At 40.9% G+C, this 113,601-nt stretch overlaps 2 protein-coding genes across 2 annotated transcripts; one reads left to right on the top strand and one right to left on the bottom strand.

The window, feature by feature from the left end:
* Positions 1-27,579: 27,579 nt before the first annotated feature.
* BHMT2 (betaine--homocysteine S-methyltransferase 2) lies at positions 27,580-43,989 on the bottom strand. The gene is made up of 8 exons (XM_047069982.1): positions 43,957-43,989; positions 38,581-38,713; positions 36,702-36,793; positions 35,334-35,525; positions 33,137-33,284; positions 32,727-32,909; positions 32,253-32,481; positions 27,580-27,661 (listed from the first exon to the last, which is right to left on the bottom strand). Exons 1-8 carry the CDS (start codon positions 43,987-43,989, stop codon positions 27,580-27,582), a joined length of 1,092 nt encoding a protein of 363 aa, XP_046925938.1.
* A 171-nt stretch (positions 43,990-44,160) lies between these two features.
* On the top strand, positions 44,161-113,349 carry DMGDH (dimethylglycine dehydrogenase). The gene is made up of 16 exons (XM_047069968.1): positions 44,161-44,255; positions 45,367-45,541; positions 54,748-54,846; positions 56,316-56,480; positions 59,137-59,341; positions 66,502-66,750; positions 68,797-68,992; positions 76,144-76,340; positions 77,399-77,552; positions 79,490-79,655; positions 80,834-80,964; positions 82,194-82,411; positions 83,850-84,007; positions 86,977-87,036; positions 107,351-107,485; positions 113,134-113,349. Exons 1-16 carry the CDS (start codon positions 44,161-44,163, stop codon positions 113,347-113,349), a joined length of 2,619 nt encoding a protein of 872 aa, XP_046925924.1.
* Positions 113,350-113,601: the final 252 nt, after the last annotated feature.

Here is a 113,601-nt window from a genome sequence, read left to right as displayed (position 1 = left end):
TCTGCCATTATATCCAAACATGCCGTGCAGTTCCTAATAACACAGTAGTTTTCTAGTAAGAATATCTTTGCAATATATAACCAGGACAGACTTTTAACATCTATATATGACAGTGGAAATATACCTTGGACATTTCAAAATTCAGTTCGAAAATTGTGTGTAAAGACATACAGGTATTAGAAGAACCGGGAGGGGGGCGCCTGGGTGGCGCAGTCGGTTAAGCGTCCGACTTCAGCCAGGTCACGATCTCGCGGTCCGTGAGTTCGAGCCCCGCGTCGGGCTCTGGGCTGATGGCTCAGAGCCTGGAGCATGTTTCCGATTCTGTGTCTCCCTCTCTCTCTGCCCCTCCCCCGTTCATGGTCTGTCTCTCTCTGTCCCAAAAAATAAATAAACGTTGAAAAAAAAAATTTAATAAGAAGAACCGGGAGGAAATAGAAATGTTAATAGTAGTTATCTGATGATGGTGGAATTAGGGCCTGCTTTTATTTTATTATGCTTTGTTGTATTTCCCAAAATATCTCTACACTGAGAACACATAGATTTTAAAATAATAAAAGCATTAGTTTAACAAATGTCCACCACCACAGTAAATATCCTAGAGCACAGAGTTAAAAATCCTGAAACAGAGTTCAGAACCTTTTACCCAAATAAAAGCACATAAGGAAATTTTGTATGTGGAACAGTAACTTCCATTTCAACACATGCAAAGAAGGAAATTATTGTAGCAAATGATGAGTTAATAGAAATTTAATTTTTAAAATGATGTGCACTTGAGATACAATTGAGAAAGTAGAAAAGTCCTTTTTCTTGTGTTAATTGTCGAGTTTAAAATGGGAAAAAATGTAAGGATGATGGATGCGTATATTGTAATTTAAATAATTGAATGTTTCAGTTGCCCAGCAAGAATGAGGAATGAGGTAAAGTCATCCTTCCCAGTGTTTAGATTTTCGACCATTAAAGCATTGGAGTGTCTGAGAAGCTAATAGTTTAGTTAATGAATTAACTACTTATGGTTGGACCCTGATGAGTATTGGAGAAATACAGGTTCAGGGTGAGCCCGGCCGTGGCTGCAGGGAGTAGCTCTAGTGGCGGGTACCAGGTGCTAGGGGGCGGTATCAGGGCTCTGACAGTAAAAGCTGAAAGCCGCCTTCCGCAATTTCACACGGTTTCAAACTTAGCAAAATTTAGGAGAGATCTTAAACCATTAGCACTTAATTTAAAAATGAATTGCGTATTTTTAGTAGATAATGGAGATACAATGCAAAATTTTAGTCTTTCCCCAGCTACTATTCCCAGTACAAGCCCTTCCTGGAGGTAACCACTTTCCCTATTGTTCCAGAGGAACTCTATGGATATATTTAAGTATATACACATATACCTAAGGATTTGCATTTAAATGTAGGACATTTTAGTTATTTATACATTTGTCCACCTCTACCTTTTCCAAAATGATTTATGGGCAGTTGTTGAAATTTTTTTTTTTTTCCCCACAGCTTCACAATTTGCTATCCTACTTCTCCACCCCCATCCCATTTAGGGCTGTTAATAAGAATGCATTCGCAAAAAAAAAAAAAAAAAAAAAAAAAAAAAGAATGCCTTTGCCTACTATTTCCACAATAGATAAATAATGGCCACAGTTCACTGGGTGTTTACTATGTACCAGGTGCTACATTACATCTTTTACATACGCAATATTATTTACTCCTTACAACTCTGTGAGGTGGGCACCCCCACTTTGCATTCAAGAACCATGAAGTTAGGAAGTACAGCAGTTATCTGCATGACATCTAAAGTTCCTTTGCCCCATTCCCAAAGGACTAAGTCCGCTTGGATACCACCTGGGGAGTGAGTTCTGTAATAACTGTTCTTGGGAGACTGCCCATGTCCTCTGTTGCCTGCTAGAGCCATGAGATGACGAAGGTCATAATACTGAAGTCTTTGGCCTTTTACAAGCTCATTTGGGGTTAAAAATAAATCCTGAAGGGAAGAAGGAGGGTTAGAGCTGAAGATCCACCCTCCTGAGTTTTATGACTTCCAAAGAGAGGCTGTCTGTCTTTTGCTGGTGCTTTGCTTTACTTGTAACCCCATTTGTTCATTTAATAAACCTTTAAATGTTTCATTCATACAATGTTTCAAACACTGTGCTTGCCGCTGGAGGTACAGGATATCTCCTTTTTTTTCCAAGTGGGAGATAGAAACCATCTCATGTAAGAGTTAAACTGTCCCCTTTATCGATATGTAGATGGGAAAATGTGAGGACTTTTCATTTTCCGTTCACTTGGTATCGTCTTCAAAACGAAACTGTCTTTTCTCAGGTCGCTTTAGAGTAAAAATGTTGCATTTAGCCTTTAAGCCTTTGAAGATGTGTCATGTTTTAACACCATGTAGAGAACAGTGTTTACAAACTGGTGACATGGAAATGTAGCCAACCTCTGTGTTTCCTTTGGCAAGGCCAGTGTTTTTAGAAAATGGAAGTTCCTTTATGTAGAGCCTTCCTGTCTGCCAGTCCGCCCCACATTCCTATTCTCTTCTTGTTCAACATAGTTACCTTATCTTGAAGGCATTTGAATTTTCAACTCCTGCTGTCAATAGAAGGTATAGTTGGGGTTATTAAAGATTTATGAGATGTCCTTCAGTTTGAACTCTCCCAAATGGCCCCCAAATTGAAGATTTTACTTTCATTCCTATTTTTCCATGGCTAGTAACCCCCAGCTATTTTCTGTTGCCACTGCCCAGGATCAAAATAAAGGGATGGTGGTGGTGGGTTTTTCATCTACAACCCTCTCCCCCCGGTGCACAGACTTGCCTCACTTCACGTTTTCTGGTACTACTTCATTCCCTCTGGCCTGGGAAATGGCCACACACAACACACCAGGCATACCAAATCACCTCACACAATTATCCCATTTTTAAGAGCCTTGGTTTATTCATATGCAAAATTCAAGTTGAAACTAGGTGACTTTTCACTTTGTTTTTGTTTTCGTTTTGCAGTTGGCTTGGCATAAACTTAGCTTTGCATATACTAGAGCACAAAACAGCCTCTTCCCACGGTGCTCCCTCTGCCTTCCCCCTGTGGTCATCAAGCATTCCCTTAGGTTGGCTCAGAAAGTTCATCTGGCTCCTGTGTGTGCCCTCCAACTTTAGCCCCTTCCTACTTTCTGGAGATACAGCAGAGTATCTCTATTTTGTTTTTTTCCTAGACTATTCAGGGCTTCCTTCCACCACAAGTAAAAATGTTTGTCTCAGCGCTGGTGGACGGGCCAGCTTGTACAGAGTCTTCTGGTTTCCACAGAAGAGTCCTCCAGCCAATGTTCCTGTGAACTCTGGACACACCCAGTTTCCCACACTATCCTTCCAGCATGGTAATCCCACCCCAAGTTTTCTTTCTAGCTCTGAAATTTTCTCTCTTCTCTCTTTCTGTCTTTTTAATATTTACTTATTTTTGAGAGAGAGAGAGAGAGTAGGGATGCAGTGGGGATCGGTTGGGGGAGGGCCAGAGAGAGAGGGGACAGAGGATCTGAAGTAGGGATGCCTGATGTGGGGCTCCAACTCACAGACCCTGAGATCAAGATCTGAGCTGAAGTCAATTGCTTAACCTACTAAGCCACCAGGCACCCCTCTCTCTTCTCTTAAGCTTTTCCTTTAACACTCTCTTCTGCAGTCATGTGCCTTTAAAAAACAAACAAACAAACCAGCACCTAGATAACTGTAACTTTTTGGGCACCTATTATATGGAGTTAGCTGTGCTAAGTGCTTCAGAGGCATTATGTAACTAACCTTCATAATAACCCTAGGGGATGGGGACTTTGCCATCCCCATTTTACTGATGACAATATTAAGACGCGTAGACTAAATGGTGACTTTCCCAAGATCACGTCAATAGTAAGCATGGAGCTGGGAGGAGGGTTTTAGCTGGTGCAGGATGAAGCCAAAGGTCACACTCTCCAGAGCTACTCTATATTTCATTTTCAGTAAACTGATTTTCTAAACATCTTCCCAACTCTTTATAACCTCATCCAGTTCATGCCTGCCCTCTCCCCACCCCCTACCAGCACACACTCACTTGACCCAACACAGAGGTCCCTTCTCTTGTCAGGAGAAGTTCAGATTCACTGGATGTATAATTTGTCATCAACAGCAAATGGTCTGCCCTGCGCAGATCATCTCCCACAAATACACCATGACTTTAGGATTGTGTCCAGCCCTTGGGTTGTCCAGTCACTCGGAAACTTTATTATTTTCAACGGGTTTCAGAGAAGAGAAGCCATGATTTCCTGAGATGATCCATCAAACCTTGGTTTCTGTCATCTTTGTGACCTACTGAAAGATGAACTACCTCTTTGAATGGGAAAAGGTGGAGTAAAGGCTACAGATCCCCTTTTTCTCATGGGGCCGCCACAGGATGTCTTTGTAGTACGTCAACTCGAGTATGTAGCTCCCGATTTCAATCCCATGTCCTGGTTTAGAACCTGTGGGGGATATCACACCACATTGCTGGTTGTGGTGGTATGAGATAAGGGGTCCAGCCCAGGGAAGGGTTAGACAATCACAACATATTTCTTTTTTCTTTCAAGATTTTAAAATTTATATATTTTAAATCTACTTTTATTTTTTTATTATTACCATTTTTTAAAATGCTTATTTTTGAGAGAGAGAGAGAGAGGGAGAAAGAGAGAGAGAGAGTGAGCAGGGGAGGGTCAGAGAGAGAGGGAGGCACAGAATCTGAAATAGGCTTCAGGCTCTGAGCTGCCAGCACAGAGCCCGACACGGGGCTCAAGCTCACAAACCGTGAAATCATGACCTGAACCGGTCAGAGGCTCAACCGACTGAGCCACCCAGGTGCCCCCAAAGTTTATTTATTTCATTTGGAATAGAGAGAGAGAGAAAGGCAAAGAGACAGAGAGGGAGAGAGAATCCCAAGCAGGCTCCACACTGTCAGCACAGGGCCTGATGCAAACCCATGACCGTGAGATCATGCATGACCTGAGCCAAAATCAAGAGCTGGATGCTCAATTGACTAAGCCACCCAGGTGCTCCAATAACATATTTCTAGGTAGCAAAATTGGCATCACCCACTAGCTTCTGAACCTCAAGAATATAGTGATATGCTGTATTTTTCAACTTAACATACACGTACAATAAGAACGCCAAAGAGTAAAAAAGGGCATATATAAAAAACAAGTTTCTAGGGGCGCCTGGGTGGTGCAGTCGGTTAAGCGTCCGACTTCAGCCAGGTCACGATCTCGCAGTCCCTGAGTTCGAGCCCCGCGTCGGGCTCTGGGCTGATGGCTCAGAGCCTGGAGCCTGTTTCCGATTCTGTGTCTCCCTCTCTCTCTGCCCCTCCCCCGTTCATGCTCTGTCTCTCTCTGTCCCAAAAATAAATAAACGTTGAAAAAAAAAAATTAAAAAAAAAAAAATTAAAAAAAAAAAAACAAGTTTCTAACTTCCACTTCTCTAGTTTCAACTTTTTTGGTACTTATAACTTAGCTTAAAGAATTAAAAAATATATATATGGTACACTTTCCAATGATACCAGTACACATGTACCAGAAAAGCTGAAATAAAAAATATGAGCTGCTAGGGCAGATGAAGAGCCCCTGGGTACTCTCACCACTGTTGGTAGGAGTATAACTTGGTACAACTGTTTAGAAAAAATTGTTTGGTAGTATCTTTTAGAGCTGCACATATCTACATCAAGCACTTCCACTCCTGGTTGGTATGTAAGTTTTCCTCAAAAAGTGCTTACACGATTGCTCATAGCAACCCATTCATAAATGGCCCAAACTGAAAACTACCCAAACACTTATCAGTGATGGAATCGATCAGTGAATTGTGATGTAGTTACACAGTGGAATGCTATGTGCCATGTGAACAAATTCACTTATAACTACATGCGGAGATATGCATGAATCTTACCAACGGTGTCGAGTAAGAGAAACCAGACATGAAAAGGCAATACTATAAGATTAAATTTATATTTTGTACAAAAACAGGAGAAACTAAGCTATCCTCTTAGAAGTCACAGTATTGATTACTCTCTGGGGAGGGAAGAGTGACAAGAAGGGAATGAGGTTGGGATGCTTTTGGGATGCTGGTAATGGTCTTTTTTTTTTTTTTTTTTTTTATCTTAGTGTTGTGTACCTAAGTGTGTTCAGCTTATGACTATTCACTAAGTTGTACCTTTATGAATACACACTGTTATTTGTATGTATCTTACACTCTAATAAAAATTAAAAACAGAGAAAATTGACATAAAACAGCTTCTTGGACTTTTGTATATCCTACAAAAAGCCCAATAAACTAAATAAACTAAAAAGTCTAAAATAAGCCAGTCTTAGAGGTGTCTGGGTGGTTCAGTTGGTTAAACATCTGACTTGATTTCAGCTTAGGTCATGATCTCATGGATTGTGAGATTGAGCCCTGAGTCCCTAGCCCAAGCCGGTCTCTGTGCTGACAGTGTGGAGCCTGCTTGGGATTCTCTCTCTCTCTCTCTCTCTCTCTCTCTCTCTCTCTCTCTCTCACTCTCTCTCTCTCTCTCTCTCTCTCAATAAACAAACAGACAAAGAAACAAACTTTAAAATAAGCCAGTCTGAATTTTGAATACAGTCATTTTACTGGTTGTAGGGAATGATTCAGGCAGACAAAATTAACTCTGATTGTTTTCTTATTATAAGTAATCCATTTTGAAAAATAAATTCAGTACTTAATATATACATACAGTACCCAAAATTCAAAAGGTCATTAATTGTTAATGAGATTAAGTCTACCAGCATGATCTAAAATAAACAAAAAGAAAAAATTAAAACTCTATTTCAGGGTGTCGGTTTCATTTTATTTTTAAATGACTGTTACATCAGTATTGCATAATGTGTAAAAATCCATTTTTCAAAAGTTAATTTCGTTTTAATTAATGAGTTAATTAAAATAGATAAGACATTCACTTGGTCCAAAATTCAAAAATTAAAAAAGGGCATCCTGTCCTTCAGGTACCCGATTCCTCCAGTCAACCAATGTTCCAGTTTTTGGGGTCTATTCAGAAATATTTTATGCACATACAACAAATATGTATAACCATTTTTTGCCCCCCCCCCATTTAACCAACCAGTAGAGCACTGTTGCTACCTTGCTTTTTTTTTTTATTAACCTAAAAACCTATCTTCTCAATCATTTCACGTTAATAGACAAGGAGCTTCCTCTTTTCTTAATGGCCCAATATTTTATTGTACAATATGGCAGGATTTATTTCACCTATCCCTATTGATCGGTAATAACATTATTTCCATGCTTTGCCACTTCAAACTGAAATGAACAGCTTCCACCTATGTTATTTCATATATTTGAATAAATATCTACCTAGTAAATCTAGAAGACAAGTTAACTCTGCATCATCAGTATTCATTTGCTTTCTCCACTTAATCATTTTACTTTTGAACTTAATCAAAAGTGAGTTCTAGAGTTATAATGTTTTTCAGGTAGAGATTGATTGACCCATGCACTCCTTAATTTCTTCAGCAAATAATTATTGAGTCCTACTTTATTCTCCCTGATGAACAAAAGATGCCACATTTCCTGCTGTCCTGGTGTTTACATTCTGGTGTGTGTGTGTGTGGAGGGGTGTGAGTAGAGATAGGAGACAGATGACACCTGAAATGAATATGTTATATACAGGTCAGGAAAGATTAAATAATGCTCTGTAGAAAAATAAACCAGTGATGGGGAGTAGGTCATGTCAAGAAGGATGTCGAAAGAAAGAAAAGAAAAGGAAAGAAAGAAAAAGAAAGAAAGGAAGGAAGAAAGAAAAGGAACAAAAGGGGCGCCTGGTGGCTCAGTCGGTTAAGCACTTGACTCTTGATTTGGGCTCAGGTCATGACCTCACCATCCTGGCATTGAGCTGTGCATCAGGCTCTGTGCTGGGCATGGAACCTGCTTGAGATTCTCTCTTTCGCTCTGCCCCCTTCCCCGCTTGTACTCTCTGTCTCTCTCTCTCTGTCTCTCTCTCAAAAAAGGAAGAAGGGTGTTGCAACTTTAAATAGGGCCAAGGGGGCCCCTGTAGGGACTTGGCATTTGCCCTGCATAAGCTGGAGGCCGTTGCAAGATTTTCCCCACCGTTATGTTTTTTTCTTTTGTTTTAAAAAATATGGTTTTTATTTTGAAATAGTTTTAGGTTTATAGAAAAGTTGCAGGAGCAGCTGGGTGGCTCGGTTGGTTGAGTGTCTGACTCTTGACTTCACCTCAGGTCATGATCCCAAGGTCATGAGATTGAGCCCCATGATAGCTCCACACTGAGCATGGAGACTGCTTAAAATTCTCTCCCTCCCTCGGGGTGCCTGGGCAGCTCAGTTGGCTGGGCGTCTGACTTTGGCTCAGGTCATGATCTCACAATTTGTGAGTTCAAGCCCCACGTCATGCTCTATGCTGACAGCTCAGAGACTGGAGTCTGCCTTGGATTTTGTGTCTCCCTCTCTCTCTGCCCCTCCCCTGGTTTCTCTCTCTCTCTCTCTCTCTCAAATATAAGGAAACATTAAAATAAAAAAAAAATTTTAAAGATTCTCTCCCTCCCTCCCCGCCCCACTGTCTGTCTCTCTCTCCCTCTGCCCCTCTCCCTCACTTGTGCTCTCTCTCTCAAAAATAAGAGACAGAGCACAAGCCAGGGAGGGAGAGAGAGAGAGGAAGACAGAAACTGAAGCAGGCTCCAGGCTCTGAATTGTCAGCACAGAGCCCAACACAGGGCTCAAACTCACAAACCGTGAGATGATGACCTGAGCCAAAGTCAGAACTTAACCGATTGAGCCACCAAGGTGCCCCTCTAAAATAAAATTTTTAAAAATTAGTTTTAAAAAGTTGTAAAGATAGTAAAGGTAATTCATCTTTTCATCCTAATCATCTAGGTCCTAATAAGAGCACAGAGCTCTTTATAACTTAGCTATGAGGATTTCTAAAAGCAGGCTGACTTACCCAGTTTCAGTTTCTCCTGATATTATTATCTTACATTACTGTGGTGCTTTTCTTGAAACTGAGAAACCAACATTGGTATACTCCTATTAACTAAACTCCAGACTTCAAAAAGTTTTCACCAGTTTTTCCATTAATGTCCTTTTCCTGTTCCAGCATCCAATCCAGGATACCTCATGGCATTTAGTTCTTAATGCCTACTTCCTGTCCTCTTATCTGTGACAATTTCTCAATATATCCTCATTTTTAGTGACCTTGACAATTTTGGGGAGTACTGATCAGGTATTTTGTAGACCGTCTCTCAGTCTAGATTTGTCTGATGTTTCCCTTATGATTAGAGGGAAAGAATACTAAAGAAGTGAAGTGCTCTTTTCCTTACAACCTATCAGGGCCACCCGATATCCAGCTGGGGAAGTGATGCTAGCCTGGTCACTTGGTTCATGTGGATTCGGGTGGGTTTCTCCACTATTACTTAATATTTTCCCCTTTCTATTCCTTATTCTTTGGAAGCTAGTCACTAAGTCCAGCCCACACTCAACTGATGTACATTTGAGAAGCCTTACTCTGGTTGCTTGTTGAGACTAGATTGTAGAAAGACAAGGGCAAAAGCAATATACCAGGTTGAGCTGGTGCACTGGAACCATTGCAGCCACATGAGAAATGCCTGGCTTTCATTTCTTAATTTCTGAGCTGGGAAATTCTGAGCCAGTTATGTAAGGACGTGAGGATACATAGGAATGTAACAACAGACTACCTGAAATCATTTCATTCTTGCCCCACAGGGCTGGGCTTGGGGCTTTATTTCGTTCCCTTTGCATGTTACTTGAAGAAGGTTTTAACTGTAGATGAGAGTTACTCTCCAAATTTCATAATTTATATAAAGTTCAGGGATACAGAAGTTCTTTTTTTTTAAATATAATTTATTGTTACTGAGAACAAACTGAGGGTTGATGGGGGGTGGGAGGGAGGGGAAAGTGGGTGATGGGCATTGAGGAGGGCACCTGTTGGGATGAACACTGGGTGTTGTATGGAAACCAATTTGACAATAAATTATACATATAAAAATAATATAATTTATTGTCAAATTGGCTAACATACAGTGTGTAAAGTGTGCTCTTGGTTTTTGGGGTAGATTCCTGTGGTTCATCGCTTACATACGACACCCAGTGCTCATCCCAACAGGTGCCCTCATCAATGCCCATCACCCATTTTCCCCTCTCCCCCACCCCCTCATCCACCCTCAGTTTGTTCTCTGTATTTAAGAGTCTCTTGTGGTTTGCCTTCTTCCCTCTCTGTGTTTTTTTTTCCCCCTTCCCTTCCCCCATGGTCTTCTGTTAAGTTTCTCAAGATCCACATATGAGTGAAAACATATGATATCTGTCCTTCTCTGGCTGACTTATTTCATTCAGCATAATACTGTCCAGTTCCATCTACATTGCTGCAAATGGCATGATTTCATTCTTTCTTATTGCCAAGTAGTATTCCATCGTATATATAAACCACATCTTCTTTATCCAGTCATCAGTTGATGGACATTTAGGATTTTTCCATAATTTGGCTATTGTTGAAAGCACTGCTATAAACATTGGGGTACATGTGCCCCTGTGAATCAGCACTCTAGGGATACAGAAGTTCTAAATAAATGATACTTTTGTACTTGCTATTATTTTTCACTTGCTCAACAATTGTTAATGGAAAGTCTATTGTCTATTTCAGGTGAAAGTAAGTAATAATTATTGGATGAAAACATAGCACAGTGCCTGGCTCTCAGTAAATACTTGTTAAATCAGCCAGAAGAAATTAGGCAGCAACTGACTGACAAAAGAATGGCCGCTCTTGGGGCGCCTGGGTGGCTTGGTCGTTTGGGTGTCCGACTTTGGCTCAGGTCATGATCTCACGGCCCGTGAGTTCGAGCCCCGCATCGGGCTCTGTGCTGACCGCTCAGAGCCTGCAGCCTGTTTCAGATTCTGTGTCTCCCTCTCTCTCTGCCCCTCCCCTGTTCATGCTCTGACTCTCTCTGTCTCAAAAATAAACAAACGTTGAAAAAAAAAATTTTTTTTTAAATAAAAAAAAAAGAATGGCCACTCTTGCCCAATGACCTTGGCAGGAGCTCCAGAACTCCTCTACTCCTCTCAAGGTCATCACTTGGAATTTCTACTCTTCCTCTCCTTTTCCTTCTAATAGCTGCTTTTTAAGGCAATCCCTTCACTTTCATCCCATGTTGGGTCAGATGGCTCTGGAGTTGGTTTGTTATGCTATAGAAAGCAAAAAGCTCTAAAGAAGTTAAATCTTGAAACAGCATCACTCATCCAGTCTTATTTTCTTCTGAAATAAAGTGAATCTTAGTTTGCTTCTTCACTTTGAGTCTCTAATAATCTTCCTCTGGGGGTGACAGAAGAGTTATTCTTTTTTATCCTAGAGAATGAGAATGAGCTGGGAAGGGGCAGAGAGAGGGAGACAGAGGGTCTGAAGCGGGCTCTGGTCTGACAGCACAGAGCCCGATGTAGGACTCGAACCCACAAACCGTGAGATCATGACCGGAGCCGAAGTCAGACACTTAACTGACAAAACCACCCAGGCGCCCCCACCCCCATGGTTAAGTTTTAAAGAGATGGGTGCTTGTATTAGCCCCTGTATAGTTGGGATGAAAGCTGAAACTGTTCTCTGTTCTGTTGTTCTCCTACCTACAGTGGGCTTCTTGTCCTTATATTGCTGGGAACCCAATCACATTCTGAAGTAGGAGAATGTATTTCAAGTCTCAAAGTATTCATAAGTTTGTAAACATACTTTAGAACACAACTACCAACTGCTTATATTTTAAAAAATGGTAAGCTATAAAATATTAAAGAAATTAATATAAAGCACAGATCATAATGATTTTTGTTTAAGGTTTATTTTTATTTTTATTTTAAGAGAGAGAGAGAGAGCAAGCAGGGGAGGGGCAGAGAGAGAGGGAGAGAGACTACCCTAAGCAGGCTCCTCACTGTCAGCTCAGAGCCTGGTGCAGGGCTTGAACTCATGAACTGTGAGATCATGACCTGAGCTGAAATCAAGAGTTGGATGTTTAACTGACTGAGATATGGTTTTGGTTTCAGGCAGTTTATCTGGGACGTGACTTAAGGCAGCTGAGTAAAGAAGTAGGAAGAATAAGACAGGGAAGGGGTAGGGTTCCTGTGCGGTGTCCTAGTAAGGTTGCTAGCTTTAGGCAGTGGGGTTGCATTGCCTCTTCTGTAGCACCTCCTGATAATCATTCAGAATATCTATTGGACTTCTCTGCTTGGAAGGACAGGATTCTGGAGCATGAATCCACTGGACCTGTTTGGCACCGATTGACGGTTGCTTTGCAGATGTTAACTTCCTTACACTTTTGGTCGTTTGCCTGTGGGAAGAGAGGAGGCATCGGTACAGGTGGGGGGTCCTGGGCCATAAGCAGGATGATTGGGGCAGCACTAGAGGAGGGTGCTATTGGTGGCAGGTGAGTCTGAGGCGCAGGTGAATTTCAGTCAGAGGTGTGGAGGGAATGGGACACAGGGTGCTGGAGCTGCCTGCAATAGTTCTATGAGGAATTGAGTACACAGAATGGTAGGCACTGCTGTGACTTGAAATTCCGGTCTGGGGCTCCTTACCGTATCAAATGGGGGAACTAGTTCTGGGTCCTCATTACTATTAACTTCTTGTACAAGGCCTCAGGTCTGATTGCTTAACAACTCTGTGAGATATTCCAGGCAGATATTGTTCTCCTGACTCTTTTTTAAAAAAAATTGTGGTTAGATATCCATAGCACAAAATTTGCCATTTTAACCATTTCCATGTGTGCAATTCAGTGGCATTAAGTACATTCACATTACTGGGTAGCCATTACCACCCTTCATTTCTAGATCTTTTTTAATTTTCCCAAACTGAAACTCCACACCCATTAAACAGTAACTCCCTGTTCTGCCCTTCCCCTATTTCCTGGCTGCCACCATTCTGTTTTCTTTCTCTATGAATTTGACAACTCTGAGCCCCCCATACAAGTGGAATTGTAAGTATTTGTCCTTTTATGACTGGCTTATTTCATGTAGCATAATGTCTTCAAGGTTCATTGATGTTATATAGCATGCATCAGAATTTCCTTCCTTTTTAAGGCTGAATAATATTCCACTGCATGTATGTACCAGATTTTGTTTATCTATCCATCTGTTGATTTCTACTTGGATTAGTTTTACTTTTTGGATATTGTGAATAATGCCGCTATGAACATGAGCATACAAATATCTGTTCGAGTCCCTGCTTTCACTTTTCTTGGGTATACACCCAGAAGTGGAATCATATGATAATTCTATTTTTAATTTTGTAAGGAATCACTATACTGTTTTCCACAGAGCTCTACCATTTGCATTCCCACCAAGAGTTCCAAGTGTTCCAATTTTACCACATCCTTGTTAACACTTGTTATTTCTAGTGGGTGTGGTTTTGATATGCATTTCCCTAATGATTAGTGATGTTGAGCATCTTTTCATATGCTTGTTGGCCATTTGTATATCTTCTTTGGAGAAATGTCTAATGAAGTCCTTTGACAATTTTAAAATCTGGTTTGTTGTTATTTGAGTTCTTTAAACTCTGTAGGAGTGTGTGTGTGTGTGTGTGTGTGTGTGTATTCTGGATATTAACCCTTAATCAGATATATAATTTGCAAATATTTTCCCCCATTCCAGTTTGCCTTTTCCCCTGACTTTTTGTTAAAAAAATTATTTTTAATGTTTATTCATTTTTGAGAGACAGAGAGGGACAGAGCGTGAGTGGGGGAGGGGTAGAGAGAGAGGGAGACACAGAATCTGAAGCAGACTCCAGGCTCTGGGCTGTCAGCACAGAGCCTGACATGGGGCTTGATCTCATGAACCATGAGATCATGACCTGACCAGAAGTCAGACACTCAATCGACTGAGCCACCCAGGCACCCCTGTTTATTTGTTTTTTAAGTGTTTATTTATTTATTTTGAGAGAGAGAGAAAGTATGTGAGCGGGGGAGGGACAGAGAGAGAGAGGAGAGAGGAGAGAGGAGAGAAAGAATCCCAAGGAGGCTCTGTGTCCTCAGTGCAGAGCCCTACTCAGGGCTCAATCTCATGAACCATGAGATCGTGACCTGAGCCAAAATCAAGAGTCAGATGCTTAACCCACTGAGCCACCCAGGCCCTGTTTGTTTTTAAGATATTGGGGCTTAGAGTGATTTAGTGACTTGTAAAGTTCGCAAATATCTTATTGGAGCCACTGGGACTTGAACCCCAGTGTCCTACCCTTTACCTAGTCTCCTTTTTTTACTGTCTCACACCACTCCCTAACATTTGGTCACATCAACATAGGGAGTAGTTTGTCTTGTATAGGCAAAGTACCAAGTAATGCAATTCAGTTGGTCCTTTGTATGACCCAGGCTCTTGCTGCTCTCCCCAAGTAGTCCTCCTCTCCCACCATCCTGGTGCTGATGCTTACAGAGATACAGAACACACCTGGGTGCCTTTAGTTATGTTAATTAGCCAATTAATTAAATTTATTTTCGTCATTGCTTCCACCTTAAAATGCTCTATTCTGTTCCTTAAAATGTTTTTAGGAATCAGAACATGTTTTCCAGAGGCCATTTTATTTACTTGAACAACTGCTTGCTATTTTACAATGAAGGCAGCTGATGGGTTTTTCTACCACATTTAAAGAAGAGACTTTTATTAGATGGAGCAAGTTTCCATCCATTCCAAATTAATCCTAAAGCATTGATGCTAATAAATGCAGGCCACTGCTGAGTAGAGTGCCTGACACAAAGTAGGTCTCCAATAAACATTTGTCAGATGAATGCCGCGATGCTACAAGGGGGGAGGATTTATAGGGGAAGCAGGCTCAATTGTTTGATTTGGCAGGGGAAAAGAAGCAGTATTTTCTACATTATGGCTTCTGTGGAAATTGGTTTTATTTGTCTCATTCTTCATGTCTGAGGCTGCGGGACACAGCATCCTCAGGAGGGGGCAGGAATAAATCTCTGCAGAAGAACACAGCAAGCTGAAGTAGCCTTTCTGGATGGATGTTTCAGGGATCCTAATCGTGGGCCCTTTAGATCAAAGCGTCCTGCTTCCCCACTGTATTGTGGGAAGCTCTGAAAAAGGATTCTTGAAAAAACAAGGCAACTGTTTGGACTTTCAACATGATTTCTTTTCAACAAAGACCCTTTGAGTAAATCGCTAAACTTTCCTGGGTCTCAGTTTCCTTTCAGCAGCAATAATGGAGTTGGACCAGAGGAGCTACTTTCCTGGGGCTCTAAGATGCCATGTTTCTAGTTTAGTATTCACTGTGCAGGAAAGTCTAGAAAAACATCTTGAGCAGGTCTGAGAGTTAAATGTACATATTTTAATTTTTTTAATGTTTGTTTATTTTTGACAAAGAGACAGAGTGTGAGTGGGGGAGGGGCAGAGAGCCGGAGACATAGAATCTGAAGGAGGCTCTAGGCTCTGAGCTGTCAGCACAGAGCCCGATGCGGGGCTCGGACCCAAGAACTGTGAGATCATGTGCTGAGCTGAAAATGGACGCTTAACCAACTGAGCCACCCGGGCACCCCTAAATGTACATATTTTAAATCAGATCCAAACTGTCATGGAAGTTTCTGGAAAACTTAAACAGATCATTCTGCCTGCTTTTTAGTTTTTATTTCAACAATTATCTCCAACTATAATCTCAGCTTATAACTTCAGTTATGCGTTAAATATGATTAATATCTTATGCATATGATTATATTTGAGTGTGATAGCATCGTAGTTAGTCCATGTGAATACTTGATTTCTGTTTGTTAATGTGGTAATGTTGTCTGGCTGCCTACCTGTCTTCAAGTATCCTTCCTATGTTTTGGGGTAACTTCCCATTTTAAGAGGCTTGTCCCTCCAAGGCAGAAGCCCCAACACTTGCTTCCCCAGCTTTCCAAATGGCAGCTAGGATGTGGCAGCTTTGTGACTTAGCTGCTCGGACACAGGAACTTGAGAGTCTGAGAAGCAAGCAATGTGATGGGATATGCCTCAACATTTTTTGTCAGTAAAAGAATATGACTGATGCTTTAGTAACAGTTATTTATTCATTCAACAAATCTTATACTCAGAGCTGAAAAGGATATGGTGATTAGTTAAGATACAAGCCCTGTCTCTGAAAGCTCACCTGTTTTAGTATGTATGTATGTATGTATGTATGTTTTTATAATGTTAATTTATTTTTGAGAGTAAGAGAGAGAGAGAGAGAGAGAGAGCAGGTGAGGGGCAGAGAGACAGGGAAAGAGAGAATCCCAAGCAGGCTCTGCACTGTCAGCACACAGCCCCAGATGGGGCTCAAATTCACAAACTGTGAGATCATGACTTGAGCCAAAATCAAGAGTTAGAGGCTTAACCGACTGAGCCACCCAGGCACCTGTTACCTCTGTTTTAGAGCTAAGCATCTATCTTTGGGTGACAATAATTATAAAAATACTTAACCTTAACGAATATTTGCCCTGCCCCAGGCACATGCGTTAACTCATTGAATTGTCCCAACAACTCCGAGAGTAGGTACCCTTACTGTTCCCAAGTTAAGTGACTTGTTCGAGGCCACATAGCTACTGAGCAGCATAGCTGAGACTCAGAGTCAGGAGTCGGAGCCCAGACATCACTCTATGGCAGTATGTTCATGTCATGCAAGAATTTTTATTTAGATGACACCATTTATATTCTTCATGTTTGAAACTACTCTTTCATTATAAAATTGAGAAGGAACAGTCATAATTGAACCAGGAAAGAGTAGAGATTCCTCCCCTTTTTAAAAACATAAAACTGAGCCCCCAAAAGAATTGTAATCTTTCTGTCTATTTCCTTGGGCAAAACTGAGAGGGACTAGAACTTTAAAAAGACAACTTTAAGGGGCTCCTGGCTGGCTCAATTGGAAGAGCATGCGACTCTTGATCTTGAGGCTGTGAGTTCAAACCCCAAGATGGGTGTAGAGATTACTAAAGAAATCATCATCATCATCATCATCATCATCATCATCATCATCATCATGAGACTATTTAAATGCTACACCTCCCTGTCCCATTGTTTCCTCTTTGTGGCTTATTCTTAACACAGCAACCAAAATGATCCTGTCCCTTCCTAGGTCAAAAACCTCCTGTGCCTTCTCATATCACTGAGGGAAAGTTGGAAATCCTTGCTAAAACTGACATGTCCTCACATAATCCGACTCCTTGTTTCTCAGGTCTCATCTCCTGTGATTCTCTTCTCTCTCACTGTGTTCTCAGCAACTCTGGCTTCTTGACTGTTCCTTGTGCACATCTGATAGGATAGCTGCCTGCCTCAGGCTTTGACCTTTCTGGATTGCTCTTCTTCAAGAAATGTATGTGGCTATTGTTGTTATCTAATCCAGGTCTTTTCTTGAAAATAACCTTTCTAGCAAAGGCTTCCGAGGTCCCTCTCTGTCTAAAATCTCAACTCTGTAGGCTCTGGCATGGCCAACATTGGCCCAGGAGAGAGGGCTCTCCCAGCACACAGGACTTTCAGTGCTAAAACTGGGTTTGTCCTGGGTAAACCAGTCCAGTTGGTCACCCTGTAGCATCTCAGCACTTACAACAGTGCCTGGCTTATAACAGCCTTAATAAATATTTGTTGAATAGAAGGAGTAAATGAATAAATGAATGAGCAAGTAGGTAAAAGAAAGACATATTTTTAGTGGGAGTATGTGGGGGGTATGTATTGCCCCTAAAATCAGAGTGTGTATATATATATATATATATTCATCATAGCAACTTGTAAGGCTTCAGCATGGAAAGAAGCCCAGCTTTCATGAATGGGGGATCAGTATTTCTTTCTTTCTTTCTTTCTTTCTTTCTTTCTTTCTTTCTTTCTTTCTTTCTTTCCTTTCTTTTTTTGGAGCGGGGGTGGGGGGAGAGACTAGTGTTTCTTAATCTCCTAATGAGAAACATAATTTACCAATTTTGCTGCTACTGAAAGTGGTTTGGAATACAGTGTTCCACACTCATCTTTTAGAAAAAGTTAAAATGGCTGTATTGGCTTTATTGTTTTTATGTTAAAATGGTTTCCATATTTTAAATGGCAGTGATGCATTTTTAAATGTGCACTTTTTCCATTGCTAATGATCCCGGGTCCTAACTCCCTCCTCTATCTTAATGCTTCCTTCAGCTCTTGCAACCTGGACCTTCCTGGGGTTGCTCCCTGAGCTATTCTGTTCACACAGCCTGCCATTCCATTTACTGATGCCCCCTATTTCCTCCCACCAGTCTCCCTAACTTCAGCTCCTTTGAATCAGCACAATCTAATAGTGGTCTGTCATACATCATGTTCTTGTTCTTCAAAATGTTTTTGGCAAGAGGGTGCCTGGGTGGCTCAGTCATTAAGCATCTGAAGTTAGCTCAGGTCATGATCTCACAGTTTGTGAGTTCTAGTCCCACATTGGATGAGCTCGAGCCCTGCTTCGGGTAAACACAAGCCCTGGGTGAGTCCCGCTTCTCCCTCTGTCTCTCTCTCTCTTCCTGTCTCTCTCTGCCCGTCACTCACTTGTACCCTCTCTCTCTCAAAAAAAAATTTTTTTTTTGTGGCAAGAGAATTCAACAAGGCAGCATAAGACAGTGATGTATTCCTCTTTGCATCCCTTGACCCTACTATGGTTTATACATTCATTTATTCATTCAACACATCTTTTTTGAGTCCTACAATGTGCTAGGTACTGGGAGTACAACAGTCAACAAAATATTTTCTCTGGCCCCTCAAGTAGGATACAAGCAAGGAATGATCAAGAGAATATTGACATTACATTGTGCTTATTTATGATAAATATTGGGTACTATCAAGCATATAGGAAGGGTGCAGTGACTATCATAGGTCAAACACTAAGTAAATGTTATTTGAATCATGAATGGGTGAGTGAGTGTCTGAGTGAATCAATGAATGACTGAGTGGATATAATTGTTATGAGAGCACAGAACCCTTAATGTAAGTCAACTGCAAAGATGCTTCTCCAATTTTTCTGTTTGGAAGAGGCCAGTTCATCTGTATCTGTATCATGGAAATTACAACTTTTCTTTCCCCTTCTCTCCTCTTCTCTCCTGTCTGCTCTGACCAAATAACAGTGTGAAATGAAAGGCGCCAACAGAGCACCAACAATGCCAGTCAGCACACCCCATCTACTTTGCTCAGGACTCGTTAATAAAAGAACTCTGATGTCAGGCAAAATTGTACCCTTCTGAAATTCTTTTCAGCATTTTCATTATTGACTAAACAAAGTATGTGCTGGTCTTCAAGGCAGCTGATTGTACAGCCAAAATGGGTTGCTTAACTTTGCTTACAATTTTGCATAGGGGGATCAAATCCTGTCTGTGCTCATCGTGAGGTGGGAATTGTTTTTCCAGTGAACTTCGCCCCTTAGTTTCCGCACATCTCTTCCGTCCCTTACAGCTATTTGCTGGTTCGAATTGTTGATTCTACATGCAGCACAGCAGGGTTTATCAGAGGGCCATCTACTCTTCTCAGTAACTCCCTAGTACAGTAAACATCTGCTGTGGAACTGGAAAGAGCTGGTTCAAGCCAGTTTTTCTTCGTTTCACAGAGCAGTCTTAACTTTTGACAATTACCTCTTTCTTAATATCCCCCTACCACATCAGAACCTGTAGAAACTTTGCTTTTTAAGGAAACTCTCATTTTCATATATTAAAATATTTAAATTATAAATAGGAATTATAACATTTTAGAATGCATTCAAAAAATTAATAAGTATCTCTAATAAGTGAGGACATTTTCCTACATAGCCATAATTAATTCTGATTCCTTAATACCCAGTCTATATGCAGATTTTCCCAGTTTGTACACAAAAGGTCTTTTATGGTAGGTTTGTCAACACTAGGATTCAATTGAGGACTATGTATTGCATTGGTTTGTTATATATAGATGAGTTGTCCCAAGGTACTTGATGTGGGAAACAAAGGCAGAAGGAAATGGCAGATAAAATTAAATTTCCTTATAACCTGCAGCCCATTGACAAATACTTGAGGCTGGTAGAATAAAACTTTTCTCCAGGAACTCCCTATTGTCTTAATGCTTTGCAGGAGGGAAAAACAACTTTAGTTTGACATTAGCCAGGCCTCCAGTATCCAGCAGTCTTCTTTAGCACATGAAAGTCACTTTGGAATCTTCCCCTACACTTTACCTCCTCCAAACTCCCAAGTGTATAATCAGTCTCTCTTCATGGTCTGGGGCAGCTCTTCCTGCCCACAGGTCCTGTCCCTAGGCTTTAATAAAATCACCTTTTTTGCACCAAAGATGTCTAAAGAATTCTTGGGCATTGGCTGTGGACCCCACCATCACTCCAGAACCCCCTCAGTACTGACCGGTGGAATAGACCAGACCAGCTCTCCTGTAGCATATATGATTCACCTGATTGCTTCCTTCTGGTGTTATTTACCTTATTCCTATATCACTTGTGTTCCCTCTGAACTGAAAGTGAAATCTAAAGACTTGTTTAGATTCTACTCAGGGACTTTTGGCTGCTATACCATCACTGATGATGTAGTGTTTCTAATTCTGTGTCACAAGAGGAAACTCCTGATGTCTGATGATCTTGTTGCAGGACTCTTTACCTCAATACCCGGAGTTTGTTGTCCCACCACTTTGAAGAATGAAGAGGTAAACACAGAATAAAATGAGCAGCAGGCAAAAGTTTATTGGAGTATAAGATTAGAAAGTAGGAGTAGCATGACAGCTCTCTTTACTGATAGGGGGTGTTTGAAAATTAATGCCCAGGACAAAAGGCAAGGGATTTTCTTTTTTAAGGTTTTGGTTGGCACCTCCCTTCCCTTCCCCCTTATTCCTTCTCCCCTGTTTCTTCTCAGGTTCTATCCTTATTGTCTAGGTAACTCTAAATGCCTAGTCATTTCTTTTTGATTGGCTCATTTCCGTTGTATGAGGCATGGTTTATGGCCAAATCGGTCCTTGTGGGTCATATGTTTTATGGTCTAACTAAAGATAGGTCTTTTGTCAAATTCCTGAGGGAAACCTGAGGGGGAGTCGGTGGTGTCTGTTAAATTCTTAAGAGGAAACTTACGCCCTAGGGGTTTTGCTGTGGTCAGATGCTCCCAGCATTGTTCTAAAATATGTTTTTCCCCACCCAGGAACCTCAGGTCCTAACTTTTCCCTCTCTGCCTACTTTATCCTGTATTTTTCTTATCATAATTTATCCTCTTACAATTAGAAATCTTGATATAAATTTTGTTAGTTTTTCTCTTTTTAAGTTTATTTTTTTATTTATTTTTGAGAGAAAGGGAGAGCATGGCAGAGAGAGGGAGAGATAGAGAATCCCAAGCTGGCTGTGCACTGGCAGCATGGAGCCCTACACGGGGTTCAAACTCACAAACCTTGAGATCATGACCTGAGCTGAAACTGAGTTGGACAGTTGGACTGACTGAGGCACCCAGGCATCTCAATACAAAGTTTAAAGTTAATTAATTTTTTTGAAAATAACTACCTTTATTAACACATTAAGATACTAAAAAAAGTATCAGAGAAAGGGAAGTCTTCCTACTACACCATAGTTTTGTTAGGGTAGGCAGTAGGTTAGGTTCTAAAAGGTTACCCAGGGGCTACCAAAGAGGAAGTCATGGGCAGCTATTGGGAAAGTCAGAGCTCTGTCCTGGCAGCACTCCACAAGAAGCCAGATCAAGCCAGACAGGCCCAAGATGGTGGGTGCCACGACAGGAAAGAAAGGAAAGTAAGGAAAGAAAGGACACCTCTGCTTCCAAGAAATCCCTGCCCCAGGTAATGAATATTTCATCCCTTAGTTAAAGACTGTCAGTGAAAGATAGAAACCCAAACCCCAAGGCAGGAGTTCTCTCTTTCTTGAGTTCTCCACTCACATCTTAAGAGTGTACTTTTGCTTTCACAGACTTTGTGTTGCGTGTCTGTCCTTGAATTCTTTCTTGTGATGACACCTGGCATCTCCCCAGTTCACCTGGCAACAGTCTCAGTCCCTAGTCCTTTTCATAGGAGGGAAGCATTCCTCCCGGAAATATGCTCCACAAACACAATAGGAGCACACTTTCATTTAATAGTATATATAGGAGATCTTTCCATTTCAGTACATGTTGACTTAGCGCATTCTTTTAATGGCTCCATGGTTTATTGTCCTGTAGATGTTCCTTAATTCACTCAACTAATGTTTCATTATGGACATTTTGGTAATCTCCAGATATGCACTTTTGCACAAATAAGAAAATAAATATAGGTTACATTCCTAGAAATGACATTGCTTGTTTAAGAGTGCATGAATTCTTTGCCTTTTTTTTTTTAATGTTTATTTTACTTTTGAGAGAGACAGCATGAGCTGGGGAGGGGCAGAGAGAGAGAGAGAGAGAGAGAGAGAGAGAATCCCAAGCAGGTTCTATGGTAGAGCCCTGCCTTAGGGAATGTGGTGAAAACCTCAAGACAGGGGAGGTCAATCTGGCTATATGTGCATATGTGACATTCCTCATAACTCTGTAACATAAGTTGCCCAATCAGACTGTATGTCTATGTTACCATGTACAGGGGACAAAGAGGTAGAAATTGTATAAAAGGTTACATATACCCCCCCCCCCGCTCCAAGCTTGGGGCTCAGTTTTTTGGGTACAAACCCACTGAGCCTGTGCTGGTACCAATAAAGTTGCTTTCTGGAAAGAAAAGCCTCGGTGTCATGACTCTCTGTATGAACCTCAGTCCCATTACAGTTCCACACTGACAGCAGCAAGCCTGATGTGAGGCTTAAACTCACGAACCATGAGATCATGACCTGAGCCCAAGTCAGACACTCAATCAACTGAGACACCCAGGTGCCCCAAGAGTATGTGAATTCTAAATTTTAATAGATGTGGTCAATCTTTTCAAACAGTTTGTTTCAGTTTACACTTCTACAAAAAGCATATGTGTGGTAGTGTCTTTTTCACTATGCCCTCATAACCAGAAGGTATTATCAATTTTTTGTTTTTTGCCAATGGTAAGTAGACAAAGATATTTCATTGTTTTAATATGCATTTATCTAATTTTGAATGTGTTGTATATCTTCGTCAACATTTCATAGGTGAAGGAAATGTATTTCCTAATCTACAGGATAAGGAAATTCTCGCCTAGTTTATCTAATGTATGCAATATTTGTGGCAGGATGTTAGCATTCAGATTGCTTTAATCTGTAAATTTATTACCCCCTTCCCTTTTCCTGCTCTGCAAAGATATAAGGCAAATATTTTCCTACCTTCAATAAAGATGTCTTTTAGGAAAATGAACCTAATTTTTCTCTTGATTTTGGCCTACAGTCCTATTATAACCCATAGAGCAAGAGGAAAAAAGGGTTTCTCTGAAAACCTTATAATGTGTGGGCATTGAGGGAAATGGGGAGGAGGCCATATGATGAGCAAGTGAGCAGGGCAGGAGCTGAGAATTGATCCCCAGAAGTTGCCCAGCAAGGGAGAGGGTCTGCTGCCTGGGGAAGGAAGAGTCAAGTTGGTCCTGCCAGGTACCACGTTATGAGGTAATGTGTCAACGTTCAGAGCTGTCTGAACTCTCGGCCAGTGCCTGCAGACCCACTGCCTGGAACCTCACCTCTACCAGGTGCACTGTGCTTCCTGGGGCAGCTGATTCACATATCCTATCCTACACTGGAATAGTGATTGTCAAGCAATGGTGATGATGCTAGTGCTGACCCCAAGGCTTTGCTTGGCCCCCAGCTGCATACATCTCCCTCTCATAATTCTTGCAAGTGCAAGAAAATGCGGTGAAATGGAGTTCTGGATGCCAGTCTCATAGGTGAGCCCCACCTTCATGTTATCTGCATGCATGGGGAGAGAGGGTTGAACTAAGACAGTTCAAGACCCAGTCCTGGAATAGCAGTTATTAATCCTTGTTACACATTATTCCTATTTGACTTCATCTTTGTTTATAAAGTATTTTGGGTTTTGTGCATACATTTAAATTTTTTGTTTGGTAAAATTTATGTTTTTCTTCTTTTATGGATTTATGTTTAAAATGTAGATCAAGCATGAACTTGTTTTAAGAGTCCCAACTTTTTCTTTCCATATGATTGACCAAATATCCATCATTACTAAACAATCCAGCTTTTCCTCACTGACCTGAAATGCCCTCTTTATCATACATTAACTTCCATTGATCTTTTTTTTTTTTAAAAAAATTATTTATTTTTGAGAGAGAGAGTGAGCGTGAGCAGAGGGGAGCAGAGAGAGGGAGAGACAGAATCCCATGCTGTCAGCACAGAGCCTGATGCAGAGCTTGAACTCACAAACCATGAGATCATGACCTGAGCTGAAATCAAGAGTCAGGTGCTTAACCAAATGAGCCACTCAGGCACCCCAGATCTTTATTTTTTTTAATGCACATATCCAGCTATGTTACATATAGCGATTATTTGGCGAGGCTACACCTTCCTCACTACCTATCTTTTTCTAATTTTCCCATAACCCCTATTTTTTCCCCCTAATATGAACTTGAGAGTTTGCATGTCTATTTTCCCTCAATCCTGATGATATTTTTCACTGGGATTATACGGCATTTATTAATCAATTTAGAACAACTATGCCTTTTACAATATTGTGTCTTTCTCTTTATAAGCACGTGTAGATTTATTCGTATTTATGTATATTTGGTCTACAGACCACAGTTATTAATCTGTAAAGTAGATGAATGACTTTCCTCTTCCTAAAAGCCTAAATGGACTGCTCTTAGCATATATGGTCCTTAAGTGATTTTTAGTTGTTACAGACTGAGGGACCCAGGTTTAATGTCACCTCTTTACCACCTACCATATATAATTCATGTTTATTTGTTACATTGCTTCTAAACCATATGGCCTGAAACAAAACGAAGGTTTTAATTGTATGGGTGTAGACCCAAGGAAGGGGCTTACAGTGAAAGATAGCTCCCCTTCCAGATGTAGCCTCTCAGTTCTTGCTTTTTGCCCGATGCCATCCACTTTCCTTTTCACATAATCTTCATCTGTCAAACAAGCTGTTGTCCAAGCATCCACTCCTGGAGTGTGGTGTTCAGGACCAGGCACTAAATTTGTGCAGAGGTTTTGAAGCTGGAGTGTGGCCAGAAGAGAGTCACAATGAGGATGAAGGGATTGGAAACAAAGTCACGTAATTATATCACACTACACAATGTACACTGAGTGCTTACTATATTCCAGACACTGTTCCTAACTATCTCAATCCTAACTGTTCACTCAATCCTCATAGTACTCCAATGAGGATGGTTCTATTGTTATCCTCATTTAACAGAGGAGGAAATTAAGACAGAAAAGTTAACTGTCCACTATCACAGTGCTAGTATGGCAAGGCACATCTTACAAGTCTATGCCTTTGGTTGGAGGAAATGAGGAGGAGTACGTATAGGGAAGCATGACACTTACCTTTAAATTTTTGAAGAGCTATCACATGGAAGAAACCACCAATTTGTTTATGGGTGCCCAGAGACTAACGTGTGGACAAACAGACAAAAGTTGTTGATAAGTAGGTTTCTGGTTAATGAATACAATAATTTCCAAAGAATGAAATATATCTTAAGAAAGAATATGTGATCTTGCATGGTAGTGAGTTACTACTGGAAAAGTCCAAACAGAGACTGACTGGCTGGTCCTAGTTGGGGATGCCAGCAAAATATTCAGGCACATATTTAGTGATTTTTATTAGTCATCCTCAAGGAACCCCAAGGCCTTGAGATGATGGTAAGTGGTTCACCTTTTAATTTTCAGCATGCTGGGGTTATGTATTATGGGTAGAGTGGCAACATTTTATTTATTTATTTATAGAAGGAGAGAGTGGGAGCAGGGGAGGCACAGAGAGAGAGGGGGGACAGAAGGTCCCAAGCAGGCTCCAGACTGACAGCAGAGAGCCTGATGTGGGGCTCGAACTCACCAACTATGAGATCATGATCTGAGCTGAAGTTGGATGCTAACTCACTGAGCCATCCAGGTGCCCTAGAATGGCAACATTTTAATGAGTTCCAGGTTATCTACTTTACAGAAATAGGATTGAAAGGCTGATTCATATTAAGCAAAGCTGATAAAAATACATGAAACTTCACAACAGAAAAATTTGGATAGAAATCTGATAAAAGCAGCCACTGTGCACGTGATAGAGGTTGTGAAGTATAGCAGTTGTGAACATGGATTCCAGAGCCACACATGTAGGTTCAAATCCTAGTTCTGTCGTTTACTAACTGTGTGACCTCACGCAAGTTAACTTAGCTCTAGTTTCCTCCTACATAAATTACTGTGTTAAAACCACGATCTCATTATTTAATCCCTGTAAAGGACAAATGAATGTGGATGAATGGATAGACAGATAGATAGATAGATAGATAGATAAAGTGTGAGAACAAGAGTGAAGCAATAGCCTGGAACATAATAAGGAATAAATGTTTGCTATTATTTTCCAAAGAATGTCCATGATGTTTTAAATATTCAAACACTATCACAGGTACATTATTTTTAATTTTACTAATTGTCACAAATTGATACATTGTTTTGGAAAAAGCAGAGAGATATTGGCACATGGCAACTAACACAAACATAAGTCAAGAAAATATTAGACCAAGATAGATTAGAACAGACTTTCTCAAAAGTCTTCTAAAACCGTTGATTTATTTTTACTCATTTTAACAATCAAAAATAAGAATTTCATTGAGCATCTATTATTATGCCTAGCACAGTGCTAAATACTTTAAGGAAAAATATATGAAGCACAGCAAATTGTCCTTGTCTTTAAGTAATTTATAATTTAGCTGTTTGTGATCATAAAGACACATTTAAGAACATTCTAGATCCTAACACCTTTTTTGTTTTTAAGGACCTAACACCTTTAAGTAAAATCATTTTTGAAAGTAATCACTTACTTCAATAACCCTGCCATTGCTCAAAACATTTTTTGCTTCTCTTCCTCGGGATTGCCCTTGGAGTCATCATACAAATCATGTAAGAGAAGCAGACTCATTGTTCCATCTTCCTCAAGCACCTAGCTTGGTTGCCTGAATGAATCACTAGGTTTGGTGTTCAGTGACTTCTGGTTATTTTAAAATCTCAAATTCACCCTAAAAACAAGTTTCGCTATTATTCTTTTTTTAACGTTTATTTTTGAAATAGAAAGAACCCAAGTGGAGTAGGGACAGACACTTGAGAGGGGCAGAAGATCTGAAGCGGGCTCTGCACTGACAGCAGAGAGCCCGATGTGGCGCTCGAACTCAAGAACCATGAGAGCCAAAACCAGATGCTTAACTGACTGAACGACTCAGGTGCACCACGTGTTGCTATTCTTGATGACCTTCCAAAGAATGTAGCACAGCATTACTGGACAGTAAGGAGCTGGAGGACCTCTATGCAGAGGCCCTTTCCCATCACCTCTGCATCTGCTGCAGCATCCAGCTGGGTGTTTGTCCACAGTGGGAGCATGAGATGTGTATGCTGGACGGAACCGAAGGGCCAGCAGCACATTAGCTGTTCAGCAACTGGAGGCAGCAAGGTGGGCTGGGGGTAAAGGCGGGGAAGAGTTCCAGACGGGGGTGGAGGGGGACTTCCTTCCGTTCTGTTATTCTGAAACAGCACTACTCCTTAGACGTCCGGCTGTGACAGTGAAGGACAGAAAGGTCTGCCCGAAGCTGGCAGCAGATTTTCCCAATACTCCCTTCTGGCCCTGTGTTTAAAAAAAATAATTAAAAAATGCATACCTGTTTCATAAGTCTAATATATATATATATATGAATATAAAATAAATTAGTACGTATGCATGTATGTATTTGCCAAATACACATAGGTTTGGTAGATGATCAGGCAGAACTTCAGTTTCTTTTTTTTTTTTTTTTTCAACGTTTATTTATTTTTGGGACAGAGAGAGACAGAGCATGAACGGGGGAGGGGCAGAGAGAGAGGGAGACACAGAATCGGAAACAGGCTCCAGGCTCTGAGCCATCAGCCCAGAGCCTGACGCGGGGCTCGAACTCACGCACCGCGAGATCGTGACCTGGCTGAAGTCGGACGCTTAACCGACTGCGCCACCCAGGCGCCCCAAGAACTTCAGTTTCAACACACAGACTGAAAAACTATGTCCATCAATGCTTTTCTCACATTTCTATCAAAAACAATCACTGGGTTTCACACCACCTCTCAGAAAAAGAATATGTGTTTAAATTTTACATGTTTTGGTGAACTACATGTATTCTGAAATTTCTAGCAGGGTCCTTCTAGCTCTACTCAATATTTTTATATAATGACAAATATATGAAGATGGGGTTTTAAAAAAATGGTTATTTTGTGTGTGTCTGTGTGTGAGAGAGAGAGAGAGAGAGCACAAGCAGGAGAGGGGCAGGGAGAGAGAGGGAGAGAGTCGTAAGCAGGCTTCACATGGTCAGTGCAGAGCCTGACGCAGGGCTCCAACCCATGAAGTGTGAGCTGAGCTGAAATTAAGAGCTCCAACCCATGACCTGAGCTGAAGTTAAGAGTCGGCCGCTTAATTGGCTGAGCCACCCAGGCGCCCCGAAGCTGGTTTTTAATGTAAAAACACAGTGTAAGTCTTCAAAAGTAACCAGAAACCGAATACAAATTATTTTGTTAATATTTGTTCTTGTTTTTAGACAAAGAAAGAAGCGTACAAAGGTTCCTGGTCACAGACCTTTGTAGTAAATATATTTATACAGTTTTTTCCACTTTATTTACGAAGCAATGAATATATTGACATTTTTTGGATGATGAAAATGTCAGAAATCTGGGATGTCTATGGGTTTTGGTGTAATCACAAATTGTTGTGAACATCAGTATGTTTGGGAGTTCAAGGTACAAGGAATGTCTGGCTTTGTTCTACAGAAAAATGTTTTCTCTTTACCTGGTAATGAATTTTAAGGATCCCTAGATAATAATTAAAGTAAGCCATATCTCACTTATTTGAACTATTTTAATCATCACCAAAGTTTGCTCTCCTCATCTTTTAATTATATTTGTATTACTTTGCTCTAAGTATGATACCTATAAAATCAATTTTCTCTGATAAGCATCCATATCTCTCAGAAGAAATGTTTGGCTAAATGATTTCTTGCCTGCTTTTACAATCTAAATAAATTTACGTTAGGGATGTTGTTTCAGGTAAAAAATGAAGAGTGTTCTAAATCCCACTGAAGGGGCGCCTGGGTGGCTCAGTCAGTTAAGTGGCCAACTCTGGATTTCGGCTCAGGTCATGATCTCATGGTTTGTGAGATCGAGCCCTGCATTGGGCTCTGCACTGACAGTGTGGAGCCTTCTTGGGATTCTCTCTCTCCCTTGCTCTCTGCCCCTCCCCTGCTCGCGCGTGCACACACACTCTCTTTCTCTCAAATAAATAAATAAATAAACATTAAAAAAAAAATCCCGCTGAAATGCATAAAGAAATAAAAAATGGGTTAAATACATAACAGCACTGAAGAAAGACGAGGAGACAGCAGAGAGTTTGGTTTCTAAAAGAGGGGAACGGGATGGCATTGTATAGAGATAGACGAGAGAGAGTCAGAGATGCAGTGATTCATAACACAACAGTCATTCAAGAGGTCCTCAGAAAAATGTCTTCAATAACAAAGTGCATTGACAAAAAGCATGATTTGTAACAATTTATAACAAATAGTATAATTTAGAAGTTGTTAGACCTTAGAGAAAGTAAAGGCCTGTTATTCATCTTTCAACGATGACAAAGGAAGTTAATTAGAAGTTCCCAGAAAACCAAATGTTGTACAAAGAAAGTCACAGTCTAAGTATGAAACAAATTAAGATACGGCATACATGTGGACTACAGATGAAATGAAATATGACAGAAGGGAATTGATTTGAGCTTGATGCTTGGAACATTCTCCCACAAGAGGCTCAAGTGTCTTTAAAAAAAAATTTATTTTTACGTTTATTTATTTTTGAGACAGAAAGAGACAGAGCATGAACGGGGGAGGGGCAGAGAGAGGGAGACACAGAGTCTGAAACAGGCTCCAGGCTCTGAGCTGTCAGCACAGAGCCCGACACAGGGCTCGAACTCACGGACCAGGAGATCATGACCTGAGCTGAAGTCGGCCGCCCAACTGACTGAGCCACCCAGGTGCCCCTCAAGTGTCTTAAAACAGAATTATTTCTCTTTCTCCATAGTTCCATGCTTATGTCTTAGTTCTAAGTGAACATTTAGAAAATCATTAATGTATCAGGATATTAGACTGGAAATCTTATTGGCAGCACCAAGATATGGCAGACATGAGGTATCAAGGTCATAAGACAGACACTCTGCAGAAGTTTCAAAGGAGATGGCCAAGAGCCAGTCCCATGGCTCACCTGACTCTACCCTGGACAATCTAGCTCATAGACCAAAGGGCCAGCTTCTCTGATTGAGAGCAAAGAGGGTGCCATTAAGTTTGGATCAGAGCACACTCTCATAGTTTGTTTACATGAGGGAAGAGTGAAAGGTCCTCTAGTCAGTTTTGGCCCCCAAGTGAAAGAGAGCTAGCCTGGAGGTGTTCAAAATCCGGAGGTATTTAGAATCACCAGGAAGGACGATGAGACCTCTGAAACAGGGTGTTATTTGGAGTGACCTGCTGAAAAAGCCAGGATCTGAAGGGGGAAGTGGCAGTGAGAGAAAGCGATGCCTGTGGCATCCCAGGGGAAGGCTGTGAGGAACCATGGCAGTGCTCAGGAAGACCTGCCAGGCCCAGCAAATGCAGTCTTCCTGTTAGGCTGCTGGGCAAGGAGGAACAGTTAAGTCCCCTTTCCATCCTCTCTCTTCTCCCTTTCAATCTGAAGAGGTCAGGAATCATGGTTAGCAAGACGGGAAGGGAGGATTGAAAGCCTAAGAGAGAAAGAGAAGGACCAGCCTGACTGTCCCTAGTTTCCTGCCTATTGAAGGCAACCGATGGAAAACAGGAGGAGATGTAAGCTTCATGTGTTCCAAGTTTTGATTTTACATGGAACTGTACACTTTAATTACTGAATTAAGACTGTGTTTGCTAAATAAAGTGGTTGCAGGGCTTTCTATTGCCTAAGACTACCCAACAAAGTCCTGGGGCATGTCCGTATTTTTAAATAGGGACAGAGGAAAGAATTCACCCAATGAGCAGGTTTAAAGAGACAGAGGGAGACAAAAATAAAGTTGCACTCTGATTATTACATTTCATGAATCCTGTTTGTTTAGTATGACAATTACAATAGTGTAAATGTTATTTACTAGATTTACATTTTTTTAAAGTTTATTTATTTTGAGATATAGAGAGAGTGCAAGTGGGGAAGGGGCAGAGAGAGAGAGCAAGAGAGACAGAATCCCAAGCAGGCTCCGCATCGCCAGTGCAGAGCTTGACACAGGCCTCAAACTCATGAACCATGAGATCATGACCTGAGCGACATCGGACACTTAACCGACAGAGCCACCCAGGCACCCAGCTTTACAGCATCGAGCAGAACTCAATGATGTAACTGTCATGGAACACCTTAAAGAAGCCAAGCGGTAGATGAGGGAGAGAGAGTAGAGGGGAGCAGAAAGAGTTAATTGTTTAAAAAAAATTCTTTTTTAATGTTTATTTATTTTTGAGAGAGGGAGAGATGGAGCATGAGCTGGGGAGGGGCAAAGAGCAAGAGAGACACAGAATCTGAAGCAGGCTCCAGGCTCTGAGCTGTCAGCACAGAGCCCAATGCGGGGCTCAAAGTCACAAACCATGAGATCATGACCTGAGCCTAAGTTGGATGCTCAACCAACTGAGCCACCCAGGTGCACCGAGTTAATTCTTGTTTTACAAAGTGGAATTAAGAGATACTGCTTTATAGCAATGGATTAAGAAATAGATGGCTAAATAGAAAATTCAAATTTATAAAGGTAACCAAAAGAAGAAATAAAAATGTAATACATCAAAATTGGGAAAAGTAGATCAGGGAGAAAAGGGGAATATTTTGTGATTTAAATGCCTCAGTTTTTTAAAGGGTTAGCAGTAATTACAGCTTAAAATTGCTAAACCAGAAATAAGGTATAAGATTTCAAAACACAAGGGAGGGAGACAGAGGATCTGAAGCAGACTCCATGCTGACAGCAGAGAGCCCAACATGGGGCACAAAGTCACAAACCTGTGAGATCATGACCTGAGCCGAAGTCAGATGTTCAACTGACTGAGCCACCCAGGAGCCTCTAGTTTTAATTTTATATACTTGTATATTTTTTCATTTTTTACTGCATGCATAGTGTTTCTAACAATAAATAAAATGAGATTCGAGCAAAATAGTAATGTCAATTAGAAAATTCCTACCTGGCTCTAATCCATGGCTTGGTGTGCATATTGAGACTGCTTCCCCAACTCCCATGTTTGTCAGAAGCAGGAGGCCAAAAGCCCCTTTCTGGGGCCAGCTCCTCTGCAATCGCCCTGATGTGGTAGGGTTCAAATCCACAGCACCCGCCAATGTACCTGACCCCAAGTTTGTAGGCCTCTCTGGCATATTTCTGAATATCCCATCTGGTTGCAGCTCTGGGCTCCAGTCCTGCAACACAACCATCACAGCATTGCTGTTACTGTCCTTGTATTCAAATCACAGGTGCTCTGATGGGCATTTTTTACAGTTAGAAAATCACGAACTTTAGATTCTGCTCATTTTTCATTAACATTAAACGTTTTTGTCTTATGCGGTCTCTATTTGTAAGACCGTACCATAGCTATTTATTATGGCCATTTCCATGTTGTCAGCACAAGAAAACACAAGGACCTCTAATATGTGGCTGGGCTTACCAAAGGGATATTCTGGGAGATCCACAAACCCTCCTTTGCCACAGTCCGGTGTATGGAAGCCTAGGGACTGCACCATCAGATGCGCCTTCGACCCTGCAGCCTGTAGGCCCGCCTTCATGAGTTTCATTGTCTTCAAGCTGGTGCTGGGTCCAAATCGGCAGTTCACGCCCACAATTGCAGCCCCTAGGCAAAGAAATTTAGGACTTATATATTTTATTTATTTTATTTTTCAGTTGTTGTAAATTGCCTTAGAAATTAGCTATCCTTCTCCACCGCCCAAGTTTTACAAATAAGGAAACCAATTCCAGTTAATTCTGTTAGCAATGAACTGCTCTCACAATATTAAGCAACCTTTGTTAAATTTTATAAACAATAGCTGAACTGCTAATCACACGATGCATCCAGATTACCTGCCTTCACCAGCTTAACGGCACATTCTCCAGGTGATACACCATGCATGTCTCCGTCTGGGCCTATGCACATGGTAGCTGCCACAGGTTTACCCAACGCTTTTAAGACTTCCACAGCCCACATGGCTTCTTCGGCATGCTCAAAATACTAAGAGAAATTTCACCATTTCTATTGGTCCAAATGTAAAGCAGATTTTGAAAGGTGGAATGCAAATGTTGCCAAATAGTTATAAAAATAAATAAATATATGTGGTAAAACTTGCTAGGAACAGGTATTTAGCAGACTAAAGAATACGTTTTTTTTTTAAGTTTATTTATTTATTTTGAGGGAGAGAGAGAGAGAGAGCTCGTGCAAGCAGGGGAGAAACAGAGAGAGAGAGAGAGAGAGGAAAGAGGGAGGGAGAGAGAATCCTAAGCAGGCTCTGCGCTCAACACAGAGTCCAACACGTCACTCGATCCCATGACCCTGGGATCGTGACCTGAGCCAAAATCAAGAGTTGGACACTCAACCAACTGAGCCACCCAGGCACCCCTAAAGAATGCTTTTCTAAAGTACACATTTTAATTCCTTTAACAATAATATATAGATTTTCATTCGGGGATCATTGATTCAGCAAGATGATGACTGTTAGGAAAAAAACAGAAGCAAAAACCACAAAGGTTTTTAAAGTAATTGAGTATTTAAATTCATAATTTTGAAGGAATTTTATTAATAAACTCTTTTATGGAACTGGGGTAATCTCCAAAAAAAATTATGAGTAGTGTATTATGCTTAATACTTCAAAGTGATTTTATATTCACTTCTAGTTAGACGTTCATAAGTGCTCCATGAAGTAGGGAGAAATATGATGATTTCTGCCCGGCGAGAATGCTGAGGCACAGGGCAGGGAGGAATAGCTACCGAGTTTCTTTGCCGAGGGTGGACAAGACACCTTGTCTGGTAAACCCAGGCCATTTGCAGGGGTGCTTCCCAGGAATGTCTTTAAGGGCCATCACTGAAAAGCTGACCTTAAGTAAGTGAAGAAAAGTCAGCAAAAATCTCCCTGTCTTCTTCCTTCTTGACTTAGATTCTGCAGAATCAGTGTGTGGGGAATGGCAGAGGGAGTCCACAGAGAGGTTCTTGCAAAACAAACTGGTGTCCTCATCCATCTGGAGAACCTATCAGGTGGGGTTTGTGACCGTCTCTGCAGATGATTCTTGCCAGGTGTGTCTGTCAGGCTTGGCTGGCCCTGAGCCTTAGGAAGGTTGACCAAGCAAGGTCTTCAATAGGTTCAGAGAGTGGTTAGGGAAATAGCAGTTGGGAGGCTATTGTCCTTGTTGAGGGTAGAGATTTGGGTTGAGAGCTTGACCTTACATGGTAACAAAGGTGGGAAATGGGGAATGAGGGCTTTTTTTTTTTTTTAACGTTTATTTATTTTTGAGAGAGAGAGAATGCAAGCCTGGCAGGGGTAGAGAGAGGGGATCCAAAGTGGGCTCTGTGCGGACAGCAGTGAGCCCAATGTGGGGCTCGAACTCATGAACTTTGAGATCATGACCTGAGCCGAAGTCAGACGCTCAACCAGCTGAGCCATCCAGGTGCCCCGGGAATGAGGGCTTTTTAATTTTTGGAAGTGGAAGGAAGAGAATGTTCTGGGCCTTCATGTCCAATCAATGATCAATTCTTATTGATTTTTTTCTTCAAAATATCACTCACATATCATAGCTTGAGGAAAGCCGAGGGATTGGGGTAAGCACAGCATGAACAGAGGAGGGCAACAAAACTACTTGGTACTGAGTATTGTTAGTGGGGCCTGCATGAGCCCGAGCAACCATCTACCTCCTAAGCTTTGCTCTCACAGCCTCTAGCTCACGCACACAGCCCCTTCCTGCCCTGCCCCTCCCGCAGGAGACACTGCTTCCTGAATCACCGTCCCCTTCTCACCCAACATTGCACGGTCCCCTGTGAGTCAGCTGCTACAACCACCCAAAAGAACACAAAGGCTACAGGTAGGCCTGTCCTGGGTCTGCCCTTTGGCTTCACACAGAACCTAGCACACAACTGAGAGGATGTTTGCCTTGATTACAGTGAATTTAAACAAACCTTTGACCCTGTACCCCGAGGAAATGAGGGCACAAAGCAATCCAATACCCTCCTGAAAGCTGAAGACTATGCAGTTGTATTTGTCAAAATAGTGTTTCCCTAAAACACGAGCCTTACCTCGGCAATCAAGAAGTCCACATTTTTCCTGGCAAAAACATCTAGCTGGCGTTGAAAGAGTTGTTTAACTCTAGCTTCATCCTTGTGGTGTGTGTACGCCGATGTCTGGCAGATCCCCCCTGCCACCAAAGCATCACCTTTTCCAGCCACTTCCCTGGCAAGGTCACAGGCAGCGGCGTTCACATCTTCCCACTGAAGTTGGAGAGCAAGAGTTCAGATGGTGAGCCTGGCGTTTTAGAGGTAAAATATTACAAATAACCAAAGGGGCAATGAGCAAGTAAGACGAGTTCAAGGTATGGGGTAAACTGCAAGTTGGGAAGACCAGCAGAGTTGGGTACCTTCTCCTCTACTACCAGTGAGCTTATAGTTCCATGACTGGACTTGCCACACTGGATGTTAGTAAATGTTTGTTTGCCTTCCTCACTTGACTGTGAGCCACTTAGGAATCGGGTCTGTGGCTTTCTTTCATCTTTGTTTCAAGCATAGAGATTGGACTATAGCAAGTACTCAAGAAATGCTGGTTGGTTGAATACATGGGCATGAACATTTGCAAGTATTAACACTTTTCACGTATGGAATATCTCACAATACTTCCACATTCTTCTCCTTATCTACTTTTCTCAACAACCCCATGCATTTAAGCATAAATTATCTCTATTTGCAGAGAGAAAACCAATGCTCCCTGCAGTCAAGTGTCTTGCACAAAGTCACACACCCAATAGATGGCAAAGTTGAGTATCAAACCCAATTCTTCTCATTCCTAGGCCAGTGCCATATTCCCAAGGACCACCCTGTCTCCAGATGGACAAGTCAGAAGAGAAGACAGTGAAATAAGGGAAAAAGGCATCTATAAAATAATAGCACAGAAGGATGACCATGTCCTTCCAATGGCCAATTCCTTCCCAGTCCTATCCTCCCCACATACCCCAGCTAAAGAGGCAGAAAAAAAGCTCATTTATTTAGCATATATTCATTTACATAATAATTAATTCTTTAATAGACATTTTGTGTGGAGTTTGTAGCAAAGTATAGTAACACATCAGGTCAATTCCATAGCTTCCCGTCAAGAGGTTACTTTTTTTTTTTAACGTTTATTTATTTTTGAGACAGAGAGAGAGAGAGCATGAACAGGGGAGGGTCAGAGAAAGAGGGAGACACAGAATCTGAAACAGGCTCCAGGCTCCGAACCATCAGCACAGAGCCCGATGCGGGGCACGAACCCACGGACCGCGAGATCATGACCTGAGCTGAAGTCGGACACCCAACTGACTGAGCCACCCAGGCTCCCCAAGAGGTTACTTTTATTACAGATGATCCCTGACACTTTCCTCCTCCCTCCCTTCACACCTGCCCCCACACCAAAATTACCTTGCTCTCCATATTGTCCTCATTGGCAGAAAAGGTGAAAGTCTGCATGACATTTGATCCTGCTCTCAAGAATTCCATGTGAAGTTGACGAACTACAAGGTAGATTTTGAATTAAAATTAAGAAGATAAAAACCATAGGAGCTTTCATTTATAGCAAAAGTAGCTTACCCACTCACATCTCTTTTAATCAGACACATTTCAAACCTTGTACTTATAAAAAATTGCAGATTACGGTCAGTAGAATTCAAGGACAGAACAAGGCAGAGTCAATACCAAACTGGGGCTATTTGGAGTAGCCTCATGTTGCCCTGTCGATGGGCCTCAACAGCCTGGTGCAGTCGCAGGCAGAGATTAAGGCCTGGTTGGCCAACTGCCCCCTCAATCTTTTGGTCTAGAGAGGGTTTATTCATTCGCCTGTGTTGTGAGGGATGTGGCTGGTCTACTTATAGTCAGCACTGGGAGCCCTCAAAAAAGGATGAGGAAATTCTCAAATTGGACAGAGTGTATGTGGGTTGTGCCCCCATCAAACTGATTCAACAGCAAGCGACTGCTAAGGTGCCATCAGAGAGTTTTTGTTGGCCTATCAGAACACCCTTTCCTTCTCTCTCTTCATCCTTGTTATTTCAACACTTTCTGGTTTAGCCGAAGAATCTTCTAAAATGAAGAACAGGGGCACCTGGGTGGCTCATTTGGTTGTGTTTGACTCTTGATTTTGACTCAGGTCATAACCCCAGGTTCGTGATATCAAGCCCTTTGTCAGGCTCTGCGCTGACAGCATGAAGCCCACTTGGGACTCTGTTTCTCCCTCTCTCTTTGTCCCTCCCCTGCTTGCATGTGCTTGCACCACGTGCTCTTTCTTTCTCAAAATAAATAAACTTAAAAAAATAAATAAAATGAAGAACAAGTTTTCCTTGGGCCAGATGAAAACTTCATGCTAAGCACCAGAGAAATAAAACCTGGTCCCACCACATAACTCTGGGTGTTGGATGAAACAATGCAAATGCCATCAGGGACTTAGGACACGTGGGACCCTTCACACCGGTTAACTCACAAGTCCTGACAACTAGCCCATCTCACACCCTCATGTGGCATGGATCAAGAAACTGACCCTTGGGAAAGTCAAATGACTTGTCCAAGGTCACACGGCTGGTCGGCAGAAGAACCAGGACAGGATCCCAGGCTTCTCAGATACACCGTGCATATATGAATAAAATCAGAGCAAACTGAAAGTTCCATTCCCAGCTTGTATCCATTTCATTCTTTCACTTTATCTTCCCCTTTAATTTAGGACCTTGCTCTCGATAAAGAGTTAAAGCAGAATTAAAGCTCCAGTGGATGTTACTCACCAATCCCATCCCAGTTTCTACCTCCAACTCTTATTGTTTTTCGGGTTTTTTTTCTAGCTAAGGGGATGAGGTGAAACTGTTTATTTCTTCACACCCCTCTCCCCCAGCAAACCCCAAATGTCTACTCTCTATGCTCTGTTAATCTGGTAGTTACCATTAATCATCTTTACCAAACACAGTTCTAGTATAATAAGCAAATTAGCCAGAAGGATTAACGTGAAGCCATAACACATTAGGTTCAGGAAACTCTTGACTATCCACAAGGTGAATATTCATGGAACAAATATTAAGGTGTATAATTTAACACCTCCTATATATGAAGATGCAAGCGTGTGGTGGTGGGCGGGGGGGGGGAGGGAGAGGACATTTTATTCTATGTGCTTCAGCCATGTACTGTCACCATCTACATCTTGGTGATTCTGGCAAGGGAAACAGTCCTTAGAAAACACTGAGAATTATTCCTTTATATTCTCTCAGTCAGATTTAAGCAAACTGTCACCCAGATAAACGCTGTCGGGGCTGCTGGCACTGACCTGCATTGGGATATTCCACCACGGCTTCTGGAGTCCAGAGCCCTGCCTTCACGTAGCCCCTCTTCTCCAGAGTTAGGAGAAAGCTGCCGTCTCCAACCACAACCTCCCCATTCTCCAGACGTTCCAAAATACCCTGGAGAAAAGAAAGAAAAATCACCCAAGATGCCTCTTTTTTTTTTTTTTTCCCTTAAAGCAGTTTCCAATTTTAGGAAAGGTGGTCCTATGTTCTTATAGATCCAGTTCTGTCAAAATCCTCAATGTCTGACAATATTCTAGAAAGACTGAGTATACTATATTTCCTGGACATTCCAGGTACTTGTGTTGTGCAAAGTGCTGTGACTGTTTTTTCTCAAATAATGTTTACACTGAGTCAAATTATAGTGAAAGTGCTGATTCTGCGATATACTGTTTTCTCAACATGTTTGTGGCAGACACTGATAGTTGCCTCATTAGTATGTATTTCCTCTTCTCTTCTTTGTTAATGTATTTCATTTGGGGAGACAATGTCCTCAACTTAAAAAAAATTCACTGGCAGAGGGGCAGTGCACGCCTGAGTGGCTCAGTCGGTTAAGTGTTTGACTTCAGCTCAGGTCATGATCTCGCAGTTTGTGGGTTTGAGTCCTACATTGAGCTCTGTGCTGACAGCTTAGAGCCTGGAGCCTGCTGCGGATTCTGTGTCTCCCTTTCTCTCTGCCCCCTCCTACTCTCTCTCTTTCTCTCTCTCTCAAACATAAACAAACATTAAAAGAAAATTTATTAAAAAAATTCTCAGGATGCCTGGGTGGCTCAGTTGGTTAGGCGTCTGACTCTCGGTTCCTGCTCAGATCATGATCTCAGAGTTTGTGGGATTGATCCCTGCACTGGGCTCTGCAATGACAGCATGGAACCTGTTTGGGATTCTCTCTCTCCATCTCTCTCTGCCCCTCCCTGGCTCACACTCTATCTTGCTCTCTCTTAAAATAAATAAATGCACTTAAAAAAAAATTCCCGGGCTCCCTTCCGCTGGGGGGAGGTGGGTATATTACATAGAGCTGGCCAATGAGACATGGGCAGAAGCCAGTTAAAGATTTCTGGCAAAGTTTTGCTTTCCTGATATAGATGGGCACTCTCTTCCATTGTGGCACTTTTTCTCCTTCCTGACTAGAATGTCAATATAAGCCCTAGAGGTATACCAGTCATCCTGCAGCCATGCCATTGAAAGTCACACACTAAGGCAGGTGGAGCCGACTAATAGTTGCTGTCACTCACAGCCACAGGGTTTTAATGGCATCTTTGCGTAGCTGCAGCAGCCATGGATTGTTAGGCCTCACGTTAGGGGAGAAAACTAGCCTCTTTTTTTTGCATAAACCACTAAACATAATTCTAGGGGACAGAAAGTTTCATAACTATGCCCCTACATTTTCCAATATGTTCATATATGTTTTCATTTGGTACTCCCGACAACTCTGTGAGCTAGGCAGGGCAGATGGTTTTTATTCCCATTTTATAAATGAGGAAACTGAGGTTCAACGAGACTAAGTGACTTGTCCAAGATCACAGAGCTAAGAAAGATTACAAAGCTAAAGTGGACTTCAGATCTTCTAAATTCCTAATCTACTCTCTTTCTAATCCCACTTTTCTGTTTGGCCCACCCATACTTGAATAAAAGGCTGTATCCAGAGCAGTTCTCCAAGGGCTTACAGTTTCCATTGTCTAAAACGTGCCTCCCCAAATACCTGCCTCCCCCAAATACCTGCATGGCTCACCATCACATTCCTTCAGGGCTTTGGTCAAGGGTCATCTTTTCAGGGAGGCATTCCCTGACCATCCTATAGGAAAACTGCAAACACTCCCATAGTGACCCCTACTCCTCTTGTAAAGATTGCATTAGCTGAAGATACAATCTTTTATTGAAAATACAAGGCCAGTTCACTTCAGCCCTGTCTACAGCTAGACACACAGCAATGCATGAGTGGGAGAGAAATGCCTTCAGTTGCCCCTTCTAACCAGCCATATCTGCAGCCCAGGAAGGTACATTAGAAAGAGTTGCAGTGGGGGCGCCTGGGTGGCGCAGTCGGTTAAGCGTCCGACTTCAGTCAGGTCACGATCTCGCGGTCCGCGAGTTCGAGCCCCGCGTCAGGCTCTGGGCTGATGGCTCAGAGCCTGGAGCCTGTTTCCGATTCTGTGTCTCCCTCTCTCTCTGCCCTTCCCCCGTTCATGCTCCGTCTCTCTCTGTCCCAAAAAAATAAATAAACGTTGAAAAAAAAAAAAAAAAAGAAAGAGTTGCAGTGGAGGCCGCCATATCTAGAGCATCTCCATTTTTGTGTGAAGGGAAGTGAAATGGAATACAAACTGTGTTAGCTATATTAACCATAAACACTACTTTGACTCTGGTTATTTTTTCCATATTTTATATCTAAAGATGAATTTAAGTTGAATGTGGAAGAACTTAATATTTATTATGATTCTTACCTAGTTCTCTATTCCTTCCAAAATATGCAATTTGCTCTTTTAATGTTGTACTTTTGAAACATAAAAAAAGACTTCAGCTTTAAATTTTCATGTGAACTTTCCACATGCCAGGTACAGTTCCAGGCAAGAGGGATAAACATTGGACTAAGACAAGGCCCCTGCCCTCAAGAAACTCAAAGTCTGCCCACCCAGAGGAAGGCTGATGGGTCAAAAAATCATCACAATATATGTAATAAAGAAATGCTGCAGAGGAATACAGAACAGAAAATCAGAGGTATAGTCATCTGTATAAAATCTCATCTTGGAAATCTAACACTTCAATTATAAGCTAAGATTCAAATTTAATAGTACACACCAAACAATTCTAGAGGGGAAAAACACTGGCATACAGTTTAGGTGTTATAGGTTAGTATCTCACCTACCACATTCAACCTGTCTCGGGGTTATGCCAAGTGTATCTATTTAACACTTCTTAGATACGTACCCACATCCTTACTGTCCCTGGATTATTGAAATGGCCTCCAATTCACTCCCACAGCCCACTCTGTTGTATCTTCCACTGCTGCAGACCAAAGCCTTGCCTGTCTGACTCTTACTTGTGATTACTTCCTCCTTTGTGTTCTGCTTCAGGTCAAACACCCTCCATTCCTGCATCTGTCACCTGTAGCTATAGTATCTGGTTACTTACCTGTCCCCTCTGTTTGGCTTTAAAATGCTTGAGGCTTAGGTGACAAATCTCATTTGTCTGTATCCCTACCACCTCATACAGCACCTAACAAAGAGTAGGCTCTTAACAAACCATGCCAAGAGTCAGCAGACAGATAAGATTTTTGAAACTGTCACTTGTGTCTTATGTGCTACAAGTTTAGTCCCGAGGAGAGAGAGAGAGAAAAAAAAAATGACACTCTTTAACAGAAAATTAGCTAGCTAGGGTTTTAAGAAAATTATAGTGCCTATTTTGATTGTGATCTTCACGATAACAAGTTAAGCCATTTTGATCTGTTATCTAGATGTTTGTCCAAAATTTTAAATTTTGCCAGTTTTCTTAAAAAGCCATTAGCAAAATAGCTATATTATCAAGACTTGAATTCAGAGCACCTTTAAGCCTCTCCTTCACTGCTCTATCTACCACCCTAGTTAATTACTACACCAGCTGATCTAAAGACAGCTCCAGAATGACAGGGGACTCTGTAAAATAAAGAGCAATGTAAATTAATTTGCAGTACATTTATATTTTCATTCCATCCTCCCTTTCAGTTTGGCAGTGAATCTGCCTTGGATCTGGTAGTGAGCTCTGAGAGGCATTTATGGTTCCTTGTTGCAGATGTCAGTATCTAGACTTCTGGATTTAAGGTATGGCTTCAGGGCACCTCTGATCAGACAGATGAGTAGACCAACTTCATTTACCCTCGGCCAGACGCTGCCAGAGATCCAATATGCCTGAAGTTGCCACTAGGACTGCTCTTGGGGATTAATGAAGCGATTGGAAGTGTCCCCTGTGGCAACTAAATGAATTCTTAAAATGTACCTGTTGGCTGACAGGAGAGGTGAGATTAGCTCTTCCCACTAACATTTTAACTCCCAGGTACACATTAACATGGTTATCATACGATAATCTTGGCGTTGCAAGAGCAGAGGCTGGGAAGAAATTGAACAGGGACAGCATATTTTAAAAACCTTTTACAAAGTGAGCCAAAGGTGAACACAGTAATACAGAAAATTTAGAGAAAGAAATCAGCACAATGTCTTTATTTTTTATTAAGCTCATTTACTTCAATGCCCATATTTTACTTTTATAAAACATATCCAAAGATTTTTTTTAATTGTTAAAGTCATATTCCACATCTTATGCAACTATTACCATTATTATTTCTTTCCTTTCACTGCATATATAAATATTTACATAGTTGGGGTCGGTCTGTATAGTATAACTCCTTTTGTAACTTAACTATTGTCAAAGCAGTTTGCTTGTTCTCATACTTAGCTTCTTAATTGGCTGCCTAATAACTTATTAAGTGGATGCACCTTTATTTAGGGAGCGCACCATCATTGGGCATCTTGATTGTTGCTAACTTTTTAGGAGAAAAAGATCAGTGGTGCATACTTACATGCCTATATAGCTTCTCCCTTCCCCCCTCTGAGTTTCAGGGCACAGCTGGGTTGCTTTGAGGGATCCTGGAGATGTTCTGCGTCCAAGTTCATGCCTTTCCTAATTTTGTTTTGTCACCCCTTCTCCTCACCAAGAAACGTTGGGGGGTGGGAGGGTGGGGGTGGGGGGACAAAGCTGACACTTGGTGAACAGAGAGGGAAAGAGGCCTAGAGAAGGAACCAGAAAGCCGGTCCTACTGAAAAAGCTAGGCAGAGCGCCGCTACCCCACTAACCTGCGCACTTCCCTACCCGCCCCCACTCAGCGGTGGGGGTCTGGGAGCATCTTGCATCCCTGGTTTCAGGCCGGCCCATCAGTTGCAGGGCCAGGCTGCTACCCTTCCCAAAACGCCAGAGAACCAAGCTCTGGGGCTAGTTGAGCCCAAGACCTGAGGTAGGCTGAGGGCAGAAAATGTGAGCGCGGCGCCTGAGTCCGGAGCTAGACTTCAAATCCCCGCTCCACCCTGGACTAGATGGGTGACCTTGAGCTAGTGGCCTTTCTGGGCCTCAGTTTCCTCACCTGAAAAATGGGAATAATTGTGCGCAGTCCGCGAAGTGTGGGGCACCGAGTCCGGGCTCAGTAAATTATCTAATCCTCACGCCAAGGCGGTATTGTCGCCCCGGGCAAGTGGCGATCGCGTATACTGAGACACAGAGCCCTCCAGGTGCCCGGCCAAGGCCGCAGAGCTCATTCAAGGGTTGAAGTGGGGTCTCAACTCAGGCGCCGGGAGCCCCGCGGCCGGGAGCGCTGAGTACCTCGCCGCCTCCCGGAAACTCACCTTTTTGGCCCCGGGGCCTCCGGCCGGTGCCATCTCGCCGCAGCTGTGCGGCCGCCGGGTCCGCGAGAGCACGCCAAGCTCTGGAACCCGCCCCTCGCCTGGGGGAGGGTCCCCCAGCAGAGCCGCCGGCCCCGCTGCCCCAGGGTGTCCGGTGGCCTCGGAGCAGGCTCCCGCGCCCGCGCCCTCGGCCTCCTCGGCCTCGCCATGCTCCGCCCGGGCGCGCAGCGGGGCCTCCTGCTGTCGAGTCTCCGGCTGCAGGGCTCCCCCGGCCGCCCGCGCTCAGCCTGCGGCCGCCAAGGGTGAGTGGGGGCCCGGCCGGCGCCGAGGCCCGCGGATGGGCTGCTGCCTGGGTGGGAGCCAGGGCCTGAGGCAGTCTGCCGGGTCGGGGGAGCCTGGGCCTCTGAGAAATGGGCGTTCGGATTTCTTCTAGATGTACGTGTTTTCTTTTACACGCGCTGGTGGACAAAGTGAAACAGTATCAAAGGGTTCCCAGTGCGAAGTTACTCCTACCCCCATCTCCCAGTCAACTTGTTAACAGTGTCTTCTGTATTTTTCCAGAGATTGTCTATGTGTAAGCAAACATAGGAAGATATACACCATATATATATGTATATATATATATATATATGTGTATATATATATATATACACATATACATATATATAGGTACACCTATACATATATACACCTATATATATACGGTGTGTGTGTGTGTGTGTGTATATATATATATATATATTGTGTGTATATATATATATATATATATGGTGTATATCTTCCTATGGTATATAGAGATATATATTCCTCTTTGCCTTACTTACACCTTGCTTTTTACAACGTGTCCTGGAGAGGCCCTAGATCCTGCTAGGTAGAAAGTCACGCAAATAAATATATGAGACCACTGAGCAGTAACTATAAAATTAGAGGAGGCTGTATGTGGTGAGGAAGTTAAACGAAGAAGAACATTTTACTCCGTCTGGCTCTCTGCAGCCTGGAAAGCATTGGATGGAAGAGATGATCCAAGACTTATAGGAGCTAAAGTTCATAATAATGGTTTTTCATGGAATAGAATGATTATGTGTGTTCTCCAAGTAGACTGAAAAAAAAAAAAACTACTCTTTAACTCTTTTGGGAAAAAAAATAGAAGTCATGTTCAATTCTTTAGCTATATTTGTTATCTACAATGGACCAGAATTATATGGAACGGGTTTCAAAGTCCTCCTCTTTCCTCCTTTAACCAGGTTGCTTCAATCAGGGTTTAGATGCCCCAATGACTAAATCAGCTCTATGCAACCCTCACGGGCACTGTTGAGATACTAGAGAAACAAGGAGAAGAAACAGGAAACAAGTCAGAAAAACTACAGCTGCCATAGCCTAACAAAACTACCATTTACAAAAATTGTCTTCCAGAGAGGAAAACCCACCTTTGTCTGTGGAAGCAAGATGGAAAGACAGAGCAGAAACTGTGATAATTGGAGGCGGCTGCATTGGTGTGAGTCTGGCTTATCACCTGGCCAAAGCAGGGATGAAGGATGTGGTCCTCCTGGAAAAATCAGAGCTCACTGCTGGATCTACCTGGCATGCAGTAAGAAAAGCCCCTCCACACCTTTTGGGATGAGCACTGGGTGTTGTATGGAAACCAATTTGACAATAAATTTCAAAAAGAAAGAAAGAAAAGCCCCTCCAAACCGTCACCTACCCTGAAGTGTGTGAACCAGTGCAATCAACTTTCTTCCCATCACAACTCCCCACTTTGAGCTCTTTAGAGTGAGCGTCCCTTCAATAGTGTTGGAAAGTGCAATTGCAGTCTAGTGATCAAAATAGATAATATTTTTATCTTGAGCATATAGCTTCTGGATTCACTCCTGGCTCTGCCATTTTCTACCCATATAACTTTTGGTCAGTTTCCATTTCCTGATGTGCAGAAAGGAAATATTAACAGTACCTCGCTGACAGGGTTGTGATGAAGATTGAGTTAATATATGTAAAGGTATTAAACACATGGTAAATGTTTAGCAAATGTTGGCTTTTGCCTGGAAGGATGTAGCTGGGTGATGGCACATATAGCCAGAGACCTGCACTAAATTCCCCTCACCTGGGTTTTGTGGTCTTTTTAGTTTCATTTATGATTTTAATGCAGCACTGTGAGACAACAGCTTGGTATCATGAGGCTGAGAACTGTGAGGGCCGAGAACATGTGATGTTGCTTTTGTGTTGTAGTAAATTAACACGCAGCCTCTTCCGTTGGGCAGACTTAATAATACAAATAATTGTTCCAGCACTACACAATAATTGGGCTTAAATGGAAAGTTACTCAGGTGAATGAAGTGACTGACACTGCTCTCATAGCATTATGCCATATCAATGATTTCTGAAGTCAGTTAAGGAAGAGAGAGGAAGTTTTTGTGACTGTCGGTACAGATTTCTTTTGGAGAAAGAATTGGGCAGTGTTAGCCACTGCTCACCGTCCCTTTCTGTTGTGAGTTTTCCTCTGCTAAGTCAGGAGGAAACCCTGCTTTTCAGGGACTTTAGAATCTAGAGCCTGCTCAAGGTTTGGGGGGTGTTAAGCACTGAAAGGGCTGCCTGTGTCCTGTGGAGATCAGGGGACACCGCAGCCCAGACTTAAGCCCCCCCGGGCCACTGGGTCCTGGTGGTCTCAGAGTCAGACTACACTTATGGTTGGATGGAAGCTCCTAGAAAAGTCACACCAAGCCCAGTTCCTCTTCCCTGTCTCCTTTCCCTCCAGTCCCCTCATTTCTGGGTCTGAGAGGGAGGTCCAGGCACCTGGTCCTCCCTGAATGTAATTTCAGAGCCTTTACAGCCATACTGTCTCTTGTTTCACCCTGTCCCTCAACTCACTTCCTCCTACCTGGAGAGAGGGGTCTGGGAAGCCACCAAAACTCCGGGCCCTTCTACCCTTCCCGAACTAGACTTTCTATTCAGGCTTCACATTATCACGCAAAAGGAAGCCTGAATTTCTCCTGTAGTTCTCCTGGCACTTCTCCTTCGTGGACAGTCACTCAGCCTTTCAACAAATATTCACTGAGAGCCTATATTGTGTCAGGTCAGCCCTGGTCTGAGAGGTGGGGACACAGCAGTGAATAAAGCTAAGTCCTGCCCTCATGGAGCCACATTCTGGTGTGCTAAACAGAAAACAATGCCTGAGAGTAATCGGTGCCTCGAAGAAGAGTAAACTGGGGTAGAGGGGTGAAGAATGATGGGGTGCAGGAGTCAGGAGGCTACCTTGAGGAGGTGACATCTCAGCAGAGACCAGCAAGAAAGGAATGAGGTGCTGGTAAGGCTGTCCAGCAAAGAGCATGTAGGCAGAGGGAAATTTAGGCAAGTGGAGATATCCTGAGAGGGAGGCTTATACCCTTTTAATACTTCTGGGTTGTTAAACAGGGCATACACCTTAATATTTTAATTACTTATTTGCTCATTTAGATTTCATTGATTTGATGTGACCTACATTTTAGAATAGATTACTGGATTCCCTGCATTATTACTTCTTAGACATTTCATGAACGAAAAAAAAAAAAGCAACATACTCTTAAGTTTTTTGGAGAAAAGCGGGCAAAGTTTTTAAGATGATAGCTTCTGGTTAAATGTTAACTGTGCCAAATATGTCTTCTTCAACCAGAGAGATATCAGAGTGAGTGGAAAAGGCATTCTCCTACTTTGTGCACAAGGTTTACGCTATGGTTTACAAAATGAGATTCATGCAGTGCGAGCTCAAGATGGACTTGGGCATCGGAAGCCAGGTTATTTGGCCCACTCGGAATAAAGGAAAAGGAAAGAGGGTTGCCTTGGGAAGTCGGTCCCAGGACCTTTGGCAAGTCAGGGAGGCCTACCTCTGAGGAACAACATGAAGAAATTCTACATGTTGGGAATTTTTAACATAGAAATATTTGGAGCAGATATGAGAATGTAGAAGTTTGGGGAGCCAGCTAAAGGAGCAGACTACAAAAATCAAGGCAGCCTCACTGAAGTATAACATGTACTTAAGGTTTATATCTGCAAAGTGCAGGAATCAAGTGCTTAGTGAGGAAGGCACAGCTTGCAAAGTGAATATTAAAAATGGAGTCACACTGGGGCGCCTGGGTGGGTCAGTGGGTTATGCGTCTGACTCTTGATTTAGTGTCGGGTCATGATCTCACAGTTCGTGGGATCGAGCCCCTAAGTTGGGCTCTGTGCTGACAGTGCAGAGCCTGCTTGGTATTCTTTCTCCCTCTCTCTCTGTCCCTCCCTCTCTTGTGCTCATGCTCTCTCTCTTTCCCTCTCTCTCTCAAGATAAATAAACACTTTAAAATAAAATAGGGGCACCTGGGTGGCTCAGTTGGTTAAGCGTCCCACTTCTGTTCAAGTCAGGATCTCACAGCTCATGAGTTCGAACCCTGCATAGGGCTCTGTGCTGACAGCTCAGAGCCTGGAACCTGCTTCGGATTCTGTGTCTCCCTCTCTCTCTGCCCCTCCCCTGCTCATGCTCTCTCTCTCTCTCTTAAAAATAAATAAACATTAAAAATAAAATAAAATAAAAATGGGGTCACAAATCTAAAAACCCTGAGGTTTTGCCATATTTTAACAACACTGCTTTGTCAGCAGGTAACACTACTACCAATGTAGAGCATTTCATGTAGGATGGACAGAAAGGGGAGAAGATGGAGTGAGAGGCAGCTTTGGAGCATGGGGTCCCCAGGAGAGGCAGCCCTTGGGGATGGTGCCAACATGAATGTTTTGGAGAACTGAGGACTGAAGATCTAAAGATGCAGGATGATCTTTTTGGGGTGTGGGAAGACAATATTAGAACTTTCTGTTTATTTTTATCTACAAATGTAAGAAAGGGATGAAGCTTTACTCGTCTTTATAAATAGCCTTTACCTTTGATGCAGGTGACATACTGGGTATGATTTCAAGGCTGACTAAAAGAAAGGTTGGCACACCACGACAGAGGCAGCCTCGTACTTTCTTTTGTCTTTCGTCTACCATGACATACTGCAGATCACGTGCTATAGGACATCATCGTTGCGATGCATTTTATAGAGACAGGGCTTTAAATAATAGAATTCGTGATGAAAGGAAGAGGGAATGAACTGGAAGGTGTTGTGCTCCATGGAGGTTTGTTGTTTATCTCATGCAGTAATTAAAAGGGTTAGTGAGACAAAGTTTTTCTTTTACAAAAAGGCCAGTGTTTTAAATTTGGTGACCTTTATAGTGATTCAGATGGCTACCAGTCATTAGGAGAGACATATAAAAAATACCACATAGCAGATACATACAAGAAAATAAATGCAATCTATGCTTTCAAAGTAAAGCTGATGGTATAGGTGAGAAATGACTGCTTTTTGCAAAATAGTCCTGTTGGAAAGGGTACATTTTGAAAAGGAATATTTGGAAATGTTAGTATCATCAATAGATTTTCTGGTCAAAATGATATGCATCATGTAGAAAAACTCTCATATATACAAGAGATAAATTTTTTAATATATCTAAAATTTTCCCAAATGGTGAGTTTAAGTGGGGTTTGTACCCATTTATTTAAAATATAAAAACGTGGGCACCTGGGTGGCTCAGTCTGTTGAGCGGTTCCTGGTTTCTGCTCAGTATGACCCCAGGGCTGTGGGATTGAGGGCACGTGCTGAGCGTGGAACCTGCGTGAGATTCTCTCTCTCTTCCTCTGCCTCTCTCCCCTGCTTGTGTGCTCTCTCTCTTTCTCAACAAAACAAAACAAAACAAAACAAACAAAAAAACCCAATACCTTCCAATTTGCTTATAACAACTGACAGACAAGAGAACATGAAATGTTAATAGTCAAGTTTCAAAAGAAACCTTTGTGTGAGTGGTGATTGGGGTGGAGGAAGTGGTGTCAGGATGCACAGAGTACAGCCCAGAGAGTCTCCTTTTCCCAGGAGACTCTACAAAGTAGACCTTTGTATCATTGACAGGTAGCGTCTTCAGCCATCAGAGCCATTCAAACCAGTCTCAAAATAAAACAAACCTAGGATTAGGCATTCAAGTTGCTGTTTTACCAAGGTTCATCCTGTATATATTTTAGTAACAAAGCATGTTAGTCACCTAGATTTACTAAAATATTAATAAGTAAGTTGACTCTTCAAAAGCTTTTCCATATAATAAATTTTAAAAACTCAAAACCTTTCTTAAATAAGCGAATTTTTAAAATTTGAAAGCTTTTCTACACAATAAATAAAATAAAAATCATTTACAATATTTAATTCATTTCAAGTTGTCTTTGTATGTTTTATGATCTCTATTAATATAGTAATACATATTTATATATCACGTGAGAACAAAGATATACACGTATTTTAGTGGGTATGCTTAAACTTAAAAAAAAATTTTTTTTAATGGTTATTTATTTTTGAGAGGGAGAGAGTGCGAGCAGGGGAGGGATAGAGAGAGAGGGAGACACAGAATTCGAAGCAGGCTCCAGGCTCTGAGCTGTCAGCACAGAGCCCAACGTGGAGCTGGAACTCATGAACCGGGAGATGGTGACCTGAGCCAAAGCTGGATGCTTAACCGACTGAGCCACCCAGATGCCCCTGCTTAAACATTTTTTTATTTTACGTGGGTGCTTGGAGATGGCTTGAGGTCAGTCACTGGGCTTTTTGAGGTTGTAGAGGTTCACGAAAGAGCAGAAAGAATTATTAAATACATAGAGCATCATTGGCTTTAGTGACAGTTGATGGTTTTCTAATGCCATGTTTCCTTTCATATTCATTCACTGTTAGCCTACTATAAGGAAGAGATTTTTCTTCTCCCTATATATTTGCGTATGTATTTATTTAATCAACAAGGATTCATAATTCTTATTTTATTCAAAGAGTTATAGTTCCTAATGATTATTCATGTCTCTGTTTCATCTTTCCTCTTTTATTTTCTCTTCCAATAATAATCATTTTCTTTCCTCAAATAAAAGGTAGGCCCCTTCCTGTCCTCCTTATAGACTTGTGGCTATTCTAGCACCTTCTCTTCTCTCAGTTCTTAGGTCTTTCTCTAAATGCTCTGGCACTTAATCATGTGCTCTTGATTTCATTGTTTGGTACATGAAAGTTTCAAGACTTCAGTCAGGCCATAACATCTTGAAGGATAAGAACAATGTTTTCTTCTTCAAAATTCCTATTTAATATATCCTTGCTGAAGCCCAGAACACAAACACATTGTACCCTTCTTACATTCCATGTTATAGGATTGGCACATAAATTAACAATAAATACCACGTATGATACTACATTCAGATATCTTACATTAGGGCACCTGGGTGGCTCAATTAGTTGAGCATCCCAGCTCTTGGTTTCAGCTCATGTCATGATCCCAGGGTTGTGGGATCAAGCCCCATGTCAGACCCTGTTTTGGGCTTGAAATTCTCTCCCCCTCCAACTAGAATGCTCGTTCTCTGTCTCTAAGAAAAAAAAATCTTACAATAAAAAGCACAGATATATTTGACCCCAGATTTTATTACTAATTAATTAATTAATTTTGGAGTTTTATTAAAAAAGTTTTTTTATTCTCAAGTTAGTTAATGTATGGTGTAGTCTTGGCTTCAGGAGAAGAACCCAGCGATTCACCACTTACATATATCACCCAGTGCTCATCCCAACAAGTACCCTCCTTAATGCCCATCACCCATTTACCCCACCTCACACCCTCGCACCCCCATCAACCCTCAGTTTGTTCTCTGTATTTAAGAGTTTCTTATGGTTTGCCTCCCTCTCTGTTTTTATCTTATTTTTCCTTTCCTTTTTGATCATCTGTTAAGTTTCCCAAATTCTACATATGAGGGAAATCATGATATCTGTCTTTCTCTGACTGATTTGTTTCACTTAGCATAATACCCTCCAGTTCCATCCACATTGTTGCAAATGGCAAGATTTCATTCTTTTTCATTGCTGAGTAGTATTGCATTGTATATATATATACCACATCATATTAATCCATTCATCAATTGATGGACATTTGGGCTCTTTCCATAATTTGGCTTTTGTTGGTAGCACTACTATAAACATTGGGGTGCATGTGCCCCTTCAGATCAGCATTTTTGTATCCTTTGGATAAGTTCCTAGCAATTGCTGTGACCCCAGATTTTAAACACAGATTAAAAGAGAAAAGCTAGCTGATAAAAAATACAGGGTACAAAAACATTAGTAAAGGGACTCCTAGCTGGCTCAGTCAGTGGAGCATGCGATCCTTGATCTCAGGGTTATGAGTTCGAGCCCCACGTTGGGTGTAGAGATTACTTTAAAAAATAAAATCTTTAAAAAAATAAGTACAATTTTTATACCTGAGAAACAAATTAAGCCCAGCACTTACTTCTGACTGTCTTAGCAGCAAGGAAGTGAAGGGAGTAGGAATTGTTCGGTAGAAATAAGTATACCATTTTAGTAAGAGTGACTAACTTTTCCTTAACTAGGAATTCTAGAAGAATTTGTTCCCTAAATAAAGTTCATTGGGCTAAATGTCTTGAATAACAATTTTGCAAAAATTAACCCACGTGACTCTTTCCAATGCAAGATTATTAATTTATAATTCTATGAAGATAACCTTCTGGGGTGGGGAAGAAGAGGACTGATGTAGTGTAGATATACAATTTTTTGGTGGTCTGGTTTACCCCAGGTTAAGCTCAGAGGATCTTGAGTATATGGTGAATGGAACCCTACACCACTGCTTATGAATATCATTGTTTTCAACTGACAGGAGATACACGAAAGACATATCTAGTAGACACCCGAAGGTTAGGGATTCTCCATTAATGATCTGGAAAGTCTCGTATTCAAATGAGATAGCTGAGCATGTAACGGAGAGTGGAATATTTGAGAGTGAAAGAGCCTGACTTGCACTTCCGTTAGAATGGCACTTGGCTGTGAGAGCACCTTGAAGCTCAGCCAGGATCTTTCTCAAGAAAACAAAAGCAAACAAACAAACAAACAAAAAGCTGTGCATATGTTCAGATGTATGAACAAGTATTTAATAGAAGCCTTAGGGTTCTGGCCCATAAAGGACGATTAATGAACTATCAATGGGGTGCTTTTGAGTTCAGGAGAACCAAATAACCTACCACTATCATAGAAAAACCTTATAAATCCTTCCTAAACAGATTTTATTTTGAACAGACTGTGTTCTGATGAGCTTTCCAGGATAAATTAGCTGCAAAATGGGGCCCCAGATACTTAATTGAGAGAACCTGCTTCATATAATTGCTTAGAATTCTTTTTTTGGATACTACATTGCATTTGCCAGAATTAATAAAAGGGGTTTGGCATGCTACTATTTAGATATTTTTTGTGACTGTAATTCATAAGGATTTTTTCAGCAAATATTTGTGGGGTATAATCAATGTTTATCACACAGGTTAAGCTTCAACAAAAGTCTGTTCACCAATTATCCAGGCTCTAATTCTCAGGAATTTTCCAATTCTTTTGAATTTTCTTTTCCAGTTTTCTTGAATTTGGGAAATTTCGGGAAAGGGAACAGGAGGGCTGTTCCATTTAAGGGAATGGCGGGGATTGGGTCAAGGAAAACTTTGCCAGTCCATGTTCCTTCTCCTCATGGGAACACACGTGATTTGCTGGTGTGGGTCCATGTTATATACCCCCCTCCCCATATTCTTCTTAACAGCATATATTACTAAGCCTCTCCTCCAAATCATCCCATATCTGAATCTCCAAACACTCTTTCCTTAGTAAGTTTTAGGGACTTAAAATATATGTTCATTGGCTGACTCTCACATTACTTATATGATTCAGATTGGTTCTCATAACTCTGCCATGAGTTTTATGCCCCGGTGTGCTCAAACTGGAGCTGATGTGTTCTCACGTCAAAGAGCTGGCTCGTGCTTCTCAGTTTCTTGCCAGCAGTAAATTACTGCTTAACAGATAAAGTACTAAAACTTAAAGAATGTTGTTGGCAAGGATATGGACAAAAACGAACCCTTGTGCACTATTGGTGGGAATGTAAATTTGTATAGCCACTGTAGAAAACAGTATGGAGGTTCCTCAAAAAATTAAAAATGGAAATATCATATGATCCAATAATTCCACTACTAGGTATTTACCCCAAGAAAACAAAAACACTGATTTGAAAAGATATATGCACTCTTATATTTATTGCAGCATAATTTGCAATAGCCAAGATACAGAAGGGTGCTATATATATATATATATATATATATATACACACACATGTATATATATATATATATATATACACACATATGTATATATATATATACACACATATGCATACAGTGGAATATTAAGCAGCCATAAAAAAGGATGAGATCTTGCCATTTGTGACAACATGGATCGACCTAGAGGGTATTATACTAAGTGAAATAAGTCAAATGGAGAGAGACAAATACCACGTGGTTTCACTTATGTGTGGAATTTAAAAAAGAAAACAAATGAGTAAAAAAACAAAAAGCAGAAACAGATCCACAAATGCACAAACTGATGGTTGCCAGAGAGGGTGGGAGTAGGGGGAGGGCAAAAGGGGTGAAAGGGGTGAAAGGGAGTGAGAGATACAAGCTTCCAGATTATGGAATAAGATGTGGGGATAAAAGGTACAGTGTGAGGAATATAGTAAACGGTACTGTAATAGTGTTACATCGTGACAGATGGTGGCTACACTTGTGATGAGCAGAGCAGAATGTATAGAGTTGTGGAATCTCGATGTACACCTGAAACTAATGTAACACTGTGTGTCAACTATACCCAAATAAAAAAATTAGAGAATGACAGTTTTTTTTTTTTAAGTATTTTCTCTCCTTCTCGTTTTAAGGCAGGTTTAACAACTTACTTTCATCCTGGAATAAACTTGAAGAAGATACATTATGCTAGCATCAAACTTTATGAGAAATTGGAAGAGGAAACTGGACAGGTAAATGTATTTAACTTGAAATTTCTTTTAGGTCGATTTCTCAGAAATGTGTAAGATTTCTGAAGAATTTGGACATATTATCATGTGTGTAGTGACATTAATGGCATGTGAAATGTTTAATGCGGTAGAGAAATCTAATGAATGTGTAAGATAAGAACCCCTCGAGTTTGCTCTGTTTTGGGTTTAATTTCTTGAAGTACATTTCCCATGCAGTTCACCACTCTTCTTGATTTTTTAAATAAGGAAAGGATAAAAAGCAGCTTTCAAAAATATCTTTCATCAGCTACTATATCTAGAAACTCAGAAATCAGAGTATTTCAGCAACTGGATTACAAAGGATCTGATGGCCATGCCTGAAGATTGTCACACAGCTTTGAAAAGTACTTCACTAAAAGCCCCTTACTTTTATTTTTATCTCTTCTCATGCTTACATTAGTATTCTCAAAATAAAGTCACAGGCAAACACTACCCATAGGCTAAGATGGAAGTTTACTTAAATTTTTCATGCTATTTTTCCTTGCCTAAAACTATCAGAGGGCCCACAGCCAAAGGCCAGAGGGGGAGAGTCTTCATCAAGTGAACCCTGCTTGCCTTTCCAACGTTTTCCCTTGCCACTCTTTGCTATGCTCATACGCTTCAGTTAATCTTAATTACATATAGCTGTGGAATGTGCTGGGCTCTCTGCCTGAAACAACATTTTCTCTGGCCCCATCTCAACACTCACCCTTTACCCTTCCCTGAGGTCACCCCCTTTGAGAAGCTGTCTTTGACTTCCCCCACCCACCAGTCAGGACAGCTAAGGGCACTTCTCTTGGTTCTAACAACATATGTATGTTCTTATAACGTTCCTTTAACACGAACCTCTCCCCCCTGCCCCCCGCCCCTCCCTGTTGTGGCATTTGCTTTACTGGTTGATCTTCCCTCGGGACTATGAGAAACTTGAGGGCAAGGAGATCTTTTATTTCTGTAACCTAGGGCCTAGCCGAGTCCTTGGCCAACTGAAGGACATCAAGAACTGTCGCATGAACGTTGTTTTCACTTCACATGAAATCTCATCACTGCAACATTCTGATTGTTTACATTCCTTCCTCAAATCCTTTGTCTTTCTCTTTGTCACACAGTTTTCTTTTACTCTGTACATGAACCCTATCCCGTGTTATTGTAATTGTGCTTCCAGCTGTCTGCCTTCCCCTGTAGACCATAAACTCCGTGCAGAAGGGTCTTTGCTTCTTGTTTGTAACTGCATCTCTGCGGCTTAGCATGGTGTCTGACACAGAGGAGACAATTAGTAAATAGTTGCTGAATGGGCGTCTTTTTGTAAGAGGCAACTGTTTGATACAGTTATCTCTTGCACGGCATAGACCATCTCTTTTCTTACACACTTGCATTTTCATCGTGCTGAAGGAGAACCATGTTTGAATGCCAAATAATGATTTATGTATGTGTTTGTCTTGGCATTATTGTCACAGGTGGTGGGGTTCCATCAGCCAGGGAGTATCAGAATCGCTACCACTCCTGTAAGGGTAGATGAATTTAAATATCAGATGACTCGGACTGGCTGGCATGCAACAGAGCAGTATATTATTGAGCCTGAAAAAATTCAAGAGATGTTTCCGCTACTCAACATGAATAAGGTATTTATCTTAAGGGTGTTTTCGCCATCCATTAACTTGAATTAAGAGTAGAAAAAGTTACTTTAAGAAGTTTATTAAAGGTAGAAAAACTTTGTGCACACGTCTTGAATGGTGAAATCAGATGGTTAATGCTAGAATTTGGGTACATAACAAGGTGGGCTATTACGTATGCCAAATTAAATAAAAAAGTAATGAAAAAAGGTTTCTACCTGGGACAACTAACGAGACATTTTCAATACCTTTTTATTACTATGTCCCCCAGACCTAGGGGTTTCCATACATAAGCTACTGTTGAGAACTTCAGAGAAAACAATGACCTGGTATGATAAATATATATAGAGAAAGGTTGTCTTATTGAAACTTTTTACAAAATCAAATTTAGAGGTGCCATGCTATGTTGCTCTATAAATATCTTCTAGCTCATAACTGTACTGCCAATAGGCTCCATACCAGATATTTATCTGGTTTTAACCATTTGCTTTTGTTTTGCTAGTCAATACTCCCATTCGAATAGTAAGAATGGCTAACACTGTATTACATAACACTATGGCACAGATTTATGTACCAGGTACTACTATGCTAAGCTTTTCATAGGCATAACTTTATTAATATTCACAATAATATTATACAGTATCTATTATTACTAAACAGGAAACTACAGTGTAGATAGTTTACATAATGGAACCAAGCTCATCCAGCTAGAAAGAGCTGGAGCAGAGACTTGAAGCCAGGCTCTCAGACTCCCTTGTACTCACTACTCAAGTATACCACCAGGTGAGGCTGTCAAGGAACATAGAGGCTTAAAGTTTCTCCCTAGTGACTGCCTGTAACATCTTTGAACTGTAGCAGCACCTTGTATCACTGAGGGGGTGCTGGGGCTGTTTGCCCTCGTGAGTCTTTATAGGCTGCTGGCACTCTCTTGTCTATAGTTTTGTGTGATGACAGTGTGGTGGCAGAGTGATGTCGCATTGCATCGTCTGCATTGAAATTCCACCGATGTAAGAATATGTTATATGTGTTTATATGTCACCCTTAGAGTGCTTTGCTGGAAGACCTCACCATCACAGTGTTTTCTCAAAGGTATTGGACAATGGAAATACGTGGGAAGAGTATTCTCTGGGTCTGGGGCAGGGTGCCAAATCAAATAAATACAGGATTACTTCAATGAGGACATATCCATTATAAAATATCAACATGACATTTGGAAGTCTACAGTAATATGAATTCCATTAAAATCAAAACAAGTCTCTTGCACTAAAACTATAACAAGAGATTGGATTAGTATAATCAAAAGCTACCCACAAAGAAAAGATTAGGCCCAGATGGCTTCACTAGTAAATTCCACTAGACATTTAAAGAAGAATTAGTACTAATCCTTCACAAATGTTTCCAAAAATAGAAGAGAAAACTTCCCAACTCCTTCCATGAGGCCAGTATTACCCTGATACCAAAACCAGACAAAGACATGACAAGAAAAGAAAGACATATTGTGAATATTGGTGCAAAAATCCTTAAGAAAATACTAGCAAACAATTCAGCAACATTTAGAAAGGATGATGCAGCACAACCAAGTGGAATTTATGCCACGGTTGCAGGGTTGATTTAACATCTGAAAATCGATCAATGTAATATGCTACATTAATAGAATAAAGGACAAACACGCACGATCATTTCAACAGATGCAGAAAAGACACTTGACAAAAGCTCCTTGTTTGGTGCTCAGTAGATTTCTGTTGAATGGATGAGACCTGAGTATAATACTGCACAGTGTTCCTTCTATCAATTCGGTTCATCAGACTGTCATTCTTCTTTGTTTCCACGTGGTACCCAGACTGAAGTCCTAGCATAGCATAGGTATTCAGGTATTAAGCTGTTGAATGACTAAATCAAGTATACATTTTCCTGACACTTACATATATTTAACAAGTGAATTTATTAACAGTATTAAACAATTCAATATAAATAATTGATCGGTTAGTATTAGATTAACTGAAAATGTTAGAAACCAAAATGATAATGCTTAGACAAGATAGAAGATAATTTCTCTTTCAGTAAGGCAGTGCAGGATTTGAATGATGGCTATTTTCCACAAAGACTTCAGGAACCCAGTCACCTTCTAGATCATTGCTGTTATTCCTAGGGTGTGACTCTTGTGTTCTTATTCCAAGATGGCAGCTAGAGTTCCAGCTGTCATATCTGCATTCCAGACAATGGGATTGAGGAAGGGCAAAGAAGAAAGGACAAACGGCATATGCCAGTGGCTTTTAAAAAAAATAATTCATTAAAGCTGCCACATGATGCTTTCATTTATATTTCATTGACCAAAACTTAGTAATACTTTTAGCTACCAGTTGGAACTAATAACTGCCAACTATTGGAAACTGTTCTTAGTGGCCATGTGTCTACATAAACATTCAGTTTACATTGCCATGAGGGTCTGGGGTGAGAATGGATGTTGGAGACAATTGCAAACCTCTATTAAGTAGCCTGTCTACTTAACATTCAGTGTGAATCCTGCCCTAGTTTGAGATTTGATAAAGGGAAAAGAAGTACAGATTGATCAATCCGATGCCATGATACACTTTTACAGTCCAGTTTTACACAGAATAATGGATATGTATTTGTTTAAATATTGACTCTTTTATGATCGATTTAGATTTTAGCTGGACTGTATAATCCTGGAGATGGTCACATCGATCCTTACTCTCTAACTATGGCCCTAGCTGCTGGAGCTAGGAAATATGGTGCCCTTTTAAAGTATCCTGCCCCGGTGACTTCTCTGATACCCAGGTCAGATGGAACATGGGATGTTGAAACACCACAGGGATCTATGAGAGCGAATAGAATTGTGAATGCTGCAGGTAAGCATTATATATATAATTCAATATATGTGTAATTAGTAGGTTTTTTTCAAGTGGCAAAGAAATAAGATATTTGGCCATAGAGTAATATCTAATATTTTACATTATGTACATTGTTAGGGAACACTGTAACATTCCGAAGGTGAACATTTTGTCTGTTTCTAAGCTACAAAGCCCTCCCTCCATCACTTTGCTTTTGGTGTGTGAGATGCCACCCTGTCCTTGGTTACCCATAGAAAGTTGGTGTTCTTCTCCATTCTCTGTTTTCTTCTGCTCCAGATCATCTTTTGCTAATGATGCTGCTTTTTCTATGTTCACTCATTCTTTATTCTAATAGCCAAAGTCTAGTATTCAAATTCGTGAGCATCCTTTTGTTCTCAGTTTACTTTTGGGAGCAGATCTGATCATTTGTGTGCTCTCTCATCCTTTTCTGATTCACTGACTTCAGTCAAAAAACGTTTAACTCTTTTCCTTTCAGAACATTATTAAATCTATTTCATAACCTTGATTTTTTACATTGTTCTGTTACAATTTAGACTCAGATTAGTGAAGTCAAAAGGGATTATTTGAGTTAATCTCACAACCCACCCATTTTTCCACTGTGGAGACCAAGTTCCAGAAATGTCATGTTACTTGGCAAAGCAGCAGAGTTATGTTGGGGCTAGGTTTTGGACCTGAGTCTTTTGATTCCTGAGTTAATACACTTTCCAACAGGTCATTTACCTGTGAAGTCATTTTCAATTATCAGACATACAAAAGTAAGCTCTTGTGCAAAGGAAAATGCTTATGCAGTCTGAACTGGACTAATAATTTGTATTTACCTGTAGTTCATAGTGGTTAATTTAAAACCCAAAGTAAGCAAGAGCCAGTAACTGATTTTCTTGTGGTCTGTTCTTGGAGTCATTACTTAAATTATAAAATGAAACCAATCTTTATTATTTATTAGATCAAATTATATTTAAGAGTTTAAGTTACTATTTTTGAATTTTTCTAATCCATGCCCTCCATTTGAAAAGCATAAAAATCTTATGCTTTCTTTAATATTATTTGAAATTCAAAATAATGTAAAAGGACTTGCGTACACAGTAAAAGCAAAGGAACAAAACATTGCTTTGTTTTTGAGCTTTGCCTCCCACCCCACCCCACCCCAATCCCTATCTGGTAACCCATCACCATCCTTGGGCACCACTGATCTAAATTTTGTGAGAAGATCTAAGGCAATGAAATCATTCATATTTTCTTCTGCATGTAGCAAGGATTGCTTGTAATCTTGTAACTTTATGGTCTCACAAAATTATTGTCTAAATCCATCAGACTGTTTTTATAGTGATAGCAAACGAAACAGATGAAACACACTCTGACCTCCATACCAGACATCACTAATTGATCACTGCACTTATTTCAGATGGGCTTGGGCGTGTTCTCCCATGTCTCTCAACACAGTGCTTCAGGCAGCCACACACTCCCAACTGATATTTTGAGAAATAATGTGGAAGAACTTAATTTAACATATTTTTTGATGTTTTCCTAAGATGGTAAGCTTTTATTTACATAATTCATTGCCACTGTAATACATTTTTCTTTTTTTTAATGTTTATTTATTTATTTTTGGGGGAGAGAGAGAGAATGCGAGCTGGGGAGGGGCAGAGAGAGAAGGAGACACAGAATCTGAAGCAGGCTCCAGGCTCTGAGCTGTCAGCACAGCCTGATGTGGGGCTCGAACTCACAGACCACAAGATCATGACCTGAGCCGAAGTCAGATGCTTAACAGACTGAGCCACCCAGGCACTCCTGTAATAAATTTTTTCTAAACCATAAACTGAGGAATAAGGAATCACTGAAGATAAAGATAGAATAATTCTCAAAGACATCTGACCTAAACCCAGGGCAGTGGTTACCAGGTGAAGTTTTCTATGCAACTGTGAAATCTTGTGTGGTTGGGTGGGGGAGGGCTCTGGCAGGAGGTCCTGGAGTACAGCTTTTCTGGTGCTGGCCTGGGAAAGAAATCCCTGGAATTAGGTTGACAGTGTGGCCCTGCATTTACCGCTCCATGGGACCTAATTTTCTCCAGCCTGGATTGTTCTCCAGGATGCCCTTCTTTGTTCTTTCTTCCGGAGGTGTTTTACCTGGCCACATCTACTTCCTCTCGCATCCTCAGTTTTTGGTAAGCCAAGCAGCTCCTTCTTGAAAATTGTGTGAAGAACTGTGCTGTCTCAATGTTCAATTCTTTATCTCATGCAGATTATATCTCTGGCCCATAATCTTGTTTTTTTTTTTTTTCTTTTTTCTTTTCTTCCTCTATCTCTTCTCTTCCACTGGGTAAAAGTTACTGGAGAAATCTAACTGATTGCATATTTGTAGTCCATGGAAGGTGTGGAGAAGTATGTGTTTAATTATTTGTAAGTCTGCTTAAAAAAAAAAAAAAAACCTTATTTGCAGTATAGAAGGTAAGACTCAGTAACTGAGGGCAAAGGTTTGGGTATGCTCGCTTCTAGAACTGAAATTAACAGAGATCAGTTTTATGAATAAAGCATCTGCAGAAAGCATTGTGTTAACGTGATTTGAGAATGCGTGGCTGACAGATGTATCCCAGAGTTACTTAGCGAGACAAGGATGCCTCACAAATTCAGGCAAGGCCTTCAGGCTAGCTCTGAAATCTAATTAAAGCAACCAGGATATAGACTTGGAAATGTGACCGAAATATAAAAGACGTAAACACCACCATTATGGTACTCAACTGTACCATAACCTGCTAGAAGTTTCTTTACGTGAAGTCGTAACAGAAGGCAGCTGAGTTTAGTATATTCATGAAAAGGAAAGTCTAAAAGTAAAAATGTGTCCGTTTGGGGTGCCTGGGTGGCTTAGTTAGTTAAGCGTCGGACTTTGGCTCAGGTCATGATCTCGCAGTTGACAAGTTCGAGCCCCGCATCAGGCTCTTTGCTGATGGCTCGGAGCCTGCTTCGGAATCTGTGTGTCCCTCTCTCCCTGCCCCTCTCTCGCTTGTGCTCTGTCTCTCTATCAAAAATAAATAAACATTAAAAAATTTTTTTTAAAAATTAAAAAAAAAATGTGTCCGTTTGCTGATGTGTTTCCAGCATTGTCCAGGTCTATGGGGCTCTCTGGCCCAGAGACACATGTATTGCCAGCCATGTGACCTGGGCAAATTACTCATTTGTAAAACGGAGAGAATAGTTCTCATCTCAGAAAGCTGTTATGACTGGTAAGTAGCTAATAATGTAAAGTACCCTGAACAGAACCAGTACCACACAGTAAGCACTAGAAAAAATAAGTCTAATAATTATGATTATAATTGTTTCCTTGAAAGCCTATCTGCCCCTCCCACCACCCCATCCCGGGAACACTAGCATCAGTTTGCTATAACTTCTGGGCACAGGCTTTTAACCTTACCCACCTCCTTTCACTTGTTCCATTGTCACACAGCACCCATTCTGCTGGTACATTTGGTTCTCAAACTGATGTATATATGAATTGCTGTGGAAAGTTTCCCAGATTTCAAAAGATTCTAATTTAAGTGATCTGGGTGGGGACTCAGAAGCTCTATTTTAAGCAAGTACTCCAGGTACTGTAGTGTCTGTTCCAGATGGTCTGCAAAACATCTTTGGAGAAACACTATTACATAGATGTTCCTAGAGGAGAGAGAACGTAGTAACTTTATTCTTTTACATTTTTTTTAATGTTTATTTATTTTTGAGACAGAGAGAAACAGAGCATGAACGGGGAGGGTCACAGAGAGAGGGAGACACAGAATCTGAAACAGGCTCCAGGCTCTGAGCTGTCAGCACAGAGCCCGACGCGGGGCTCGAACCCACAGGCCGTGAGATCATGACCTGAGCCGAAGTCGGACGCTTAACTGACCGAGCCACCCAGGCGCCCCTCTTTTACATTTTTTTTAACTTTGTTTTTTAATGTCTATTTATTTTTGAGAGAGAGAGAGAGAGACAGAGCACAAGCAGGGGAGGGCCGAGAGAGAGGGGAGACACAGAATCTGAAGCAGCCTCCAGGCTCTGAGCTGTCAAATCTGTCAGGCACAGAGCCTGATGCTCAGAGCCCAACGTGCGGCTTGAACCCAGGAACCACGAGATTATGATCAGAGCCAAGTCGGAAGCCTAACTGGCTGAGCCACCCAGGCACCCTGTAGTAACCTTATCCTTGAGCAAGCAGAGCTGAAAACTAGTTTTGGACACTTGTGACCTCTTGGGATAAAAGAGTCTAACTTGCCTTTGGTACCTGAAACTGCTCAGGGGCATGAGAAGATATTTTATTATCATGTAAGTTTTTTCTCTGCCTGGTGAAGAATGTTTCTCTTGACTCCTTTTCTACTTGACTCATTAAGCCTGAGATAACTTTATAAACTTTACTTAAGACTTTTCTTAATATGGTAAATCAGAAATATGATTGGATCATGCCAACGTGAAGCCCAGTGTTAGGCCAAAAGAGAATTGTTTAATTTTGCCGGACACTCTGCATCAGAGAATGCCACTGTATAAACAAACCATCACTGTCACCGTATAAACCACCTTGTACAAGTAAACTTGTCTATGAACCTTCACTCTTCATTTTAACTCTATTTCTATTAATCATTGCATTAAAAAAAAAACAGAAGCCATTTCCAATAACTATTTTTATTGACCCTTCTGTTGTTTCTCAGGTCATAATGGTAGATTTTAGTGATTCTTCCATATTTGTCTCTCTTACCTTTGAACTTGGTGGGTGGGTGATGTAGCGAGAGTTGAATTATAACCATACCAGATTTAGGTTAACTTGCTTGACAGAAAGAGGAAGAAAATGCCAACAAACACCACCACCGTAGGGTAAAACAGCATTGGGCTTGTTTTGGAGTGTAAAATCATATAGTTCTATAGTACTTACGCATATGTTCCCACTGTATTTTAATGATCAAGTGCATTAATAAGCAAGCAATTAGACTCAGAAATTCATAAATATGTTTGAATAGGAAAGAATTTATTTTCTTCAATTTATGCTTTTAATTGAAATAAGTGTATCAAGGATACTGGAGTGGTTTGAATTGCTAGGCTAAATATTTTGGCTTTTTATATTTTAAATCTGCTGTGGTGCATATAACTAGCATTTATGGCTTTCCTATATTTTCTTACAAAGTTCTTCCATTGAAAATTCACTTCTTCCTACTAACAAAAATAAATTAAATCTGTAAATTATTAAAAGACCAACAAGAGGCTCTAATGCCCACAAGTAAGATTTTTGGTTTGCAAATAGACATCCAGTTAGGGGGCTATTAAACAAGTATGGCCAGGGGACCTGGGTGGTTCAGTCAGTTAGGCATCTGACTTTAGTTCAGGTCATGATCTCACAGTTCGTGAACTTGAGCCCCACGTCAGGCCCTGTGCTGACAGCTCAGAGCCTGGAGCCTGCTTCAGATTCTGTGTCTCCCTCCCTCTCTGCCCCTCCCCCCCACCTTGTTCTCTCTCTCTCTCTCTCTCTCCCCCCCATCTCTCTCTCTGTCTCTCAAAAATAAATAAATATTAAACAAACAAACAAACAAACACTTATGGCCAGTTTAGCCATTAGGCCAAAGCAAAACAACAAAGCCCAAGGATGACGTTCAGATAGTAAAATAGGAATAATTTAAAAAAATTTTTTTAATGTTTATTTTTGAGAGAGAGAGAGACAGAGTGCAAGTTGGGGATGGGCGGACAGAGAGGGAGACAGAGAACCTGAAGCAGCTCCAGGCTCTGAGCTGTCAGCACAGAGCCTGACGTGGAGCTCAAACCCACAAACTGTGAGATCACGACCTGAGCTGAAGTCCAGTGCTTAACCGACTGAGCCACCCACGCACCCCAGTAGAAATAAATTTTGACACATAGGGTACATAGTCTGGGTTCCCAGACTGATTCATAATCGATGATCCTGTATTTAGCTCTGAACCTCATAATGACATAGGCTTCAGAACTCTTTATTAGATTCCTAAAAAAAGCAGAAACAGAAATGGTTAAAAAATTGAGTGCAACCTCTAAAGAAATAACTTGAATAAGATTCTCTAATCATTTGAACGATTACCCAAAATTATTCTGAAGCAAACAAGCAAATAGAACCTCCTTCCCCCAAATAATCTGCTGATGGGTCAGGCAACACCATGTCCCTGCCAAATAATCATTCTAGATTCTAAAATACCTTTATGCAAGTGAAGGTGTCTTGGATTTTTAAAACAAAATCTTCCCATAGGAAGAAAACCAATAAGGTATGATGATTCCAAGGTCTCCCAGTGTGACATTGGGCATGTCTCTTTCCTTCTCTGGACTTTAGCTCCACGTCTGTGTACTGAAGAGTCAGCTGGGGGAGAATCAAGGGTCCTTTCAGCCACAATCTGGTTTTTTCTTTTGCAAAGGTAAAAATAACATTCATCCCCACCGGTAAGACAGTCTCAGTACACACTGTGAACTGAGATACATTCTCATAGAGGTACTCCCACTTACTGGACTCATGGTTCCTTCATGCCCGTTGCAAGAAAGGATCTTACAGATGTATTCTAGCCAAGCGTTTACAATAACAGATAAAACTTACTGTGCTATCTCTCCCAAAGTATATACATTTTCAAAATTTGAGTTAACACAACAATTCTGTATTTGCAGAATCTTAGGCATCAGTAATGTGGGGAGAGGAGGGTCTGGGGGATAGAGGGATTGCCTTGGAAGGCTTTCTTGTGCACAATTATTATACTGATCAACACAGGCCCCTTTATTGTTTGATCATTTGTGTTTCAGGAGTAGGGTCAGTCCATTACTGTCTTTCTTATCAACATTTGTACATTTTATATATTTGGGTTGTTTGGTTTGTCCTTCAAATAAATGTGTTGTTGTTTTCCTGCCTGCCTCTGCTTATAGACAAAATATTTTTTCAGGAATTACAGACTCCTGAAAAACAAGTATGTATCTGTTAGATTATAGGTGTCTTCAAAACGCTGGGGCAGGTAAAATACTCTCTTCCCCCAGGTTCAGTTTTGTAATGACAAAAAATTTAAAGTTGTTATCACATTCTTTAGACTTTCCATGAGTACTAAAGTCTTCTCAATATTTTATCTGAAAATAAATTGCCATATCCGTGTCAGGTGTAGTATGTTTACGTATGTGGTAACATTTTAAAATGACTCTTTTTTCTTTAAGGATTTTGGGCTCGTGAAGTAGGTAAGATGGTGGGACTAGAACACCCTCTCATTCCGGTCCAGCATCAATATGTTGTGACATCAACTATACCTGAAGTGAAAGCTTTGAAACGAGAACTCCCTGTGCTCCGTGACCTGGAAGGATCCTATTATCTGCGACAAGAAAGGGATGGGCTTTTGTTTGGTCCCTATGAAAGTCAGGAGAAAATGAAAGTGCAGGACTCGTGGGTCACCAATGGAGTCCCTCCAGGTGGGTTCCACAAATGCAAGTGTGTGCAGGTCGGGCACATATGTTTTGTCTTCTCTGTGGCGGGGGCTAGCTGTAGACTAAGATGACACCGTAACATTAGACTACTGGATACCTGGGACGCTGGAGGTGAGGGGTTTGAGGCCAGCTCTGTTCTCATGTCCCTTTCACCGATCACAGCAGGAAGTAAGGAAAGAGAGAAGAGGCAGTTGGTGATGGAGAAGCTGAAGAAACATATCTTCCGCTTCCCGGTAATTTTTCACCTGCCCGCACCAACCTCCTTCCTCCCCACTTTTTCCTCGCTCTCTCACCTGCCTGGTCTAGTTTCCAGATTTGGATATAGCTGATATTGTGCTTTGACGGTTGGAAACATGGCAGGTAGCAGAGACAGGATATCCGGCCTACTAAGAATGAAAGCGTCAGAGTCTGTCACAGAGCAGGATAGGTTGCTCCTGCAAACTGATGTCCTCCCCTACTCCATAAATAAATGTAGAAAAGCCCTATGTGAAAGCGGGAGGAACCATAGTTTCTGTAAGGGAGGTGGACCCGTTTTGTTTTTCATGAAACATTTCTACAGAGCTAAATTAAAGGTGGAGGTTACCTAAGGAGGTAAACAAAACAATCTATAGAAAGTACTAAAATGTCATTGGGGCACTGAAATATTATAGGGGATATAAAGAAATGGAGGAAATTGTACTTCCTAGAATTATACTTTGATAAGCTACTTGGGATAGGGACTGAAGTTCTCCCCTACTCCTCAATACACATATGCCCATGTGACCACAGATGATCACTAAACTGCCTTCCAGAGAAGTTGGGCCAGCTAGCTGAGGGCTTTTGTTTTGTTGAGTTGGCTCTGCACATTTGGGCTTGCATGGAAGAGCTCCTGATCTCAGGAGGGCTGATGGCCACCTGAGAACCTTCCTTTCTGTTCTTCCCTCATGCTGGCAGCCTGTCTTCCAAATAAATGTTTTGTTTTAAAAATTTTTTTTTAATGTTTATTCATTTTTGAAAGACAGAGAGACAGAGCACAAGCAGGGGGTGGGGCGGAGAGAGAGGGAAACACAGAATCCGAAGCAGGCTCCAGTCTCTGAGCTGTCAGCACAGAGCCCGATGCGGGGCTTGAACTCACAAACCGTGAGATCATGCCCTGAGCCGAAGTCGGATGCTCAACCGACCGAGCCACCCAGGCGCCCCATCTTCCAAATAAATGTTGAACAAATATTTAAATTTCCAAATTCCAAGTTGGAGGGAGAGCCAGATTGTTAGCTGGCCCTGGGCACGTACATGTCCTGGTCCAACCCTCGTGGTCTGCAGGCCTCTGTGCAACTGACCCAACATGCTTTTCACAGGAGGAACAAGAAGCTGGCTGACTGCTTTGTGGGAAAGTCACCAGTATTGGCAGAGAAGTTCTTTTAGAGGCTCATTTGTGGCTTCAATCACAGTACCTTTTACGAATGAGGAAATTAATGTGTTTCAAGACCCTGACTCTTTTCTAAGAATCTAGCTCTCAATTACGTATGGGAGCGGGCGTGAGGGAGGAGGCCTCCATGCCATTCTTTCTGTGCTGAGAGCTAAAAGGCATCTAGCATCCATTATTCTAGATCCTGGAGTAGTTTTCTGTTTATGCCCTGTGTCCTGACATGACTTTGCAAGCTCCCATTTGCCCTTAACTGGGAGGATAGATCAGACTTTTAGGGTTAATTAAAAGATAAAAGTTCCCTCTTGACAAACCAGTTATTGTTTGTTTTTTAAAATTATGATTGGTTTACATGTTGAAAACTGTTGATATACCTAGATTTATATTTATTATTAAGAGGATTAACTTTCATGCTTTTATTATCTCAACAAAAATAAATTATTATTCTCAGAAATGTGATGGGTACTTATCTGTTGATAGAGAATATTAAGTTTAGACTTAAAAAAAAAAAAAGAAGAAGTACCTTCCATAAGACCGTCTTTAAATGTAAACTGATTCAGACTTAAGTCACTTTGGAATACCTGTCAGGGCAATTGTGGCATCCTGACCACAATGGTATGTCTCTTCAGGGTTTGGAAAGGAGCTCTTTGAGTCTGATCTTGACCGAATTATGGAACATGTGGAAGCTGCCATGGAAATGGTTCCAGTCTTGAAAAAGGCTGATATCATCAATATCGTCAATGGTCCTATCACCTATTCTCCTGACATTCTGCCTATGGTGGGGCCCCATCAGGGAGTCAGAAACTACTGGGTGGCTATAGGCTTTGGGTAAGTATCTCTTTCATTATTTTATTTTATTTTATTTTATTTTATTTTATTTTATTTTATTTTATTTTATTTTATTTTATTTTATTTTATTTTATTTTATTTTAATTTTCAAGAAAGCGAGCACAAGTGAGGGAGAGGGACAGAGGGAGAGAGAAAGAGAATCCCAAGCAGGCTTCATGCCGAGCATGGAGCCTGATGCGAGGTTCTATCCCATGATCTGAGCTGAAATCAAGAGTCGGGTGTTCAACTGACTGAGCCACCCAAGCACCCTGAGTATCTCCATTTAATTCAACATTTATTATAGAGTCGAGTATCTTTTTTAATAGTATTATAGATAAGTATTATAGATAAGTCTGGTCTCGTAATCTCAGTCCAAAATGGAAAATGAGAGAAGGGCAGCGAGTTTTCTTCCTTAAATGACCATTGAGATATGAGGAATAAGATATTTCAATCTTCGGGTGCCTGGGTGGCTCAGTCAATTAAGCATCTGACTTCAGCTCAGGTCACAATCTCTCAGTTGGTGGGTTTGAGCCCCATGTTGGGCTCTGTGCTGACAGCTCAGATCCTGGAGCCTGCTTCAGATTCTGTGTCTCCCTCTCTCTCTGCCCTAACCCGGCTCGCTCTCTGTCTCTCTCTGTGTCTCTTAAAAATAATAAATAAACATTAAAAAATTTTTTTTAAAAATTCACTTTTTTTTTTTCTTTTTTTTTTTTAAAAAAAATTTTTTTTTCAACGTTTATTTATTTTTGGGACAGAGAGAGACAGAGCATGAACGGGGGAGGGGCAGAGAGAGAGGGAGACACAGAATGGGAAACAGACTCCAGGCCCTGAGCCATCAGCCCAGAGCCTGACGCGGGGCTCGAACTCACGGACCGCGAGATCGTGACCTGGCTGAAGTCGGATGCTTAACCGACTGCGCCACCCAGGCGCCCCTAAAAATTCACTTTTAAAATCCTGACTGTATAATGGTTTAATCACTTGTATAGATTTTAAAGATGATCACATAGAAGGGCAGTGATTTCCTGGAAACCTCTCTTCGCATATTTCCTGCCATTTCCATTATTCCTGTCTCTTTTCATGCTGTGTATGTTCATATTGGTCAATTTGCCCCAATTTTACAAGGCTGTTTTCATAACACAGTGTGACAAACATAATACCGAGTATCAAATGAATAACGTATATGATGCCTTTTTCACCATAATTCAGGTTTATCCAACATAATTTGTTTCTTTAAGATTCCTCAGGTTGCTTACTATTTACGATTCTGTTACCCATTTGATGCTTCATCCTTAATATTTGTCCCATTAATTTGTTGAATATTAATGTCAAGCCCACTTTACTATCATATCACAGCTTCTAATATTCTATTTTTCTTCTCCATTTTATTTGGCCATGTATTCAACTAATATCTCATGTTTGCCAGCTCTGTACAAGGTCTCTTTGCTAGGCACTGGGCTACAGCTAAAAACAAGGCATTGAGGTCCGGCCAGAGGTGTGTGACTGCTTGGGGTGCTGTTCTGCCAGTACAGTAGAGGGGCTGTGGTCTGAACTGAGGGAGCAGCAGCAGGGACTGAGAGATAGGAGATAAAATTATTTAGACTTGATGATTGATTGCATTAGGTCTTGAGGAAGAGAAAAAAAGCAAACGATGGCTAACTTTCTAACTTGACCCCTGGTTGGATGCTGGGGCCATGGGGACAGAGAATCAGGAAAACAATGAGTTTCATTTTTGAAAGGTTGGGTTTGAAGTGTTAAGTTGATATCTTTGGGACATCTAGAGGGAGAAAACCAGATGGAGACAGAGGACCTGGAAGGTATAAAGTAACTGAGGGTTTAGGTAATCACCAATAGCATCCGTATGCAGGCATGTGTATGTAGGAGTGTTTCTTGTGTACATTACTTGAATATCTTCTTTAGAGGAATGCTTATTCATATACTTTGCCCATTAAAAAAATTGATTATTTGTCTTTCTACTGTTGAGTTGTAGGAGTTCTTTATATATTCTAGGCATAAGACCTTTATCAGATACATGATTTGCAATTTTTTTCTTCCATTCTGTGGGCTGTCTTTTCACTTTTTTAATGGTGTCCATTGAAGCATGAAGGTTTTTAATTTTGATGAAGTCCGGAATGCGTATTTTTTCTTTTTTTTAGCATGTAGTTCATATATAAGAAACCATTTTCCAGTCCAAATTCATAAAGATTCATACCTATGTTTTCTTCTAAGAGTTTATAGTTTTAATTCTTTCATTTAAATCTTTGATCAATTTTGAGTTAATTTTTGTATATGATGTGAGGTAGGGGTCCAACTTCATTCTTTTGTGCATAACCAGTTGTCCCAGCACTGTTTGTTGAAAAGACTGTTCTTTGCTCATTGAATTATCTTGGCTTCTGAGATATCTTCTTTCTGACACCACTTCTGATACCCACATTCAATTTTCAATTTTCTAATTCTCTGACACCAACTGGGTGTCCAACAATTCAATTCAATTCTGATCTTAACTTCCAGAGTTAGTGGTTAAGGACTCAGTCCCACAAAACTGCCTCCACTTCAGATACCAGTTGCAAGTCCAGGGATCACCTGTACATCTGACTGGCTGTAACTTTGCGAGTTCCTACAACCCCCTTTTCAGGCTTGACAGTTCACTAGGGTGGCTCACGGAAATCAGGAAAACACTTCCTTTTACCCATTTATTATAAAGTATACAACTGAGGAACAGCCAAATGGAAGAGATGCACAGGGTGAGGTGTGAGGGGGAGGAGTGTGGCACAGAGTTTTCATGCCCTCTTTGACACACCACCTTCCTAGCACATCAGTGCGTTCAGAACCTGAAAGCTCTTTGAAGTCTGTCATTTAGGGGTTTTTATGGAGGTTTAATTACATAGGCATAATTGATGAAATCATCGACTATTGATGATTCAACTTCTTGAACCAGCCCCTATTTAAGCCCCCAGGTATCACTCACTCCACCTTGAGTCATCTCATTAGCATACAAAGACTATAAATTCCAGAGGTTTTAGGAGCTCTGTGCCAAGAATTGGGGACAAAGACCAAATATTTATTTTTTATTATACCACAGCATCCTTGACAAAAGTCATTTCACCATATGTGTATGGGTTTATTTCTGGACTCCCAATTCTGCCATTACCACATTTTTTTTTTTTAGCGTTTATTTTGAGAGAGAGAGAGAGAGAGAGAGAGTACTTGCATGCATGTGAGTGGGGGAGGGGGAGAGAGAGAGAGAGAGAGAGAGGGAGGGACAGAATCCCAAGCAGGCTCTGCACTTGTCAGCACAGAGCCCCACACAGGGCTCTATCTCACGAACCATGAGATCATCACCTGAGCTGAAATCAAGAGTCCGATGCTTAACTGACTAAGCCACCAGGCACCCCCACACTGTTTAGATTACTATAGGTTTGTAGTAAGTTCTGAAATTGGGAAGTGTGAATTTTTGCTCTTTTTCAAGATTGTTTTGGCTACTTTGGGTCCCTTAAATTTTCATGCAATTTTTAGGACCAGTTTGTCAATTTCTGCAAAGAAGCCACCTAGGGTTTTGATAGGTATTGCTTTAAATCTGTAGATCAATTTGGAGAGTATTGTTATAACAATATTAAGTCCAATTCATGGACATGGGATGTCTTTCCATTTATTTAGATCTTTTATTTATTTATTTATTTATTTTTAAATTTTTTAAAGTTTTTGTTTATTTTGAGAGACAGAGCAGAAGCAGGGGAGGAATAGAGAGAGTGAGACACAATCTGAAGCAGGCTCCAGGCTCTGAGCTGTCAGCACAGAGCCCAGTGCGGCGCTCAAACTCACTAACCATGAAATCATGACCTGAGCTGAAGTCGACGCTCAACTGACTGAGCCACCCAGGCGCCCCTGTTTAGGTCTTTTAAAATTTCTTTCAGCAATGATTTGTAATTTTAGAGTACAAGTTTGCACTTCTTTTGCTAAATGCATTCCTAGGTCTTTATTATTTTTGATTCTGCAGTTGGCTGAATCATAGAATTATTGATTTAGTCAATGAATATATGTGGATCATTGACCACGAGCCATGCTCTGAACATGCAGACAGTATCCCTGACCTTATTATATTTATATTTTAATGGAGCATCTGTTACTACTTGCCAAGGAAATTAGGAAGTTGATTTCTTTAGAACACCAGTTACTTATTACCTAGAAATTGTATGTACTTGCATGGGGCTAATGTTGCATTCCTGCTCTGATTGTTCTGGGTAATTTTCCCAGGTTGTAGACGTTGGGAGATGGATAGGGAAGATGACAGGTGGGGGGCAGGCAAAGTGCCTCACACTCTGACAGATTTGGTCTGAACAAAGGACTTGTTGCTATCTTGCTAAGATATTTCTTATGTAAAATGGAATGCTTACATTGGCTGCCCCTGCTGGCTTGCATCAGTGATCCATTCCCTGGTTCTGGAGGCTAGTGGTTTCCATACCTGGCTGAGCAGGAGAATCACATGCCCATGTTAAAAAAAGAATCTCAACCTTGTGATTAGTCACTTATGCATGCTTCATCCTCCTTTACATCGTATCTGTGTAATTCCTATTTGTCAGGAGAACCCATGAAGCTGTGTTGAATTGGAAAACTATAAGCAAATGGATTCCCAGACACTACTCCTATAGGTTCTGAATCAGTGGTCTGGGGAGAGGCCCAGGGATCTGCATTTCAATGTGTCTGTTATTCTGATACAGCCGTCCAGAGAACTTGGGGAACTTGCAAACTGTGTACATATATGCCAGTGCTCATTTACCTTACTCACAGATCACCCTCAGTCAAAACTCTTTTACTTTTGTTTTGTCACAATTCTAACAAAAGGTTTTTTGCTTCTAGGTGACACCATGTCAACCAACATGTTTAATGGATTGTATTGAATTGAATCTAGTTTTCTTGGCTTAGAGCACATTATAAACAGGAAACTTAAGGAGGGGAGAGTGCTGTAAGATATAACATCTGACAGTTTAACGGAGTTATCCTGAAAAGCAGACACAAACACTCAAAAAGCATAGTCACTGGGCCATTTAGAAGCGGGTTCTACAGATTAATGTTAGCGACAGAAGAACCTAACTCTCCTTTCCTTATTAAGTTCCCTTCCACTTCCATGCCACACAAATTACTTGGTATGAAAGTCTTATCAATTGGGCATAGGCATACTCTGTTACTGGTTGTATAGGGGTCTAACAGCAAGCATGCATTGCTGGCCTACTATGTGCTTTCAATGTCATGCCAATGTTCTCCACCAGAACCATAAAGGAAGTGTGCATGAAAGAAGACTAAAGCTCAGGGTGGTCACCCAACTTGCCCATGGTTATACAGCTAGTACTGGCAGAAGTGAAATCATACCCAGAGCTCTCTTACTTTATGCTTGCTTTTAACTACTAAGCCAGGGGCTCTCAATACATGTTTCATAACACTCAGTAGTGTGGCATTTGACACATAGCTTGTTAATGGTTAGAGAGCTGAAGTTTGTAAAGTAAACACTTTTTGAAAACAAATTATCCTTGATTCAGGATTCTCCCCAATTGACAGCACTCAGCCCCATTTGTTAGCTCATATACACTACTGAAAGGGAAAGAACATGATGGCATAGCAGTGAGGCCACAGGAAACCAAGCACAGTCCTGGCTACTCCCAAGAGCCTGTCAAGGATGTGAACGCTGTCTGTCATGTGTGCCTTGGCTGAAAATTGGGAACTGTTGAAAAGGTAAAGTTCAGTAAGAGAGAGTGTATGCTGAAGTCAGTTGATGGAGTCTGTATCCTGACCTTTATTGCAGTGTGACCTTATTTAATCGCTAAGTGGGGACTGGCTTTCCCAGTGGTAAAATAAAATTGCTAAAGAATAAATCATCTGGTACATGTTAGGTGGAAACAATGCCTGGCAAATAGCAAGCACTCAATAAATGTCAATAAAACTTTACACAATTTCAAGTCTTATCAACAGTATCTCTAGATCTCAAAAATGACAGCTTTTGTATATCATACATTGGGCCTGGTAAAGTGAATTTTAAGCATACATTCAATAATTTTTCTTGCTTTCTTGAAACTTAGTGAGATTGTTTGTGGGTGATTTGGATGACCAATGTCTTTTTTTTTTTTTAACTATTTGGAGAAGTATGTAAATTGTCGCCTTTTTATTCTACTTGAGAAATATCCTTGTAACAAATTTAGTTACTCATTTTTGTAAAACAGCAAAACTGGTATCTTGTGGGAAAATAGTTAACATTTAAAGTCTTTGCTCAGGTGCTCCCAAGCTCTCAGAACCCGTGAGTCTGGCTGTTAAGTTGTGGTCGTTCAGGATACTGGAATTTCTTGCATTTTGAGGTCTGCTCATGTAGCTCCGTTTCTTGGTCATCCCCCACATGACTTTCTGCTCATCTCATTCCTCAGAAGCTTGTCTTGACTTAAACCACAGATAAACCTATAGGAAAGTTCTTCACTAGGCAAGAGGGAGTGGTTAGTACTGCACATGGCCAATGTTAAACTGTGAATCCTTCATCTGATAGCAACTGATTTGCCACAGTGATGTTCTTGGTTTTAAAGCATCATCATATAGAAATGGACAACAAGACTACCCTCATCACCAAGTGACCCATTAGTTGCAAAATACAGGGGACAGTGTTCCTTTTCTCTCCTCCCCACAAGCCCCTGGGTGAGTGCCTCTTCCTCTGAATGCTTCTAAGATAAAGATTCAAGGTCCTTGCACAGAGGTCATCGCCTAAGGGGACCTGAACTAAGTTGAGTCTGAGAAGAGATGTGTCACTGGGCAGTGTACAGTTTCTCCTGCAAGGTTCCCATCAGTCAGGATAATTCTAGATCAGAAGGGCTGCTAAGATAACCACATCTTCCTCTTTTCTTCCTTTCCTCCATGTTCCTAAAGTGAGCATCTTTTCTAGCTAAGAGTTGTAGGCTATTTTGCAGGTATGCATCTCTTGAAACTGTGGAAACAAACTAGCTATCAAGTCAGTACATTTAATTTGGATGCCCAAACATTTATTTTCCCAAGGAAAAAAACTATAGTATAAGCATTAGGTTGACTGTCTGCTCTGAAGATCACAGAACACTCCAACTTGGAGGCCCTGTAGAAGAGTTGGACATGTTTCATTATTGGAAAACAACATGTGTTCATAACGGGGTGTTTATCTCTGTATTTGAAAGATATGGCATAATCCACGCCGGTGGGGTAGGGAAATATCTCAGTGACTGGATCCTGCATGGAGAACCTCCTTTTGATCTGATAGAATTGGATCCTAATCGCTATGGCAAATGGACAACAACTCAGTACACTGAGGCCAAAGCAAGAGAGTCATATGGATTCAACAATATAGGTAAAGTGCAAATTTACTATTGTCTGTGAAGTGTGTACAGAATTGACTTGCAGTGCCTCTGATTTTAGATCTTTGTTATTCTGTGCTTTGTGGTGGGAGTACTTAGGGATTCTATTAAGTATTATGCCTCTAAGACACAAGAAGGAATCTTATATGAGTTTGTATATTTAATGTGTGGAGTGCTTCCGTGATTTTAAGTTTTTAAATTTTTTTTAATGTTTGTTTATTTTTGAGAGAGAGAGAGAGAGAGAGAGAGACAGACAGACAGACGGACAGACAGACAGAGCATGAGCTGGGGAAGGGCAGAGAAAGAGGGAGACCCAGAATCTGAACAAGGCTCCGGGCTCTGAGCTGTCAGCACAGGGCTCGAACTCACAGACTACGAAATCATGACCTGAGCCGAAGTCGGATCCTTAACTGACTGAGCCACACAGGAGCCCCAAGTGATTTTAAGTTGCTTTTTTTTTTTCCCAAGTGATTTTAAGTTTTAAATTTACTTTTACTTTATCCTTGGATAGCTATGTGAATGACAGTCTGGCTTTTTTTACATAATTTAAAAAAATTGCAATATAGTTGATTACATATGTACACACATATGATATTATGTTAGTTTTAGGTGTACAACATAGTGATTTGACTTTTTTTTAAATTAATTTATTTATTTTGAGAGAGAGAGAAAGAGAGAAAGAGCACACGTGGTTGCCTGTGGGAGCAGGGGAAGAAGAGACAGAGGAGAGAGAGAATCCCAAGCAGGTTCCCTGATGCCAGCGCAGAGCCTCACGAGGGCAGCTGGATCCCATGAACCCTGAGATCATGACTGAGCCAAGATCAAGAGTCTGACACTTAACTGACTGAGCCACCCAGGCACCCTGTGATTTGACATTTGGGAACATTGTGAAATGTTCACCCCAAGAAAGCTAGTTACCATCTTTTACATAAATTTCATACATATATGTGCTTCTGGATGTTGAGAACTATGTTTTCTACTTTCTGAATCCCTTTGAAGTTTTTTACAGTTTTGGTTATACGGTACTTAGATACTAGTTTTCCTTTTTCAGTTGGTTATCCTAAAGAAGAGCGATTTGCCGGGAGACCAACTCAGCGAGTCAGTGGGCTTTATAAAATCCTGGAGTCTAAGTGTTCCATGGGGTTCCATGCAGGCTGGGAGCAGCCACACTGGTTCTACAAACCAGGCCAGGATACTCGGTATAGGTAAGTGAATGGCATGACCTGCCTGTGGCTCTGAATGTAGAACGCGATTTTGGAAGTTGAATGGAGGGACGTCGGAGAAGCGCTGCCCCTGCGCCCCCAAAGAAGTCACTCCACCCTTTCCAAAGAGCATTGAGCCTTTTCCTACAAAAATGATTTTCTGGCAATGGAAGCATTATTCTATCCCACGTGACATTGGCTCACATCTCTAGGACCCATGTGGCCTCCAGAGTCCTACAGCCAGCTCAGGTGAAGCCTCCACTTGGCATTTTCCAGGAGCTCAGGGGAACCTTCCCCATCCCCTCTTGATCCCCACATGGCTTCAGGTGGCTCCTAAAGATGTGTCCTGCTTTAGGATGCCTGGTCGAATCACGTTGTATGGAAATAGTCTAGAAATATGGATTTTCTATTTATCAAAGATAGTTCACAGCAACTGCTTTCTAGTGTGTGTGCACTGAGTCATGCAAAATATATGTACCATTGATAAATTAGGGGAAAGGATCATTTACTTAGCATTTTAGGTTAAGCTAAAGCATAAAGCATGTCACTGAAACAATCCTCTGAATTCTTCTAGTGTTGTTACCATTGTTATACTTGGATTTTGAGCCATTGTTGTCATTTGGGGTTAATAATGCTTATATATTTTTTCTCATGAGAATCCATAAACCAAGAGAAAACAAATAGCAAATCCAGAAATTGTTACCTCTTTTTTTTTTTTTTTGGACTTGTCATTTTGCTTACTAAACAGGTTTTGATGTCTACTTTAAGACCAGATCTAAATGGTACAAAGTATAGTAGAGGCCCAGTTGTTGATTAATGAATTTGGGCTCAGTAGAAAGTCTAGATTATCTGGGGGCAAAATACTGGTTTGGTTTTTCCTAAACGACTTGGATAAATGCCAAATCTGTTCTTCACCTTTGCTCTTTGGATCTGACCTGTTCCTTCCATTATTTGAATAATTAAACAACTGAAAACTCATTTATCAGACAGAATTCTGCTCTGCAGTTAAAATACCACGTTAGAAGTTGACTTTGCCGAGTGGGAAGAACTGTGAATGAGTCAGTAGACTTTTGTTCCAGGCCAAGCTCTGGCATTTACTAAGACAAAGGCCCTGGAAGTCACCTTGTACCTTTTCTCTAAAAAAATGCAGATGTTGGACCAGGTTCTTGCTTGTAACAACATGAACATCACTTGGGAGACTGTTAGAATGCAGGATATAGGTCTCCACCCCAGACCTGCTACATTAGAATCTGCATTTTATTTTATTTTATTTTTATTTTTAAACGTTTATTTATTTTTGAGACAGTGAGAGACAGAGCATGAACGGGGGAGGGCCAGAGAGAGAGGGAGACACAGAATCTGAAACAGGCTCCAGGTTCTGAGCTGTCAGCCCAGAGCCCGACGCGGGGCTCGAACTCACGGACTGTGAGATCATGACCTGAGTTGAAGTCGGACGCTCAACCGACTGAGCCACCCAGGCGCCCCTAGAATCTGCATTTTAACATTTGTAAGTGATGTACAGTTGCATGAGTGTTTGAGAAGCACTGGACAAGATAGCTCTACCCCGTTATATTCTGATTTAACTAGGTCCAGAAAAGGGGTATTTTTTTTAAATGCTCCCCAGGTGATTCTAATATTCAACCAAGATTGAAAACCTCAGGGCTGGTAGACTTCTGTGCTTTCCTCCAGATCTGAAAGCCCACATGTCCTATCTTAATTTCTAGTTAATTAATACTTCGTTCACTACAAAATGGTCAAAGGAATAGAAGAGTAATTTTAAAAAATCAGCTTCTACCATATATGTATCATTCAGAGAACAGAATTTTAGTTGTTACTTCTTTTCCCAAATAGGATTTTCTAGATCAATAGGGTTTATTAAAATACTCTGTAATTTTCTGAAAATGAATGACAGTTGTTTTACCACAAACATTGTGTTTTAGGCCAAGTTTTCGCCGCACAAACTGGTTTGAGCCTGTGGGATCTGAGTATAAACAGGTTATGCAAAGCGTAGGGGTTATTGACCTGTCACCATTTGGCAAGTTTAACATCAAAGGCCAAGACTCTGTTAGATTGTTGGACCATCTCTTTGCAAATGTCATTCCAAAGGTAAATAACCTCATATGGGTACAAGGTTCAGGATTCCTGCCTGCTTAATTCTCCATCCTCTCATTTTTAAATTTCTTTTTTTAAAAAATTTTTTTTTAACGTTTATTTATTTTGAGACAGAGAGAGACAGAGCATGAACGGGGGAGGGGCAGAGAGAGAGGGAGACACAGAACCAGAAGCAGGCTCCACGCTCTGAGCCATCAGCCCAGAGCCCGACGTGGGGCTCGAACTCATGGACGGCGAGATCGTGACCTGAGTCGAAGTCGACGCTTAACCGACTGAGCCACCCAGGCGCCCCAAAATTTCTTAAAATGTTTCTATTGTTTATTTTTAGTGGGGGGAGCAGAGAGAGAGGGGACAAAGTTTCTGAAGTGGGCTCTGCACTGATAGCAGAGAGCCCAATGCAGGGCTTGAACTCACAAACTGTGAGATCATGACCTGAGTGGAAGTTGAATGCTTAACTGAGCCACCCAGGGAACCCTCATTCTTAAATTTTATTTATTTATTTATTTATTTATTTATTTATTTATTTATTTATTTATTTTAAAGTTTATTTTATTTTGAGAGTTTGTGTGTGCGAATGCGTGAGGGAGGGGCAGAGAGAGGGACAGAGAATCCCAAGCAGGTTCCATGCCGTCAGCCCGGAGCCTGGAGCCCGGAGCCCGATGTGGAGCTCAAACTCACCAACCCTGAGATCGTGACCTGAATTGAAATCAGGAGTTGGGTTCTTATCTGACTGAGCCATCTAGGCACCCCATCTATCCTCTCATTTAAAACAAAAACAAAAAAACAAAAACAAAAAAACCCAGTATGTTATTTTAGTCCACCTAATGGTTTCTGTATGAATGCTATAGCTCTTCAACAGACCATGAATAAATATTCTAGCTGATTTTCTAATTACAATTTTTGTTGAATGAATTGTCATCCAAGGACTCTATGACTTTGCTAAATCCTGTCAATAGAGAACTGCAAAATTGACTGAAGTGTAATTTTGATGACAAATAATTATAATTACCCAAAATTAATCTTGGGTTTAGGTTTAAAGATAGTTCACACGATTGATATAAATGATAAGATTCAGATACGTTTCACTGACACTGGTTTATTTCCATGTTGTGCTAAAAGGATATGTAAGATTTTAATTTTATATTGAGGTAATTTTAAATTCTTTTGTGTAGGTGGGTTTTACAAATATAAGTCACATGTTGACGCCAAAAGGTCGAGTGTATGCTGAATTGACTGTTTCTCACCAAACTCCTGGGGAATTTCTACTAATAACTGGTTCTGGATCTGAACTTCATGATCTTAGGTATGTGCACAGCTAATAAGAAAATTTTATATGAATTATATATAGATCTAAACTTTCACTGAGCTTTTCTTTTGCCAATAGTTGAAAGTACAACTTAAATTCTCAAACCTTATTCTTTCCAATAAACTTCGTGTCTTTTATAGGAAATTGTTTGAAGTGAGGGACCCTGTCCCCACTCCTCCAAAAGGTAATTCATCCATAGGGTTTACTGGTTCTAATATTAACTCCTGATTATTAGGCATTATCAATGTGTCAGAACTCTTTTTAGACATTATCTCAGTTAATGACATATTCATGTCATATTCATGTGAGGAAACTGAAGTTTGGGTTAAAGTAACTTGCTTAAGCCAGTCCTTTTGATTCTGATGCCCACATTCAGTGCACTTCAGTGAGCTGCCTCCCTGGGTTATCTTCCTCCTTTGCCGTGCCTTGTGCCCTCTGGCCCACAGCTAGATCTAAGTCTTTGAGCTGCCAAGTCAATCCTTCACATGAATCTTTAGTCTGTGATTTAGTCTACTATAAAATCTGTAGTTTTTAGTATTCCAAAAATATTTGGAACATTACTGTTTAATAAATGTCTTGCTCTGAGATCCTCACTCTGGCTGTAAAACGATGCCAATGATATCCACCAATCCAAGATGTATCTTAGTAGCTAGCTTTGTGTAAATCCAGATGATCATTTCATGTAGCTCCAGGGACTACTCAATAGATTATAAACAAACCCCAAGACTGGGTTCCAATAACTCATCAAGACTTAGAAATTGAAACCAGTCTTTAGAGTTTCTGTTGTTTCCTTGTGATTGCCAAAGCAGTTAGGTGTCTGGTGGTAGGCACATTATTAACCTTTAGCAGCACAAATGTGCCTCCATGTATAGGTATTAGAGAAAATTTGGGTTTAAATTAATTTTTGAAGATTGAATCATTAGTTTAAATGCAATAGGGCTGTCACTCTTTAAAAGAATTATATGGCAGAGCTTATTTAAATTGAAGGATCCTTCTGTACTGTGAAAAATTACCCCCAAAATTTATGAGTGGGTGGTTTAAAGAGAATCACTTGACATCTCTGGGACTCAGTTTCCTCAGCTTAATAAATTAGGTTATTATATGAAATGACACTCTGGGGACTTTCTGGTAATTCTAGACACAGAGCATGTCTTCAGAGAAATAATATGTTACCAACATGTGTTATTCAAGCAAGACTTAACACAATGTTTATGACTCAAATGCAGATGGATTGAAGAAGAGGCGGTCAATGGTGGATATGATGTTGAAATTAAAAACATAACCGATGAGCTTGGAGTTCTTGGGATTGCAGGGCCGCATGCAAGAAAGGTTCTTCAGAAACTGACCTCTGAAGATCTTAGTGATGATGTTTTCAAGTTTCTTCAGACCAAGTCTTTAAAGGTTTCAAACATTCCTGTCACTGCTATTAGGATATCTTATACTGGTAAGAATTGGAAAACGATTCTCTAAAATTTAAGAGAAAGTCTCTGAAATTCAAAAGAAGCTGCCAGAAATGAACCTGTGCACATGCATGTGCATGCACATGGTCACATACACACTGACTTTTGTCAATATAACTTTGGAGGAAGATTTCTCCTGTCCAACTCTTACAGTCTATTCACTCCTATGCTGGGAGAGTCATTTCCCAGATTTCCAGTTGTTGTTCCAATCTCATAGCTACCTACTACTGGGAAGGATGGATAAAAAAGTTGGAGGAGGATAGCTGTTAGAATAGTTGGAAGGGTTGACAGAGTATTCAGGTCAGCTGACTCTATCTAGGAACATTCAAGGTGGTCTCCCATAGATAGAATCTCTCCTAGAGACCATCTTAAATGTATCAGGCACCTGTCTTAAGGCATTACCACTAAGACTCTTTAAGTGCATTAGCTTCATGTAGCAGCTTCTAGACTTTCATTCTAGACTCTAAGTGCACTAGGGAATTCTTCATGTAACACCTAATCTTGTACATAGTAGGTATTTGAATAGAGATGAATTAATGTTCTTCAGTTCCCCATTGGTGCTGTAGGCTCACTTCCAACCTCCTCTAGACATCCGTGCTCTTTCATAGAAAGGGTATTGGGTGCCCAGGCGTTCATTCAATTACATGTTACTCATGTTCTGGTGGTGTCCTTGAAAAACACATCACCATCAGCCCTCAACATTGGGGAACAAGGAGAACGCATAAAGTATGAAGGCTATTGCTCTTCTCTGGGCTTCTGCTGTACACTTTCTCCCTCCTTCTTTCACCTGACCTTGGCAAAATGGTGACCAGAATAAAGCATAAGCAGAATAAAAAATAAACAAGACTATTTGGGTTGGGTTTCATTTCATTTGGTTTTAGCCCACAGCTCTAACAATGAATAATATGACCAAGTGGGGAAGAAGAGGGATATGGGGGAGCATTAGAGATAATGGTTATCCCACAAAAAAGACCATATGAGTAATTGTCAGTTGCCTATGTTTTTAAGACTTGTGATTTGGAAGAAAGGAGTTGGGGGTTGAGATTTCTAAACGTTGAACCCTTTGTAATGATAAACTAAGCCATACTAATATGTAATTACTCACATAACATTATGAAGCTGAGGCAGGAGTCCAGATAAATTCCTATATTAACATCTTTCTGTGTCATGAGAAAAGGTGTCCCAGTTACCACTCTCTGGGAGATAGGATGGGGCATGAGTGCATCTGTGATATGGCAGGCTCCTTTGTGGGGAAAGGGGTGGGTATGGTAGTTGCAGCTTTTTTGTGAACTGGTCTTTTAAAACTCAGCAATGTCTGTATTGCATACGTGGAATCTCCATTTATTTTTGTTTCAGCTGACGCGCATTAGACCTGGTGATCACTGTTCTTACCCTAGTGTGGTACTTGTGGGTTTGTTTCAGGTGAGCTGGGTTGGGAGCTGTACCACAGACGAGAAGATTCTGTAGCCCTTTATGACATTATCATGAATGCAGGCCAGGAGGAGGGAATTGACAATTTCGGAACATACGCCATGAATGCCTTAAGACTGGAGAAAGCTTTCAGAGCCTGGGGGTCAGAGGTTTGAAATGCCAGCAACTTCATTAAAATTTCATTTACTGTATCTGATTTTTGTATGAGGGCTAATTTTAATTGCATTAACGTTGGCTCTGACTATACGAGAAACTATGTGTTATTAGATAACCCTATTTAATTAAGTGAAGATGTTTTTCTCCTCCATTTCTCAGTTGAAAGTTCAGTGGAATTATGGCATACTGTTTATTCTGCTTTAATTCCTCCTGCGTTTCAGAGAGCCCTGGACATCCATCTCTGTGTGGAGCTATGTCTGCTTTAGTGGAGCCTGCTGACCCTACAGTATTTGAGGAGCACTTTTCAGATTCTTCCTCTTACTCTGTCGTGCTGCCCATCCCCATTTTCTTCTTATCATGTAGCTTTTGGGGGAAATAGCAAGAAAAAGTCTCTTTCTGAGGAGCAGGGTTGGTGGTCTAGGATGTGTTGGTCCAGCCTACTTGCACCATTGATAACAGGAACTAAGGGTTTCTGACCAAGTTACACACCATTTTCATATGCATGATTTATTTTACCTTCTCAACTCTTCCTGAAGACGGTATTATTGGTGGGTGCCTGAGTGGCTCAGTCGGTTAAGCGTCCGACTTCAGCTCAGGTCATGATCTCCCAGTTGGTGGGTTTGAGCCCCAAGTCAGGCTCTGAGCTGACAGCTCAGAGCCTGGAGCCTGCTTCGGATTCTGTATCTCCTTCTCTCTCTGTTCCTCCCCTGCTCATGCTCTGTCTCTCTCTCTCTCTCTCAAAAATAAGTAAAGATTAAAAAAAAAACTAAAAAAAAAAAAAAAGATGGTATTATTGGTGATTTTTGGGCAAGGAGTTCGGAGTTGGAGGCTATGTAAATCATCCCAATTCTATATATAATCACACTAAGAAACAGTAAATAACTTGGTCCAGATAACACGAACATGGCCAAACTATAGTTTAAACTGTGTTCTGTTTTATCTCCAGTGACAGGCTATCTGTGGATACCTAAATTTTTTCATATTCCTACTTGTTTCCTTGGAAGTTGGTTCCTTGAGGTTTGAGGCCTGAGCAGTGACATAAAGGATAGTAGTAACAGATATACTTCAGGGTGGGGTTTCTTGGGTTTGAATTTATCCTCCATCACATATTAGCTATATGGACTTAACCTTCCAGAGCCTCTGTTTACTATTCTAAAAAATGAAGATAATCTTTATCCTACGGAGTTACTGTAGATATTAGATAAAGTGCCTAGCATGTGATAGGATGAATTTAATTGGAGGGAAAAGCGGGTTTGAAAGCGGGGGCCCTTGGGACATTTAGACTGTGAGCAGAAACGTGGGAGAAACAAGGTGGAGAGACAGTGCCCTGGAGTCACTGAAAGAACAAGGGCTCTGGGGCAAGTTACCGGGGTTTTATTTTGCAGGGGAGGCGCTCTCCAGGGGGATTCTCAGCCTTAACCTGGGGCCTTCGATGAGGCCGCTGCAGGGAGAGAAATAGAGGACAGCTCTGTCCCCAAACTCCTCAGGGAATGAACCGCTGATGCAGCCTTTGGGAGTTAGCCATTTCTCCACTCTCCTGCGTTTCATTTTCTCGAGCTTGCTCCCCTGAGCCCTCCCCTCCCTTAGCGTTTCTTCCTCCCACATCCCTCTGATTTCCCAGCAGTGCCAGCACGCCCTCTAGTGGCATTACAGCAATCTTCTGTGCTGTGTTTTATTTTCTTCCTGGAGAAAATCTGAAAATACAGTAGATAAAAAAAATCAGTTTACAGTTGCTCAGATTGATTAGGAAATGTGAGACCAAATTTTAGAGCATATAAAACAAGTTTATATTACTCATATAATTTATATGAGTTCTGTGTTGTCTTTTAAAAAGTTTGGCTACTTTTTATGGAGTTTAGACCAGTTCTCTTAGCACAAAAGGGAACAATAATAACAAAACAAAAGCTATCAACTGCAGGTCTAGTCTCAAATAGAGGCTTTAGCTTAAAGTATATTGTAATTACTCAACCTTATATGAAAAGATTTGAGATGCGATCTCCGGTTTCCTTTTCTCTTTCCTGAACTCTGTCGAAGCCAATTTCCTACCATCTGCTTTCTCGTCTACTTGTCCTGATTTCTGGCCAATTGTAAGATAAGTAAATTACTTAATAATTTTTCAAACCTGACTATGTAAAATTATTATATAAAAACACAGTAAAGTCTTATTTCAGGGAGGAATAGCATGTTATTTTATCCCTCCAATATTTATTATCAGTAAAAGAGGGGCGCCTGGGTGGCTCAGTCGGTTAACCAGCCGACTTCGGCTCAGGTCATGATCTCGCGGTCCGTGAGTTCAAGCCCCGTGTTGGGCTCTGTGCTGACCGCTCAGAGCCTGGAGCCTGTTTCAGATTCTGTGTCTTCCTCTCTCTGTGACCCTCCCCCATTCATACTCTGTCTCTCTCTGTCTCAAAAATAAATAAACGTTAAAAAAAATTATTATCAGTAAAAGAGCCATGGAAACAAACTGAATTTTAGTGTCTAATATGCTATTCAAACAGTATTTGCTGACAGGCTACATTTAAATTTCAGAGTAAAAAAATTACTTTTGGGGACCAGTCTGTAATTTTCCTATCAGAATCTATTTTCACAATCCAAAAGTGTTCTCTTCCCTAAGAAAATAATATATGAAGGTGATGTTACTGAAATGATTTTCACTCATCTAAGATTTAAAATGTGTGCTTCCAGGGGCACCTAGGTGGCTCAGTCAGTAGATCATGTGTCTCTGGATCTTGGGGTTGTGAGTTCAAGCCCTGTGTTGGGGATAGAGATTACTTGAAAATAAAATCTTTAGGGGCACCTGGATGGTCCCGTTGGTTATGTGTCCAACTCTTGATCTCAGCTCAGGTCTTGATCTCAGGGTTGTGAATTAAAGCCCTGTGTTGGGCTCCATTCTGGGTGTGGAGCCTGCTTAAAAAAAAAAAAAAAAAAAAGCTTTTTAAAAAACTGTGTGCTTCCCTTTTAGATGAACTGTGATACAAATCCCTTGGAAGCTGGACTGGACTATTTTATAAAGCTAAATAAGGTATGTTTATACTCCGAAGGGTACTTGAAGTACATCTTAAAATTATGATGCTGTTTCGTGACAGAGCTATGCTTTAAAATTTAACCAAGTGTGATTATAGGACAAATGAGTTGAACATAAATACTAAGCACTGCTCATATGCTTTGTATTAAGCTTTTGTCAAAATTAGATATCAGTTCAAGCCATTGCAGTATGCTCATAGATGTAAGATAGCAGAATCCAGCAACTTCAAAGACTGAAGCTAAATTCCGGGATAAAAATTAGTAAGGATAAGATGTCAGTAGACATTCTTGCAAATCCTGGTGATTTGTGAAGTCACACGTTAGCTAATCACACATAGAGCATTAATTGACTCTCCCTGGGTGCTCACAGCCTAAAGCAGCCGTGCCAGCAGATCTTCCCATCTGCTTATTAAGCACTTTCATGTGTAACTGCGACATCTGAGTGTAAGCAAATGACACATTTCAAGTGTTTAGCATAAAATGAGTATTTACTGAGAAGCCAATACAGGTATGATAATTGAAATTCACATTCCAAAGGGAACCCCTGCATTAGGAGCTCTCACCTCAGACAGATAGCATCAGCATCATTTGGGAGCTTGTTAGAAATGCAAATTCTCCGATCCCACCCCAGATCTGCTAAGACAGAGTCTTTGGGGCTCAGGCCAAGAAACCTGTGTTTCAACAAGCTGCAGGGGAGTCTGATGCATCTAAATTTGAGAAGCACCAACCTACATAATTATTGTGGAAACGTGTATTACGAAGCCAATTTCTTACAGCCTCTTTCGTCTATACAAGTCCTGCAACTATACGTGAAGTGATCCCTTTGTTATGGACTGAATGATTGTGTTTCTCTAAAATGTACATGTGTTAGCCCTAACCCCCATGTGATGATATTTGGAGGTGGGGCCTCTGGGGAGTAATCAGATGATGAGGGTGGGGTCTCCACAGTGGAATCAGTGTTCTTTTGAGAAACAGGAAGACACCAGAGCTCGCTTTCTGGCCTCATCTTGAGGCTATGGTGAGAAGGCGGCTGTCTTGTGAGCCAGGAAGAGGACACTCACAGGGGAGCTTAATAGGCCAGCACCTTGATCTTGGACTTACCGGCCTCCACAACTGTGAGAAATAATTTCTTGTTGTTAAAGTCACCTAGTTTGTGATAGTTTGTTCCAGCAGCCCAAGCTGACTCAAATACCCACCGGGTAGTGTTTTAGTTACCGTAAAAGAACCTAACGGAGATGCAGTCAGTGGTAATATTGAAGGATAGGACAGCAGCTGCTGCTGTGTAGGATACTTGTTAGAATTTCAAAAATAAATTGTCCTGTTTAGGTGCTAGTCAGCTAAAGTAAAGGCCGTTTTCCCATTCTATGGAAATATGTGAACATATGCATATGAATCAGGCTAAGAAAACTTTTTAAATGCCCCTGCATCAAGTTCCCAAATTCTAAGCTGAGATATTAACATAAACATGTATATTTATAGTATTAGATTTTAGGAAAAAGAGCCTCCTTAAGGGTTTTAAAGGGAATATCTTTCTGTGCGTTCTCCCTATGACTTTTATTTTTATGATGTACCATCTGCCTCCAGACCAGAGAAAGCAGGTGCTTAGAATCTGGGCAGACCCTTACAGCAGATTGCTCCTTCTGATAACAGAAGTCTTCGTTTAGTTGTTTAAAATAAGGATAAAAATGGCCTGACTCTTCAAAGCACTAAAGTTCTGTTGTTGGTCACCAATAGATAAATAGGTAACTGACTCTCTTGCTTCACAGTGTTTGGGTATTATTGTTTGGGGATAAGGCAGAGATAAATGAGCTCTTCGTGCTGAAATTGGGTTTTTGGAACTCTCTTTATGATTATAAGCAGGTGTGGATTGTGTATTTATTAGTTCCTTTAAATTAGTTCAATAACCCAAGCTGAGCTCAGAATTAAGTTGTTTAACAGATGATGATTTTGATTTATGGTACGTTTTTTATGATTTCTGAATTACTGGTTTTCATTCTGGTGTCACAGAGTTAATTTCTAGTGATTACGTTGGTTGACGTGCGGTGTAGCACCAGGACCTGGACCTAACTGAGCTAGTCTTTTTCAATTATGTTGACTTGGGTGGTTCATGGGTGTCACTGTGATGCCAGCTAATCTCCAAGACTGGGGAATAGGTTGGATCAACTTTGTTCAGATTCTGTATGGTGGTTTCACAACTTTATCTTTGTTTTGTAGCAGTCTATAAAATGAAACAGGTTTCTGAAAAACTAATTAACATTATAAACTAAATGATGTAATTTGATACTTTACGTTCTATGCCTAAAAATAAAAATGTTGCCCAATCTGGTTTCATACTACATTTTAAAGAATATGTAATGCCAGTTCACATTGCGTTGGAAAGTTGACAGTCTATGAGAACTGAAGCAGCAGTTAAGACAGAGGAATATTTTTTTATTCCATAAATACACCAATGAGAACAAAATTAAAAAAAATCCTGGGCATTTCACAATTGTTTAAAATCCTTTTCTTTTTTATGGCACCTGGGTGGCTCAGTCAGTTAAGTGTCCAACGTTGGCTCAGGTCATGATCTCATGGTTCATGAGTTCAAGCCCCATGTCGGGCTCTGTGCTGACACCTCAGAGCCTGGAGCCTGCTTTGGATTCTGTGTCTCCCTCTCTCTCTGCCCCTGGCCCCACTCACATTCTGTCTCTCTCTTTCAAAAAAGAAATAAACATTTAAAAAAATTGTTTTTTAATAAAAATAAAATCCTTTTCTTCCTTTCTCTTTGAAGCAAGCATGTAGAATTCTCCGCTTGGCCCTTGAGTGTTTACACAACAATTGTATAAGCTACCATATTAAAAAATTGTATAGGACATAGGCTGTGTTGGACCTAGGAGGCCCCTGAAGGTGGCTCAGTACCCCTTCCTCATTTATGGGTGAGGAAACTGAAGCAAGGAAAGGTGTCGTGACCTCTGACCTCACCACAGTGCTCTCTCACCCACCACTTTCCCCAACAAAGTCCTTTCTCCTCATGGGCTTTTCAACCTTGAATAACTGCCCAGGAATGTTTTTCTGGCAACATATCCTAAAATATGCATGGACTATGTTTTATTAATTGATGCCTCCCACAGTCATGTTTTTGTTGTAACTGATTTTGCGTTTATGTTAGGATCAGAATAGCTGATTTAACCACATTAAGGAGGAAAACGGGTGTCTGAGGAGATGGGCCATCAGGCCTCTTTGGAGAGAACTGCGTTGTCGTCAAAACCAGTGTAAAAGTAGGGAAAAGAAAAATGGAGTATTGAAGAAATCTTAGATGGCAAAAATGCTTCTGAGAGTTGTTTGAGCTGCAGCCTTCCCATGGCATTGGCTGATGTTGATGAGGTTTTGGGGTGATGGTGGCGGGGGTCCGGAGCCGACAACCAAGAAAGAATTCTTGAAGACGTCTTTGGTGCAAAAAGGTGATTTTATTAAAGCATGGGGACAGGACCCAGGGGCAGGAAGAGCTCTGCTGGGGTTGTGAAGAATACCTGGTTTTATACTATGGAGTTGGGGAGGTAAAGTCAAAAGGGAGGCCTCCCAAGGGACTTTGATCTGTTAAAGCGGGCTCCTAAGATACCTGAGGCCTTGCTATTGTCAAGCGAAGGTTGTTTTCCCTCTAGTAAGGCATTTACATTAGGACATTAGGGGGTTCCTGGAGAAATGTTATATTCTGTATTTGCCTCAAGTATTTGTCAATGGCCTGCAGGTTATAAGGAAATTTAATTTTACCTTCTTGCCTTTGTTCCCCATATCACTATGGAGGGGTGGTATTGGGGCTCCAGGAAACAGTCTACAGGCTTCTGGAGGTTGGCCTATTGATACAATTGCCTTTTTCTTGTAATTTACTAAGATATTTGTGCATTGATGGAGACCCATGTTCTGCATGACTTTGATCTCTATCAATCGGCCATTTGTTTTCTTTCCTTTGTCCTTGGGCAGCCAGAAGTGCCTGAGGAATATCACACACATCCCATTTGGTGGTGGTGGTGGTGATGTGTGTGTGTGTGTGTGTGTGTGTGTGTGTGTGCGCGCGCGCGCGCGCGTGTGTGCATGCGCACACTAGCTTGCACTTTGTCGTCAGCCCGCCCCACGCTCCCGCATCAATGTGAAGTAGTTGTGCACAGGCTCAGTCTCCTTCTGAGTCAACATTGAGTAAGTACCATTCATTAAATACCTTGCTAGGACACAGGTCTAACAGTTAACGACATAACTCCTGATGGCTCTCCTATCTCATGACGTTTGAAGCAAATGGCATTTCAGGAACTGAAACTGTAGGAAACATTCTTAATACTCTGAAAATATCGATCCAGGAGGATCGTCTAGCAGTACACAACAGTGCCATCTTGTGGACAGTGAGCATAGAGCCTGGAAAGGAAGCATTAACCAGAAGCGTAATACAAGTAGAAATAATTAAATTATTTCTTTAAAATCTCAACTAAAATCCCTTTCCCCCCCCAGAAGTTATATCATTGCTATTAGTGGTATTATAATTTCCATAGAAGCTACTTTTTGGGAAAAATTAGTGGTTCTGGCTTTTGGTTTTTTGTTTTAGAAATAAAATGCATTAGTCAAGAGCAAAAGGAAAATCAGCTGCCTTAGAATGGAATCCTAAGTACTGGAATTTTCCTCCTGGAAATACGGAGTCTATGTCCATTTAGAGACAACTTCTGCCAAGATTCAGAGACTGAAGTAACAATGTAACATGTTGAAGCAGCTTAGGAGATTTTTTTCTTTTTGATGTTTATTTTTGAAAGAGACAGAGTTCGAGTGGGGGAGGGGCAGAGAGAGAGGGAGACACAGAATCCGAAGCAGGCTCCAGGCTCCCAGCTGTCAGCACAGAGCCCAACGCGGGGCTCGAACCCACAAACTGTGAGATCATGACCTGAGCCGAAGTCGAATGATTAACCGACTGAGCCACCCAGGTGCCCCAATAATTTTTTAAAGATTCTTCCCACTCCCAATTTCTTCCTTGGCTTCTCTTTTCCTGTCATGGGCTTCTAACCAGTAGAGACAGAATAAGGTGATAATAACCACAAGTGAGAAGACAATGTTGATAGAAAATACAGTCTGTCTTTGCGGAAAAATTATTTAAGGCGTAACTAGTAAGTAAAACAACACAAAAACAAAGAGGCAAAGCACCACCAGGCTTACTACATTCTAAGTATTCAATAAATGTTAGCATTATTAAAATACCAGAATGGAAATAAATAATTACTCACAGACAAGTCAGAAAGGAGTTTCTAATATGTTATAGTGGTATAAGTACCCAACTCTGGGGAAATTTTAGGTGAATGGTAATAGGCATTGAGGCAGACAATTTTCAGTGACTCTCAGTCTTGGCGTACATTAGAATCATCTGGAGTATAATTCTTTTAAATCATGAAATGATTAAAAAATTTCTGAGGTTCATGCTGCAACCCACGTCAATTTAAAAAGAACCTCTGGGGGCGCCTGGGTGGCTCAGTCGGTGGGGCGTCCGACTTCGGCTCAGGTCATGATCTCTCAGTCCGTGAGTTCGAGTCCCGCATCGGGCTCTGTGCTGACAGCTCAGAGCCTGGAGCCCGTTTCAGATTCTGTGTCTCCCTCTCTCTCTGCCCCTCCCCTGCTCATGCTCTGCCTCTCTCTGTCTCAAAAATAAATAAAAACATTAAAAAAAAATAAAAAGAACCTCTGAGGGTAGGAACTCAGGCATCAATTTTGTTTTGTTTTGTTTTAATTCTCCAGGTGATTCCAAAACAGATGGAGAGGGATAGTCCTAGACCAACGCTTTTCAACTGGCTGTACATCACTAACTTGGAGAACTTTTTAAAGATTGCCCTACCCTCAGTGGTTCTCAGCTGTGGTTCACAGACTGGTAGCATCAGTGTTAGCTAGGGATTGGTTAGAATTGCCAGGTGTTGAGTACCATCCCCGAATCGGAAACTCTGGGGATGGGCTCAGTGATCTGCTTTAACAAGCCCTCCAGGTGATTCTGATGCTTCCTCAAGTTTAAGAATACTGCCCGGAAACCAGTTGGATTAGCTCTGCAGGGAGGTTTGGGTTTCTTGGTTTTGTTATGCAATGAAGATTGAGACCCACTCTCTGAGTTCTTTACCTTTATGCCTGTGTGGTCCTGTAAATAAACAGAACTTAAAACAAGTGGTTTGGTTAAAGGAGGGTGCTATGGAATTGGTAGTGAATTGCAAGTAAGTAAATCTGTCACCTACTCTGGCTAGGCTACAGTTAATACATTCTGCCCCAAATTTCTCTCTCTGTCTCTCTCTCTCTGTCTCTTTGGAATTGGACAGTAAGTGAATGTTTTTTTTTTTAAGTCACCAAATTTTAGCTGTGTGTCCTTGGGAAAGCCACTTAGTTTCATTTTGCACCCGAGACTACTAGTCTATAAAATGAGGGCTCCTTACATGTCTAAAACCCTAAGAAATACCACCTAGCGGAGTAATTGAGGACGTTGTTACGGTTATCCATATGAGCCACATAATTGTAACACTTTAATTAAGCCATCCTTATTCCCTTACCCATTTCCATTGCTAAATGATAAAGGAAAAATGAAAGAAAAGAAGTAAAACCTAGGCTGAGATAGAGTTTATCATGCCTAAAACATTTATCAGAGCATATTAAGCTACCAGCTATTGAATCAGTATCCTCATATGTATCCAATTTCTGTTAGGAAACAATGTTCTATTTCCACCCTAAAAGTGTAAGTGTGCTGTTTAGATGCCTGCTTTAAAATTTGGAAGTCTCTGGAAACTCAGGACTAGGAATAAGTTGAAATAATTCTTTAGATTGCTTTTATTATATTTTTATTTTAACAGCTTAACTAAACATGCAATAAATGGACATATTGGAAGTGCACCATCGGCTAAAGTTTTAAAAAATATTTATTAATGTTTATTAAAAAATTTTTTTTTAACCTTTATTTATTTTTGAGACAGAGAGAGACAGAGCATTAACGGGGGAGGGGCAGAGAGAGAGGTAGACACAGAATCGGAAACAGGCTCCAGGCTCTGAGCCATCAGCCCAGAGCCTGACACAGGGCTCAAATTCACGGACTGCGAGATTGTGACCTGAGCTGAAGTCGGACGCTTAACCAACTGAGCCACCCAGGCGCCCCAATGTTTATTTATTTTTTGAGACACACACACACACACACACACACACACACACACAGGGGCAAGTGGGGGAGGGACTGAGACAGAGGGAGACACAGAATCCAAAGCAGGCTCAGGCTCTGAGCTGTCAGCACAGAGCCTGACGTGGGGCTTGAACCCACAAACCACAAGATCATGACCTGAGCCAAAGTCGGATGCTTAACCTACTGAGCCACCTAAGCGCCCCAGGTTTTTTTTTTTTTAATGTTTATTTATTTTGAGAGAGAGGGAGGGCATGAACACATGCACCTGGGGCAGGGGCAGAGAGGGGTGGGGGGAGAGAGAGAATCCCAAGCAGGCTGTGCACTGTCATTGTGAAGCTGGACACTGGGCTTGAACCCACAAACTGTGAGATCATGCCCTGAGCCAAAATCAAGACCAATCAAGTGGGTCCCTTAACCCACTGAGCCACCCAAGCGCCCCACCATTTGCTAAGTATTAATGCACGTATACACTTGTGACACTACGACCACAATTGAGGATGGTAAGCCTATCCCTCTTCCCAGAAATTTGTTCAGGCCTTTTTGTAGTCCCTACTTCCCAACCCTCCCTATACCCTCACCTACTTCCCAAGGAACTTTTTGTCACTATAGACAATTTTGCATTTTCTAGGGTCTTATATAAATGGAATCCTATAATATATTCATAATATATTTTGTTTTGGTTTTGTTTCTTTCACTAAGCATAATTATTTTGAGACTCATCTGTGGTATTACATGTATTAATAAGTCATTCCTTTTAATTCTAAGTAAAGGATTCCATTGTATGTATATAGCACAGTTTGTTTATATACTCAGTGAACTTTGGGGTTGTTTCTAGTTTAGGACATTTCTCTTGGGTAAATAGGAGTGGAATGGCTGCATAAAATGGCACGTATATGTCAACTTTGTAAGGAATTGTTTTACACAGTGGTGAACCATTTTATATTTTACATTCCCACCACTAGTTAATGAGAGTTTCTGTTCCTCCAAATCCTCACCCAACACCTGTCATGGTCAGTCTTGTTAAGTTACTTTATGAGGTAAGTAGTAGGGTCTCATACTTTTGATTTCCTCAGTGACTTGGTGTTGAACATCTGTTTATTTGTCTGTCCACCATTCCTATCTCTTCATTTATGAAGGAAGAGCGAGTATGCACAAGTGAGTCAGGGAGAGTGTCAGAGGGAGAGAGAGAATCTTAAGCAGACTCCACACTGAGCATGACTCTGGGGTGACTCTGGGCTCGATCCCACAACCTTGGGATCATGACCTGAGCCAAAATCAAGAGGGGGATGCTTAACCGACTGAGCCACCCAGGCACCCCTCTTTTACTCCTTTTTTTTTTTAAGTTTATTTATAGTGAGAGTGAGAAGGGGAGGGGCAGAGAGAGAGGGAGAAGAATGAATCCCAAACAGGCTCTGCACTGCCACCAAGGGCCTGATGTGGGGCTTGAACTTAAAAACTGTGAGATCATAATCTGAGCTGAAATGAAGAGTTGGGTGCTGAGTAACCCAGGTGCCCCTCTGTTACTAATTAAAAAAAATTTTTTTTAATGTTTATTTATTTTTGAGAGAGAGAGAACGAAGGAACAAACAAGTGGGAGAGGGACAGAAAGCAGGTTCCAGGCTCTGAACTGTCAGTACAGAGCCTGATGCGGGGCTCGACCTCACAAACCACGAGATCATGACCTGAGCTGAAGCTGGACGCTTAACTGACTGAGCCACCCAGGCGCCCCTTCTACTCATTTTTAATGGGGTTGTTTTTGTTTTTTTGTTTTTGAAAGTTCCTAATGTATCCTAGGTACAAGTCCTTTATTAGATACATGCTCTGCAAATATTTTTTCCCACTCTGTCTTCTTTTCATCTAATACATCTGATAGTGTCTTTCAAAGAGAAGTTTTATTTATTTTATTTTTTTAAAGGTGCCATTAGTTAAGGTTTATTTATTTTGAGAGAGAGAGAGTGAGTATGAGTGGTGTAGGGGCAGAGAGAAAGAGAGGGAGAGAGAATCTCAAACAGGCCCCATGCTATCAGCACTGAACCCAATGTAGGGCTTCAACCCATGAACTGTGAGATAATCACCTGAGCTGAAACCAAGAATCAAATGCTTAACTGCCTGAGCCACCCAGGCACCCCAAGGGCAGAAGTTTTAAATTTGTTAATATTTAAAGTCCTTATCAACTTGTTCTTACCGATTATGCTTTTGGTGTCATATTAAGAAATCTTTGCCTAACCCAAAGTCGTAAAGATTTTTTTGCTGTTTCCTCCTAGAGATCTTACCAACTTTTTACATTTAGGCCTATTATTTATTTTTAGTTAATATTTATATCTAGTGCCAGATATGAATTAAAGTTTATGTTTGTGCATATACCCACAGATTTGTTTCCATTACCATTCATTGGAAAGACTGTACATTCTGGACTGTATCACCTGTGTACCCTTGTCAAGAATAAGTTGTCTATAAATGTTGAAGTCTCTTTCTGGACTCTTTTTTTGGACTCTATTGACTCATATGTCTTTCTCGATTCCTGTGTTGTATTGATAACTGTGGCTTAAATCAGGTTGTGGTAGCCTTGCAACTGTGCTTTTTTTCAGTCATTTTAGCTATTATAGGTCCTTTGAATTTCCATGAATGTTAGAATTTATAAAAACATGGGAATTGTGTTGCATCTATAGGTCAATTCAAGTCTTGCGCTCATGAAAAACACATATCCCTCCATTTACTTAGGTCACCTTTAATTTCAAAAATATTTTGTAGTTTGCAGATTTTGCATATGTTTTTGTAGATTTATCCTTAAGTATTTCATATTGATAATGTTTAAATGGTATTTTTGATTTTCATTTTACTGATAGTATATAGAAAACAGTTGGTTTTTATGTATTGATCTTGTAATTTGCAACTTTGCCAAACTCAGTAGTTCTAGTACTTTTTTGAACTTTTTGTAGATTCCATGGACAATCATGTTGTATGCAAATAGTTTGTCTTTTCTAATTTAGATGCCTTTATTTATTTATTTATTTATTTATTTATTTATTTATTTATTTTTCTTGCATTACCACAATGACTAGTTCCTCCACTGGCTGAACTTTCAACAGAGTTAAATAGAATTGTTGCTTGTTCCTGATCTTAGGTGGAAAGCATCGAGTATTAAGTGTGATGTTAGTTGTATGTTTTTCATGGATGCTCTTTATCAAGTTAAGGACATTCCTATCTATTCTGGGTGCTAAAAGTTTTGTTTTTAATCAGGATATCAGATTTTGGCAAATGCCTTTGCTACATCTACTGAGATAAACATATGGTTTTTCTTTTTTGCTTTGTCATATAATGAAGGACATTTACTAATATTAAAATGTTAACTCAACTTTTCATTTTAGTGGCAAAATCCACTTAGTAATGACGGGTTATCTTTTTCTATATTGTTGGATTTCACTTGATATTGTTATTTTTTTAATATTTATTTTATTTTTGAGATAGAGCATGAGCTGGGGAGGAGCAGAGAGAGAGAGGGAGACACAGAATCTGAAGCAGGTTTCAGGCTCCGAGCTTTCAGCACAGAGCCTGACGTAGGACTCGAACTCACGAACTGTGAGACCATGACCTGAGCTGAAGTTGGCTGCTTAACCAACTGAGCCGCCCAGGCGTCCCTCATTTGGTAATTTTTAAATTAAAAAAATATTTTTAACGTTAATTTTTGAGAGACAGAGAGACAGAATGCAAGTGGGGGAGGGGCAGAGAGAGAGGGACACAGAATCCAAATCAGGTTCCAGGCTCCGAGCTGTCAGCACAGAGCCCGACCCGGGGCTTGAACCCACAGACTGTGTGATCACAACCTGAGCCAAAGTCAGTTGCTTAACCAACTGAGCCACCAGATGCCCCTATTGATCATTTTTAAAATACATTTTGCACCTGCAGTATCTTTCTAGGTTGTATCACAGCTTACAATTATTTTTTTTTCCTTTTTCTTTTGAATGGAATGTAAGCTTCTTGAGTACAAGTTCTGACAGGACAAAATACATTTTGTTTACTTTTTTATTCCTAACACCCAGCTCAGGGGTGGCATATAGCAGGTGCCCAGCAAGTAATTTGCTGTTGAAAGTAGTGTCAAGAGCTGATGCTGGAGAAGTACTGAGACCTCGTCATGAAAGGTCTCATCTGCCAGGCTAAGGAATTTGGAGTGAATCCTGGAGACACTGGGGAGCCACTGAACAATTTTGTGTAAGGAATGACCCACAGATGACGGAAAATAGACTAAAAAGGAGCCAGCCTGGTGACTGGGAGAGCATTTCCCAATTACTGAAGAAATGCAGTGGAGTGATGTTGAGGGCTTCAACTAAGGCATTGGACATAGGATGGAGAAGAAAGAGGTGTGAGTGATATGAAGAAGGTAGGATGGAGACCACGTGAGGGACTCTATGTGAAGGGAGTGGAGAAGAGGATTTAGGATACTGATCACGAATGGGGAAACACAAAGGGTGTAATTGGAAGGCTGGAAGGACTGGTGGGGTTGAGGGGCTGTGGGACAGCCAACCGACAGCTGCACATGTGTTTGGGGACCTTTGCTCTGAAAGTATGGATTTGGATTGTTCACGTATAGGTGGTAATGAAAGCCAGGGGAGTGTTGTGAATCCCCTCTTCTTCTTCTTCTTTTTTTAAATGTTTATTTATTTTGAGAGAGAGAGAGAGAGAGACAGTGTGTGAGTCGGGGGGGGGGTGCAGAGCGAGAGGGAGACACAGAATCTGAAGCAGGCTCCAGGCTCTGAGCTGTCAGCGCAGAGCCTGACGCGGGGCTCGAACTCAAGAGCTGGGAGATCATGACCTAAGCTGAAGTCGGACACTTAACGGACTGAGCCACCCAGGCACCCCTGGGAACCCGTGCTCTATAGCATGCTGTACTTAGCTCTGTAGTGATACTTGGCATATCCCATAATGTCAGCTGCTTCAGCTAGTCTGTGAGCTTCTCCAGGACAGCTGGAGAATCCTTAGGCTAGTGCTGTGTCTGGTCATTAGTAGGACCTGAGTATTTGTTGAAGGGTTTGAGTTATGGCTCTGCCACTTGCTCTGAAAGTAAACAAGTTGCTTAACCTAACAACACTTCAGTTTTCGTATCTGTAAAATGAAGAAAATAGCGACCTCATTTGTTTATGAGAGGAGTAAAAAACATGTGGTATCTCAATAAATGTTAGTTTGTTCCATCTTAGTGAAGTGAATATAAAAGTATCTAGGGAAAAACAGCTGTAGAGAAAAGCCTTTCCATTTTTTTAAAGACCCCAGCAAGAAAGATCTTGTGTCCCTATTAGGACTCATTTATTCATGTGTTTCTTGTTATATTTAATATCTACTTACTTTTCATGTAGGCTCGAGTGCTAAATGTGAAATACCAGATGGGTAATTGTTCTTCGCTTGAGTCTAAAGATGAAAACTATCATGAAAAGTCTATATCGTGATTAGTAGTAACACAGTTAAACATAAAAGTACATCTGCCAAAGTCACAGGTCTGTTGCATTCCATGGCTGTCCTTTCGATTATTGGACTCCAAAACTGAAAAGTAAATAATGGGGGCACCTAGGTGTCTCAGTTGCTTAAGTGGCCGACTCTTGATTTTGGGTCAGGTCATGATCTATGGTTTGTGGAATCGAGCCCTGCATTGGGCTCTGTACTGACAGTGTAGAATCTGCTTGGGATTCTCTCTCTTCTGCTCTCTCTCTTTGCCTCCCCCCCCCCAACTTGAGTGCGTTTTTTTCTCTCTCTCTCTCAAAATAAATAAACTTAAAAAAATAGAAACGTAAATATTCTTGTTAAAATGGAATCTAGTAAAAGTCCTAACATACATGTAATGGGGGCTATTTCAGTTTTGAAAAATTTAGTTTGGTTTGAATGCTAACTGTAACTTAATTCTTGGCCTGGCTTAATATTATAAATAATATTTTAAATATTTTCTCTAGGTTTCTGTTTATCCCCAGCTTTCTTTTAGTTAAGAGAGTTGCTTTTCTAGTTATAGTAAATACTTTTTTGAGAAAGAATACTTAACTGATTAGTACTTTTGTTGAGAAAATGCTAGATGAGGGGGGCCTGGGTGGTTCAGTCAGTTGAGCATTGGACTCTTGATTTCAGCTCAGGTCATGATCCCAGGGTGGTGTGTGTGGGATAGAGTCCCATATCGAACTCTGAACTGACAGCTCAGAGCCTGCTTGGGGTTCTGTCTCTCTTTTTCCCTCGGTCTCTCCCCAGCTCACTCATGTGTGCATGCTCTCTGTCTCAGAAAGAAAGAAAGAAAGAAAGAAAGAAAGAAAGAAAGAAAGAAAGAAAGAAAGAAAGAAAGAAAGAAAGAAAGAAAGAAAGAAAGAAAGAGAAAGAAAGAAAGAAAGAAAGAGAGAGAGAGAGAGAGAAGGAAGGAAGGAAGGAAGGAAGGAAGGAAGGAAGGAAGGAAGGAAAGAAAGAGCTACTTTGTTTTACGTTGCCAAGGGCAAAGAATGAAAACTGTGTAGGTAGGAGCCAATAATAACAGATGTAAGTTTCTAAACTAATAACCTAACATTTTGCTAATAAAGAGATAGTGAAATTGTAGTCATTATAAACATACACGGAATGTTACCAAGCTCTGCATAGTGGAAAAAGAGTCAAGAGTTGAGAAGCTTGGATTCAAGGTTTGGTACATTTATCACCCCAGGAAAGACCCTTATGTTTTCTGTCTGCTTAAAAACTGTGATTCTAATGATGAGAAGGTGAAAGGAATGATAGTCTACTCTGTCTTGATGGGGTGGTGGGTCAGCTGATTCATCCCCTAGATAAATGCACCTGTATACAGTTTTATCAGTTGGACTGTGAGACAAGCACAGATGTACCTGATATTCACCACCAGATGGAAGAAAGTTAAGATTTACATAAATGGTCAGTTAGTAATGGCCACATGCCCTGAGAGGGAGTCCTATCGGGACTGTGTTTAAATGATGGTCCCTGAGCCCCATTTAAAATAAGAAACATTTCTAGAAAGTACTGGGGGACAAGTAGCAGAAATCTGTCACCTGGATTTCCATCTCACTCTGCCACTTACATTGACAGTTGACTAACTGTTCTCTCTGCAACCCTCTCCATCCCTGTCAAAGCAAGAACATGATTTTCCCACTAGTGCTGCCCCTGGTTTCTAAGGGGAGCTTTCTTGGGACCCAGAATGTTAACCCAATTATTGTATTTAGTCTTTGGAGACTTTAGATATGTAGGTTTAAAGGATTTGGGACAGTTAAATGAAAACGATGACTTCCTTGAATTTTCTACCCTGACTCTCCATATCAGAGCCTTCTTAGCACTGCTTGTGTTAAATTCAGATTTAGCTACATCTCGGCTAACTGTGCATTAACCTAAGAATCACAACCAAAACTATACTGGTTTAATTTATTTCATTTCCATATGCTTTGAGGTAATACAAGTGCTTTTAGTAGAGCTAATAAGATGAGTAATTTTATTTCACTTAAAATCTTAATGTTATCTTTGTGGATGTTATATTTAGTATATATTACAAATAGCTATTTTAATTGCTTTTACTCTTTCGTAAAATTAGTAGATTAAGAAACATGGGGCGCCTGGGTGGCACAGTCGGTTAAGCGTCCGACTTCAGCCAGGTCACGATCTCGCGGTCCATGAGTTCGAGTCCCGCATCGGGCTCTGGGCTGATGGCTCGGAGCCTGGAGCTTGTTTCCGATTCTGTGTCTCCCTCTCTCTCTGCCCCTCCCCCGTTCATGCTCTGTCTCTCTCTGTCCCAAAAATAAATAAACGTTGAAAAAAAAATTAAAAAAAGAAACATAAGTGAAGACTCTTTTTGAGCTATATTCTCAGTGCCCCCAGAAATTTGTGTTTCTCAAGATATTAACAGCTGTTTACATAATTAAGTTGGCAGTGATTCATTAAATATATTTTGTTCTCAGGTCATCCTGATAGCACCAATTTTAATCATAGCATTTATCTTCAGACATATTTTCTTCTCTCATGTATAAAATCTACAATCTTGGAAGAAAAGCCAAGTAAAGGAGAATGAAATGCCACTGCCCTATTTTAAATCTTTCTGTGTCAGGCACAAGGTTAGCTTGGGAAAAGAGAATTGTCTCCAGGGAGAGGTGTTACCTTTTATCTGTGTTTTAACTGTGTGTGCCTTACTTTTAATTAGGTTTTTGTTGTTGTTAGAGTATTTTCTTTTTTTTTTTTTAATTTTTAAAAAATGTTTGCTTATTTATTTATTTTTATTTTATTTATTTATTTTTTTTTCTCAACGTTTTTATTTATTTTTGGGACAGAGAGAGACAGAGCATGAACGGGGGAGGGGCAGAGAGAGAGGGAGACACAGAATCGGAAACAGGCTCCAGGCTCTGAGCCATCAGCCCAGAGCCTGACGCGGGGCTTGAACTCACGGACCGCGAGATCGTGACCTGGCTGAAGACGGACGCTTAACCGACTGCGCCACCCAGGCGCCCCAATTTATTTTTAGAAAAACAGCATGTGTGCATGGGGGGAGAGGCCGAGAGAGAGGGAGAGAGACAATCCCAAGCAGGCTCTGTTGCTGTCAGTACAGAGCCTGACGTGGGGCTCCATCCCACAAACTGTGAGGTCATGACCTGAGCGGAAATCAAGAGCTGGATGCTTAACTGACTGAGCCACCCAGATGCCTCATCATTACAGTATTTTCATTCATATCTGAGGACAATATTGCTGACCAGATCAGTTCCTGATTTAAGGATGTACAGATACAGATGTCAGATTTCATTAATAGTAACCTTGAGAGTGTTTTCAAATCCTCCTTGGTAGTTCAAAAATACTGTGTAGTGAACATCCTTCAAAACAGGTTCAGAGTACCCAGAAATAATTTAAAAGAAACATTCTTTAGAGGATTTACATATCCTAGACCTTCCAATGATAGACTCTAGGTATAGTCACTTTAAAAAATACATGGATAAAATGTAAAAGTGAAGTCTTGTGTGGCCATGTAACTGAGCCTCAGGAAAGACCCTTAACTTTGTTGGGCCTTTCTCTCTCATAAACGGGGGATAAAATTCTTTATCTCATAGGAATGTCATGAGGATTAAATGAGGTCATTCAGCATAGTGTCTGGCACATAGCAAGTGCCTAATAAATTGTAAATAGTATTTAATATTTATTTTCACTGAATTTATTTTTCTCTTTTAAAGAAAGTTTTCTGAGGCCACTTCCCCACTTTTCCTATTTCTTGTGATGAGCTGATACCTTATGTTCCCTCTTAGACTTTGGTTAAATTGTGATTTTGGCAAAGGTGGAGTTAGGCCCCTTCTAGCACACCTTTTTCCTCCCACCCCCCCAGCACATGCCTCAGGAGCTCTTGTCTAGCATCACAAAGGGACCCTTTTTAAATTTTTATGGTTTAAAAAAAAATTTTTTTTTTTACATTTATTTATTTTTTGAGAGACATAGAGACACAGCGCACAAGTTGGGGAGGGGAAGAGAGAGAAGGAGACACAGAATCTGAAGCAGGCTCCAGACTCTGAGCTGTCAGCACAGAGCCCAATGTGGGGCTTGAACTCACAAACCGTGAGATCATGACCTGAGCCGAAGTCAGACGCCCAACTGACTGAGCCACCCAGGCGCCCCATGGGACCCTTTTTTTATAATGTGAAAAAAATTTTATTTATATTTAGGCAGCTGGACACAGTTTAGATGATCCCAATTTTGTTTGCAACATCCAAAACATCCTAGTCAGGAGCCAGTCGAACATATGCCTTCTTCTCTCCATCAGCCCTGATCAAGGTGTTGATCTTGGCCATGTCAGTGTCATAGAGCTTCTTCACAGCCTGTTTGATCTGGTGCTTATTGGCCTTGAATCCACAATGAACACAAGTGTGTTGTTGCCTTCTGTTTTCTTCATGGCTGACTTGGTATCAGGAGGAACTTGACTGCATCATGGTCAAGCTTGTTTGTCCTGGGGGGGGACCCATTTCTGAAAGCTTTGGTCATGGCCATCTTTCACCACAGCCACTCCAAAGGTGTAGCAGATACTGGCTTAAGTGGTTCAGGACTGGGCATGTTGTGATGTGGAGAGAAGGAATGACATCTCAGGGACCTCCTAGAAACTATAAGAACATATCTATTTATCTCTGTATGCCTTCTGCCTGACGCAGTGTCTGAACACAGCAGGGGGATAACAACAGTTGAGTAAATAATTGAAGGAAAATTCTCTTACTATGGATGCAGGAAGACCCAAAACCTTCAAGATCTAAATGAATCTCTAATGGGAAAGATCCAGATTCCATTATAGGAAACTATGATCTCATGGCCCTCCACAAATCATACAAAATAGCCCATTTGCCTCTCAGTGTTGTAAAATGCTTCTCTACACAAAGTGTGAGACTTTTTTTCCCATTTTATATTGATTGCTATATAGACAAGAACTCTAAATAGCACCCCTTGTTGGGGCACCTGGGTGGCTCAGTCAGTTAAATGTCTGACTCTTGGTTTTGGCTCAGGTCATGATCTCATGGTTCATGGGTTTGAGCCCTACATTGGGCTCCATGCTGACAGCATGGAGCCAGCTTTGGAGTCTCTCTCTCCCTTTCTCTGCCCCTCCCTGACTCATTGTCTTTCCCTCTCTTTAAATAAACAAACAAACAAACTTTAAAAAATAAAAGTAAGAGTGTCACCTCAGTGGCTCAGTTGTTTAAGCATCCTACTTGGGCTCAGGTCATGATCTCATAGCTCGTGCGTTCAAGCCCCATGTTAGGCTTGCTTTGGATTATGTTTCTCCCTCTCTTTTTCTGCCCCTCCCCTGCTCACCCTCTGGCTCTCTTTCTCTTTCAAAAATAAACATTAAAAAAGTAAATGCAAATAAAAATAGGAAAAATTAAAAGCACCCTTGTCACTATTTTCCATGATAGCAAGTTGTCTTTGAAAACGATCATAAAAATTTGTTGAAGTTCTTTCTCTATTTAGATAGACATGTTTTAAGTGTAATGAACTATGGTTTTGTTACCGGACAGAACCAGTTCTGAATTCAGCACCCCTGAGTGGCTGCTTGCCACTCAAAAATCAATAATGGAGAGACAGGGATGGTGGGGAAGGAAAAGTTGCTTTATTCAGGAAGCTGGGAACCTGGGAAGACGGTGAACCGAAGTCCCAAAGACCACCTTCCCTGTCTTGGCAAAAGCAGAGGGTCTTAGAGGGGAAGGTGAGGGACATGGACGGGGGTGAGTGGGCTCCCTGCAGTGGAAGTGGGTGCCCAGGTGGTTAGTTGTGTGTGGACATGACCTCAAATAGATGTGCTAGCATGAGCAGTGGCTTTTTGCAAATGTGGTTAGTCCTTCTCTTCCGGGAAAGTCTGGTTCTTCACTCCTCAAGGCCTATGGTCTGCAGATCTCAAGGGAAGCAGATTAGTTTGGCTACAGACTACGGGACTTAAATCAGCAAGCATGGGGTGCATAAACTTGAAGCCACTTAACCCTTAAGATGGATTGGAGGGCTGTTACAGTTTTTTATGACTTGTTACCAGGAATTTCTCTTACATATGAATTCAAATGAATCAGGCTTTTTCTGTGGGTTGGTGGTTTTGTTTTTTTCCCCACCAGTCTGGACTTAAATAACATCGGGTCCAGCTGTCTTTGAATTTTTATCTGGCTTCATAATAAAGCTTTATAGTTGGTTCTCACCATCTGGATCACACTGGGGAAGGTAATCGGACTTTCATTTTGCAATTATTTTAACCTTGGCCAATGGAAACTGACAATGGAAACTTTCAGTTTCCTGTGAAGGTCAGCAATTTAAACTTGCAATATCTATAGAAAGCATACTTCATTGTGGGCTTATCCTAAAAGATCTGAACCAGTAAAGGAGTAAACTGGGGGGTGGTCATCAGGCAGAGGGTATGTGAGAACCCCTCCCACTGTTTCACTGAGCAGTTAAGGGGATTCATTGCACCCAATCCTAAATGTTTTGTGTGCAGAAAGAGCTGTGTAAATCCTAAATGTTGATGGCAGAGGACATTTTTGGCATGACATATTATTTCCTTTCTTCTTTGGCCAATGAGGAAATTAAAATTGTTTGCTTTCTTCTTTCAGAGAATGGTTAGTCTGTATATGGGAACTCTTTTGAGAATTTCCCCTCTCACATTATAATCTCTAATTAAATCTCCTTCATAGAGATGTGATTTGTGTATCACAAATACCCCCTTCCCCTCGTAAGATAAGAGATGCTTTTTGGGCTCCCTTAAGTAGAAACCTTAATCCACACCCCTCCTGGGTCAGCCTTCCCTCCTTCCACTGACACTGCTCTTGGCCTCTGGCTAGCTTTTCAGTCTTACCTAGTATCCCTGGCATTCTGGGTAGGTAGAATTGTGCCTCCTTTATTAGCTAAGTGTCTCCACTGAAGAGTCATCACTAACCTGTTTGTTGTGAGGTGTGTGAATGGACTGGAAGTTATCCCTATAGCCATGTCACTGTCACTTGCGTTGCATTAGGAATAACTCTGAGTGTGACCAGGGGAACATATTAGGAATAGGAATGTCATCTGTCATGTGTTGCATCGAAGGAGGAAAAACAAGTTTGAAAAGCATTGTGTTAGACTTTTGATCAAAGAGCTTATTCTCTATCTACTTTTATAACTCACACAGGGGTAAGCATGTCTCACACATAGTATGGGCTCAATACATTCCTGAATGAACTGAGTACAACTCAACAGTTGGTAAATTTCTTGGACCATTATTCTGAGAAGGAAAGAAATGTGCAGCGTTTTGGGGTTGTTCTGACATCACACATCAAAAACATGAATTTCCTTCTTGTAAGTGTCCTACTGTAGGTGGAAATTGAGTAGTGCTTTGCTCACCACCAGCCAGTACTGCTGTCCAGAACCATTAGATACAAGGGTCGCTTTCATAATCCACCATCGCAATATCATGCCTTATGTTTTTCTGCCTAGGTGGTTCTGGTAAAATTGTTATCACAAGTTATTACCCTTCAGTCTAACCTATCTGAAGGAAAAGCTGGCTGATACTGTCATTTGAGGACTAAGAAATATTTGTCTAGACGTTTGATCCAATCTGTATTTTTATTTGATGTGTAATTGGCGAGAAAATCGCAAAGACAAATTTAAATGCTTGCATCTCTAACCTTGTCACAGTGTCTGAGCATTCATTCATCATCATTATCTTGGATTCCTGCAGCCAGCAGACTTCATAGGAAAGCAAGCACTGAAACAGATTAAAGCCAAGGGGCTGAAACGGAGACTGGTCTGCCTCACCTTGGCAACGGACGATGTTGATCCGGAGGGAAATGAAAGCATCTGGTATGATGGCAAGGTGAGTGCTGAGGACCTTGTGGCTAGGGGCCACTGCAGCTTTTCTGTACCAGAAACTCTCCTTGTCTCTATTTCCTTTTAGGGTTTTGTTTTTTGGTTTTTGTTTGCTATTTACCTATCTTTTGGTTGGGTCATACACTTTGATTTTTGAGCTGTCATTCAAGAAGCAGAAATCATTTAACTGAAAGGAAAATGAAATGCTACTCATTTTAAAAAACAAAATTCTCTATGCTTTGATTAAAGAAAATAAAACCAAGGGCTTAAAATTCAATGGGCAATGAGGAAGGTACGAGTTAGAGGTTAAAATGATCTACGTGCTCACTCCACATCCATATCTGTGAATGCAAGAGATGAATTTTGTAAAGAATTTGGCATGATGGTTTAGCTTCTAAGACATCTTTGAGAAAGAGGTAATTCTAACCTGAGCACATCAGAAGAAAAAAAAAATCCAAATGAAAATATCCATGACAACAGAGAGTAGAGCCTTGGAAAGTAAAGCGAGCGGTAGAAACCATTTAGTTCTTCAGAAAGAGTAAATGTGCCTTCTTCCCATTTGGGTATGTTAGGTTTTATTCTATCAGTATCCAGTAAAACCAGATAACTTACCAATTGAACTTCATTTCTTTGACTTTTTACAACTATTTGTAAAACCCAGTTTGGTTTAAGATTTTGCTGTGTTCTGGCCAGTGTTAGCAGACAGATGTGGGACTCTGCTTAGACAACGGGGTAAGCACAGGGCCTTCAGAGCTCATCCAAACAGCTGCTCCATATTGAACAAGATCTGCTTGGTCCATACCCAAAGATTCAGAGATTTGGTGCCTGGGTTTTTTCTCAAGCACTGCAGCCTACTTGATACTTGTTTCCATTTTCTTCTTCTCTTCAGTGACAAAAAGAGCCCTGGAAGTGAGGAAAGCCAGTGGCATAAAATCTCAGCCTTTGGGATCAATTGGCTCTCAGCCAATGGCCATTTGGACTGAGGCATGGGTTCATTTGATGTAGAACTAACATCTGCAGGGTTTCTACTATGTGCTGGATATTTTTTGTGTACTACTCTAATTTTATAACACCCCTCCCAGATGGGTATGATCATCTCAATTTAGAGATTAGACTTTGGGGTTCAGATCCCAGCTAACTTGCTTGAGGTTGCACAGTGACTGACAGAGCTGATTTCTGATCTGTGTATAGGCGGACTTTGAATTGCTTACCCTTTCTCCTAAGCCATGCTGAGTAGGCCAATTTGCTCTTGTCTCTGTCTCTGCTGTCCCACAGTATTCTCTTCAGCACTTAATCATAGATCCACAGTTCTTGTACATCCCAAAGCGGGTGGATGTTATTAGACAGTATGAAGCCAAAGATTTTTTTTTTTCAGATTTCAAGTTCTTTCTTAAGAACCTCTTCACCTTTAATTGTGCTAAGGTTGTTTACCTGTTTGAACCATTCTTACCTCACTGTCTCCCCCCTTCTTTTGGTTCTAAATCTCTGGTTCAGACTTCTTTTTTTTTTTTTTTTAAGTTTATTTATTTTGAGAGAGCGGAGGGAGGGGCAGAGAGGGAGGGAGAGAGAGAATCCCAAGCAGGCTCTGTGTTGTTAGTGCAGAGCCCCACACGGGGCTCAATCACACAAACCACGAGACCATGAACTGAGCCGAAATCAAGAGTCAGATGCTTAACCTATTCAGCCACTCAGGTGCCCTGAGACTTCTTTTCTTTTTTTAATTTTTTTTTTTAACGTTTATTTATTTATTTATTTATTTTTAATTTTTTTTTCAACGTTTTTTATTTATTTTTGGGACAGAGAGAGACAAAGCATGAACAGGGGAGGGGCAGAGAGAGAGGGAGACACAGAATCGGAAACAGGCTCCAGGCTCCGAGCCATCAGCCCAGAGCCTGACGCGGGGCTCGAACTCACGGACCGCGAGATCGTGACCTGGCTGAAGTCGGACGCTTAACCGACTGCGCCACCCAGGCGCCCCTAACGTTTATTTATTTTTGAGACAGAGAGAGACAGAGCATGAATGGGGGAGGGGCAGAGAGAGAGGGAGACACAGAATCGGAAGCAGGCTCCAGGACCCACGGACCGTGAGATCGTGACCTGAGCCGAAGTCAGACGCCCAACCGACTGAGCCACCCAGGCGCCCCAGACCTCTTTTCTTAATAAGCATTTCCTCCAACTTCACATTCACCTGCAACTTTCAACTGATACACACCTCTGCCATTAACTAGCTGCTTGACCTGATCTTAGCCTCTCTGGACCTCCATTTTCTCATCCTAGAAAATGAGCTGTGTCAAGTTTCCCTCGCCCCATCTTCCGTTTTTCCTGTTTTCACTCTATTTTCATCCAGCTTTCTAATATGGTCCATGCCCATCCTTGCGCTGGCTTTCCGTTTTGGCCGTAGGTTGCAGATTATGTTCTGTATGCAACCCCAAACCAACCTGATAAACATGGTGTGAGTCTTGACACGCAAATTCAAGTTAAAAAGCCTGGAAACTTGTACCTTAAACTTACACAACATTACATGCCAACTATATCTCAAAGCTGAGAAGGGGGGACCTGGAAACCCCAGTTCCTTTTTGAATTTTACTTCCTTTGCTGTTTCTGTGCACTGAGTTTACATGCTATATTTTTCATCTTTCTTCCCATATGCCATCTGCTTACAGAGCTGTTAATCCGGTTGTAGTTGGCTTTATAAATCAAATATCCCTTGAATTTCCTGATATCCACTTGTCTGCTCTTTGTTGCTCAGTAGGGTGATCGTCTCATCCTGCAGATGAATCTCCTGGATCCTCTTTATACTCTGGAATGAGATGACATACTTTTTGTTCTTACTTCCTGACTTTGTTGAGACTTGTACTGCCTTTGGTATTTGGTATTCTATTCTTGCAGATATTTTCTAGGCAATGGGGATGCGGCAGTGCATAAAACAGACAAGCATCTCTGCCTCCATGGGTCTTACGTCCCAGGGGAGAGAGAGTAGACAATGAACATACTAAATGAAATAAAATGGCACATCTGAGAGTGATGAGTGCCCTGGGGAAAAGTAAAGTCCAATTGAGAGATGGGCAGTGATGGAAGGAGAGATTAGGATTTTAAATAAGATTTAATTTTTGAAAAAGAGTGGGCATGCAAAGGGCTTCTGTTAGTTATAAAAGCAGCTTTGCTGGGAAGTTTTAAAGATGTGTGGTAGAAATGAAGTTTGGAGAGTTGAGAAAGCTGTCTTTTTTAATTATTTATAAACAAAAACACACAGAGACAGCCAAAGAAACACCATGTATCATCCAATTTAAATTATGTTCTCTCTTTCAAACGCCATCTACCATGTTACCTCCCCTAAGCCAGAGGTGCCTTTAATTCTCACAAAGGGAGGAATGAGACAAGGCTAAACGTAAATGAGGATTGCTTATATTGGTAAAAGGAGAGCCTGTGATTAACAAAGAATATGAAAATCTACTAGGCAGAAGGTGGGCACAGGTTGTTCTTGTGATTCACTGAGCAAAGAGAAGAAATAGATTTAATTGAATCTGGAATATTTTAAGGTAGAAGGATATAAAACTGTTGCTAGGGAAAACCTTTCCTTAGAGATTTTGTAATGAGACAAAAGGAAAGGCCAGACTTGGGAAATACTCGGGTTACTCAGCATTGAATTAGAGAGACATTAAAGGGGAAATGAAAGTAATCTAGCAGAAAGCAATGCATTCAATAAATATTTAAAAAAATGGCACTCTTGCAATAAATACACTATTTCTTTACGTTACTCATGCAGGCGTAACTGCAAGATGAATCACTGCTGGGATTTTAAGAGATGGGAAGGCCTGGGGAATCTCTGAAGAGGGATGTGGGGTTTTGACCCATTGAGTTAGGGGCTTTGGCCAAGAGACTTGGTCTGACCTCTTCTTATATTCTTAAGATGCCCAAGCAAATCAGGTCACCTCTCCAGGGCTCCAAACACAGACCTCAGGTTTACAGACTAGGAAGTGAAACCAAGATTACCCAGAAAGTCTTTCAAGGAGCTGTGATTAAAACTCCAACCTTCCTGACCCAAAGCCCTGCCTTACATTACTTAACTACGATCTAAAAGAGAAAAACCGTTTTAAAGCATATGTGTTCTCTCAGCAATACCTTGGCAGTTAATAACCTGCCAGGGAAACAGCTTTTACTAATGAATGCATTCATGTTTGTTTGTTTTTTAATCAACCAGTTCTCCCCATAATAAGCTCAGAAATGATATGGAGAGGTTTCTGATTTGGGGATTCAGTGAGATAATTACAAACTGGGACCACAGAGCTAGGAGTCTGTACTTACTGTCATAAATGTGTCAGCATCTCAAAGACTAGAAATGCTATAATAAGACTGTTGATTGTAGTGGACTCTTTGCTGAGGCAGCTGAAAGATCACTGGCCGATTCACGTCCATGAATATTTTTCAGCACCAGCTACAAGCAGCCCACTGTGTGAAACAGGGAGGCTGTAAGGATTAGTGCAACGCTGTGTAGCCAGGAGAAGCCGTTTTGAGTAGGGCTATTTATCATATTTTGCTTTTGTTGTCTTCCTTTTACATTTTTTCAAACGTGGTGTTTTAACCTGATGTTGTTGTATTGCTTTTTTTTTTTTTTGCATTCTACTGTTTCTCTTTCATCTTTTCCTTCAGATCTAGTTTCCACTCATTCTCTTATCTTTGTAAGAAGCCTGATGAGATTTTTTTTTTTTTTTTCTGCATAAAGGCTTTGTTTTCATCTCCTAGGTTTTGTTTGTTTGCTCAGTGCTTTTCTCTGGTTTACCATCCCAGTTTATTCCATTTCAACCTCCCTAATTTTGATTGCTCATGCCTAATTCCATGTCTCCACTCGTCCTGCAAAGTTTCGTCCCCCTTATATACCTACTAATTCCACCCACCTTCAAAATGTAGAACAAATTCTGGCTTAATTATGTTGACTTTCTTGGCTCCCTGGTTATATTTTCCTGCATCTCTGTGTTAATTTCTCAGCTAGGCTAGAAGCTCGTGAGGGTAGGAACCAGACCTCAGTCATTTTCTAGAATGCCCAGCAAAATGTTTTGTACCTGGTAGATCTAGAGAGGGCAAAGTTGACATTAATTTAAGGGCCTCGCCATTTCCAGGAATCGCTAAATGCTATATATATTCATAGAGAAAGTTCGCTTCACATTGACTACTGATGTATCAATAGTTTATTTCACCACTATTTTGGCAGGCCGTATCCTAAACCACAAGAGGAACACTTGAGTAAATTTACATTTGGATTATTAGGAATTTTCCCTTGTATCTATTATTGCCAAGCTGGTTGGAAGATAATGCTTTTCAAATTTAAAGCAAAAATATTTGAGTCTTCCTCCCATCAGATCTCTTGCCACCAAACTGAGCAAAATAGTGCCAGCTACTCAAAAAAACCAGGTGTTCTTACCTAAAAGTGAGAAGTGTGAGAGTACTGTTGATGATTTATTTTGAGAATTATTTTTCCTAATTTGTAAGCCTAAATTCACTTACGAGAATATTTTCTGCCCGCTGTTAGCCCCATAAACAGTATTCCCTAAAACTTTCAGATTGTAAGGCAAACCTATTTTTTCAGAGTTCAGTCTAGAGAGGAGGAGCACAAGGCTGTGGCCAAGCTGTTGAGGATGGCTGGGTCTTGTTTTTCAGGTGGTTGGCAACACGACGTCTGGAAGCTACAGTTACAGCGTCCAGAAGAGTCTGGCGTTTGCCTATGTGCCTGTTGAGCTAAGTAAAGTAGGACAACAGGTGGAAGTTGAACTGTTAGGCACAAATTATCCGGCAACCGTCATACAGGAACCCTTGGTATTGACAGAACCAGCCAGAAACCGGCTTCGGAAGAAAAATGGAAAGGACAAAATTTGAAAAAGACCCTCAGCAGGCAATTGAATTATGTTTGCTCTATGACTACCAAAAATCATAACTGAGTTTTGGGGGGGAATACAAGAAACCAATAATTCATTGGTTCATTCAAATGAATAATTTGAATAATTCATTGAAAATCATCAAAATCTAGATTTCTCATCTTAATAAAATAACAATTCTTTTCTAAACAAGGAAGAAAAATGGATTAGTGCTGTACTTTGTTCTTTCAAATGAAGGTATTTGAAATGAATG

This window comes from Lynx rufus, unplaced genomic scaffold, assembly GCF_022079265.1.
Source record: "Lynx rufus isolate CCGP_SWC_20201006 ecotype Redwood Valley unplaced genomic scaffold, mLynRuf1.p SCAF_1, whole genome shotgun sequence".
Lineage (NCBI taxonomy): Eukaryota > Metazoa > Chordata > Mammalia > Carnivora > Felidae > Lynx > Lynx rufus.
Note: the sequence above shows the minus strand (reverse complement) of the source record. Positions and strands in the feature narration are given on the sequence as shown.

Excerpts from the sequence above, each read along its gene's own strand:
- DMGDH (XM_047069968.1), top strand. The coding sequence starts at position 44,161 with ATGCTCCGCCCGGGCGCGCAGCGGGGCCTCCTGCTGTCGAGTCTCCGG. Across the intron at positions 76,341-77,398 it reads ATATGGATTCAACAATATAG|TTGGTTATCCTAAAGAAGAG; the intron begins GTAAAGTGCAAA and ends TTCCTTTTTCAG. Across the intron at positions 80,965-82,193 it reads TCTGAACTTCATGATCTTAG|ATGGATTGAAGAAGAGGCGG; the intron begins GTATGTGCACAG and ends ACTCAAATGCAG.
- BHMT2 (XM_047069982.1), bottom strand. The coding sequence starts at position 43,989 with ATGGCACCGGCCGGAGGCCCCGGGGCCAAAAAG. Across the intron at positions 38,714-43,956 it reads GAGGCCCCGGGGCCAAAAAG|GGTATTTTGGAACGTCTGGA; the intron begins GTGAGTTTCCGG and ends TCTTTTCTCCAG. Across the intron at positions 27,662-32,252 it reads AAGCCATGGATTAGAGCCAG|GGCCAGAAGGGAGTATTGGG; the intron begins GTAGGAATTTTC and ends TTTTAAACACAG.